This window comes from Rhamphochromis longiceps, linkage group LG16 (genome assembly GCF_057381845.1).
Source record: "Rhamphochromis longiceps isolate RC_006_pf linkage group LG16, R_longiceps_female_GT1.1, whole genome shotgun sequence".
Classification (NCBI taxonomy): domain Eukaryota; kingdom Metazoa; phylum Chordata; class Actinopteri; order Cichliformes; family Cichlidae; genus Rhamphochromis; species Rhamphochromis longiceps.
Window position 1 is genome coordinate 5716373 of NC_140572.1, and position 144179 is coordinate 5860551.

A 144179-nucleotide genomic window follows, 5' to 3' on the forward strand; every position below is an offset into this window, starting at 1 on the left:
TTTTTTTTTAATCTGGCTACAAGAATATGTGTCTGGATGATCTAATTGAAGTGCTCCTAGGGAAGGCCGACGACTGCTTCTCAGTCATAAAAACCCTGCAAGATGTGGGCCGCATGAAAAACCGGTTTGCTGACACCTTGTCTCAAATTTCAGACTCTGCTTCAAGACTGATGGAAAGTGGTTGGGCTCTTAAAATTACAGTCAAGAACAGCCATGGAGTTAATGCATATCAAGTCCCATTTGAGTCAAGAGAAGTGTATGATGTCTGCCCTGTTGAGTCCTACTACAACTGTACATATGGCTTACGAGGACTTCTTTGCAAGCATGTAGTGTTACTTGCAAAATTAGCAGAGGTTGACAATGACATCTATCCAAACATGGAAACAGACATTTCTACCTTGGCAAGAATTGCAGTGAAAGAAAGGCATTACTTTGTACACTGTGAGGACTTGAAAATGCCAAGTTTGTTTGGAAATCTGTGTTTTTTTGCATCGGCTGAAACACTTCAGTGCACTTGTTGTACGTTCTCTCACTATAACACATGTGCTTGCCTGAAGGTGGCTTGTAGCTAAGGATGCAACGATACCAATTTTTTCAAACCGATACAATACCGATACTTGGATCTGAGTACTTGCCGATACAGAGTTCAAAAACCGATACTTCTACCACACACACACAAATGCAATGAATTGGAAGACAGGTTTTATTTTATTCTCTGCCGATAATAAATATCTTAATAAAAATGACCACAAAAAATTTTCAAGTGAAAAATAAGCACTTCTGTTAAATTATTGCAATTGGTAAATGGCCTGCATTTGTATAGCGCTTTTCTAGTCCATAGGACCCCAAAGCGCTTTACACTACATTCAGTCATTCACCCATTCACACACACATTCACACACTGGCGATAGCAAGCTACATTGTAGCCACAGCTGCCCTGGGGCGCACTGACAGAGGCGAGGCTGCCGGACACAGGCGCCACCGGGCCCTCTGACCACCACCAGTATATTTTGTTAAATTATTGTAATTTAACAAAATATCAGTGAACTATTGGCACTGGTCTCGAGCTTTCGGAATAATAAATAAACACTTCTGTTTGGAATAAAATAAACACAAATTAGGTTTGAGAATAAAATAAACTTTTAAATAGTTGCAGAGTGTCCATATTGTAAACAAACAAACAAAATAACGAAAGTATTTGGCATTGACGAACGAACTCCCCATCTGCCCGTGGATCATCAGTCCACTGTGCCGTTAAACCAAGGACTGACATCACGCACACACTGCTTGTCTTTACCTCTTTAGAAAGTTTTGGCACCATTATCTCCCTGATGTGTGGGCGACTGGGAATTTCCAGAGCGTTCTCACTCCCGAGGTGTAACATGTCGACGTTTTGTCACGTCCCGCGGCGTTCCTGAGGAACGCGAAAGGAGACCTTCGGCGTTCTTATGGTACGCGGCGGGTTATGGCTGGAATCCAGTGCAATGACGCTCCCGCGGTAATAGACGTTCCAGCCCTGTATTCCAGCCCTAAACCTAACCTTATCCCTAGCCCTGACCATAACCTTATTCCTGACCATAACCAGGACTTTAATGATGTTAAATAGCGTGTTTCTAAGCGATTTGAAGAAAAAGAGCGAACATGTGTAGATTCAGTCCAGACGGTTCTCATATTTCCTCTTTTTTCCGAGGTCGTCATTTAGGAACGTGGTGGGTAGCCGAAAACGTAATATGGTGATGATTTGTCACCTAGCGTAAAACGTTACGCTTTGGGAGTGAGAACGGGTTGGAATTTCATATCGCAGCTCGAGTATGCTGAGAAGAATTCTATGTTTTCCACGACTGGCATTGGCTGGTCATCCAGAGCGATAAAATGAGTCAGAGCCTCTGTTATTTTAACTGCGCGTGGATTTTCTCTTGACATTTTTCATCGCTTTTCCAAAACCTGAGTTAAAGTTGACTGTTCCGGTCCACTGCTGACATTTTGTTTAGCCTAGCTACAGCAGCCTCCAGTTTCTCTTTTTTTTTTATCTGGAGCTGCCAGTCTGACTCGTCTAACCCTGTACCTGTTTAGCGCGGGATGTCCCCTAGTGGCCAATCTAAAAAACTTCTACAAAAATGACAAGCCACCCTCTGATTAATGAAATAAGTTAGTATCGGTTCATAACTTTTACGAGTATGAGTACACACACATTTTACAGTATCGGCCCCGATACCAGTATCGGTATCGGTGCATCCCTACTTGTAGCCATTTTAAACAAATGAAAAACGTCCTTTATCAACTTTGAATGACACTCCTGTAGTTGAAAGCACAGACAAAAAATGCACAGAAGATGCAGTAGGAAAACTAAATGCTGTTTTAGACACAGTTAAACAGTGGGCATTCATTCCAGAGGGCATTACTGCAATGATAGATGAACTGCATACAAATGTCTTAAAAACAAAACAAGAAGTAGGCAAAGGTATATGTCAGTACGAAATAAAGACGACAGATAATGCACGCAAAATTAGGCCATTGCATTCTTGCAAGAAACGTTTGGCCAGCATCGATATTCCAACAGTCTGTGAAAATGAATGTGAACAGTCGATAACCACTGACAGAGAGACATCCTCTGGAGAAAATGAAAACATTTTGGAATACAAAACAAAAAAGAGAAGAGTTAAAGTTAAGTATATGCACAAGTAGACTTTTGTGTAAACATTTCAAAGGGACTGCATCCATTACTTCTGTTTATTGAAACCTAAAGCTGAATAGCTGTCTTAACTTTCTGCCAAGGAACAGATGAAAAGAAATTGTTTGGTCTCTCTCAAGCAGTTGTTTTTTATGTGTGTTATTCATTACTTTGGCTTGGTTGCTGTTTTTGATACAAATTCATCTGTGCCCATTGTAATATTTTCATATGTTACTATTTTTATATTGCTATGTATTATAAATAAAGGATTACTTATTACTATTAAAGGTCTGCATTTGTAATTGTTGGTATTATTTATAAAATATGCGCTCTTAAGTTTTTTGCTCCATAAAACGGTACCTGTCACTTTTTGGACATAGAGTATCAGCTTTTGAGGACCCCTGGCTCATGCAAAATAGAAGTAAAAGGTTTCAACATCCAGCCTTTTTATGATTAAATACAAAGTGTAATAACAGAGTTATCAGGGTGTGATTTTGTTAATAGGTAATCATCCTTAATTGTAATTTAGAGTATGACTAAGTATAAGTTTAATAGTAATGATGAGTAAGAAAATATAGCCAGAGTAATGGAATGAGACTAATACCTGACCTCACACTGAGATTTGGTATGAAGTGGCATGTTTGTGCTAATGCTGACATTGGGGCTCAGAGTTCCTCTGTGTGTATATATTTGTGAACGTTAACTTGGCTAATGTCCAAGGGTCTAACTGCTTTCCTGTTGGATTGTATCACACAGCAAAAATGTAAACATTACTTATATAGGTTAAAGCTATAGTTTTCAGTACCATTATGACATGCACTCCACATGAGTTCCCATCCTGTTGATGTGGGTGGCTCACATGTGACAAAGTCCACTCTCTAGTGCAGCCTCTCGCTGAAGCAAATGAGCTGAGAGATCGCAGTTATTACAAATAAAAAGCATATAGAGAAATCAATAACCACGTTTGGTAATGATTTCAATTAAATTAAATATGTTAAATATGTTGATTAATTGCCTCCAGTTTTTCAACAACGCACTTTTTCTGACCTCCGACTCTCCAAATGAATTCATATAGACTATGGTCCTCTTGGGTATGTCACAAAACTGTTTTGTAAAAAGATGGATATGGTAGGCTTGTGCCTTGAGCTTTCCTAATGAGGGACACTGAAAAGTATCATGCACTAGAGAGAGTGCAAAATCTGTGCAACTTACAAACAAGGTCCAGTGGCTGCCGTTTTCCAGACAGGCTCCAATCAATTTCTCATACATCTGAAAGATGTTTTTCTGGAAATAAAAAGAATGTGGCAAGTATGTTTTTCTGTCAAGAATGACACTGCAAAATTGCGAAAGCTTGTCAGGTGAGACTTGTAATTAATTCCGCAGATACACAAACATATAGAAAGTGTCATTTTTTTGTTTACATTAATTAAGGTCTATAGTGTGCACGAAACAAATCAAGACCACAGACTCAAAACGCACCACTCAATTTTTGGTGTTCTTTATCAGATGGCCAAGACAGAAATGTTTTAATCTGTGTGCATTGCTTTTGAGTAAATCTTTACACAGAAAAGGTTTCAGAAAGGTATTTTTCAGATTCTTCTGACAAGGCTTCAATTTTGGAAAATGCTGTTTGTTTATAGTGGCAACTTATAAACCCTTTGTGATAAGAACATAGTTACCACAGTCCAAGTCATACCTTCAAAAAGTATGCACTTTGTGCTCTTGTGGACCCATCCAGCACACAACCATTAGCCTAGGACCTTTAGTTCAAATTCTCTTCACTTATGTTTGTAAAATGATCAGGGAAGCTACTGCAATTTGGCCTGACCCAACCCCCGGGCCACGAAACACCAAAAAAGTTGGGGAACGCTGGTCTAGAGAACACTGGTTAGCTAATGCTGTCGTCAAGTAGCCTATCACTAGCAAACAAACAGCAAGCCAAGTGAGGAACATATGTATAATGCTTACCGTTTATTAAAGAAAAGTATCCTAAAAGGACTTCAAATTCGGCGGACAGTTTCTCGCAAGTGAAGAAAATTTGTTTTGAGGCGGGTATTTCGAAGTCGCAGAAGTATGACGTCACAAGAAGGTGATTGGTCACTTGCAATGTTGAACCTGGAACAACATTAATTATGATGATGTGGGAACAACGCCAACACGAGGATATCAGATCGTCCCTCCTAGGAGACACATTAATAACTAAATATTTAATATTTCCAGATTGTAGTGGGGTAGAAGAAGAATTATGGAAGGAGCAATTAATTGGAAGAACTGTAAATTTTGAACAGTTAATTGAATAATCTGAAACCTCTTGAAAACGAGTTTATCAGTGTAATTACATTGTTGTAGCCTGTCTAATTGCTGCTGCTAGTGGTTCGTTAAGAAATTGCAAACAGTGAAGGGAAGAGAGGGGGCGTCCCTGCCATGGTGCCCCTCAGGAGACAGAAGCTGGAGGATGTCTGGTTATTTTTTCTGACACAAGCTGTTGGGGAATTATATAATATTTTTAGCCAGTTTATGAAAGAGGATCCAAAAACAAATTTGTGTAAAGTTGCAAATAAAAAATTCCAATTAACTCTGTCAAACGCTTCTTCTGCATCTAGAGACAATATTGTGGTTTCAATGTTTTTACTGTATGAGTAGTCTATTAAATTAGGTAATCTACTTGTATTTGTTGATGAGTGCCTACCTTTTATGAAACCAGTTTGGTCAGGATGAATTAGATTGGGGGGGGGGGGGTGTATCTTCTCTAATCTTTTTGAGAGAGCTTTGCAGATTAATTATTTTGCGGTCTACATTTATAAGGGATATTAGACGATAGCTTGAGGGAAATACAGGGTCTTCCTGGTTTTAGCAGGAGACTAATGTTGGCATTATCGCCAGCATTCATAATCTGCCATTTTCCTTGATGTCCTTAAACATTCTGTGGAATACTGGTGCCAAAAATGTCCAGATTTCTTTGTAGAATTCTGCAGGAAAGCCACCTGGACCTGGAGCCTTATTATTGGGCTACTTATCAGGGTTTCCTGTAGTTTACCTGGCGTCAGTGGCGAATCCAGTAACATTGCCTGACTGTCTAGTAATTTTGGAAGAGTTACGTTGTCAAGAAACTGATCAATTTCATTTTTAGACGGGTTTATTTGTGGTGAATATAAAGTTTCATAGTAATCCTTAAAAATGTTAATTCTTTCAGGGTCATATATTGTGTTCCCAGACAGCACATATAGTTGTTTTTTCTTCACTTATTTTTAACTGTTTAGCTAGAAATCGACTGGATTTGTTACTGTGTTCAAAATTCTGCAAGTGAAGTCTTTGTACAAGGAATTGAGGTTTTTTTTATTAATAAATTCATTTCATTCTAATTTTGTTTTGCATATTTTGACTTGGTCCATAAGGATTTTATGTTTTTTTCTAGTTCCTGAATATTTTTGTTTTCTTCTATCTTTTTATTTGATGAGAAAGAAATTATTTTACCTCTCATCACAGCTTTCCCTGCTTCCCAGAGAACAGATGCTGATGTTCCAGGAGTGTCATTATAGTCTAAACATAAAGTCCACTCTTTTTTACAGGAAAACGCTGGCAGCTGGGGTTACCAGGGACTTCCTGTAAAAAATATAGTAGATAAGATAAGATAAGATAACCTTTATTAGTCCCACACGTGGGAAATTTGTTTTGTCACAGCAGGAAGTGGACAGTGCAAAAGTTATGACGCAAAAATTAGAATACGATAAGAATAAATACAGTACACAACTGTACAGAATAGAATAAAATAATATACTATATACAGTAGAATAAAATAGAATAAAAATATACAATAAGATAAAAATAGAATACAAATACTATATACAACTGAGTAAAAATACAACGATGCCAGAAAAGATTATTGCACTTAGTATTATTGCATATGTATGGATGTGTGTGTTTGTTCAGTTAAAGTCTTTGTTGTGGAGTCTGACAGCAGTGGGGAGGAAAGACCTGCGAAATCTCTCCGTCCCACACCGTGGGTGCCGCAGTCTCCCACTGAAGGAGCTGCTCAGTGCTGTCACAGTCTGCTGCATGGGGTGGGAGATGTTGTCCAACAGGGATGACAGCTTAGCCGCCGTTCTCCTGTCACTCACCACCTCCACTGGGTCCAGAGGGCATCCTAGGACAGAGCTGGCCCTTCGGATCACCCTGTTCAGTCTCTTCCTGTCCCCAGCAGAGATGCTGCCGCCCCAGCAGACCACACCATAAAAGATAGCAGAAGCCACCACAGAGTCATAGAAGGTCTTCAGGAGTGGGCCCTCCACTCCAAACGACCTGAGTCTCCGCAGCAGGTACAGCCTGCTCTGCCCTTTCCTGTAGAGGGCGTCTGAGTTATGAGTCCAGTCCAGTCTATTGTTCAGATGAACACCAAGGTACCTGTAGCTGTCCACAGCCTCAATGTCCATACCTTGGATGTTCAGTGGTTGCAGTGGAGGATGCTTGTGCCTGCGGAAGTCTACCACCAGCTCCTTGGTTTTACTGGCATTGATCTGGAGGTAGTTCAGCTGGCACCAGTCCACAAAGTCTTGAGTCAGTCCTCTGTACTCCTTGTCGTCCCCATCAGTGATGAGGCCGACTATTGCAGAGTCATCAGAGAACTTCTGCAGGAAGCACTGGGTGGAGTTGTGGGAGAAGTCTGCAGTGTAGATGGTGAAGAGGAACGGAGCCAGAACCGTTCCCTGTGGGGCCCCCGTACTGCAGACGACCCTGTCCGACACACAGCCCTGAGTCCTCACATACTGTGGTCGGTCGGTGAGGTAGTCCAGGATCCAGGTAGTGAGGTGATGGTCCACTCCAGAGTTCTCCAGCTTGTCCTTCAGAACCGAGGGAAGAATGGTGTTGAAGGCACTGGAGAAATCAAAGAACATGATTCTCACAGTGCTTCCAGCGGTCTCCAGGTGAGCGAGGGAACGATGTAGGAGGTGAATGATGGCATCATCTGCTCCAATGCCAGGCCGGTAGGCAAACTGAAGTGGGTCTAGTGATGAGCTTGTTAGGCGCCGAAGCTGAGCCAGGATAGCTTTACATACAAAATATGTAAACTGGTTTACAGTGAATGAAACTCACAACTGTTAAATCTACAAAAAAGAAGTTAATTTCACGCAACAATTGTTGTATATTCATAGAATATTTCCTGTATTTTTTTTACATGTAATAATTGCTTATTGTGGATCCATAAATTGTAAAATTAACAGGGAAATATCAAACAAAAAACAAATTTGAACTGATAAAACAACTGTGAAACTGTGCATTTTAAGTGGAGCTGCTCTGTATATTATACATAAAATCTATTACTATGCTGTATTTTTATGTTTTAATGTAAAAGTTTAAATCATAAACCTGCAAACTTCTTACTGCTATGCCTACACCTAAACATGCAAAAATACATCTTCAGAAAAGACAAGTGAGGAAAATATCACTTTTGGGAAATTTATTTTGCAGCCATCATCAATAAAACAATTGACAACAATTGGATGCATTTTTTTCAACTTGCACAACAGTCACACAATTCAATCAAAATGCTATAAAACTGTGGAACATTCCCGCAAAGCAACAACCATCTTCATTAAACAAGCATGTGGCAGACCCTCTACCAGAAAAAGTTACATAGCAACCTGTTAAAACAAAAATGACATATTGTGCGAAAATTACTGTAATCACCATCCCGCGCAACGCGCACTCTGCTGTCACCACAACCATGGCCCTGGTCATAGAAAACACATGTGTAGTTACCGTACCAAAACATCAGGAAACCACCTGTGGGGAAACAAACCTATGAACACTGCAGTAACAGAACTATAGAAAAACAAACAAACAAACAAACAAAAAACTGTGGAACATTCCTTCAAAGCAAGGACATCTTCATGAAAAAAGCAGGTGGCGGACTCTTGACCAGAAAAAGTTTCAAAGTACACATTGTGGACAGTACAAAGTACAGATTGTAACAATGTAAAAGCTACCAGTCCATGAAGTGAGTCAATATTCAGGCTTAACGCCACTCGTGGTCGGAGAGATCCTGAATCACGGTGAGGACTCGAGGGTTCTTGTTGGAAAGATGCTTCAAGTTTTTGTTCTCTTTTTTGGTTCCTTTTTCTGGGTTTATGGAGAAGAAACAACTGTAGAATAAAATCATATAGGAGCATATTAAGCATTTTAATTGGTCAGTTAAAAAATAGTTACAACCATATAAGTACACATACACAGTCATGGCCAAACTGCAACAACAGTTGGTTTCCCCAAATTCAAGACAAAATATAACCAAAATGCTTTGGGAAGTGAACACTGCATGGTCAAAAGTATTGGCACCCTTCACAACATGTGTCTTTTGCAGTGATAAATCACACTTTAGCATTTTAAAAATCCAGCCCAAAGGTTATAGGTAGTCAGACGTCAGCTGAGTCTTGGTCTGGCCCCGAGTCTTAGCCAGGCTTGTACCCAGATTCAGATCCCAGACTCTCAACCACAATTGTTGTAACGCAAGAGTCTCAGGTCTGAGAAATAAGAAAGACATATTTGCTCACCTTTGAAGAACTTCCAGAGTGGAAGCCAACTCTGGAAGTAGGCGTCGCCACTATCGGAGGAGAACTCAAAACCAGAAGCAGATCCTTTTTTATGGATGTTAAAATTGTAGTAGCTCCCGAACATGATGCACAATGCAGAAATAAATGAGGATATGTTTGTGCTGATGAGGTTCCGATCAAGACTCAGCATGTATCTTCTTAAGGAATAGCAGGACTGTCCTGTGAACAAATTATTTAACAAGTTATATTAATAAGCACTGCAGTACATGACATTCTATAAACAGTGCAATAAAAAGAGAGAGAGAGAGCTATAAAACAGACTTACCAAAGACAATAATAGTGGGTGTCAGAGACACTTGCTCCAGTTGCACCTCATCTGCCAGACATGTATCTTCTACATGGAAAAGCATGAACTCCTCCTCCTCTTCAAAGTAGCTGAACAGAAGCAGGACCACCTCTTTCACATCATCTGAGCAGCCACTCTGCGGTCCCCGTATCCTCTTAAGCCTTGCATCAGTCTGAAGGAACGTCTTGCTTTTGCTGACACCAACTGTGGTCATGCAGTCCCGAAGACCTTTTCCCCTTCAAATCCAAGTAGTCTGTATAAGCAGTTAGCAGCTGTCCTTGCAGTTTAAGGTAAAAGAGACACATGTTTCTGAGATAAGGCTGACTATCACTGGCTGAACTAGCAGATGACCCGCGCGGGAGCTTGGGATTGTTTACCTAAACGGCCCTAAACCGTTTCCCATTCATTCTCTATAGTAGTGCTAAACAACTACGGATGTAATCTATTTTTGGCCACTACGGTCTTCCGGCGCTGTTGCGAGTTTGAGATGCTGCAATTTTTAAAAATCTCCACTTTTAAATTCCGGGAGACAAAACAAGTAACGCACCGCTTGCAACACATCTCAACGATCCTCGTTCATTGATCAAAGGTAAGAAACGTCGTTTGCAATAAGAGTAAACCAACAGAATACATTTACAGGTAATAGACGTGTTGCGATTGCATTTACGAAGCATCCATCGCTCGGTTAAAGACAGTGGGAGTTTATCCGGTGTTGTAAAGTGGCACGGTAAATCATGAATGAACCTGCTCCTTAAATAAATCGCGTGTTCCATTCACGTGTTTTACTGTTGAATAAACTTGGTAGGTTTCTGACTGCTGTGACACTGACATTACAATAATGTGGTATAATTAATGCTAAATGACTTAACCTGCATTTTTTTTAATTGGTATTGCATTCATGTTGTAATGGTCAGTAATGTTATCTATACGACAGTCTTGATATCTCACTAACATGAGCAATGCCCTCTAGTGTACGAATAAACACGATAGCTTAAATAGGTATGTCAATAATCTGCCTGCAGTTCTTATGTGCCATGACTACTAAGCAGTTGGCACAAATTTTGCATTAAACCATGAAAGGTTTTTATTTACAGACAGAACAGTTTGTAATGCCTGGAGAAAAAACACTTATATCGCAATTGTCACAATTCACAATTCAATCAAAATGTCTTTGTTTCTGTTTGGAATCAATTTTGTTTAATATAATTGTTTATTTTTTCACTGCACAAGAAAGTTGCGCCATATCCAGGGAAAATCTCTGTGGTGTTCCGCAAGGGGCCACTTGGATACCTTCTCCAGGACCCGTCAAAAGAAGCTCGACGGATTAAAAATGACCCCAAACGTCAGCACAAGTCTGCACCTGTGAGGGAGGACGTTGTACGTCAGAATGCTCTGACTGTCGTCTATCAGAGAGGAGGGGATGCGTCTGACATGAAGGAAGTGCAGGGACAGTACATCCTGCAGTTTGGAAAGTATAAAGGAAAATCTTTCTGGTGGCTTCTGGGGAATGATGTCGGATACACCATGTGCCTGATCAAAGATCTCCAGAAGCAAGAGGCTGCAGGGACCTCTGTGGAAGAAGGGCATAGCAAGGAGAGCTTGCATTCATTTGTACAGTATGCCCTCAGCTTTGCAGAGATAAAGACTCTTCTGAACTACGAGGCCAGCAGAGTGAGTGTTGCTGCAGAAGCCTCTGAGGATGATCAGCTGGTTGGCGTTGGCTCACGAGCCAAGAGCACCTGGAAGGAGATTTGGGACGGCAGAGGTGACAGCTATGCAGACTTTATCATGAGGAAGAGCTGCAGTCAAGGCACAGATGCATAAGCTGCAGCAGTACCTGCGGAAGAAGCAGCTTATGCATCTGCTTCCACAAATGCTCCAACTAAACCCCTGGGTAAGTTGTTTTAAGAATATTTTAATAATGTTGTTGATGTGACATAAGTTCAGTATATATTTATCTAATTGTTGCCTGCATCATAAGGATGGATGAGGATAAAGACCTGGAGGACGCAATGCTGAGCATCTCACCTGTAAAACTACAAATGCAGAGCTGTAAGTACTGCGTTATTACTAAATGTCAGAAGTCTGTTTCTGTCTCATATGCCTCTGTCCTCTGTCTCTGCATAACTAGTCACTGTGCCAGCAGCAGCAGGGTCCACACCCAGAGGATCTTCAGGAGCAAACACAGGTTTTCAAATGAAAGGTTTCAGAACTGGAGTACAATAGTTTTCCATGAATTGCTCTGCAAACTGAGCCTGAACTTGAACTTTTATATATTGTCTTGTTCTTGTTTTGTGTGTTCTGGCCATGTTCCTCTAATAGTATGGTTGTATGCTGGCATTATGCTAACTGTCCAAAGGACTATGAATTGATACCAACCACAAAGAGTATGTGTTCTTGTTCTCTATGAATGTGTTAAAAACAAATTAAGTAGCAGTAGTTACTAACACCTGAATGCATGTTGTTCACTGACTTATACCGCTCCTCCTGCTTTGATGTGAAGAGGTTAAAATGATTTGGTTTGGCATTTCTGTTGCATATAAATATATTACATTTGTTTTTCAATGAGAAACAGGACTATGGATGTGTGAGTTCCTACTAACAGCAACACTCACATACAGTGTAAATTATGAAGTTGCTGACAAGTTTTCTTGTTGTAGTTCCATCTGCGGCGCTGTCCATACCACCGTCCAGTACAACTGCTGAACTTTAGGCCTCATCAGCCGATGGTACAAAACAACTATAATGTTTTTCACATAATTAAATGTTCTTTTTATTGTGTCTAGAGTAAAAAAAAAGTTTTTTCTATTACTATACCTGTAGGTGCAGCCTCAGGTGTGAAGAGGAAGTCACCTGTGCCCCTCCCACAGGAGCTGGCATTTCTACTAAAGGAGACCACAGGTCAGTCAAACAGAAAGGCCTGAGTCAAATCCTGGTCCCTCTCTATTTTCATTTACAGTTGATGTTCAGTTAAACATCTGCTTAAAGCATAGATCATTAATGATAGCATATTATTCACGCTCACGTTACATTTTGTCATCTTGCTCATAATTTGCACAAATGAATTACAGAATGACTGCATTAATTTGTTTCAGGACCGAGTACAGATGCTGCTTCCACATCTGTGCGCAAAGTGCTGACTTTTGAAGACAGCAGCGAAGATGGTGAGCGTATACAGCATGTCTTTTTTTTTCGGTGTATTCCAACAGTAACAATATAAGAGTAACACTGTTTTGTCAAATATTTATGTTTCAATCCCAGCTCCTTCAGCTCAGCCAGCTGTTCCAGTTCCAGTAAAGTAAAAGTAAAGTGTAAAGTAAAGTGTAAAGTGTGCGTGTTAGTCCCCATAGGGAAATAGTTCCTCTGCATTTAACCCATTCACCCAGTGAAGCAGTGGGCAGCCACCAGTGCAGCGCCCGGGGAGCAGTGTGTAGGGACGGTACCTTGCTCAGGGGTACCTCAGGGTAGCCGTTCAGTGGAGTCGAACCCCCGACCTTCCGATCATGGGGACATCACTCTACCTACTGAGCTATCCCTGCCCAGTGGCTGGTTATGAGTATGACCTCAGGAGCTGGAATTGTTCTCCGCACCAGAAGCTGTGGATGAAGACTGAGCTTCAGGACGTTGGACTGTGGCCTGGGTCTCGACCAGTGCGTCACACAGGGAACGCGATTTCACTCTGGCGTCTCCCTCCACAGCCTGAGATCATAGATACAGTGGCTGACCTACCATTGCCAAATTTCTTCCAGCTCCACCCCTTCTTTATTTGGAAACCTGAGAGTGCTATCATGGTCAGGTTAAGAAACAATTATATCTTGCCATGTCTCCATGGTTGCTTTCATTCACAAGTGGTCTCTGCTGGTGTGGGCAGGCCACGAGTAATTGTTTGCACCAGTGGTGAGTATTACATCCTGTCCTCACGACTCTGCTGCAGGGCTTGTCAGAGGAACTGGTTTGCTGACAATCCACGATGGCTGGAGAAACTGCCCAAAAGGTTTACCAATATTCTCCCTGCTTTACTTACATACAAAAAGGCCATCTGCAAGACTGTTATGAATGAGCTCAGGAGGACTGGCAAATCTCCAGCAGACATGGCAAACCAAATAAATGAACTCATGCACCTCAAGTACGAGCAAGCTCACCTGGCGTACCTCCATGCCACAGATTCGGTCTGAGATTCTGAGGCAGGAGCACATGGACAGAGGACCATTGGGCAGTTCCTGAGGAAGGAAAATAAGCCACAGGAGTTCAGGTCTTATGAAGACCCACATGCCTGGTGTGGCGTCTCTGTGTCCAGCCATTACCTGACTGACTGCCTGCTCAATGAATTCCGATGTCAACATCCAGCCATATCTAAGGAGCTTGGAAAGAAAAGCGTCTGGACTTCTTTGAGTTGCTTGAAGATGTTTCACCTCTCATCCGAGAAGCTTCTTCAGTTCTAAGGTCAAATGGTGGAGAGTCCCAGATTTAAACCCAGTGGGAGTTTCCCTCCAAAGAGGGACAAAGGACCCCCTGATGATCCTCTACCTAATCACATGAGCCAAGGTGTGAAAGCGGGTGTGGGTCACAATCAGCCAGGGTTTCGGGTGAGCTCATTGTGAAACCTGGCCCCACCCTATCATGTGATTTCCTGAGGTCAGATGGCCCAGGAAGCCATTTACGTCCACTGTGAGTGACCATCTTTGAATAGAGGCGGTGGTTTACGGCACCAACTGTATGCCATCTATAATCGAGTTTTGAGATCCCTTCCCAGACGCCTTAACACCCACTCACATCCTGGGCCATCTGACCTCAGGAAATCACATGATAGGGTGGAAAATCTATTGTGGGATGCCTGGAAAACTACTTCTGCTGTTGTTGCTGCGGCCACATCTGGACCAGTGGCAAACAGCTGTGCCTCTCAAACCCACTAAAATAAGAACGTTATTGTAAAACTGGACCTGTTCCACTGCCTGAGGTGATTTTCGCGGGAGTGCACCTCTGAGCATCATCCTCTGTTCAGCACTTTCTGCCAGCTTCTCTCTGCTGCATTCTCAGTGGTTGATCAGGCGGACCGGAAGAGGCTCCAGGAAGCTTATAAGTTCTGTGGCATCCATCCTGCTAATCCCACAAAGCAACACATACGGGAGCACTGCAGGATCCAAATACCACAACCCACTGAGCTGCTGAACAGAGTGGAAAAGGTCCTGAACCATTGTCACCTGGCCACAGACCCCAACAACGTCCCACTCTTCAAGCCATCCATGCTGAAGGTGTGGCACATTCAAAGAGTGCACATTCTGCGTGGCTGCCTCAGTGACCCTGGATTCCTGTCCGAGGCACTTCACAGCAGGAGGGTTATCATTTCCACCAGGCCCAGTGGATTACCAGGACTCATGTATCCACTGAACTATTCCAGGCCCAGGGCATGACAGGGGTGGCACAATGGAACTACCAAAGACTGGTGGACCTTGAGCAGCCAGGTGTCAGTCTCCCTTCTGTTTTTGAGTCAGCTCTAGTGGTGGAGTTGAATGCAGCCTCCAGAAGAGTGACTGGTCAGGAGAAGTGCCCTGCACTTCACCTCTCTGACAGAGACACTGGAGAGCGATTTGGGCTTGAACACAGAGAGCCAGGCTGCCGTCCAGTCCCTCTGAACTGGGACAAACACAAAACCCTGAGAAAAGATGAACCGGCTGCCCTTTAGCCCCCATCCTCTGTTCCAAAACCTGTGGCTGCCCAACTTCAGGTTCCAGCAGCGGGACCCTCCTCCAGCCTGGCACCGCTAGGTGTGGCATCCCCTGCACCAGCACCACCTGTCACCCACCCTTTCTCTGGTGCACTTTTAAAGCAGGAGTTAGCATCAGAAGACACCCAGCAACCTACAACAGTCATGGGTAAGTTAACATAATGATATTGTCAAACTGTAATTACTAGTATTATTATTATTAATATATACGTTATTATTATTAGTTCATTGCATGATATATGAGTAACTATTACTATTGTTTCCCAGAAATCTCTGAAGCTCTACCTCTGCCGATGCGGGCCTCACCAAGGAGTGCTCGCACTGGACCTATAAAGACAGGTGGACAGGTTTTTGTGCTGGACCACACACGCTGGACACGACCCATGAAAGAGGCAATAGATGATCTGTTGGAAAAGTACCATGGGAAGAAGGACAACCTGAAGCTTGTGGATCAAGATTATGCAGACATGGTCCATCGCTCGGCTACAGATCCCAACAGCCTGCTGCATCCCACATCCAAGGTGCACATATCCCCTGTATGTGAAGCACTTGGCTAAACTTCTCAACTAGGGCTGGGCCATATTATACCGTACGGTAATACCGGTATAATGTTAGGCAACGATAGGAAAATGAAATATCGCGATAGAATATGAGTAAAACGCGTGCCTTTGTTTTCATACGCACATGGCCGATTGTTGAGTGAAACAGATAAACCAGAATTGGTTTGTAAAAATGGTGCAACTTCAGTGATGTGGTTTGGTGTTTGTCCGTCAGATACACGACAAAGCACATTTTTTTGCAGAACATGCAAGCGGCCGTCGTTATTGTCGTATTAGTCGGACTAAGATGCTCTTAAATCTGGGCGTAATCTGGGTCCTAAACTCCGTATTCTTCAGGTCAAACAACACTGCAGCATCACTGAGAGTTAAAAACTGTCTAAATTCTTTCATCTTTAATAAAACGATCAGCATTGCTGCTTTACCAGGTGTAACTATTAAGTTTAACTTCCAGGCATCCATGAAAACAAAATTTATTATATTTAACGGAGTTAGAAGTTAGCAGGAAGCTAGCGGAAGTTAGCTCGCTAGTTTCGCTAGTTACCTAAGCATGATATTGCATGTTCTGACTGAGAGATTTCTGAAAAAAATCAAACGTACAGCTCTGCTATCACTTCCAACATAAATGAAGACAGGAAACTAAACAGCAGTGACGTTTGTAGGGTTACTGAAGTTGGGCTAGCTGGTATATAATGATGTGCTACGTGATCACTAGCGACACAGCTATGTTAGCATAACATAAACAGTGAAGCTGGAGGACAAACACTAACACTTTTCCACTTATAAAAGTTAACGTGAAGGTTCCTCATGGTTAGAGACAAATGCAATCGCATGGCAGGATGCTGTAAACGGACCAAACTTCAGTTAGGAGAACAACTGAGATAATCCATCCACAATACGAGGTTAGTCATTAATATACTGCAACAACATGGGAATAGAGCAGCTGCCAGAGAATTCAACATTAATGAATCAATGGTACAGAAGTGGAGGAAGCAAGAAGAATGAGTTTAATAAAGTTTGATTTATCTGACTGCTTTGTTTTGCTTAATGTGCCTTATAATCCCGTGCACCTTATGGTCCGAAAAATACGTACTGCACACTGCTGTTTAATGTTGCAAAGCACCTCTTTTTAACTTCAGTGGATATTATACATAGTTATGCTCAGGATATGTCAGCCCATTTCTACTGGAAATGCCTTTTGGTTAAACTCTCAGCAAGGAATTTGCATTTGCACTGTTACATTTTTATAAAGCTTTAATGTACATAAAAACCAGCTTCTTGCTTAAGTGAAAATAAATAGAAGGTTGTCTTTTTGCGCTAGTAATTTTGTGGAGTTGTATTTTGTCTCGCATCAATTATATCGTCAGTTATATCGTTACCGCAAATTTTCAAATATATATCGTGATAAATATTTTTGGCCATATCGCCCTGCTCTATTCTCAACACCAATTCATCTTTGAACATAAGCCCAGAAAAACTGCTGGAGACTCATCAGCTGTGGCACTCCTTAACGGAAGGCAGTGAAACAACTAGTGTCCCTGTAGTCACCATAGGGCCTGCCGTCTTTTAACCCGCCTCCTCCTGTCCTGTCATGCCCTGACAGCCAAAGGAACAACATCTCCAGATTATCAACAGCAGCCACTTTTTCTGTTTGTATCGCGTGTGCCCTGGCCTGAAGAAGACCCTGTGGGGTCGAAACGTTGTCCCGGGCACACTACCATTTGGCCTATTTTGACTTTATTAAAAATTAATTAGTTTTTTTATTTTCATTTAAAAAAAGAACTTTTTTCCATTTTTCTTTTTTTTGCACTATCAATTAGATGCATTATCATTCATACCTACATTCATAAATAACAAACAAACAAATTTTATTAAACTATAATACCAAAGGCTGCATCATCCACACACAACTTTATTATTAGATAACAAAGGCTACATCACAGACAAGACAAAACAAAACAACACAACGCCACAACACAAAATGGTCTACCTGGATGAGGACCAGGATTGGATCCCTGTACGGTACTGGGGACGGCGCCTAGTGCCTGGTGGCCGTAACAGGCAGTGGAGTAGCGGGAGGGCCCAAGGGAAGGACCGTGCACCTCCGCGTCCCTTCGGGGACCGGAACACTTTCCCTCGCCCTGTCTACACCACTGACACAAGTCTCAATAGAGAAGATTGTGGAGGGCATCTTAGAAATGCAACAGCAGCAGCAGCCTGAGGGGAAAAAAGGCAGACAAAGCCTTGTCTTGCCTGTGGACAGCCCAAGTCTCAATATGAGACAGATGGGTCCACCGTCCATTATTTTTACCAGAGAGGGCCTGTGCGCTATTTCTATTGTTCCAACAAGGTGCATCAAACTTATGCTGCTGAGGGAATCACTAACCCTAAAATGCCCTTTGAGGAATTTGTCCAGAGAGACTTTTTCCAAAGGGAACTGGATGCTACCAGGAAGAGGTCAGAGGAAAGGATGGAGAAAAAGAGGAAAAGGCCAGAAACCCAACAAACAGGCCGTCTCTGCAGGTTCTGCCACATGGACCTGAAACAGGGCCCAAATAGCCCACATGTTCACACGGGCTTCCCTGGAGTGGCAGGGAAATATATCTACTGCCCTTCAAAAGTGCAATCTCTGCACAGGCACAAGGGCATGGCCAAGGAGATGACCTGGAGTTTCAGGAGTCTCCTTTCTACAAGGCAGAGAGACAAAGATGGGGGGAAGAAAAAAGGAAATGGGGGAGAAACTGTTGATATTTAGATTTTGTTCTAGTTTTGTAATGTTTATTTTGTTTATATAAATAAAAACTGATTGTAAATATAAAAATGTAAATAAATTGTTTTCTATAAAAATAGCAGCACAACTCTCTTCTTTATAACCTCTTAGAATTCACCTGCATGTTTACATATCTGTGTAAGCTTACCATCAGGTAATCAGTTTTAAGAAGCTGTGAGTGCTGCCCTGAAAGCTTACATATTATTTCTAAATCACTTCATGTAATGATAACAAGCCATCCTTTCTCTAGTGAGGCCTCACAGCTTTTATCTTTAAAATCTTTCTGGTTGATTTATATCATTAGAAACATGACTGCTGTCTTTTATCTGTGTGACTGTACAGCCTGTTTCAGACATGACAACCAGACAGTGTATGAAGTTATCGTTAATACATGCAGCACAGCTGGAGATTGTCCAGACACTTTCTCACTAATATTTTTGGTTTAGGTATAGTTCATTTCTGGCTTGAAGCTTATCTACAAAAGCAGTTCAATAAGGAGAGATCATGTGGAAAAACCGAACATGATTTATTGAGATACAGAAATAAATGTAACTGTTAGGCAGTTAGACTTCAATGACCCATCATAGCAGAAGAAATCTCAGCAGGGACAGGATTTTACACAAGCCACACCCCAAAGTCAACATGCTGGTAGTGATGAATATGGAGGCTGGGACAGGGTGACCACGGTGAGGAGGAGAAAGGAGAGGGGGCGGGCTGTAGTGATGGGATTTCCGGCTCTTTTTAGAGAACCGGCTCTTTCGGCTAGACTCACTAAAAAGAGGCGGTTTCGGCTCCCAACCGGCTTTTCAGGTTGTTTTGTTGCTTTAATTAATTTATTATTCACTATAATATGAAGCGTCATTAGCGTCATAATGATTACAGGACATCAGATTACTTGTTCTTATCACTTAATAATGCAGGATTCATCATATAGAAATAAAAAAAACTGAAGTTGTGTGCTCTTTCACTACTCGGGTTAAACATGATATATAAGTCATTTTGATAACTTAAAAATGTTATTGTTTGACTTGTTCAGTGGTTTATTTGTTCGTGAGTAAATCGGTTTGGCTGAGATTAAAGTTTACATTAAATTAAATGTAACTTTATTAATCCCTCGGGAGGGTTCCTCCGGGGTTTTCACACAGCTGAATAAACATCAAACAGAAAATGATTAAACAGAAGAGTTTACGTCAGCGCCCGGTTATATTTTAGATAGCAAGGAGCAGACGGCAGTTTCACTCCACTGAGGGAGCTCGTGACGTACTACCCGTACTACTCTTTAGACCGCGAAGGCCGGGTCCTCAGGTGGAAGCAGCCTCTGAATTTGGACACCCCTGCTGTTTCTGAGCCAGCCAATAATAACGGTGACATTTAATGTATTTTACCCAATAAATAAACCCTGTAAAATGTATTTATCACCCCCCCCCCCAACAGCCCTTTTGAATGTCTCCCTAATTCTGAGGTGTCAAGGTTAGCAAGTATGACCACAACACCTCACTTTTTTGCCACATGTATCGCAAACCACGTCTCAGCTGTTTGTGGAGGTAAAATACGTTTACACATGACTCCAGTTACGCTCAGCCAGGGGGCTGCAAGACATTTATAGAGCCGTATTTCGCACATGACTATGAAAGGCGGAAGAAGAAGTAGTTCCTTTGAAAGTAGACAATCCGAATATTATAGTTTCTTTCCACTGTGTTCCTGTTAATGATAAACTACAAATTTACCCTAAATTACTAAAATATCGATATTTTAATGTGAGAATCGATTCTAGAACATAAATGATTGGTACCGGAGGAATCGATATTTCAGGATCGATCCGCACATCACTACACCCTTAGCATCCTGGAGCACTTCTGTTGTGTTTTGTACATGTTTTGGAGTTTGTACGTGCTTCGGAGTTTGTAAGTGCTTCGGAGTTTGTACGTGCTTTGGGGTTTGTACGTGCTTCGGAGTGTGTACGTGCTTCTGAGTTTGTAAGTGCTTCGGAGTTTGTACGTGCTTCGGGGTTTGTACGTGCTTCGGGGTTTGTACGTGCTTCAGAGTTCGTACGTGTTTTGGAGTTTGTACGTGCTTCAGAGTTCGTACGTGTTTTGGAGTTTGTACGTGCTTCAGAGTTCGTACGTGTTTTGGAGTTTGTACGTGCTTCAGAGTTCGTACGTGTTTTGGAGTTTGTATGTGCTTCAGAGTTCGTACGTGTTTTGGAGTTTGTACGTGCTTTGTCTCTAGAGACCATCGTAAATATACTTTTATTTATTCATTCCACATAAAATGTAATAAATAAATCCTATTATACAAAAAACAACTATTCACATTTCAACTTTTAACTATTTAAATTTTCAGCTTTTTCCTTTTAAACAAATTTAAAGTGAAAGAACACAAAACAACACAATTAAATATAAATTAAAATATGAAAACAAAAAGAAGATGCACATTCTCTGTCATATGGGCCTGCATGAATAGACTTTCTGAATCCTTTATCATCCACAACTACTTTCAGTTGATCAGATGATTACTATCCGATTATTAAGTGATGACGTGACGAATCCTACTTCCGGGCCTAAAGTAGTCTGCATTTAATATGGCTTTTGTGTTGTTAACATGTTTAATGCTTTGTATTTTCTTCTATTTAATCTCAAAAAGCTCCTAAAAAAGTCAGTAATCACCGTTGACCTCCCTCGGCTTTTATTACCGTTATTTAAGCTCAGTTTTTAAAACCTTAGGATGTAACTACAGCCCAGCCCATGCAGCAGTATATGAATGACTAACCTCATATTGTGGATGGATTATCTCAGTTGTTCTCCTGGCTGAAGTTTGGTCCTTTTACAGCATCCTGCCATGCAATTACATGTGTTCCTGACCACCGAGAACACTCATGTTAACTTTTATCGAGTGGAAAAAAGTTAGCTTGTTTATATTATGCTAACATAGCTGTGTCGCTAGCGGTCACGTAGCACATCATTATATACCAGCTAGCCCAACTTCAGTAACCCTACAAACGTCACTGCTGTTTAGTTTTCTGTCTTCATTTATGTTGGAAGTGATAACAGAGCTGTACGTTTTAATTTGTTTCCAAAACCCAGCAGTCAGGACATGCTATATTGTATTTAGATTGCAGCTAGCGAGCTAACTTCTAACTCCGTTAAATGTCATAAATTCCGTTTTCATGGATGCCTGGATATTAAACTCAATTGTTACACCTGGTAGAGCAGAACGCTGATCATTTTATTAAAGATGAAAGACTTAAGACTGTGTTTTAACTCTCAGTAATGCCACAGTGATCGTTTGATATATGGACCTGCAGCAGAGTTTAGGCCCAGACACGGCTAGTGACGTCAGACTGAATGATCGGATACCTTTCTAATGTGATGTTGTTGTCCCTGGCTCTCTTTCTCTCTTTCTCCCTCCCGCTCTGTTCCTGTTCTACTGCCAGTGTAACTACCGCCCCTTCCCCCTCTGCTCAGCGTAAAGCACAAGGCAAGTGTGTGAGAGAGGGTGAGAGAAATAAAAACCCAAGGCTCGCGATAAGGAGCCAGCTCGCGTCGTTCACGTCAAAGATCTGGCTCTAAGAGCCGTTTTGTTCGTGACCGACACATCACTAGCGGGCTGCATGGCTGAGGATCTGAAATGCAGAATGGCAGAAGCAGAAGAGCAACAGATTTAAAGCATGCAGAGTGGAGGCTGGCATGCTCGGTGAAGGCAGGCAAGAGCATGACTGGAATAAAGTAGTGATGTCAGTACTGAGTTTGTGCTGGAAAATGAATAGATATAAACTAGCAGCCAACAGGAAGCAGACAAATGACTTATTACAGATCTTCCTTATTGAAATTATGCATAGGCCTAAGCTTAATTTTCTATGTCATCAGAATGTATCTGTATTATAGTTTCAACTTTAATCTTTGTATTAAAAGTTGGATGTCTGCATAACTGAAGAGTATGTCTGGTCTATATCTATCTGTATCTGTATGTATATATACAGTGTTGGAGCAATTGCTGCAGCCTACAGCCTTTAAACTAGTGATTAAAATGCTGACAGTAAACTCGTCAGTTCAGATGTTACCACATTACTCTATGGTACTTAGAGTTAAAACAACTGAGACAGGCTGATTAAAATAACAGCTGTCGGTTCTCTCATTCCTTATATCAAGACTGGAGATCACACTACTGATTTCAGTTCATTTAATATGTGAGTGCACAGATTCATTCTCAACTGGACATAAACGATGATCAAAGGTTGTATATATGATGAAGTCATCAAATCCCAGCCTCCAACACAGTGCGCTGAATCTTAGCTTTGAATGTCCAGTATATTCTAATCAGTGCAATGTAAGCATTCTCTGAACCTATAGTATCTACACCTGTGTGGCAAATGTGTGGTAAAGATACAGATAATGAAATTTACTTATTAATACAATGTACATCATGAGAAACGAAAGCTGAAATTGATTCAGTTTAGTACTTTTCTCTGTATGCTCTGTGATTATAAAGGCCTTAAATTCTGTGATATATGCTGTAAATGATTTTCAGAGGTTTTAAAGTACTTAAATCACTGCTGATAGTCTGATTGTTTATATTTTCACATGTTTTTGAGTCTATAGGGCTATTTGATGATGATTTGGACTCCTCTGGGAGATGAGTACACACCCACATCTGTGCCATACTGCAGCCATTGATGGTGTTACAGCTCTGAGTCAGCTTTGGGCCATCAGACGCACACACTGGAAAACCAGCACCTGGACTTCATGCAGGAGAGATGGCCTCAGTGATGTAGGTTCATAAGCGAGTTCAAACATTTCTGGCCTCTTATCACTTAGATTTTGAATGCATTTAAAGCAGGAACTGCACACCTAGCTGTCAAAAGTTTGGCAGCATGAGTACTGTAAAGTTTTGTAGGGTCCTTGTTAAAAATTCCACAAGCACCACACCACATTTGTCATATATAGTTCCATTTTGTACAGTACATTTTTGAAATAAATAAATAAATATATATATATATATATATATATAAAAAAAAAACACCCAGCACGCCCCTGCGGGCGGTTTATCCTTCAAGCTCGGGTCCTCTACCAGAGGCCTGGGAGCTTGAGGGTCCTGCGCAGTATCTTAGCTGTTCCCAGGACTGCGCTCTTCTGGACAGAGATCTCCGATGTTGTTCCCGGGATCTGCTGGAGCCACTCGCCTAGCTTGGGAGTCACCGCACCTAGTGCTCCGATTACCACGGGGACCACCGTTACCTTCACCCTCCACATCCTCTCGAGCTCTTCTCTGAGCCCTTGGTATTTCTCCAGCTTCTCGTGTTCCTTCTTCCTGATATTGCTGTCATTCGGAACCGCTACATCGATCACTACGGCCATCTTCTTCTGTTTGTCTACCACCACTATGTCCGGTTGGTTAGCCACCACCATTTTGTCCGTCTGTATCTGGAAGTCCCACAGGATCTTAGCTCGGTCATTCTCCACCACCCTTGGGGGCATCTCCCATTTTGACCTCGGGACTTCCAGGTTATACTCGGCACAGATGTTCCTGTACACTATGCCGGCCACTTGGTTATGGCGTTCCATGTATGCCTTGCCTGCTAGCATCTTGCACCCTGCTGTTATGTGCTGGATTGTCTCTGGGGCATCTTTACACAGCCTGCACCTGGGGTCTTGCCTGGTGTGATAGACCCCAGCCTCTATGGATCTTGTACTCAGAGCTTGTTCTTGTGCTGCCATGATTAGTGCCTCTGTGCTGTCTTTCAGTCCAGCTTTGTCCAGCCACTGGTAGGATTTCTGGATATCAGCCACCTCCTCTATCTGCCGGTGGTACATACCGTGCAGGGGCCTGTCCTTCCATGATGGTTCCTCGTCTCCCTCCTCTTTCTTGGGTTTCTGCTGCCTGAGGTATTCACTGAGCACTCGGTCAGTTGGGGCCATCTTCCCAATGTATTCTTGGATGTTCGTTGTCTCATCCTGGACTGTGGTGCTGACACTCACCAGTCCCCGGCCCCCTTCCTTCCGCTTAGCGTACAGCCTCAGGGTGCTGGATTTGGGGTGAAACCCTCCATGCATGGTAAGGAGCTTTCTTGTCTTTATGTCAGTGGCTTCTATCTCCTCCTTTGGCCAGCCTATTACCCCAGCAGGGTACCTGATCACGGGCAGGGCGTACGTGTTGATGGCCCGGATCTTGTTCTTACCATTCAGCTGACTCCTCAGGACTTGCCTGACCCTCTGCAGGTACTTGGTGGTTGCAGCTTTTCTAGCGGCCTCTTCATGGTTCCCATTCGCCTGCGGGATCCCCAAGTACTTGTAACTGTCCTCTATGTCTGCAATGTTGCCTTCTGGTAGTTCAATCCCCTCAGTTCTGACTACCTTCCCTCTCTTTGTTACCATCCGACTACACTTCTCCAGTCCGAACGACATTCCAATGTCATTGCTGTATAGCCTGGTAGTGTGGATCAGTGAATCGATGTCTCGTTCACTCTTGGCATACAGCTTGATGTCATCCATGTACAGGAGGTGGCTGACAACTGCTCCGTTCCGTAGTCGGTATCCGTAGCCAGTCTTGTTAATGATCTCACTGAGGGGGTTCAGGCCTATGCAGAACAGCAGTGGGGACAGAGCATCTCCTTGGTAGATCCCGCACTTGATGGTGACTTGTGCTATGGGCTTGGAGTTGGCCTCTAGTGTTGTACGCCACATCCCCATTGAGTTCCTGATGAAGGCTCTTAGGGTCCCATTGATCTTGTACAATTCTAGGCATTCCAGTATCCAGCTGTGGGGCATTGAGTCATAGGCCTTCTTGTAATCAATCCAGGCAGTGCACAGGTTGGTCAGTCTGGTCTTGCAGTCTCGGCTGATTGTTCTGTCTACCAGTAGCTGGTGTTTTGCGCCTCTGGTATTCTTGCCAATTCCTTTCTGTGTCCCGCTCATGTATTGACCCATGTGCCTGTTCATCTTAGCCGATATGATGCCTGACAGGAGCTTCCATGTAGTACTGAGGCAGGTTATTGGTCGGTAGTTGGAGGGGACCGGTCCCTTCTTGGGGTCCTTGGGGATCAGGACCGTCCGGCCTTCAGTTAGCGATTCCGGGTGTCTCTCGTTAACTAGCAGCTGGTTCATTTGTGCTGCCAGACGCTCGTGGAGTGCAGTCAGCTTCTTCAGCCAGTAGGCGTGAACCATGTCGGGCCCTGGTGCTGTCCAACTCTTCATACTGGAGACCCTTTCTTGGATATCTGCCACTGTGATGGTTACTGGACCCTGTTCAGGGAGGTCGCTGTGGTCTGCCCTCAGATCCTCTAGCCACTGAGCATTGCCGTTATGGGTTGCATCCTTCTCCCATATGCTCTTCCAGTATTGCTCCGTCTCCAGCCTTGGTGGTGCTGTTCTCTTATTGTTCCCTTGCCACTGAGAGTACACCTTTGCTGGTTCTGTGGAGAACAGCTGGTTTATTCTCCTGCCTTCTATCTCTCTGGTGTACCTCCTCAAGCGGCTGGCCAAGGCTGTGAGTCTTTGCTTGGCAGTTTCCAAGGCCTCAGGTATGGACAGCTTGCTGTATTTCTTAGGCACCTTATTTGTCGCACCTTTCTGCAACTCCGTTAGTTGGCTAACCTCCCTCCGTGCTACTTTGATCTTGCCCTCTAGCCTCCTTCTCCATGGAGGGTACTGCCCCTTGTCGCTGTTCAACTTGTAGCCAAGCATCTCACTGATCACTGTTGCCGTATATATATATATATATATATATATATATATATATATATATATATATATATATATATATATAGATATCTCCTAGTTATCCACTGTCAGTAATTTTTGAGTAAATGGATGTCACTGATAAATCAGTGGTGATTCACCTGCAAATGTTTTTAACAAACTTTGTTTTTTGCAGAATTAATCAGCAGCTGTGGAGAGATGGATTTGAATATCTTCTGGTTCCACTTTTTCTTACCTGGAAGCTGAGCATTGCTGATTTCTGACAAGGACACAAACCTCAGCGCTTATCATGGGTGTTACATCCTCCGTGCAGCAATTCCAGAGAAAACGAGAGAGCAACGACCACTCATTAAGACCAGCCAGAAATCTGTCCCTTTCTGGCAGCTGTGGAAACTTCCAATAAGAAAGTTTGTATTCTTAGAACAATGCTGGTCATGTGTGATGTGTCATATGAGGATATTACATTTTGCCTTAATTCTGCTCAATTAAGTGTTTTGATCGTTGATCAGTATGGCAGCTTTTTTGTTGTGCTGCAAGTTAAAACCCATTGTCCTCATGAGCACAGCATCTAACAACTCTCCTTAAAAAAGTTGATTGACTTTAACTGGACACAATGGTTACCAGTGGGAGATACATTCATCACTCATCCGTGACACTGGAGAAGTCACCTGGATGAGTGATAAAACAATTTTCCATGGAAAATCCAGAGGAACTAAACTTTGTTGTTGTTTCTTTGGGCTCAATTTTGCCTGGGGCTGAAATTGATCTGATTTCTGACAAGGACACAAAATGTTTTCTTCTTTCAGAAGAAAACATTTTGCCAATAATCAGATAAAAAGATTGTTGAACCAGGTGGTATTCTCTGGAGTTTAAGACCAAAACTGAACTCAGTGAATTGACATTAGACTGAAATTCATAAGATGAATAGAAATACTGCTGAAGCTGAATGATATATATATGTGCATGTGTGTGTGTGATCTTTGTTTTCTCCAATTCACCAGGTCTGTATAGTTCAGTATGACTGTGGTACATGATACAAAAGAATAAATACAGAAGAATAAAAACTTTATGTGAATAACTTTACTCTTCTTAAAAATAACTCATAAAACAAGTAAAAGTACAAATGTGTACAAGTTAGAGACTTCCTCAGTAAGTTTACACTCTTTTGGAGTGATTTTAATTGTGTGTTAAAGACGAAAGAGATTAGAGGTAAAGTAGAGGATGCAGAGTCCATCACTGAGGCCATCTCTCCTGCATGAAGTCCAGGTGCTGGTTTTCCAGTGTGTGCGTCTGATGGCCCAAAGCTACCTCGGAGCTGTAACACCATCTTTCTCCAGTTTTACTTCTCATCGTGGTAACACAAGTGGTGTTCCTGTTTAAATTTGAAACATCTTTAAAAAGTAATCACATACTTTTTCGGTGATGTGATTTTTTTTTTTCTACTTAGCGGGAATATATTGTCTGCTAAAGATTGTTGTGACTGTTAGTTAGGGTTAGGGTTTTTCTTTAAATAGCTTGGGGTCCCTCTAATCGGGAAGGACCCCCAGCTGTTGGGGGAGATCAAAAGATACTAGAAATGCACAGCATGGGTTATGGAACCAGTTTCCTGCAGTCATAACTGTATTTCAGTCAAAATGCTTTTCAAAAATGCATGTGGTTATTTTAATAAAATAAAATAAATGAGATTATTATATGAATAAAACAGTTAAAATAAGGCTGGCAGGACCATGTCCTTTTCTGCATCAGAAGGGAATTTAATTTATTCATTTAACTATTTATTTATTATTTATTTCTGTTATTCATTTAGCAGGGATAATGTCAAACACATTTATTGTATACAAAAAAACAAAACAAAAAAACCCACTGAAAATCAAACCAACCAGCTTCCAACCAGAATATAATAAACATTTAATTAATGCAGTAGAATTGCAACTGGAGGTGACACATTCATTATTGTGCTTAATAACTGCATACCTGAGAACCTTTCAGCCATGTTTTTAAACTATAATTAAAACTCTCCAAAAGTATTTGTGTAAAAAGTTCTAAATTTCCACTGACCGTGCTGAAACACAAATAATTAACTAAATTAATATAAAAAAACGTTGAATGAAATTTAACACAACAGCCCTCTGCAAATGAAGCTCTTGTTAAGCCTAACCATTGAACCAGCACTACAAGTTGATAAATGTTATTCATAAAAAAAGGATCTACAGACAATAAACCAACTTTAGCCATAGTGGATTTAGCTTAGATTTGATTGGATTTCTATAAGCTGGATACCTATCCTCAGTAGAATAACTCTAAAAATGTAAAAACAAAACAAAAACACAAAAAAACAAACAACAATGGTTGCTCAATTTGCAAAATATGTACACATATCTTCGTGTTTCTTATGACATTTTTTCACAGACCCAATGCAGAGAAGCTCCACATGAACGATCATTCCACAAAGTGTTAGCAGGAGTTCTGATATGAGCACAGTCCTCTTCACCCCACCGTGTGTCTCCAGCACCATTATCAGGTTGATTACTTTCCCAATATCTGGAAGGTCCGTAAACAACACATTTAGTATTGCTGAGAAAAGAAATGAATTAGATTAGAAAAATGTATACAAGCACAAAAGCCCGGAAGAAAAACACCTTTTAGATCAGGGAAGTGCCAAAAGTAGTGTCTATTTTTGTTACTTGTTTAGTTTCTACTGGTGTTGAGTAAAATGTTTAGGTGATAATATGCCATACAAAAATGCCACAACTCAATCTTTAAAATGATTTTTACTATTATTATTCAGTGATATCTTAAGTCCGTTAATGAGGTCATTTCTACATGTGCAGAAAATATGCTGCATGAGTGAAGACTTACTTTAGAGTCAGAGGAGTTCCGTCTATCCATTTCCACTTTCCTTCTTCTTCTTTGTCATTTAAACCAATCCAGGCTGGGTTCTGAGTGAGTGTAATGAGGTAGTTCTATTCAACAATAAGAAATTCTATTTAAATGACAATATAGTTCAGTATGTGGGTGGGGTTTTTCAGTTTTATCTGAGCACATAGAAAATGATCAAAGATTTCACTTGATACAACTTAAGCTTTTAATATATCATTTACAATGGTGTTATTACAACTTATACATCATTGCTAGGCTGCATTTTTATTTGCTTTCCCCTCCCAAGGGCAGGCTGTTGCCATCATGAAATGTTCACAAATTCTAACTCTGTTGCTCCACATTACATTAAACTTATTTTAGCAGGAAGTAATCTTCAAAGCAGCAGTTTTCTACGTAGTTATTTTGAAATCTAAATAATCACACAGATAGTAGTCCATATAATTGTTATAATCTGCTGATATATCCACATGGACATATCATGGGATTCCAGCAAACAAAGATTCTAAATATTTCAGATTACTCGGTGTACACCTCTATGTTATGCGTGTGAGTTTTCTTGTTTGCCTTCAGCTTAGTTCTGTTGGTATTTTGACCTCATTAGTTGGTGTCCCTTGTGTCTTCTTATTACTTTTAATTCTTGTCTGGTGATTGTCTTGATGTTGTTCAGCTGTGTCTCATTCCCTTTTGATTTCAACTTCCTTAGTTTGCCCTGAAGAATATATGATCCTGTCTCGCTTTCTCCCCTGTGTGCTGTCTGTTTGTTTTGGTTTGGTTTTAAATTTGCTTCATATTTTACATTTTTGTATCTTGGACCTTTACATTCAGCGTAAAAAATGTATTTATTTATTTAATTTTAATTTGGGTCTACTTTCTGCATAGACTGACACACATTTATAAATATGAAAGAAAAAACACCCACATGCACACAGACATTTTACCTGCTCTTCAGGGCTCTCTATCACCACTAGATCTGCTCCTTTGTTTCTGCAGTCCTTTCTACCTTCATCCCAGGAACCAGACCTTTCAGAGAGGAGATAACAGCTGCAGCTGAACATGCTCCATCTTGAAGGACACGTTTTCTCTGAAAGAAAGATTGAGCACAAAATACAGCACCAATTTACTCATACTAATAATGAAAGTAACCAAAATTTGTGTCACACAACAACACAACAAAATGTTGGTCACCGTTATAAACTGCTTGTGCTACACTAGTTTTAGATACCTGGAACATCACTTCTCTGGTAGGGAAGGAGTCTGAGCATTTGCAGGAGGTTTACAAATACTTCCTGCAAATACACAGCACGGGTTATAATCAGTCTCTGGCAGAGACAGTCAGAACCTATAGCTTGAGATTTTCCCAAGCTTTAAAGTAGACTTTGACCTTAAGGCTGGGGAATGGATCCTTGCTACTGGTGAAGCTTATGAACCAAGCAGCAGCTCAGAGTCCTCAACTGTCTTGGAGTCCCTTGATGGGGTGCTCGAAGGACCATTTTCAGAAACTCCTTTGCAGGCAGCACCAACCTGCGACAGGAATGTGGTCATTTTCTTTTGTTGCGACAACCCCCAAACCAAAAGGTTTGCACATGAGGCCTGGGAAATTGTCACGCAAAGACTTGGGTGTGTGAGGGCCTCATGGGGAAAAAAAATCTCTTTTTGGAAGTCTAAGAGAGAGGAAACCATCTACCACAACCACGTGTGGAGGTGAGGGGAAGAGGAGAAGAGAAAGAGACTCAATAACTAAATATTAACAGCACATACAAAGACTTACTCTGTTTAGACATCATCTGAAGCCTTTCAAGTTCCTTGGTTTTCTCAGTGAGGTTTGCCTGGAGCAGGTCTCTCTCCTCAGTCACGAAGGAAAGGTTGTTACTGATGGCAGAGAACGCTGCTGCTGAATCACGTAAGGAGTTGCAGTCTGAAAAAGATTGAGATGGATGCTTCTGAAACACAAAACATTGCTTCCTTCCATCATTCATTCATACTTACTGTGTCTGTAATTATGTGAATTAAAGTCAAAATATTTAAACTTTTTTAAAGTTGTTTCAGGATAGGCTGATAGAGTTTTGAGTCTCTTCAAATGAAGAACCAGACTCACAGTTGACACCAAGGATGATGAGTCCAATCAGCAGGAAAAAACTCAGCAGGCCCAGAGAAAGAATAATAACTAAATTGAAACCCCTCTTAGAGCTCCTTGGACCTGAAAAAAAGAAAAGATCAGTGAAGCAGTGAACTGTACAAAAGATTAAAGACCATCACAAATGATAAAATACATCCGTTTTGTTTTCTGCCACTTCTTTCTTACCTGTGTAATTTGTTGAATGTGTTGGGTAGGAAAGTTTGGCACAATCCACATTAGCGTAAATCTCCTCCATCGTTCCGAAGGCTGCAGACTGTTTCTGTCAGCTCTGCCGCACTGGTCATGTAAATTGTGAAAGTAATACTGGTTTCAATCACTTGTTTTTCATCATTAGAGGAAGTGAAATGTTTCAGATGTTATTAATATCGTTACAAAACCATTGAAACTAGCTGTGATCTTCAAAAGAAAAACAAAAGGAATTTAAACTTTCTTTCTGTTCATAGTTCTCTGAAAAACTTCCTTAATCAAAGAAATCACATAAAAGATCTGAACCTCAGTCAAAGACCTTTCACTTATCGAAAGTATCCATGCTAATAGAATTTGTCAGGATATTTTAGAGGTTACTGACTCAAAATGATTTATAGACATTCATTTTGTATACTGAAATTGTTCAACTGTTGTTTTTGCAACAGTAACTCGAACCTCTCTTTCTCTATAGATATAATGACAAGGCACGAACACATATACACAATAAAAAATAAAAAAAAAACGACACCTCAACATTAAAAGTGCTCCTAGGAAAAAGTCAGCACCACTAGATGGAGCCACTGGAACTTGTAATGCTGTAAACTGTGTGTCCATTGCAAAGAATAGGAAAGGTTTGTTTAATCAGCAGTGCCCTATGTCACCCTGTATCTTGCTTGTGTCACATTAGGTTTTTTGTGCTTTCTTGTTGTTTTAAATATCTCTGCTTAATTGTGTTCTTGTTGTCTGTTCAGATCAGATCAGACTTTTTTTGTACCCTGTTTTATTTGTATTTGTGTTTTTCTACTTTCTTTTGTGTGTGTGGTGTTTGTGAGGCTGTGTGTGTGCAGACAGGTGTATTTCGTGGCCCTTGTGGACCCTTGACATGATTAGGTGTCCAGCAGGAGTCTTGGAGCAGCAGCACAGAGGAGCTGATGGAGTCCTGAGCCCAGAGCTGGTTTCTATTGTCCCCAGTAATTGGATTTGGTCTGGGAGGAGAGATGGCAACCAGTGAGAGGCTGTGATCATTAGGTGTGAATGAGACATGTGGTTCGAGGGCTGAACACACAACCCCACGCAAATATGCGTACACACAGACACACATTGGTATTGTATGTGTGTGATACACGTGCCCGCTAATCCAGATTAGTCAGAAATCGTCAGCCCTCATGTGTTTTAAGATCATTTTGTAAAAGATCTCCACAGCAGTGAAATATAAAAAACAAATAGCAGAACAGCATTTCTATATTACATTGCTGCCATCTTCCATCATAATATTACTGTCAGTACACAGAGAAGAGGGATGTTTCATGGTCACCAGGTAGGACAGGCCTCACTCTAGAAAATCAGTGTTTGTGGCAGCAAACTCAGATAAATCCCTCCTGTGCTGCAAAGAAGGTATTCACATAAAACATCCTGGTTAGTTTTCAGGCTTAGCTTCACCAGGACAACCAGTCGATATACAGAGATATACACTCACCTGTTGCTCACCCACTGTGACAGCTCTGTTTATGGGTGTCTTTGTCCTCTTATGGGGAAAATGTAATTAGTAAACTAAATTAGAATAAATGTATCTGAGAGGTTCCTCTGTAGTTAATCTCTGCTTCAGCCTAACAACTCAAAGCACTAGTATTGTGCATAACTACATACCCTGATACCCTGTTGCATTATGGTTAATGTGGTCGTTTGGCTTTGACAAGTGAATGGTAAATAGACTGGTACTTCTATAGCACTTTTCTGCTCTAAACAGAGCACTTATTAACCCAATTACACACACTTTCACAAACATTCACACAAACACACACACACACACACACACACACACACACACACACACACACACACACACACACACACACACACACACACACACATGGATGCACATCAAGGACACCTGTTGTTCACTATCTTGCCCAAGGATACTTCAGCACACAGGCAGAGTAACCACTAACCTTCCAACAGATAACCCACTCTACCTCCTGAGCAACTAAGAGAACAAATTATTGTTACCTTAAAAAAGAAAAAAAGTTTTTGTTTTTTTTAAAAAACACTTGTAAGCTTCCCATTTGCTTAGTTTAATATAAAAAAAATTATTCAGTTGGTTTCTGAAAAAATAGTGGTTGGCTCAAAATATAGGCAAGTAAAAATTAAACACAAGCAGACATTCTTCAGTTTGACAACAAGCATCAGTGTCAAAGTGTCCAGCTTCTCATGCAAAAAAATACACATTTAATGAAGAGCTGATTTTAAAATATTTTACAGGTGTACGGGACTGCGTTAATGAGGGAGATGTCTTTTTGTGTTCCCACAGTGAGATGGAGCAGATGATGCTGGGAGAGAGACAGAGTGGCTGCGTCTGAGGCGGGTCCCAAAAAACCCCCGCAGATTATTGTCAAAATAAAAAGACACTAAGCATAACCCGTGTGTGTGAGGGTCCTGTGTCACAGCCATTTTTATTAGGATGCTGTTGAAGCTGTTTCCAGTGCAAAGACAGTGAGTGAGTTTTATTCGAAAACACAGGACACTTTGCACATTTGCTGCTTTGATGTCATTCTACTTTGCTACTTGAATTATTCTTGAGATCATGCGAATTTCAGGAATTCCTATATTCATATTCAGAATTCCTGAAATTCGCATGATAAGGTGGGGCCAGGTTTCACAATGAGCTCACCCGAAACCCTGGCTGATTGGGACCCACACGTCTTCAAGCAACTTAAAGAAGTCCAGACGCTTTTCTTTGCAAGCTCCGTTGACTACGATGACCTGGATGACTGAGAACCTTCACAGACATATTCTTGAGATTGAGCTTCCTTTTTTTTCACCACTGAAACATACACTTGTTGCTCTTTCTTACAGACCAGCACGTGTGCAGCATATTGCTCAACTCGCCTGAAGTCTTTCAGGTGATCTGACCAACAAACCTCTCACTAAAATGAGACCAGTGCAGTGTGCTGCTTATGGATTATTTGCATAGAAAATTTGTCCTATGTTTGTTGAGAGTGCACGTTCAGCTTCCTCTCAACGAGGGAAAAACATTACCTCAAAACACATACGCACACAGTGTTTCCATGGGGACCAATCAGCCACTCTTCTTTTCAATAGCGCGCGAGTGAGTCGAGGTAGACGTCTATTGTGTTGTGTGTGTTTGGGGGGTCGGGGTGGTGGTTCGAGAGGGGTTAGGGGGAGCAGTATTAAACAACACACTAGACAGATGAAAGCGCTGCACATCCTTAAATCTAATCATAATTTAGTCATCAGTACAAGATGGTATGCTCGAAAGAAAGAAAATAGGCAAGACTGACAGGACGGCGAGAGACAAGAGTCCATAAGTCAAGGGAAGGGAGACGGGAGATTGCTCTCAGATGGAAAATGATGGACAGAGACGGTCTTATTCCTAAAGATGATGCTTAATTGTTGCTTCAGTCCACATATTCAGCAACAAACACTTAGCCTAAAAGGATTTCTGATGCTCAGATACACTGCAGCAAACACAGATGACTTAGGTGTGAATAACGATGCCTAATCATCCATTTAGGAAATGCAAAATTATTACTATTATCTTATTACTATAATTATATTACTATTATTGGTATTACAAATGGAATTACAGCTGCTCAGTTGAAATATAGCAAAAGCAGAAGTGTCATATTCACATCTGAATTATTAGTGTTGACATTTAAGGCAGAAAACGATCTGTCCATGAAGAGGCTTCTAAACCAGAATGTCAAAAACTTTAATTAAAACTTGAGATGAAGGTTTTTTGTTTGTTTGTTTGTTTGTTTTGTTTTTGCAATAATTTCTAGAATAGACCATTCCTAGTCCTGATCCCCTTCCTCACAACTTATACAGGAAGCATTTTGGAGCAAAAATGAAGAGAAGCAGTCTGACTGGGTTTTTTTCTCAAATGGGAAATTTGAAAGCTTGCCTTATGTCCATAATAGTGTTTAACACAACTGCAGCTGTATTAAATATTAACATCCTATTTTCATTATTTTACATTTTGCACAAGCTCAGTAGAGTGTCTAAGATAAAGTACTTGCATTAGGAGAACTTTACTAAACCTGCTGACCACTCAAAGAACTTTAGAGTGCAAGTCTCATTTCAGCAATAGTTGTTTATTCCATGCACATCAATCACTTTATCGACCTCACATCCACGGTCAGTATAGAATCACCATTTAACCCTGTATGTCTTTGGACTGTGTGAGGAAACCTGAGTACCCTGAGTAAACCTGCCCTCCCCCATCTAGAACCAAATAACTTCCTTTTATGAGTTTTTAATAGAAGTGTGTCTACTGACTATTTTGAAGGTGAAAAAAGATTTTAGAAAGATTGTGACTGTTTCTGCAAAATAATTATTTAAGTTCCAGAGTTACCTATAAACATTCATGATGAAATTCAAAACAATTTTGAACACTAGAACCTGTAGTTTATTCATCTGATGGGGCCATAATTTCAAGAATATGTTCCAGAAGCAAATCAGAAATTCTGCAAAAAGTTTTGGTGTAAACTTGTTGAGATGTTGATGTTACACAAGCAGAAACATGACTGATAAAAGTAAATATTTGGTTGATAGAATCCTTTGATTACTGATGTAAATTTAAATAAATGTGTTATAGGTTTTAACTATTGGTGCTGCCCAAGTGTGACTGGGTTTTGCAATGTATTAGAAACAGCTTTCCATCTAACAGCTGAATATATGTTTGAAACATGCTTAAAAAAAACCAACACAATTTCTTTTTAGCATGTATGTTTTCCCCTTCCCTTCGGATGTTATCATCCAGTGGATGTTATTAGAGGTAATAAAGTCCATTGAGTGGACTGATAACATCTGAAGAGGGTGGTTCCTTCCACATTCTAAACAAACAGAAGTAGGAAAATGGCATAATAAAAACACGATATCAGTTTTCTATGCAGCTAAACTTATTATGCACCAGCATTAGGATACACTGTATGCAATATTCATTGGTGATAAAAAAAATTTTTCAACAGATATCAAAGTAACACTGTGAAGAAAGTAACCAATGAAAATGCAGAAACACACTCAGCTGAGTCAATTGCCCCAGAGCATGCTGGGTTCTTTCCTTATGACAACCAGTATTAAACCAGTCATACGGATACTAAACATGGTTTATTAACTCCACATATTTCATACTGTTCGCCTTTATTTCAAAATAAGAGCCCAAACTTATTCAAGGTAATTTAATTTAGGTTAACAAACAAATCATCAACCAGCACTGAAAAGGCAAAATTAACAAATTTTTTACCTGCATAACCCAAAGGTCCCTGAATCCTTGTACAGTTATGATTCTGTCTGTCGCTCTATAAGCATTTATTTGAACCTCTTACCTATCTTTGTGTTTTACACACCATTAGTCAAAGTATTCATATAGCCAGAGTGTCAGTTATTCCCCCAAACAATATACATGAAACTACATGTCAATGGTTTTGGAAAGGGACAATATTAATTCAATGTGTCTGTAATAAAGCATCTTGTGTTGGCCCCATACATCAATTCAGCCCCTGTGAAACATGGGTTGGAGGAGAATTACTGTGCTTCTCTCTGTTGGACTGACACTTTGGGTGCTGGGTCAGCTTCAAGCACCCCATTAGCTGGAAACCATTCTCCACCTCTTCTTTGTCCTGTTGGTCCTCTCCCCATCTTGGTCAGATTTGTGTGTGTAGACGCATGTCATGAACTTTTCTTTGTAAGACTAAGTAAATGCATTACCTTCTGCTACTAAGTGTGGTATTGATCACACCTATTATGGATTTTTATCCCATTTCATGATAATGAAAATAATGGAAGTGCCCTGTGTGCAACAGAATTGGTTTAATGCAGAACACGTCACTGAAAGATGGAGAATGGCTGCTGGGGAAATCTCAAAAACCTACAAATAGCAACGAAATGAGGAAAAGAGTTTTTTTTTTTTAAAGAAATGTTATGAAACTTTTATGTTAGAAAATGCAAAGTAATTCTAGTGTTTTAATCCGGTCGTTAAGCGATGACGTGACGAATCCTACTTCCGGGCCTAAAGTAGTAGTAATAATAATAATAATAATAATACATTTTATTTAAAAATAGCGCCTTTCAAAGCACCCAAGGACACTGTACAACAGGTAGTCTGCGTTTAATATGGCTTTTGTGTTGTTAACATGTTTAATGTTATGTATTTTCTTCTATTTAATCTCAAAAAGCTCCTAAAACAGTCAGTGATCACTGTTAACCTCCCTCGGCTTTTATTACCGCTAATCATTTATTTAAGCTCAGTTTTTAAAACCTTAGCATGTAACTACAGCCCAGCCCATGCAGCAGTATATGAATGACTAACCTCATATTGTGGATGGATTATCTCAGTTCTCCTGGCTGAAGTTTGGTCCTTTTACAGCATCCTGCCATGCGATTACATTTGTTCCTGACCACCGACAACACTCACGTTAACTTTTATCGAGTGGAAAAAAAGTTAGCTTGTTTATATTATGCTAACATAGCTGTGTCACTAGCGGTCACGTAGCACATCATTATATACCAGCTAGCCAAACTTCAGTAACCCTACAAACGTCACTGCTGTTTAGTTTTCTGTCTTCATTTATGTTGGAAGTGATAACAGAGCTGTATGTTTTAATTTGTTTCCAAAACCCCGCAGTCAGGACATGCTATATTGTATTTAGATAGAAGCTAGCAAGCTAACTTCCTGCTAACTTCTAACGCCGTTAAATGTCATAAATTCCATTTTCATGGATGCCTGGATGTTAAACTCAACTGTTACACCTGGTAGAGCAGAACGCTGATCATTTTATTAAAGATCAAAGAGTTTAGACAGTTTTTCAACTCTCAGTAATGCCATAGTGATCGTTTGATATATGGACCTGCAGCGGAGTTTAGGCCCAGGCACGGCTAGTGACGTCAGACTTAACGACCGGATGATGACGATGATCGTGATTATTATGGTTTTAATCTTCAGCATTGTCTTCTTCTTCTGGACGCTCCTTTTAGGGGTCACCATACAGGATCATCTGCCTCCGTCTGACCTTCTTCCAATCATCCTCCTCTGTCACACCAGCACTTTGCATGTCCTTCTTCGCTACATCTTCTCTGAGGTCTTCCTCTTTTCCACCATCCCTCCTCTACACATGGCCAAACCATCTCAGCCTTTCCTCTCAAACTTTGTCTCCAAACTGCTTAATCAGAGCTGTCCCTCTGATGAACTCCTTTCTGATCTTGTGCATCTTGGTCACTCCCAATGAAAAGCTTAACATCTTCAGCTCTGTTACCTCCAGCTCCACTTCCTGTCTTCTTGTCACCATCATCATACATCACAGCAGGTCTCACTACCATCTTGTAAACCTTCAATTTGATGTTATCTTTCATATGCTATCTTTCACCCCTGCCACTCATCTCCACCCACTCCATCCTGCCTCCGTTCTCTTTTTTACCTCTCTTGTGCACTGTCCAAATTTTGGAAGGTTGACCTCAGATACTTAAACTCATCTGTGTTCACTGTCACTGCTCCTTGCAGTGTTACACCTGTGTCCCTCTCATTCAAACACGTTTTGTTTTGCTTCTACTGACTTTCATTCCTCTTCTCTCCAGAGCATACCTCCACCTCTCTGGGCGCTCTTCTTCTCCTTTCCTCTTCCTTTGCCCTCAGCCAACAGTAGCGTAGATTCCACTTGCAACCCGTTAGCCAATGGCACTAACGTAGGCCCACATTTTTTTCCCCCCTGTTTATTATCTGCATGTTCTGTTTAGCAAAGATTGTATACCTTTTGCTTTTCCTGACACAACCCTACTCATTTATCCGGGCTTGGGACGAACAGGAGTACACTGCCTTGTGGCTTCTTCTTCTTTCTTTTTTTTTAGCACATCTTTGTAATATATTTCTGTGCTTTTTCTTCTTTCTTTGTTCTGTCGATGGTGTTATCTGGTTAAATAAATGTCAAAATAATGGGAAAAAGGAAAAATATGTCTGTGAAGGTTCTCATTCATCCAGGTCATAGTCTAAGGAGCTTGGACAGAAAAGTGTCTGGACTTCTTTAAGGTGCTTGAAGACTTTTCACCTCTCGTCCGAGAAGTTTCTTCAGTTCTAAGCTCCACTCTAAGGTGGAGTGTCCCCCCAAGAGGGACATGGACCCCCTATTGATCCTCTACCCAATCACGCAAGCCAAGGTGTGAAAAAGTAAAAAGGAAAGCATTTGGAAATATTGTTCATATTGTTCGGTTTGAAATTGCTGCTCAGAGCCTTTTGCAATTCATAGCACTTATCATTGTTGTTGTTGCTGAAGTTGTTTTTGGTGTATGTGTATATTTTTTCAGGGAAATGTTTTTAAAATATGTATTTGCTTTTTTATTCTACTTACTATGAAGAAGTTTCTGTTTATTGGTTTGCTTGTTTTTCAGGGGTTAAATAAATGTTGATCAAAAGAGACACTTACCTGGTTTTGCATATAACTTATAACTTAATAGTAAGAGGTTGGATTTAAATTTGTTGCTGATTTCACTATGTAATAAATTCTTCAAATTCTTTCAATAATTTTTTTTTCATATTATATTTTCACTAATGTTTACATTGTGTATCTGTATGTGTGTATTTGTGGCGCATGCTGCGTACAATAGTCAAATATTACACGGAACCTTTATCCCGCTAACCCGAGTTGCACCCAGAGGAGTGTTTCGTTGACGGACTGTCAGATGACATAATGGTAAACACAGTAAGGTGAGTCAAGAATTATGTGATATAGCTTGTGCAGGGCACCAGTTCCTCCATCTGAAAACACCAGTAAAGCACTAGCGCCATGCGATGGTGCACATTTGAAAAAGTGAGCCGTTTTATCTCGTTTTTAAATGACATTGATCAAGGATGGAGAGAGGCTAGCGTTAGCTGGGAGCTAACTAGCCCCGGCTCACATCACTTTAGCTGGGGATGAGCACGGGCCTTTTTCAGTCAGCTTTAGGAGTGTTCCATCGACTTTCTGCATACATTTATTTCGAAAGAATTTAGACGATGAACTAGACGCGTTAGGGGAGCTGACATGGGCAGCAAATTCATGTAAGTGTCGGAATGTCTAACTGTGGCTTCACCTTTGTCAGTGTTTCCAGCTGAGTGATGCTGACTGTGTGTTTGTGAACTGAAGTGCACAGGGCTGAGGCTGATAGTTTTTCATCTGTACCTGCTATCCCAGTTAAATGTCAGCATAATTATTGTCGAAAGCTGCTTAAAACGAGGAGCTAATATCCTTATAGATGTGATGCATTCAAGCATCTATGAAATGCTTTGCGTTTTTTTTTAAATTAAAAAGTTAAATATGCTGGTGTGTTCAAGTCCGTTGGTCTAAAATATGGATATGGGAGTTCTATATAAAATAATTTAGAACTCGTATATGAAATCTTGAGAGGAAGGATTGACACTCAGCAATAAAGCAGTCATTCACACAGTACTCATGTTTTTGTGTAATTGGATCCCTAGGTTGGTTCTACAGTTGTGAATGTTTAAATCTGCAGCCTCAATCGAAATAAAAGCTCAGTATAACATTAAAGATGTGACAAAAGTGAGCCCAGGGGAACCTGATGTGCACCTCATCTCTGGCAGATATGAAAATGTAACCGCTTGCCAGTTTAAAAAAGTACGATTTTCATTTTTGTTTCTGTGCAAACGGCTTTGCACACTCATGGCTGTTTCTCCGTCAGGTTCATGATGTTTTCATCTGGAAACGATCCAGCTGTCTTAAAGGAGGTGCCACAGAGAGTGCTTTTTCCACACTCTGCAGTGTAACATATCCCAAACCGCCTCAGCTGGGTTGAGGTCAGGTGATTGTTGATGTGAGGCCATGTGCTGCAGCACTCCATCAGTTTGTATCTCGGTGAGACAACTCTTACAGAGCCTGGAGGTGTGTTTTTTAGATTTTTATCCTCCCGTAAAGCAGATGGTGTTCCCCCAACTGAACTCGAACCTGAAGGGATGTTGGGTCACTGAAGAATTATGTTACTCTGCTGATTAGAATTCATCATACATCTCCAACAGTGTCACTACCAAAGTCCGTCCACCATTAAAGAAAGGTTGGTTTTTACTTTTTGCTTTCTTGGCATTGTACTAAGCTGATTGTAGGGCTATGTCAGCATGTGTGAGTCAACAGGAGTTCAGTGGGAAGCTCGATGAGTAATCAACCTTGATGACGATGCAGTATTAGCTCACAGCTATATCTGCAAGCAGATGATGTCATGGTAAATATGTTCATAAGAGATGATACATAGTGTTGCCAATTAAATGGATTACAAGGTGGTCAGTGCTCGCTAGATGTACACAGCAGTGAATTCTTGGTGCAATCCAACTTCGATCATTAAATTCTATCTATCCATTTTTTGTTGTTGTTGTTTTTTTTTTTTATAGCTTTTTTTCTTTCAAAAACACAACCTAAACAGATTGTCATAGCATTTGCTATGGGTAGTTCTTTATTTACTGTGCTTGGGTTTGCTTGAATCAACTGGGTGTTGTGTTTGTGGCGTTTCAAACGTTGCAGAGAGCCCTCTGATGGACAAAATAGGCAAAGCCAACACTTATAGGATGGAGGAAGGATGTTTCTCCCATTTCTTTTTAAATTGTTACTTATTTGCAGTTATAAATGCCAACACTGATAAATCAGCAAATAGCTAATATTGCCCCACCAATAAATCAGTGAGACTCATATTTCGAGCTTCTCTGATTAGATTTTTGACCACCTTTTTCTTCCAGTGAAATTGTTCACTGAAAGTTGGTTAACTGTGTTCACTTTGCCACCCATAGTCTTAAAATTATGATGATTTCAAATGTGTTGGAGAATTGGTTTAGAGCGACTACACGTTTTATTACAAATATGAATGTTTGATCCCAGTGTGTTTATCACTGCATCGCAAGGAATATTAATGGTGATTTTGACATTACCTCACCTAAAGGCAAAATGTCATCAACTTATTAATGTAGTTTTTTAAAGCATTTTCTCTTTCTTGTGAGAAAACTTTTAAGTCAGATTAGATAGTTAATAATAATTTTTAAAAGTAATCAAGAAAATCCAGGGCTCAGCCATTTCTGTGCAATGTAGTGTTTACCAGCAGCAAATGTTCTAGGACTTTGTGATAGTCGACTGTATAGTCTCGCTTACATGTGCTACATATAATAAATCTTACGTAAAAATGCAAAGCTAAGAAAATCCCTGACATTTTCCCTCCCATGATAATGTTCTGGGTTTTTTTTATTTTCAACAAATTATCACCGGCAAATTGCTCCATGAAAATGAGTTTCAATGATGCAATGGCCATTAAATAATTCATAAGTGGACAAAAGTAAAAGAGGCTGAGCTGTGGAGGAGGGGAAAATCAATGAGAGTGAGAGAGCACAAACGAGAAAGAAAGAAGTGTGTATATATGGAGAGAGAGGGAGCGAGAGACAGAGGAGTGGAGACAATCAGAAGAGACAAGCAGTCAAGCAGATGGATGGGAACCCCACCCAGGTCTGTTTCCTCTCTGTCCGCTCAGTCCAGAGATAATCTGCTGAGGAGGAAGTCAAGTATTATTCCAGTACGAGGAATGATGATTGTTTCTGTTTGCTGAGACGGAATCTGAAGTTGGGTTTTTTTTTTTTGGCCTAAGTGTGATGAAGATCCTGTAGGTGGGTAGGTGGTTTGATGTTTAAACTGTAACTAGATGCTTTATTACCCTCTTTCATAATTTTAGTCTTGACAGAGACTCTATTTAAATTTCACAAAAGCACCTGGAATGAGCAGCAAGTTTTCTTACTGTCAGCTGTCTTTCCAGTCTTCGTGCTTATTTTGCATACTTCCTCTTTTACAAGTTCCTCTTTCTTTCTTCCCTTCTGTTACAGTCAAGCCACAAACACCATCCAGCTGATGCCCCAGCCGTCACCCGATTGGCCGGAAGAGTGTAAATCAGCTGATGTATGATTTTGACTCTAGTCCCTCAGCAATTGAGACAAAGGAGAAGGACTTTGCTGCTTTTTGCGCCCAAATGTGAGTGTATCTGGCTGCGTAAGGTAGTTTGCCACCCAGATTGGATTGGAAAGTCCCAGCTCCTGCCAGTCCTGGCATGAAACCGCAGTAGCTCCCCGGAGAATATACTGACTCACCTAGCAGAGCTAGTGGAGCATCATTAAAAAATAGAAGACTGTAGCCTGGATGAGGGTACTGTCTTCATGCAGAGGGCAGATCGCAGCTTAAGGCAGCAGTTTTTGAAGTTTGTGAACTGCGTGGGATTTGTTTTGTTACTAGCTTGTCAGCATACCTAAAACACCTGCGTTTGTCCAACTGACAGCTGATTTTTGTTTATTGGCCATGCAGATTCTGCTAACAGGGATTTTAAACCCTTTTTGGATAGCTGTCTAGTTGTAAGATTTCCAGCTCAGGGAAAGCCTGTCCTGGTACAGACATGGAGGGTCTTGAGCAGCTGGACATGGTGGGTGATATCAGCCCAGCTTTGGAGGCCACAGAGGATTTCATCCACTGCATGGATAGGATACAAGGCCAAGGTACAAGCCAGGCTCAAACAGGGAACCTTCAGCCTGCCAGACAGTCGAAGCAGCTGCAGGAGGTATCTAATGCAGCGCTGGGCAAGCTGAGCTCCAGTGGCGTGTGGAACCTGCTAGCTGGAGAGCAGCCGGAGGTGGGGCCTCTAGGCCTAGCTTGGGCCGATAACGTCAGTGTTTTGGGGCTAGGAGTGGGTTTGAGGCACGGCAAGAGAAGCCGAGCGCGTTCCACCAATGACTTGGCTGCCCATACCAACGAGTGTACCAACAACACCACCAACTCCTCATCTAACTCTGCGTTTAAGAAGGGACACAGCCGGTCCAGGTCAGATGTCCACTACCGTCCGTCTGCCTGCACCGACAATGGTCTGCCCACAGTGGACTGCAACACCCTGAAGAACATGATCCTCAACCACCAGCAGGAGGGTGAGTTCATGTTCACACTGTGGATAATATAATATATATGCTAATGTGAACAGCTTAGTCCAGCTCCATGGCAGAGCTGAAAAGGTGAGTCACTGCTCATAAGTTAATTGACAGAATGGATTTTGAACAGCAATTTAAAAAAATATTTGCTACATATTACATAAAATAATAATAATGGATTGGATTTTATATAGCGCTTTACAATGCCACTATTCATTCACTCTCACATTCACACACTGGTGGAGGCAGCTACAGTTGTAGCCACAGCTGCCCTGGGGCAGACTGACAGAAGCGAGGCTGCCATAACGCGCCATCGACCTCTCTGGCCATCACCAGTAGGGTAAAGTGTGTTGCCCAAGAACACAACGACCAGGACAGAGAGCCCGGGGAAAGAATCCAGGAAAAGGTCACCAACATGTAGCCACACATCTGAAAGCATATTGATTTGCTCTCCTGATATTTAGATTGTAGTATTGATATTTTAACCTTTGCCTTATGTAAAAATATGTAGCAAATATTTTTGTTAATATTTGCAAAAATATTTGCAAAGTTTACTTGTTAATATTATAACAAGTAAACTTTTTAAATGTGTCTTTCACGTGCAAATGAAGTTTATTCATAATCTGGTACATGTTGATATGCATGATCTGATATCATGATTGTTCAGGGGTTGGTGCTTTCTTTAACTATGTGGTGGATTAGTGGAAAAGTTCCAGGTGAACCCAAACTTTAAACTGTAGTTCTACAGTTCAGTGTGACGTACTTGTACATGAAGTGTTGGAGCCAACAGGTATATGCTTTCCTATTAAATCACCAGTAGTTTTTACATCACCAACCAATGTAAGATTTATGCCACAGCTGACCTAAAATAACTAAAATATAATATAAAATATAATTAGTGTTATCCATCCATGAATTTTTAAACGTACTGTTTAAAAAAAAAATTAGAAAAAAGTAGTAAAATACATTTTTATTTTTGGATTAAGATGCCAAATTACAGTTATTTACTAGCATTCCTAAACAGAAATTCCACTGTGATGGTTCAATAATTTTTAGTTTTAAACAACTTTTTTGACAGATTTCTAAATACATGTTTTCTTGTTTTTATGAAACCTAATAAATTTGATACGCAAAGTTATTTATTTCGCTTCATGTGTTACCAAGGTCACAGATTTTCAAAAGCATTTTTCCTATGGTGGATATAACTTAACCATGTCTTTAGAATCAAGAATACGTTTTGACACAGACTTGAGACTTGAGACTGTATTCATCAAGAGTAAACATGGACACAGGTTGGAAGAGCATTACGAGTTGTGCAGAATAACAAGGACATTCTTTCTGGAAAGACTATAGTTCAGATTTCTAAATGTACATTTTACTGATTTTCAGCAGCATAAATAAATAGATCCGCCTTTACTGTGTTGAGGAGATCATCTGAAAAGTCATACCATCACTTACATCCAGAAATTAACTTCATGCTATTGAGTCAAGCTGACGTAAGTGAGGAGATGTGTAGCTGCAAGTGAAAACGTTACAAACACTCTTGCCTAATACAGTGTTGACCCTTTGCATGCCTCGCCCTGCTGAGGAGTAGCTTCTAAACCACCTCGTGTCAGAGAGGTTAGCAGAAATGATAAAGTTGTGAGTTGAAACTGTCGCAGGTACCTGAAAACCCAGCTTTCGTTATTTATCTGTGCTCGTGCCACTCGCCATGAAACTCGAGCTGTCAGATTCTCTGACCCAGACGTCTGCCCATAATTGTTACGAGGTAATCAATATTATTCACTTCAGTCAGTGGTTACACCGTTTTTCTCATCTGTGTGTGTTTTCTAATTTGAGTTAACTGACCCTTTAATCAGATTGAATTTGCCTAATTGGGCGTTTGTGGCATGGAGAGTTGCTTTGACTCATTGAAGATGATGTCATGGCCTCTGGTGACCAACTCATTGAACCTGCCAGAAATATGCACACCTCCTCCTCCTCTGCTCCTATCGACCGTCCATTCACTGAAAAGCTTTCTCAGCCTTTGAGAGGCTTTGGGAGGACAGAAGTCCTGCACTATTTGTGCTGCGGATCGGGGCGTGTGCTGTACTTAGGCTGAAGCATCCTCAGAGAAAGCAATAATGACAGAAGATGATGATAACTTGAAATGACACAGCTGTGCTATGACAGTCCTTACTCAGGCAGAGAGCCCAACACACACACACACACACACACACACACACACACACACACACACACACACACAGCATTTGTTTGTGTGTTTTGGCTATCTAAAGGACTAAGGAGATCCTAAGGGATCCTGAGGGATAATAGCCTGTAATCCTGTCAGCAAATGGACTCAAATGAGGCAAGAGAAGAGGCAACCCAATTACCCAGGCCCTGATACTGGCAGGATTATTTAGTATTAGCATATGTGTGAAAAGACATCAGGCTATTTAGTTTGGCTCGATGTGTATTGAAAAGAGAGGAGGAGGAAAAGGACGGTAATAAGCACAAGGCACAGTGATTTAGCTCGCCTTGCTATGTGTCTTCATTCACATTAAAAAAGAAAAGTAGCCTGTTGGCTTTTCCATTAGTGACAGCTGGGGATGTTTAGGTGCTAAATGGATATGATTATCGCCTTTTTATGTACACAATATACATGCATATGTAACCACATAGGCTTTGCTTCTATTTAAGTTCTATTGTGTTTAACTAGAAAAGCTGCATTGATTAAAAAAAACAAAAACAAACAAACATTGGCAACAGGTGTATTTTTTATGCTGTATGCTTTTTAAAATAATAAACACATTCATACTAAGTCACCAATATTTAACAGAAATGCAGCAGTAATAGTAAAAAAAAACAACCACGCAAAAGAGCTTTAGAAATGGGTAAGACCTTGAGTTACCCCGGCCTGTACACCTAACATGTCAGGGGTACTTAAGGTTGCTTACGGTGCAGCACGCCTAGGCCGCTGGGAGTGTTTCTTCTTCACTCACCTCTTTTCACTAACTCTGTGTTAATACGTTGCTCTGCATTTAATCATTAGTTATTATTCATCCCTGGCTCTCTTGCACAGCATGTCTTTGTCCTGACTTTCTCCCCTCTTCCTATTAAAAGGGAGTTTTTCTTTCCCACTGTTGCCAATTGCTTGCTCATATGGGGTCTTCTAATTGTTGGGGTTTTCTCTCTAACAGGGTCTTAAACTTAGAATATAAGATACATATGTGAGGTGACTGTTGTTGTGATTTGGTGCTAAATAAATAAAACTGAACTTTCCCTGTTTATGGCAGCTTACTATGAGTGCACTTCTATATACACACACAAACAGTGGAGCTGACAGGACTCAAGCACTGAAACAACAGAGACTGTATTGTCTTAGGAGCCCCTTTTGGTTGTGTTAGTTTCTTTGGAAACGGATTCCTCCATGCTATGTTGACTCTCCCCCCCCTAGCAGCCTGTGCAGTGCTTCTGACGTGTGGCATTGTAAAAACAGATCAACATAGAACTGAGTTAAATAGACTGGCTGATTGTTGCTGATACCTGATCCAGCTTTTAGAGTCAACCCTGGACTGTTGTCCGTTATCTATTATTATGGATTGGTGCATCTCTAGTGGTAACTCATTGGCACAAACAAATGATTCACACTCAAATGTCTGCACAAAGTCATGGCAGACTTGTGACATGCTAGGTTTACCCTGCAGAGTTTGCAGCAGACCTCATTTTTGTTTTTGTTTTTTTAATCCTTTTTACTTTAAGGACTATTAGAGTACTGAGAAATTATGACAATCCCTACAGATTACAAGATTGGCCATTTGAGCCACAGCCTTTGGATTCCTACTTGTGTTTACTTTTAGTTGGGCCTTCTGCTGACTGTGTACATTCATGCTTTCTGTGTTTCAGTTCCTGTTATAAATGTCAATTAGTTTTGACACACGAGTGAAATTCTGCCCTTTCTCAATCTAGGGAGTTTGAACTTGAACGTCCAAGAAAAGCGTTAAATCCAGGTTAAAGGAAGAGGCTAACGATAGCTGAAGTGCTCTCCAGGCTTGTACTGGCTCAATGAGGATAAGCTCTATGATCTAGAAAATAGGTCAAGGGTATACCTTTGTACATTTGTAGGATAGGTCTTCACTTATAGCCGGAAACTTGGAAACAGCACGTAGTTTTAAGCAGGAGTTTGTACCTCGATGAACATAAAGGCAGTAGTGTTACTTAACAACAGAGTGAAATGTTAATTATGCTTGAAGGCTTGAATGTGTACGCTAGACTATTATTGTGTGTGATGTCAAAACCCACCAGGTAGAGATGAAGGCTAATTGAACAGAGCAGCTTTCCTCACCACAATGCCTAATTCTCATCTCGAGCCTCCCAAGCGTGAAGACTGCCAATCAGCCAGACCTGATTTCATTTGCATATTCATTTGTTCCCTTAGCAAAACAGGTTTGTTAACATGCAAAGTCAGAGACCTAGAGTGACACTGTCAGCTGCTGTTTTGATAAGATTGATGAGGCACTGGACTTGCCACCCTTAAGTTAACAGGGGCTCTAAGAGAATTAGCTTTTTTCAACCAAAATGCAGTATGCACCAATTAGACTGCTTGTGGCGGGGGTTAGCAATTAAATCAATTTGTCAGATTGATTTAGAAAACTTGTCTTTCACACTTTACCGAGTTAAAGTGTGTCAGGTCAAAAAGCATGAGTACATCAATGTTTAAATGGAGTTTTCAGCATGTTCCACTTGGAAAATAGTCAGTTTTAACGTGTGTAAGTAACCATTGTTGCAGGAGTGTAATTAATTTTGATGTGAAGCAGGTCCTGACCACATCTTAATGGCTAAGGACAAGAAGTACTTTCTATGCAAATGTAACCAAGGTAAATGGACTGGTTTTCATATAGCACTTTTGTATTCCACTTGAGCACTCAAAATACTTTATACAACATGACTTATTCACACAAGCACTTTTTCTACATTTATACTGCAATGAACGCATTGGGAGCAACTCGGAGTTCAGTATCTTGCCCAATCACACTTTGACACGCAGACTGGAGCACCCAGGGATTAAACCACGAACCTTCTAATTAGTGGATAACCTGCTTCAGTTCCTGAGGCACAGCCAGTATGGATTTTGTAATAATATATCAAATAATCACAGGTGCAGTATAAAATCATTGTTTTTTCAGTCCTCAATCTTTTCTGCCTCATTGAAAGTTCACCTCTTTGTCACCAGTTTCGGTATAGCAAGTGGTTCTTTCTGTTCCTCTTTTAGTGGAGGACAAGTGGGTGTAGGTTTAAAAAAACTAAATATATATGATTTTTTTTTCACCTTGATGTTGGCTTCTTTTAATGATGTGAAAGGATTGGGGTTTGTTTTTATAGTGTAGATGCCAGTTTGCAGCACTTTGCTTAAAGTCTAGTTTAGTTTTAACACTGGGTTATAAACAGGGCAAAGTCTGGACAAGAACGTTATTGTCACTACTGCGCTCCATATATCTGCTGTGAGACCCTACAATTGTGGTCAAGTGCATTTTCCAAGCAGATGTTGTGGTCACTGAAATCTGCCTTAATCTGAACCCTCCTTAATCAATGAGAAAGTTAACGATAGTCACAGGGCAAGACTGAAAGAGAAAAAAGAGAAAAGGAAAACAAGTGTGAAACCAACTTTCTGAGGAACAGACAGTGGATTATCTGAGAGAAAATGTGGGCTCCAGCCTTCAGATTAGGAAAGTGGGGCAGACTGCCCACTGGCCTCTTTAACAATACTGTTTCTTCCTGCCCTCGTTACAAGAAACGTTTCCAGAGGAGCACCCGTGGATAGCTATCTCTGACCAAAATACAAAAGCTCAGGTCTGAGCAGTCAGGCTATGATAAGCGACCTCCTTCAGGAAACTGACCGGCCCTGATTATATGTCCAGTGGTCAATTAGACTTGTAACAAATGTGGCAGGAAAAAGCTGCATAAGCAAGTCAAGGTAGGAGGTAGGTCATTGGCTTGGAATTAGGCTTGGAGTTTTCACGTCTCTTTAAGTGCTTTGAAGACTCCCGGGTCTTTTATCAGTATGAGTTCACACTATAGATGCTGTCCATAAAAGGAAAACACCACAAAGAATTGTCTTGATGCATTCTCAATCATCCAGGAAAGTAAATCTCCAAAAAGTTGATTCTGTTCATCTGGACGTAGCGTTTCACCATCCCCACTGACACAGCGGCAAGGGAGGCAGAAGAACGGCACATCAAGAAGGCCCTGAGTAAATGTGGTTATCCCAGCTGGACTTTTGACAAAGTTGGAAAGGCACCTAAAGAAAGCTCCAGCCGATCCAGGAGAGAACCGCTGCCCAAGCGAAAACCTGTAGTGATCCCATATGTGTCAGGAGTATCAGCAGCTGAGACACATTTTTTCTAAACACCGGGTCTCTGTGGCTTTTAAACCCCAAAACACGCTGCGCCAAAAACTGGTCCACCCCAAGGATCGGGTCCCCCGACACAAACAGAGTAATGTTGTGTACGCTGTTAAGTGGCAGGAGGATTGCCAGGATTTATACATCGGGGAAACCAAACAACCTCTGGCAAAGCGGATGGCACAACTAGGGATGGGTATTGATAAGATTTTAACGATTCGATTCCTTATCGATTCTCTTATCGATTCTTTTTTTTTTTTTTTTAAAAGGAGAACACTAAAGTCGATTAGCTTAGAACTGTGTTTTATATCTTCTCTTTGAACAAGATAGAAATTTAGGAGTAACATGGCCTTACAAACCCAACAGTGAGATCTTAAGAGAGCCACAGCCTACGGCTCTTCAATGGGGTGTCACAGGGTCCCCAGGAAAAAAAATGTATATGTAAAATAATAAAATAAATATTCTCCTGTAGCAATAACAAAGTTTAACATAAATTATTCTGTAGCAATTACACAAGAATATCCAGTAATGTCCTGCCTACAATTAAACACATTCACTTACCAAAGTGAAATCGGGGGCATCTGCTGTGGCAAATGGGTGCAAGCCTTTGACCACAAACTTAGACACTGCTCGGTGACATTCGTCTATCCTGGCCTGAAAGGAGACGCTACCGGTAGACTGCAGCGAGAACTGCCAGCATCTGAGCCAGCCAGACTCTGTCTCTCTCATCATGGTTATCCATATGCAACGCACAGTAATAGCAGGTTTTGTAATAAGGTAAATCGCGCTAACATAATATGCAATGCTAATTGATTAGTTACCTGCAGTATTAACGGGAGAGGACGTGGAAACGCTACCGCTGCTGCTGGGTTGAGCTTCGCTAGTCCGGAGCGGATCAAAAACACGACATTCGTTGAAAGCAATCGCGTGTTTTTTGAGCAAATGCTTTTGCATATTCGTAGTGTTTCCTCCCTTTGATGAAATCTCTACTTTGCAAGTATTGCACGTTGCCCTGTTGTCATCCTTTCTCATAAAGTGTAACCAAACTTTTGAGCGTTTGTGCCGCTCAGGCGCCGTGTTTCCTACTGGGTAAAAGACGCTACTCAACGTGATGACGTCATTCGGGGCGACTGGAATCGATAAGGGAATCGTTTTTAAAAGTGGCAAACGATTCCAAGGAATTGAAACAGTGGGAACCGGTTCTCAACAAGAACCGGTTTTCGATACCCATCCCTAGGCACAACACAGAAGAGCTACCTCGTCAGGCCAGGACTCTGCAGTCTATTTACACCTACAGGCCAGTGGACACTCTTTCAATGTGGAGGATGTAACATCCTGGACAGGGAGGAACGCTGGTTTGAGCGCGAAGTCAAGGAGGCCATTTACGTGAAAAGGGAAAGACCATCTCTGAATCGAGGAGGGGGCCTAAGGGGGTACATCTGTCACCATCTTACAATGCTGTGATTGCAGCCATTCCCCAACTCTCTGTGAATGGTACTCATGACCATTGATCAGTGGTCTTTGATCAGGGGGTTTTGGTCAGTGGTTGTTGATCAATGGTCATGAGAATTTGCATAATTAAGATTAAGGAACCGACCTCCCCTTCCATTGTTCCTTTAGTGGGCTGGTTTCAGTCATTGCAAATGTACTGTTTATAAGATTGAAACCTGCAGTCAGCTTAGACTGAAGAAGTCACTTGGATGAGTGATGAAATGTTTCTCCCACAAAACGCTACATCCAGATGAACAGAATCAACTTTTTAGAGAACCACAAAGAATCCACTTTCAGTATCTCTCCCAACCTTTAGTCTTTAAAGTGTGCATGTAGCTGACTTCATAGCAGTTACAGTGGACTCAATTGCCTCCTCTGGCGTCGATCCATATGTTCCCGCCACTCACTTTCTCAACAGCACGCCTCAACACACTATTTCTGTGATCACCTTGTCATGCTGTGTTAGAGATAGCATTGTTGAGCTCTGTTTTATTAATTAGTCCTAAACATGATCAAATGTCAGTGGTAAAAGATTATCAAATGGTATTGAAACACACATTACAGAATTTTTTTTGCAAAACTTTATTGTAGTTTAAGTAGCTTATTGCATGAGATGTTTCCCATGTAAATAATTTTCACTTGACTGGTTTTAACCAGTGTCGAATTGGGTAGTTAAAAAGTAACTAAGGAACATAAAGTGAACATAAAAGAAAATATTAGAAACTAAATTACTAATCTTGAAGTAGGGCATGAAAAATGTTAAGTTTTTATGTGCATGAAAGGCTAAACTTGAACCATGCAAACAATACTGCTGCCAACGCCCACAAAAGGAACTCTTGACAGCCAGATGTTAAGTATAGAGGTTGATGTTTACTTCTTAAAGTCACATGCCTCAGATGGTGAGGGGATTGTTAAAAACATACATTTTTGATCCCCATTTAAAACTTGGATGGTTATGGTTGTAAATTGCCAACGGAAAGGCCCTTGTTAAAACAACTGCTTGTTCTGAACATATATATTATTCATTTGTTTAATTTCTACCTTTTCCCCCTGCTCTTCTTCTGTGCCTGTCCAGCTGATAAAAGCAGCAGTAGCAGTGTGGTGAAGCAGTGTGAGATGGAGCAGCGTGAGGGGCCGCGAGGCCGCTGGACACCCTGCCATGTTGAGCTGACGCCTTGCGAGCTCCGCCTGTATGCTCTGGACAGCAGTGCCAACCGCCAGCTGGGCACTGCCTACTCACTGTCACACTGCCAGAGCGTCATCTCTCCAGCACCCTGCAGCCAGCCCGGCCAGATCACCCAGCCCGCAGACCAACGCACGATCCAGGCTGTCTTCTTCAACAGCACACGTCTTCAGCTGAGGACGGCCAGCCAATGGGAAGCCATGGAGTGGAGACGGCTGATTTGGGAGAAGGTGCAGGCAGCCAGACCCATGAGGCAGGAGAATCGTCAGCATAAAAGTGGAGTAGAAAATCATCATGTCGTGAAGTTTCCTGCACCCATGTCACCTTCGTCTTCGCCTTCTCCTTCTGGGCTCGACACCAGGCCTGATGGCGAAAGCGACACCCCGACTTCAGCAGAGGCATCGCTCTGTCTTCCACCTAATTCTGTTGTCCTGAGCAGACCCACCACCCTGCCTTTGTTCACGCAGTCGTGCCAGGACGTTCTCAGAGTCGGTCTACTGTACCAGCTGACGGATCAGAACAACTGGCGGGCTTTCACTTTTGTCCTCACCAGATCTGTTCTCCAGGCCTTCCCTACAGAAGGCCGTGGGTCTGTGTCCCAACCTGTTCTCCAGTACTCGCTGGCGTCCTGCATTGCTGTTCATCATGATCATGAGTTAGAGAAAGGAGAGCCATGGACGGGGAAAGGGGAATTTTTTCAGGCTGTTTTCCCAACAGAGGTACTCAAACTTCGTGCTGATGGTCACCTCAAGGCCCAGGAGTGGGTGGAGACCTTGCGGGAGGCAGTTAGAACACAGAGGCCTGCACAAGAAGGGACAGAACCAGGAGTAGGACCTCCTGGTCTCCAAGGGGTGCTATTGAGATCAAATCCATCCAGGGACAGGAGGCACAGGGACGCACAGAGAGCAAAGCGACAGTCGGTCACCACCAGTTTCCTCAGTATTCTCACCTGTCTGGCTGTGGAGAAGGGGCTCACTGCTCAGAGCTTCAGGTGTGCAGGTGAGTGGTTTTTACAAACACAGACAAGTTGAAGAAAATTACCATCCTGAAGGCTGAGTTTTCTGTGTCTTAAAAGTGGCTCTTTATTTTACCTGGTTAAATCACTGTGGCATCTTAGGCTAAACACATAACCTGATCTGGAGCAGGTTATGTGCAGAGTTATAGTGTTAAGTCATCTGCAAGTGCCACATTTTGACCATTTTTGTATTTACGGCATGTGTTTTAAGTATAAATTATTTTCTGGGGAACATATGAGCTAGCTCTTAAGCTGGATCATTAAATTTTTATTTCCTGTATCGTAATTAGAGGTGAAATCACCAAATTAATATACACTTTCCTGTGATGATGCAAAGCACAGGAAAGTGTATATTAATTTGGTGATTAATATACACTGTTAGTTAATCACAACTGTTAGTTGTGATTTTGTGATTTTCTTTATTTTTCATTTCTTGTTTAATTAGGCTTTTTGCACATTTTCCTCTTCAGTCCCAAAAACAATCTCTACAATTACAAGTAACTTTGCCTAATTGGCTCCCAAGACATTATTGTAGGTATACAGAAATATCTTCCCTTCACCCTTTCACCCCCATTGGCCTGCTTTCAGCCTTGTTCTTATTCACGGCCTGCTTGTTTAGTCTTCTCATCAACAAAGTGTGACTGATTATTGCAGTTCTCAGGAAACTCGACTGGACCCGGCTTTAATGTAAACAGAAGAGGCAAGAAAGGTACACGGTCAGCTGGGGCTCTTGAAGTTGAAAATGCATATGATGCCCACTGACCCAATATATGCTCATTAGAGAATAAAATGATATAATACAGGGACGTAAATAATTTTAAATGGCGCACTTATTACTGAATAAAATATGAACAGTGGGTCAGGTAGAAAAGGGCTTGTTGTTACGTTATTTGCAGGACAGTCATATAAAAAAGATCCATTAGGATGGCTCGAAAAACTTTTTGGTCTTGTTTTTGTTTTGTATAAATAGTTTAACACTGTTGCAGATGTATGTTAGCACTGTCTTCTAGGTATCTGTATGGATGCCTATAAATGCAGCTTATTATGCCAGCTGGTATTAGCTGATGGTTTCAAAACTACAAAATGCGATTTTTTTATTTTTTATTTTTTTTAAAGTGGCTTAAAACTCCATGTTCATCATGTAGGCTGTGAGCTGCAGATGTCCGGCTCAGATTTGCTTGTAGCTATCTGCTGTGACCTTCATATAGCTACATGTTCATCGTTCATTCTTATTTTTTCCCAAGCTGGTGTTCATAGTAGTTTATTTTCTTTAGCTGCACTGTAGATGATGTCTTCTGTGATGATTCTAACTCTTCTGTCAGGATCACCGGATGTTTTTCAGTATTTAGCAGGAATGATTTTTCATTTCCAGGTCTATCGCAGCCTTCTTCTCCTTTATTGTTATTTTGTTATCACTCTTCATACCAATTCATATAAATTGCATTTACTCACCCTAGGTGTAAAACATGGGCTCTCGCTCTCTCTCTTTCTTTCTGTCTCTTAGCAGGGCTTTGAATAATCACCGCTCACCTCCCTTTTTATTTGTAACAACTGGCTTATTAATGCAGAGCTGTTTGAAAAGCCAGCTGAAACAGGAACAAGGACAGAGGCCGTCTGGGGGCAACTGATGATAATTGGTAGGCTTAAAGCACCGGAGGAGAGGAAAAATGGATGAATGAATGAATGAATGAGAGGGAATAAAAGCAGCCTGGGGATGCTACAGTGGTCAGCCCTGATTGTAGTTGTTTGTTTGAAGGGTTTTTGGGTAGGACGGGACAGCTGGATACGTCCATTTTTCTATACAGAGCACACCTCTGCTCTCTCGATCCATTCACTTCCCTCCTGTCCTCCCTTTCTTTACTTTTCCGCTCACCAGTTCTTTCACACTCGTAGCCTTTCCCTCTTTTTGTCTCCCTTTTCTCCTGCTGTCACCGCCTCATTTATTTGACTGTATCCCTTCTTGGTCTCCTACAGTGTTAGAAGCCCTGAAGTCTTTTACAACCATTGAATTCAAGGCCTTGTTATAGAGGTCTTATGTCTTCTCACAGGTTTTTAGCTTTCATTTTCAAGATTTTCTTTTGTGGAAATTGGTCTTAAAATTTCCCTCCCTTCCCTTAAAGTGGGAATCCTGATTTCTATGGATGTAAATGTTTTCAGTCTTCACTTCTTCTTCGTCTTCTTCCCTATACAGTCAACTATCGAAGTAGGTTTTGGGATGTTATACAGGTTTCAGTTTGACATTTTCTCTGTTAATACCATACCACCTTTATTTATAAGGCACTTTAAAATAAACCAGGGTTCACGCTAGAGCAGGGCAATATGACCAAAAGTATTTATCACGATATACATTTGAAAATTTGCGATAACGATATAATTGACACGAGACAAAACACTTTACAACTCCACAACTTTATTAGTGCAAAAAAAAAAAAAAAATCAATGTATTTTTACTTAAACAAGCAGCTGTTTTTTGCATTAAAGTTCTATAAAAATTTAACAGTGCAAATGCAAATTCCTTGCTGACAGTTTAACTAAAAGGCATTTCCAGTGGAAATTGGCCGACATATCCTCAGCATAACCATGTAGAATATCCACAAAACTTAAAAAGAGGTTATACACACACACAATACGGTAATATTATGTTGAAGCGCCGTACGTATCACTCCACGAGGCTCCGCCTACGATAGCTGTAATGCTCCGACAATCCATCAAGAGGTGTGGCTTCGTAGCTTAGCAAAGTCGTACTGAAACATTTGACAGATTTTCGAGTGCCGTGCACATAAAATCGTTTCGAGGTCAGTAAACACAACCATAATTCATACATAAGGCACACGGGATTATAAGGGGCACTGTTGATTTTCAGAAAAATCAAAGGATTGATTTTAAGTGTGCCGTATTTTCCAAACAACACGGTAATAACGACGCTAGCATGCTCTACCAAAAATGTGCTTTGTTGTGTATCTGAGGGACGAAAGCTAAACCAGTTCCACACCACTGAAGTTGCAGCAAACCAGTTCTGGTTCATCCGTTTCATTCAACGATCCACTTTCGCCCTTCTTATTCTCCGTCGCCACCATGCTTTTTCCGCCATGTGCGTATGTAAACAAAGGCACTGCGCGTGCGCGTTTTACCCATATTCTATCGCAATATTTCATTTTCTTATCGTTGCCCAACATTATACTTACTGTGAATGGTGTGATATGGCCCAGCCCTAGTTCACACAGTGCTGTACATATACAAATACCATAAACAGAAAATAAAATCAAACATGTTAAAAATAGAGAATTAGGAAAAAGTAGAGTCATTAAGAGATTTAAAAACAAATAAAATAACTTCAAAATTATCCTAAAATGTACAGGTAGCCGGTGGAGTGAAATAAAATGGGGATAATGTGCTCAGACTTTTTTGTGCCAGTTAAAAGACGCTCTGCAGCATTTTGCACAACCTGCAGATGCCTAATGGACACATCACTAACACCCCAATAAAGTGCGTTACAGTAATCCAGCCTAGATGTAACAAAGGCATGGATTACCGTGTCAAAAAGCAGTCTTGATAAAATAGGTTTTATTTTGGCTAACTGCCTCAAATGAAAAAGACTACATCTTACAACAGCCCTGACCTGGCTTTCAAGTTTAAGATCCGCATGAATTTTAACTCCCAGATTAGTAATGTTCAGTTGAACGTACTGCGCCAAAGAACCAAGATCCATAGTAGTGTCTCAGAAGTGTCACCGAAAATCCTCACTTCTATTTTTTGCTCATCAAAGCCACCCAGACCTTTATTTCACCAAGACATCTGAACAGGGAGTCTGCTGTTAAACCATTTATCTTTTTAAGAGGAAAATAAATCTGGGACTCATTGGCATAACAATGTAAAGAAATCCCATGTTTCCTGAAGATAGATCCAAGGGGGGCGTAAAACTGAACCCTATGGATGCCACATTGAAGAGAAGCAGCAGAGGATAGAAAGTTACAAATCAACAAACGTTGGCGTGAGCTGGATAGATTTCCAACACTCTCCATCACCATCAAACTCCAAATAGTGGTATAGCTTTGAGAAGAAAGCTGCTCACTGCTACAGCAGACATCCAGCGAAGTTGTTCCCCTGGCACATGATCAGACGTCACCAAAGATCTTATACTCTGGGCCTCTTTTGTTTACATTTTAAGTTTGACTTGTTTTATTAGATATGACGCTGTCAAGGGAAAACAAGGAAAGCGATAAGACAATAACAAGGAACACAGTTCATCAGCTGGTGGTTTCAAGTGTGGGTCCTCATTATCAAGCTTCTTCCTGGCAGCGTCACTCTTTCACTCAAAACAGTATTTGTCCATTCATTCGTCCATCCATCTTCTGTCAAACATCCTGTTAGCAAGTTCTTCCTTTTCACTGTGGCTAAGCACTTGCTCATAGTATCTTCAGATGATACTTGTATATATGAATCAAAAGCAGACAACAATTGGATGCATGCATTTGCACTTTAGGTGCAAATAGAAAATTTATTTATTAATGAATCCAGCCATCCTCTGTGCAAATGTGCATCAAACCTCCATCTTTTCAAAAGACATTGACCTTTACATTTTTAGCTGAAAGTAGGTTTGGAGAATCGTTTAGCGTGCGACCACAAGACGGTAATAAGTACCTCATGTTCGGTATGCTACCTCAGCTTTCACCGTTTTCCCTTTGAACTTGTTTCAAGTCTTCTCTTTGCATATGCAGGCTGCTTCCTTACAAACATATCGAGTGAATCGTTATTTAAAATGTAAAATATATTCAGCTAATTACATATGGGAACTGCTGCATTTTAGATTCCTTTTGAAGGAAATGGTTAGTGTTCGTTTGAAGGCTGTGACTCTCCATCACCCCATAACCCCTCGCCGCACACGCATGAGTGTGCAGACGCGCACACACACATTGTGCAGAGTGTGCTCTCAGGTTAGATGACCCCTGTTTTTGCGCTGGAGCACATTCTCAGGCCCCCACAGACCATGTGAATCTGTGGGACAGGGGGGCTTTGGGTGAAGTGGGAATCAGTAGATATGAGAGAAGTGAGGAAGTAGGAGGTGGGTTCACATCAAAAGACAAACAGTTTCTCTCTCTTGCGCGCTCTCTCTCTCTCATACACGCACACACACACGCGCCATCTTACTCATAGTACTCTCCATTTGTCCGCATTTTCATTGGAGTGTTTGGTTGGTGTGAATGGGACACATCAAAGCTCAGGCTTCTCTCGTCTTTTGAGTTTTAATTCACACATGTACATAACACACACACACACACACACACACACACACACACACACACACACACACACACACGGGTGTCCTGTCAGAGGTGTGGTTGTTTGAACCACTGGCGGGCAGATGAAAGCATGAGCCCCCTTTTTTCCCTGATGTCATCGCTCTCTCTCTCGCTCTCTCTGTAGCTCTGTGTCTCTTCCTCTCTCTCTCTCTCACTGCTAGCAGGTCAAAGTGACCCTCTCTCACTACAGAGAGCCGCAGTACAATCGGTAGACCTTTGAGCTATGTTTGAATTCCCATTCATCTTTCCCTCTGTCTCTCATTCTCTGCATCCCAAAAAGACGCATAAAAGATCAGAGACGCGAATAAAACGAGGTTGTTGCTCTGCTGATAATGAAGGAAGTAGTTAGCAGCTGAAACTATTAATAGTTACTCTGGACATTTTTTTAAAAGTAGCCTTTGAGAGGATTACAGTATTTCTGCTATTGTGGAAAAGAAATAGGCTAAACAGCTGAGAAATGTAACGTCTAGCATAATATGCTTAATAATATTAGTAGTAGTAGCAGCAATGTTTTTCTCAGTCACTATTTTCCCTTTGCTAGCTTACCTGACAAGATGCTAGTGTAAGCTAACATCATATTACTTTGGGATGCATTTATTTCTTTTCTCAGTGTCAGGAACCACGAACATCTGTAATACAGTCATGTGAAGTTTTCATAGATTCTGTGCAGTCCTGTGAAAAACTATGTTCTTTCTGAAGAACCACGCTTAGCAGCAATAACTTTAAGTAATAGTTTTTTGTATGATCTTATCAGTCTCTCACATTATTGTGGAGGGACTTTTGAATTGCTTTTAGATTTGGTAATGCGCATGGGATCATTGGCCTCTTTGATGACCCAGTTTGGGCCAGGCTGTAGCTGTCAGGCAGATTACCTCACATCTGTCCAATGAGGTTTTTGTGATGCTATGCTTTGTTTGGTTTTTACCAGATATTGTGCTGTGCATTATGGTCAAACTTTGGTCTCATCTTTCCAAAGGGCATTGTTCCAGAAGTGGTTTGTTCAGATGTAACTTTGCAAGCCTAAGCGGTGCTGGCATGCTCTTTTTTTTTTTTTTTTTTAGAGAGAAGAGGCTTCCTCCTGGCAACTCTTCCAAACAAGCCATACTTGTTTGGTCTTTTGGTCTTATTATGCTGTCATGAACTTTAACATACATCTTAGACTCTACAGGCCTCAGTTAGTGTCTGTTGGGGTTTTTTTCCAGTTTCTCTGAGCATTGCACGGTCTGAACATGGGGTGAATTTGCTTTTACTCCTGGGGAAAATTGTGGGTTAACACACACTTGTATGCCTGAATGCCAAATCAGCAAACTAATAAAACCTCTGCTTTTATTAGAGGTGTGCACAATTTCTACTTCCATAGGAATTAAGTTGGTAAGTAAATGTAAATCATCAGCAACAGCCTTTTTCACATGATTTCACTTTCTTTTTCACATGATTATGATTTTTTTCTTGTACCTTCAAATAATAAAATATAGAATATTTGCCAATGTCATTTTTTTTGTTTATTTTTAATAGACCTATAAGATAAATTCAGTATAAATGGGTGGTTGTGATGTTAAATGCATCTGAAATAACGGTATTTGTTGAACTTATAAAAGTTAGTGGATGCAACTCTGTTTCTGTGAGTATAGGTTGTGCGGGTTGGGTCGGAGGGGGCCACTAATTGGCTACACCCCTGCTATGAGCCCAGACTGTTGTTTCGCAATTGCCTATTTTGTTCAACAGCACCTATAAATGGATTAAATTTGTAATAATACAAGAGAGGAAAGATGCAAATCCCCATGCTAGAGAGGCTAATTAAAACCTCAAATCAATATGAATTTTATTTTTTACTAAGTAATCAGTTATTCCACCAGAGATTTTGTTTTTTAATACTTCAGTTAAAATAAGCATAATTAGTGTCTTTTCATCTGCCACCTGCTAGTTACACCACCTGGTTCTCAAACTGTGAGCCGGACCCGGCTGGTGGGCATAGAGCCACTGCCAGAGGAAAAATATAGAGTGAAACTAAGCTGGATGAACGCTGTTAATGTAGAGAAAGTAAACAAACAAGTTTGCAGATGGAGTCATGCGGACCTTTATTTCACTAAATGCTTTTTTCCATTAAGGATGGATAAAATGGTTTGGGTGTGGTGGGGTTGAACTTTTTCTTGTGTCCTGCAGGCAACAAAAGTTGCAGGTTTTTAACACATACACTCGCTGCAGGTATTTTAACAAATTTCTATTTCTAAGTGAAATAGAAACACACTTACCTACACCGGTTGGATGGTTGTAAAGTCTTTCAAACTGTTATCGCTCTGGTCTACATGAAACTCTTCCACATAACCATCCTAGGTGGACAGTTTGTTTGGGATCACCCTTCTTTCTTCTTCATAATAACCAAAAAGTACAAATGTACTTTGTAGTTTGGGTGGAAATTAGCTGAGATTTTGCAGCTTTGTAATGTACAAACACTTCAAACACACACAAACAGTAGCTATAAAAAGAAGCTGCAGTTGTGCCGCTGGGTGGTATTCGTTCGGCCTGGATTTAGATGCTTCACAGTGATGAAAATATGCATCCTTGTTAAAGATATTGACCACAATCATGCTCCAATCCGCCCACTGAAACTGCTGACAAAAGTGCCTCATGGGAGAATGAGTTGACTGTCAAGGATGAAATAGTGCTGCTATTTCTATGTATTGAAATTTTAATTTATATAATTACTTTTATAAAGTCCTTACATATTTATGTATAGTCACTAGTGTGTTATTACAGTTTATTTACATGATATATACTTCTAAACCCACAGTGTCTATACTTTACATTCACTAAGTGTCCACTTTGTATTGGCTTGGATAAGAATCGCAGGTATATCTATATATAAATACTTGCTTAGACTTGATTTACTTTTTATGACAGTAAATATTCTTAAAAACACAACTTCCTAAAAGTCCAACCTTAGTTTGAGTGAGTAATGTGACGTAAAGCATACATATTTCTCATTGCTCCCAGAACACAGAAGTGCCACCTGTCCTTACTTTGATCTCTCTGCTCTTTGGTAAGAATTCCTGCAGTGTGTATGTTTTGCAGTTGTCTTGCTGCAGTTTCGAGGTTTGGAAGAGGCACAGATCAGCATCAGATTTATACGGATGGTGTTATTTGATATTTGTCATCTTCTGTAGTCCACATTGCCTTTGCTGTTGACTTTGCTTTTTGTTTTATTGAGCAAAGGACACTACAGAGTGCCCCCGCTGCTGTAGAGGTCCTTTCGCCACCGTGTGACCAGTCAGCGTGGGTGTGTTCTCTTCTTTTACTCATGATATAGAATTTGAGGTTAGGTTAAAGGTTGTTACTCGGTTTGCAAATGTTTTCAGGCTACATACATATCTGTCTTTGTTCCTCTGGTCCCAACAGCAGCACACCAAATTTGAGACCACAGTTGGCCAGAAAGCTGATCTGGTGGTCAGCCGTTTCCTCGAAGTGACATAGTGTTTCTCTGATTGTTAACCATCCCCTCAGCCTGCTGGCTGCCAACCAGCGGATTGTGGTTTTTTGGAAAGAGCATTGACCAAAACAGCAGCATGAGCTCATTGCTGTAATAAGCCTAACTAGAAGTGAGTTACACATATGTATTCAATTGTTGGCCCTTCAGTAAGATAAGACTTTATCGTTGTCTTTTGTCGAGGATTGTATCCTTGCACAGTGGTTTTGATTAAAGAAAAACAAATGCACATTGTTTAAACTTTATAAATTCTTAAAAATGGATGCTGATTTAGAATTAGAGATATGAATTAGAGACACAGCGGACAGGAAGTAAGACAGGCAAATCACGTCTGACGGTGCTTTGACTCATGTTGAGGTCATACATGTGACAGATGGAAAATCACTTTGTAAGGTTTACTCACATTTTTAATTAAAGGCAAAAGGATTGACATCCAGGGACTGCACTGGCCACTCGCTTATAGGCTCACTTATAGGAAGCTTTTCTTCCGTAGTTCAGATCTTTGTGAGCTTTGGTACATCGTCCCACAGGATACAGCGTTGTACAGAGTTGTTCACGATTCTCTTTTATCCGTTACTAATCTCTTTGATTCACAGTGACAAAGTTTAGCATTTCATCACATTCAAAGCATAAAAAAATTAAGAATTTGAAAATGTTAGAACTTTCCACCTACCGTCAGGCCGCATTATTCTTCTTATCTGTCATATATACACTTACATATTACATATGGCAAGAATTTTTAAATATTGAGGTCGGCATATGTGTAATTAATCCCACTGAGCAATAACCCAGGTCTCAGACTTGCTCTAAACACTGGGTTTCAGACGGTTTTGTTTTTTTATGTTTGGCTCTGTGTGATGTCAGAGAGAGTGGATATCCTCTTCTCTGACTTGCTCTTTAAATAATAGCCAATCAGAATAAAGCTGGCTTAAAGGTAGGGAGAAGAAAACTTAAGCAATAAATGAACTGAATAGTAAAATATATTTAAAAAAAAAGATTATTTTGATCTCAGAATCAAAGCTTCTAGTGGAGTACTAGCTGGGCCTGGTTTTCCATTCTTTTTGTGAGTGAAGCTCCCAAATTAATATGTTTTTTATTTTGGTTAGGTAAAGAAGGAGCTCAGCTCTGAATGCTGATTGAACCATTGTCTGCCTTTTTTCAGATTATTGTCTGTGATAGTTGTCTTTATTGTCTGCCATCATCTGCGCTTGTTTGATCTTACTCTTCTCTTTCACGCAGTCCCTTCTTTCCTCTCATCTCTCAATAGCTTTTTACTTATTATGTCTTTGTTTTCCTGTTTTCCTCTCATTCAGCCTGCGCTTCTTGTGTTAAAGCAGAGCTGACAAACATGCTGACACATGTCCCTCTTCCACTGTTTTTCCTTTTCTTTTTTCCGTAGCTTCCTAAGCCTGTGTTTTCCTAGATAACAATCTTCAGGATCTTTTCTTCTGTGCCTCTCCTCATTTGCTGTTTTCCTCCAGGCTCTGTGTCCGCTAAGATGGTGCGATAAGAGACACCTGTTGAACTGCTTCAGCGCTCAACTGTTTGGGTGCGCGTGATCAGAGAGCAGGGCCGGGTGTTTGGGTGAAGAATGAACTTTAAAGAGCCTGGAAGACAAAGCAGAGTGTGGAAGCTATCAGGCTGAATAGAGCAGAGAATCTGTTGGTCTTTTAGGTCTGCAGAGCTCCTTGTAAATGGAGTCTGCTGTGTTGTGGCTACTGGGAGAACCAGGATTCTGTTATCTAGGGATTACCTCAAATCAGTGAGGTGAATATTTTGGATAGAAGATGCACTAAATGGGAACTATCAGGATCATCTTTCTGAAGAATGCATGTGTGGTTTCAGGAGTTTCTGTGTTGCAGTGGAGATCAGCACAGGCTCCCTCAGCCAAAAACAAGAGGGATATTGTTGCTGTAGTGCATACTACATTAGGCTCTGTGGATACGCTTAAAGATATTTCACTACAACGTAAATATAGTTTAAAATACCAAATGTATTAAACGTTTCAAGATGAAATTCTTCTATTAAAAGCAGTAAAAGGCACAGGAACCAAACTAGTGTGTATGAAGTTTTTACAAAGCTGAGCAAACATACAGAGAAGAAGTTTTCATCATCATTCCACACACATTTGTGAACACCATCAGTGGCTTTATACTTGTTTTGAAAAGTCACTGGAAAGCATGATAAAAAGCACCCATTATACCCACTGTGGCATAAATATGGAGGCAGTCTCTCTGGAAGCTGCTCGCAGTGTTTATTCAAAATGTGACAAACGGTTGTGTAATGAGTGAAAGAGTGAAAGTCTGGCTCAAGAGCTTGTTTATTTGCGTACCTCCAAACACAGGCACTGCATGAACTTTGCATGAACAACTATTTCAGTTTTGCTAGCCCCACCCTACAATGTCTGTCCACACACACAGCTACACACACACACCCACTTTGTTATGCCCTAGTCACACTAAAGAAAACGGTGGTTGTGGACCACAGCACGACCCAAGTTATAATGACGGTGTGCAATCAGCTTCTGATCTGGATGCCTTTTGAACGATTGGTTTGAAGCCGAGGGCCAGGTCTGCGATCACTCGCAGGCAGCTGTTGTCTTCAGAGTGGCTTTGGTTTGTCAAGATAACACAACCTCAAAACATCACAACATCAAAATGTCAGAATAAAAAACATAAAAAAGGAACGACAAGTTCATGAACTGTGTCTAAGGTCCACTTCACTGTGACATCATATTATTTATTATTTTGCAAGAAAAACATTTGACCATTATGTAACCATAATTCAGGGATGGATAAGAGATTGTGACCATATTTCACATTTGGTTAAACTGAGTGACACTGATCTTTGGTCCTCACCCATTAATTGCTTTCAAGGTATTCACTACATATACTATGAGTGAACAGGCATGGATATAAGCCTGCCTGGTTGTCAGAGGTATAAAACCTGCAAGGTGATAATTTAAGTTTGATTATCTGTGTTTCCTGATCCAATGGATTACCTTATCGGGGTCAGAGCATCTTGTCAAATAGAGGCTATCTTGTTTATTATCTACAGGTTTACTTGGCTGGATTAGCATGGCATTTAGTGTGGGGCAATAAACCGATACATATTAACACCAACCAATTTGCATTACAGCCTTTGTGCTCTCTCTCAGGGCTCGTCTTTGTCTGCTTCAGTGCACTTTTAACACCAAGTGTGTGCAATACTAATTAGCCCATGATAACAAATACAGCTACAGATATGGATCTCTTTAGTGAAGCTGCAATTTGATGATATGTGAGTCAGAGACAATAAAAAAACACTTTTGGATTAAAATGTTTTGGGACTGAAAAGCAAATTGTGTGACTTTGAGTTGTCCTGATAGCATTCAGACACACTAAAGTACCAAATTTGAAGGCACACATATACTCATCAATGACTTCCTCCTCAGGTTGTCAGCGTCCCATTGGTCTGTCCAGAGGAAAGGCGAAGGTTTGTTACTATAGTGGCTGGTACTACTGCCAAAGCTGCCATCAGGACAACTCTTTCCTCATCCCAGCACGCCTGCTGCACAACTGGGACACCAGCAAGCACAAGGTATGAAAGCATACACACAGAAATATGAAAGAAAAAACAAATTTTTAATGCAGAATCATTAGAGGAGGGGCTTTGGGGCTTAAAAAGCCTTGTCATGTTTTAGCTTATAGTATACTGTAAGACTACTGTTAAAGATCTGCAGGTTTCCAGTAAGTACTGGAGAAAAATTGATCCTATCACATCTGTACGCTAAATATTAAGCTACTGCCAGAAAGCGTGGTCTTAGATTTGTGTTCAATATGGGATTATTTTTCAACTAGCCAACCATACTTCTTTTACTGACTCCAGCCCCCCACATTATTAGCAATTAATAGAAAAAGCAGAAAATGGCTACTGTAGCTCTGGGCGGGGGGTAAATAAAATTAGCCACCCAGGTTTTATCTTGTTCTATCTTGTCAAGCATTAAAGTCTGAGCTCAGGATTATCCCTCATATGTCAGTGGTCTTTGATGCAGTCATTTTAATGTAAACTTTTCCAGGTGTCCAAACAGGCCAAGGAGTTCCTGGAGTTTGTGTATGAAGAGCCACTGCTGGACATCCAGCAGCTTAACCCCTGTCTGTATGAACACTGTGAGCCTCTGAGCACAGTCCTGCGTCTCCGTCAGCAGCTCCAGTCACTGCGGGCCTACCTGTTCAGCTGCCGAGCAACCGTTGCTGAGGACCTCAGACGAAGGTATGAACACTGTGGGACTGAGATGCATTTCTGTAGCCCAGCAGTTATTTACTTTATGTGAGCAGTAATGAGGAGGTACGCAAATATTTTACAAATTGAAATGTCTCGTGCTGATTGACCTGAAGAATTTTGCAAGAAAATTAAATTCATGTAATGTCTCTTAAATGCAAGTACAAGCCGATACCCCGACCCAGCCTTAACTCTTCACCCCTTGAAAGCCGACTAAGAGAAAGCCTTGAAGCCTTTTTCTGAACTGAGTGGTTTCTGTCATTTTTAAGGCCAGCTTATAGAAAAAAATGACTGGCTGTGAATCAGAAGTTAGTGAGGGTGGTCTCTCCCCGGAAAAGCCTGGAAACTACTCTAATGTAATATATCCTGAGTTGTCAAAACTCATCATTATGAGAACTGGGGAGGTGGTCAAATGTCATGTTTATGGAGGAAAGAGCTAAGTTGTTTGAACTAACCGAGAAGCTTATCAAGTTATATGGCTAAATGTAAAGGAAGGAGGAAAACATGAGACAAAACACGATCCTTTAAGGAAGCTCTGCTCAGATGAATATGCAGAGATTATTTAAAAATAAATGTTCCACATCAGAAACCTTAATAATGCTTTATGACTGACTGTTATTTTCTCCTTGCGTGACGTGCACATGCTCATATGTGTGTGTCTGAGTCCATATGTATATATTATCATAACTTTTATCTGCATGCATTCCTTTGTGTGTGTGTATAGACTGTTTATACATTAAAGACATGTGTCTGTGTGTGTATATGTCGATGTGTGTGATGGTCAGGGGGGACGACTGTTTATGTGAGTGGGATCACACACTGAAAGCCTTGTCTGTGCAGTGATGGATGCTCCTTGCCCCGGTCTGGTTCACTAACAGAGCATTCCTAATGGAGAAGCAGCACATAGATTTGTCATACTTTAATGTTGGCAACAAATAAGATGAAAGTCTATAAAAATATTTACATGTGGAGATGAAATGCATGATTCATCAGTTGGTTAGTGGGCAGAAAAACACTGAAATATGCATTCGGATCATTGATTAAGTGAGCTATAAATAGTTTTGCATTTAAAATCAAGAGGAAATTGTAATATGACTTATATTTTAATAGGGCAATTTAAATAGTGATCAACCCAAGTCTGTGTTTTCTTATAGTTTCCTAGCTGATTATTTAGAGCAGAAACTAGATTTGATGGATGCTACAGTCACCATAATGCAATGTAAGCCTAACATTCATATAAATCTGTTTCTAACATTTTAAAATAGGAAATCGGGATCACAAACTCAACTTCCAGAAAAAAAAAAAAAAAAAAAAAGCATTTCAGTCATGCCGTAGTAGTCAAGCCGAGCAGCATCGTGGCGCTCTGTGTTTACTTCTGTCCCATTAGCTTGTGCCGGCCAGTGCCCCGTCACTTCCAAACACTGCAGGATTGATGAGGGCCATGGCGCTAAAACCTTTCCGTAGTCATTAGTTTATTTCAGGGGATCTGAAGAGATATGCTATGGAAACACAATCACACAAGGAACCACACGGGGCCCTCAAAGCTGTGTTTGTGGCCCTGTGCAGTGGTTCTCGGACACTATGAGAGGTTTGCACAGGAATCTTTGGCCCATGTCTGTTAAGGTTCTCAGTCATCCAGGTCATTGTAGTCAAAGGAGCTTGGAAAGAAAAGCCATCTATGTCCACTGTGAGCGACCATCTTTGAACAGAGGCGATGGTTTACGACCCCAACTCTCTGCCATCTATAATCCAGTTTTGAGTTCCCTCCCCAGACGCCTTAACGCCCACTCACATCCTGGGCCATCTGACCTCAGGAATTCGCATGATAAGGTGGGGCCAGGTTTCACAATGAACACACCCGAAACTCTGGCTGATTGGGACCCACACCCAGTTTCACACCTTGGCTCAGGCAATTAGAGGATCACCAGGGGGTCCTTTTGTCCCTCTGTGGGGGGATACTCCCACTAGGTTTAAATCTGGGACTCTCCACCATTTGACCTTAGAACTGAAGAAGCTTCTCGGATGAGAGGTGAAACGTCTTCAAGCAACTTAAAGAAGTCCAGAATCTTTGGCCCACTTAATTTCCTCTTTATAGCGTTGCCTTGAGTATATTGAGTTGCCGGTTCATTTGTTTATGCACAATCCTCTTAAGAGCCCAACACAGCATTTAAGTCAGGTAAAGATCTAACTAAGGACTTTGACTGGACCACTGGGACTCTTCAATTTGTATTTTTTTTTAATTTTTTTATTTCTGAGATTCTGTTGAAGATTTGCGTCTGTGCTTTGGATTATTGTCTTGTTGTAGGACCCAGTTTGGCCAAGCTTTAACTGTCAGACAGATGGCCTCACATTTGACTCTAGACCAGCGGTCCCCAACCTTTTTTGTGCCACCGACCGGTTTATGCCCGACAATAATTTTACGGACCGGCCTTTAATTAAGGTGTCGCGGATAAATACAACAAAATACAACTAGTACCGGTACCGAAAAAAGAAGATTTATTAATAACACACGTGAAAAGACCCAGGAAAACAGAGTTAACGATAAAAACGATAACAAAATAACGCTGAAAACCGATAAAAACCCTGAAAACCATACATTTCACACCTGAGCCTCAACTACTTACCAAACGACTCACGGACCGGTACCGGTCTGAGGCCCGGGGGTTGGGGACCGCTGCTCTAGACTACGTTGGTATACAGAGGTATTCATGGTGGAATCCATGACTGCAAGGTGCCCAGGTCCTGTGGCTTCAAAACAAGCCCAAATCATCACCCCTTCACCACAGTACTTGACAGTTGGTATGAGTTGTTTGTGCTCATATGCTGTGTTTGATTTTCACTAAATGTGGTGCTGTGCATTATGAGAAAACATCTCCACTTTGCTTTCATCTCTTCAGATGCAAGTTTGCGATCCAAAGCAAAGCTTTCCGAGAGCAGCTCTCTTCTGGCAACCCTTCCAAACAGTCTTTTTTTTAAATTGTTGGTCATGTCTGCCCCTCCCTTCTTGCTCTGCCAGAAGTTTCTTCCTATTAAAAGGGTTTTTTTTCCTTACCACTGTCACCATGTACTTGCTCATGGGGGGGATCTGATTGTTGGGTTTTGCTGTATTGTTATAGGGTCTGTGGTTTACTAACATAAAGTGACTTCCGACTGCTGTTATGATTTGGCACAGTATATTAATAAAACTGAAGAGAATTAATTTTATTAATTCTGAGATGTAGCTTGCTTTTGTATTTTCTCTGAGCGTTGCCTGATCTTACCCTGGGGTGAATTTGTTAGGACGTCCACTCCTGAGAAGATTGTGGGATTGAACACACTTGAATGCTCCAGACCGGCAAACTGCCAAAACTACTTTTATAGAGATCATCACACTTTCTGATGATCAGTTAATGAAATGCATTTGATTAGCACCACTTGGCTGCTACGTATTCTTTTGATAATAATACATTTTATTTATAGGCGCCTTTCAGACCCTCAAGGTCACCTTACAGTAACACGTAAACAATACCATAAAAAACATAAGAAAAATGTATATATAGCAAACATGGTAGATAAAATTTAGACATAAACAGTCATAAAAGTATAAAGTATGCAAGCAGTAAGGGTGTGCTTACTTTTTCCACAGGACTGCATGTGGACATGACAGTGTGTTCTTTTTCCAATGTCTGTACACGATTAGGAAAACTAATGGTATTGTTTGCTCTTAAAATATGTTAATCATTGAAATAAACTCAAAATGGCAGAACACGTATAGATTTGATGTTCCAGTCACTATTTCATGATTCCTTGTGCTGCCACTTATCAGTGAAGAGTGATGTAAAGTTAAACAAGTTGTGGTGAAGAAGAAGAAACTCACAGGGGTAAAATGCAGACCACAGGTGAAAGCTTATGCTTATCTTTGGTTACACAGATAATTTTCCTTCATTGTATCAAGTAACATAGAATCTCTGTATCCTAATGCCTGGCATTATCGTATCAACATATCGATAGTACGCTTGTCTGAGAAGTGCTTTAATTCCCGTCTGTACATACAACATTGTGATGTCCTTCCTGACTTCAGTGGGGATGTCATGGAGTTACGTGCAGGTTGCTGTTCTTGCGTTAGTAACTCAGGAGGCTGTGTGATGGACAAAAATGTAAAGCTTCACGTAAGTTGTATCAGCACTTCCCTGACACTTTGTCAACATAAAAAGACATCCAGAGGTTTAAAAGATAAGCTTGTTTTTGCCTCGAGATGCTGCTTTGTTTGCTCCATGTTGTAATTTGTTGGTTTGTCCACTACTTACACATAGGAACATACTCGTTTGCACAACTTCTTCCTACATCTGTACACAGACCTACTCAGGTCAGACCCACCTTCAGTACACAATAATAATCACTGAGGGATAACAGAATTTAATAAAAGGTGTGTCAGTCGGAGTGGAAATAGCCCAGAGGATATCGAAATAAAATATAGAATTAGATCCTATCAGGTCTTGCACAAATACTGTCAGTTGTTGGCATGTGTGTACATATGTGTACATGAATTGGTGTGTGCTCTTGCTAATCTAAAACATATTAGTTCTCAAGTCTTTTTATCAAGATCAGCACACACTTTGAGGGTGTGTTCATCCGCACATGGACGACACAATCAGTGTGTGTGTGTGTGTGTGTGTGTGTGTGTGTGTGTGTGTGTGTGTGTGTGTGTGAGAGAGAGAGAGTTTCTATGAATGCTGATGTGGTAACCATTGGTAATGTTCCAAACAGAGCAGTTTATCAGTGGTGCCTATCACCATGAGGCGTCTACTTCACCCATGCACTCAACCTTATGTTTTAATGACACTCAGCACAGCTTTAGACATGATTTAAGGTGGTGCCATCCTTCTTAGAGGTCTGAGAGGAGGCCTCATAGCACACTCGTGTGTTTTTCCTGATTCGTGAGGACATTTGTTGGCATAATCCCTCTGTAGCCCCCCACAGTAACCTTGAACATTGCAGCTAAATGTCTTATGTTCTCACTAAACACAACCTAATTCTAATCTTAAAGATTTCACATTTCCTCATCCAGCAACTTTAAACTAAAACAAACCAAAATAAATTGTTGGACCAAACACACACACACACACACACACACACACACACACACACACACACACACACCACACCTCTGCCGTCTGTTTCGTCAAACACTACTGAAGGAAATGAGAAAGCTTTTGCCTCTAGATTAATATTATTACTTTGTTTAGCAATCACTGCACTGAATGGCTGGTGGTTAAACATTAAATGTGCTCATAATGGGCCCACAGAGCTTGATCATTCTGTTCTTATTTATACACTTAGATGACTGAGTGTATTGCAGTAAAACTCCCTCGCATGGTTTTATTAGAAGCCAGTTTAAGATTTAACTTGAATTCAGTTTGTGTGCAGTAATGCTAGTAATTGTTGCCATGACATAAACAATAGTTGGTTAATGTCATGGCAGTGGCTTTTTTATGATGCTGCAGGATTCTAAGTGTCTCCAGTGCAAAGCATACTGTGTGTTTTATTCATGCATCTTATAATTCATCAAAATGCTACATGACTAATATTAAATACTTTGAAGGGTCAGCAGTATAATCGCCGGTACCCCGTCTCAGTTTTGTATATTGTAGCATGTAAGTATCATAAATCTCTCATGCACGGTGTAAACAACATCAGGCTCTACCTTGCTGTGGGATGATCTTTGTGAGATTCATCACAAAGCAAACATTTTTTAAATCCAGATTTTCTCTTTTTTCCGTGGTCAAAAGAGAAGAGTTGGAGTATCAGCATCACTGACTGTTTAAACCTGATAAACTGTTTGTATAGAAAGTGAGGGACAAATGGTTTTTTGTTGTTGTTCTTTCAACAGGATTTTCCCCCGGGAATACCTCCTACAGCACATCCACCTGTACTCCCTGGCTGACCTGCAGCAGGTACATGCACACATCCAGAGCTACATGCACACAGAATAGGATGCATAAACTGTGACTCTGTGTGACAGCATTGCTCTTTGACTTGGATCAGTCCTGTTTCTGTGTCAAGTATCTCTAATAATAATCAAAAAAAGCTACCACTCATGTGCCATCTGTGGAAATGCACGCAGCTCTCCTGCTTGCCGATAGATTCTGCTGCTGCAGATATATGATAAACTCAGAATGTGTTCTTGAAGCTGGAAGCTACAAAATCATTTCAGCACCCATTAATATTTTGTTAAAACTCTGGATTGTGTTCAATAGTGGTATATTTGACTAAACCACAATGTTTGTAATAGACTTAAAATTGAGTAGAAGAAAGCATACAGTCCATCAACAGGCCACCTAAAATGTCAGCGCTGAACTGAGCTGCTTGCCACGTTTTTAAATTATGTATTTTCGTGTTTGAATACAAATTGAAGGTTTAATGTAGAATAAGGCATAAAGCATAGATTATAGGCTTGAATAAACTTAAATAAACAAGTAAAGCAGCATTTGGTTTGTCAGTGTCTGTTAGAGAAACAGATTATGATGCTAAAAATGACATTTTCAGTCTGTGTCAATCGTAATATGGTGACCAGTGTTTGAAAAAACTATTTTTTTTATGCTTCATTCATTGTTTCATTAGTCATTGGAAGGTATGTTCCTTTATTATCAAGAGCACACAAACATTTGCAAATTTTAATGTCATAGCAGATAGAAGCTGTGAAAAGGAGCTCATTTAGCGATCAAGTCTGCACATGTTCACCGCTCATACGACTCGGCTCAGAGATGGGTTTCATTCATTACCAAAGTCATACACTGAATTCCCAACGCAGGAGCTATTTACTAGAGCAGCAAATATGTATTAATCCACTACTAAAAATAGACCTCAGCAAGAGTCGATGAACTGCAGCTGAGAGCAGCAAACAGGGACGTGACTAACACATTGGTGTTTTCCTCTTTTCGTCTGATTTGCCAAAAGGTTGTGTTGCGTTTAAGTAAACACAACCTTTCCTTTGTTTCTTTGGCGAGTGTCCGTGTCATAACAGTGATAAGAAAGGGTGATATCCTCCAGCAGCCTCATTTGGAGACTTTAAGTATCCAGATTGAGAAAACAATGGTCTGGCATCTTATCCTCATGACTCTGCATTATTACTCTGCAGTAACAAAGAGACTTTGGCATTTTAGTGAATCACCAGATTTTCTCATTAAATTACAAACGCTTATATCTGTGAATGAGTTTAAAAGTCGTCATGTCTTTTTGAAATTATCAATGAGGAGATTTTAAAGAGATTTGCATAGATTCTTATTTTTTTCTTTATTGCGGCCTTTTTTAGCACAGAGTTGCCGGACTGAGTTGGGGGGGTCAGAGGAAAGCGACCACAAATGACTGAAAAGTTCTTTTGTTTGTCATTATGTTCATTATGTTGTACCCTGCCCCATTTTTTTTCTTTCATCCTGCTCTACTCAGAGCTTGGCCACAGACTCTCACGGTGAAAGAGATTGGAGCCCCCCCTCCGCCTCCACCTCCATCTCCACCACCTCCTCCTCCACTCCCACACTCTGTGTCTCTCTGCTTCACTAATTGGTCACATTCAGAATCAACAGGCAGAAAAACAAAGCGTGACATCCTTCCATTCTTCTAAACATCGCCTTGGCCTCACACACGCTCAGCACACATGTGTTGAGTGTGTGTGTCTGTGTGTCTGTGTGTCTTTTTCCTGCTTAAACTCTGATTTTCTGTCATAAACTCTAAACTGGGGATTTTGAATTAATTTCAACAATGTGTGTCTTTGGGAGAGAGTGCACTGCTCCCTCTCCCCCTCTCTCACCCTTCCTCCCACAGATTCTTGAGCACTCTGCCTCTTAATTGGTTTTCCATATTAACAAGCTTGTTTCTTTTGATTCGCCTCCTGAATAAAATGAAACTCTTAATCAACGTGGCTTTTTTTGTTCCACCCCAGAGGTCAGTGAAGGCTCAACTCCCCTGGCTAAAGCCCGGGACACACCAGTCTTTTTTTTTTTTTAAACCTCCCAACAAATAGCCTCCACCCATATCCCCTATTAGAGGCCCATTGGTTTTGTAGAAGCCATATGTGTTTGTCTAAGGATGCTCTGCACCATCCCTCTGCTTGCTTTAAGGATGGTTTCTAGGAAAGAAAAATGCTTGTGTGTACGCAGACAGCAGGCTTCCCACAGTGACACCCTGGCATTCCCTGTATGCCAGGCATGCCTCTCCACTCACACTTGTCCAGGCACACAGAGGCCTCTTGAGGAAGTGCTATATGTTCTCCGGAAGATTTCTCCTCATGCCTTTAATTGTAAGGGGAGCTTTAACCTCAAATATTCAAGCAATCCACATAATAAGAGCTATTTTTGTTAAGAGATTGCACAATGCTAATACTGGTCGCTATACAGTTTCTTAGACTATATGTGACGATTTATGATGTCTGTGGAGGTTTTTGAGTGGCAATGCCATGGGGCAGGTTGATAAAATGTATGTAATTAAAACACAGCTGCTATCTAGCTGTTCCTTGTGAGATTAAAATGTCAATCAAAGCCTATTTCATAGAGACCTGCAGTTGTATTAATCCCTTGTCATGGTAAATCTGGCTTTTGTTGTCCCAAACACTCCTAATAAAAAAGGTTAGCGGTAATTTAGAAACTGTGATCCATTACAATTTCTACAAATGTAGATTTTTAAAGGCTTCTGTTGTCTCTGTTGCGATTTCCCTTTAACAATCATCACTTATGGTGTGCATACGTTTGAAGATGCAGTATGTAAAACTGTTGGTTTTTAAGCCATGATTGATTGCCATGATGTTTGTTACTTCATTAGACGTCTGTGTGTTGTGTAGCAGAAATATAACCTGTAGCTAATGCTGGCCTGCACATCAACATTGGGGAAGTCTTTGTATTTATTTTTTTCGTATAGTCCATGGTTACTGTCAGTCATGTCAAGTAAGGGGGTGTCTGTCTCGGTGCGAGTGGCACTCTAGAGCCACACTAGAGTAAAATTAGGACAGCAACCTCCTTGCAACTAGAATTGGTAGCTGCCACATGATCACAACTATCAATGCAATCACGGGGGGGACAGACCGACAGCAAGTAGCTGAGGGTGCTGCCTGCTCAACCAACTGGTTGCCCAGATTGCAAGGCAGTTCACAGTTAGGAGGCAACCTGTCACAAACAATAATGGTCTTGCTTGGCTGACTGCAGTCACGCTTAGTTTTAGATTTGTGAGTAATTGTCATCTAGCTTATAAACGCAGACAGATTGAGTGCAACATGTTGGCAATCTGTGTGAGTCTGCACTCATGAGGTCTCTTTGGAGCAATGAGGTCCAATCTCACTTGGTTGTCCACTGTTTGTATTGTGGTCATATTCCTATTTAAAAGCAAAGTTGTGAAGCACCTGTGCCATTTTGCAGTTAAATGGCTGTCCCGCACCAACTACCTGACTATTGCTGGAGGAATTTCTGAATTTCTGTTTCAGTTCTATGAATTTGTAGCTGGATTCTTAATCTAAGTAATTCATATGAATCACAAACAGATTGAGACATTCAGTCACAAACTGGTTGCAGACTCATTCTGTCTTATTGTCGCCTTGATGCACCAAAGTTGCTTTCAAGACAGCAGATGATTGTGAGGGATCACAGATCTTGTTTTTGTCTTCGAAGCTGTCAAAGGCAGCAAGATCAGTCTAGTGCCTCTCATGACGTCAAGGGCTCGAGGCTTTGTCCCCGCAGCAAGCCAAGGTGTGTTTCCTACGAGCAAATCAAGTAGCTTGGTTAATTTTTAATCCTTTAAGAGGCTAAATCATCTTTTTTCTACTATCGCTGTGTGCCTTAGTAGAAAATAAATAGAATGATGTCACTAAAGAGTAAAGTATTCTATTGTGCCATTAAGGTTGGATTTTTAAACTAAAAAGAAATAAAAGCATCAGAGAAACACGTTTCTTACATCTGCTCAGCCAGAAGATTACTTGGAAGTCTGGGGATTTTAGGGGAATCTCCTGAGAAGACAGACTCTACCATCCATACACTGACATCCAACATACGTCAGGTTTTCTGTGTGTGTGACACAGAGAGAGGAGAGAGGGTGCTATCCAAACAGATCTCACTCTGGTCTTTCCAGCCATGTAATCCCAGCTGGCTTTCTAGTGTCTCAATGGAGCTGCGGTTGTGTGTGTGTGTGTGTGTGTGTGTGTGTGTGTGTGTGTGTGTGTGTGTGTGTGTGTGTGTGTGTGTGTGTGTGTGTGTGTGTGTGTGTGTGTGTGTGTGTGTGTGTGTGTGTGTGTGAGGGCGAGTGAGAGAGGAGGGCAGGCGAACGGCTGTTTAACAGCAGTTTTAGGGGATTAGGAGGTTTTGGAGCACAAAGACTCTGCATGGAGCAGAGAAAGAGGTTCAACTGGAGGGGGAGGAGTTTAAGAGGAGGGATGGAGGGAGAGGAGGTGAAAAGTGTGTGTGTTTTCTGGGAGGGTTTTTTGGAGGGAATGAGGGTTAAATAGGTGAATACTTCTACAGCATTGCTCTGTATGCTGAAATGAATTCTGATAGTGCTTCATGTTGTTTTTTTTGTTAACTATAATCATGAGGACCTTTGCACATTCACTGGTGTAGACGTTCATGGTGACTGGCTTGCTGGGGGATGGACTAGCAGCTTGTGAGCTGCCATTCAGTCTCATTGTTCTAGTTGGCAGTTCAAGCTATTAATGTCACTTACCTTAAGTATGAATTATGCTCAAATTCCAATTTTTAGACAGCACTTTTAACTGAATGGTTCCAGGTTTATTTATTGAAACTAAACTCAGGAACTAGTTTCTTTTGTAAGGAGGTGAAAAGGGAAACTAGAGAATTTTGATTTGAAGATAACTGAATGTACTGTACTTTATGTTCTTTTTAATAATCCCAATAATTTCCCAGTTTGTTTTGCTCTGCAGTATATTTTTTGTATATTGAGACAGAAGTTGGTCGGTCCCTAAGCGACCATTAAAGACAGCTCTACTGGTTCACCCACACACTCTGGACGGTCGTCAATATTTGGCTTCATTGTTGTTCTGCCCAAGTTGGAAGTTCTAGTCTAAATAATTACCCCACAGTGACCTTGCTGGTCTCAGGGCTTCCGGTATAACTAATAGAAGTGTCGCTGTATATTTCTGGAAGGCTTTGACAGCAGGGACCTAAATGTGATTAAAGTCACTGAGAAACCAGTTTGCTGTAATTCATTTGAAACAGTAATCGTTTTAAATGAAGAAACTATGGGCAAGAAATAGAAATGGATTTCCTCGTTTTCTTTACGTTGCCTTTATATTCTTCTTCTTGCATATTTATTTCTCACTCTACATCCATCCATCTTTCTGTGCCTTCCTCTTTTCCCATCATCCCCCAAGAGAACCAGCCAGTCACCAGAGCTGTGCTGCCAGTCGTTTGATTCTGCCCAGTGCAATTATAGTGGGCCTTAATTACTGAGCTTGTCAGCCTCCATCAGGAGAGCCATTTGTCATGTGGACTGGGCTGGACCGGACTGAGCAGGCCTACTTAGGTTTGGTGTGGGGGGAGAGGGACACACAAATCTGTGTGCCACTCTCGGTACCTGTCCGCTCGTCTGTCCGTCTGGAAACATTTTTATTTTCTGACTGTTGTTACGTTCTCCCTAACATTAACTTAGGCTGCATTTTGGTTCCACCGTTTTGGTACTCTTAACATTTGTTAAAAATCATGTCGATATCGTCATAATGTAAAGTGTATTTAAATTAGTTATTAATTTTCCTAATGTTTACTTTTTTTTTTTTTACTTGGATGTAATATTCTTTGACTCCTCTCGTGCTGCTTAGCTTAAATTCTTTCTTTCCCTTTTCCACATCTAAAGTTCTCCCCGTTGAGTCTACTGGTCACAAAAAATTATATCACCAGTCTCGTACTTGTTTTTCTAAGATGGCTTCAAAAAGCCGAGCACCTGCATATAACCCACATTTTGTTCTCTTTCCCATGGACTGTATTTAAACGATGGACAAAACCACAGTGAACTCACCCACAGGTTTTGTAAGCTACAATTTTCAAGCCTCACAATTAGCATTTCTGTGTTTTTTAAAACCAGATGTGAACATATTTGGATGGTAGAGCTGGGTGGTTATCAGCTGGTGGAAACAAAATGGAGACTTCTTGCACTACTTCAGCTACTTCTGGTGTGGCAGAGATGAACAAGGGTCTAAATAGGCTGAAGCTCCACAAATAATAGTGTATTATTTGATCAACATGATTTTTGGTGGGTTTTTTGTTTTGTCTTGTTTTTTTTTTAAGTACCATGTTGATCAAGTAAAACTGTTTTTCATACCAGAAGTGTTGCTGGAGCTTCAAACCCTTTAGAGCTTTGTAATCATATATTGTTCTTTAATACAGTCAAACATTCAACAAGAGAAAAAGGCATGCATAAAGATGTTTATTTCTGCTCTAAAGTTTTGAAGTTTTCTTCAACTGGTCATAACTTGAAGTGGCCAGTAAAGTTTTTGGTGGCATTTTTCAGGCCTGGAGGTTACCTCTCGACCTTTTTTTAAGATGGTAAAATTACTAGAATGAATCCTGTTGTTAGTTAAATATTGGTCCAAGGCATCAGGCTCGATTTCATCCAAAGACTAATCATTTTGTATTTTCTTTATGTTTGTAAAGGTACCCTATAGGTTTTTAAATCCATTCAACTTAATGAAAGTGTAGCAGTCTTTGCTTTGGTCCTGTGACTCAGTGCAGAGGGAATCACTGTACCTCAGTGTGCTGGGTTTCCTCTGTGTAAGTGTGGTTTCTTCCTCCTCTCTACGTCTCTCATCCTCTCGTCCTCATCGTCTAACAAACAGCATGAAGGAGGTTATAATTGGCAGGTCCAGAGCTCTGCCAGGTGGAACCACTTGTATCTGAATACAGGCTCTCGCCCTCTCTCAAGATCTCTCTTGTATATTGAATCTGCTACTCTTTCTCTTACTTTCTACTCTGTTTTTTTCGATTAAATTTCTCCCTCTGTCTTACATATCCTGGGTTATTAAGCTTATAGCACTGTCTGCACTGTTAACAAGGTACAGCAAAGCTTGAAGCCATGTTGAGTTGTTATATCTGTTAAGAGTCTGTACACCCTTTCTGTGCAGTCTCTCATCGTCTATTCACGACTCCACAACTCGAGCCCCCCACTGCTAAGCCCCCCATCCCTCAGTTCTTTAAGGAACTTGCCAAGCGTTGCCATCAAAAGTTGTTCACCTCATACACTGTTTGCCTTACTTCCTTTAGTTTCCTGTCTTGTTTTGCTGCCTTTTCACCAAGCATTCAACTTTGTTTTGGTCCTTTTTGAATGTGGCGTCGCATTAGTTTCCTCATTTGTCATTTCCCTCCATTCCCCCATATTACTTTCAGACATGTCTTTGCCCCAGATCAACTGCACTTTCTAAAACTCAGCTGAATTTGCTAAACAATCTTGGGGGAAGCCAACACATCCTTGCCCCAAGATGATCTTGAAACATTTGAAGGGACCATTTTAAGAAAGTACTGCTAGGTACATACGCACATGGCGGCGACGCAGAATGAGAAGAGCAAAAGCGGATCGTTGAATGAAACAGATGAACCAGAACTGGTTTGTAAAAATGCTGCAACTTCAGTGGTGTGGAACTGGTTTAGCTTTTGTCCCTCAGATACACAACAAAGCACTATTTTTGGTAGCGCATGCTAGCGGGCCGTCGTTATTACCGTGTTGTTTGGAAAATACGGCACACTTAAAATCAATCCTTTGATTTTTCTGAAAGTCGACAGAGCCCCTTATAATCCCGTGTGCCTTATGTATGAATTCTGGTTGTGTTTACTGACCTTGAAACGATTTTATGTGCACGGCGCTCGAAAATCTGTCAAATGTTTCAGTACGACTTTGCTAAGCTACGAACCCGCACCGCTTGATGGAGCATTAGGGCTATTGTAGGCAGGAGCCTCGCGGAGTGATACGTACTGTGCTTCAACATAATATTACCGTATTGTGTGTGTATAACCTCTTTTTAAGTTTTGTGGATATTATACATGGTTATGCTGAGGATATGTCGGCCAGTTTCCACTGGAAATGCCTTTTAGTTAAACTGTCAGCAAGTAATTTGCATTTGCACTGTTAAATTTTTATATAACTTTAATGCACATAAAAAACAGCTGCTTGTTTAAGTGAAAATACATTGATGTTTTGGTTTTTTGCACTAATAAAGTTGAGGAGTTGTAAAGTGTTTTGTCTTACGATTATATCGTCAGTTATATCGTTATCGCAAATTTTCAAATGTATATCGTGATAAATATTTTTGGTCATATCGCCCTGCTCTACTATTGTCTCTACTGCATGTGATTAGGAGACTGAAACAGTGTCTGGTCAACATAGCTGATCCTTTGCCTCTGGTTTAATAACTAAAGAGTTCACTAGTATAAAACTGGTGTATTATACTGAAATCTGTGATTATTCATCTGCACGCATGATATTATGATGGGGGCCTGAGCCCCCTAAAGGTTAGATCATAGAAATGCCCCTGCCTTTCAGCAACCAAATCTGCATGAGCTACAGTGCTAGCTCCTGGCACATTAGCAGAGAAGTACAGCTGTTTGTCATCTGCATAGCAAGGATATGAAATGTCTTTGTCAGTCAGACATGTAAAGACACATATATTGGCAACCTTCAAACATTCCAGTAAAGAGGATGATGCTTCTCTGTTGGTAGACTGACCTAATAAAACTGCTATAATAATAATAATAATAATAATAATAATAAAGCCTTCAATGTCATGTTTTATTTCATAGGTGTCAAACTCTGGCCCGCGGGCCAAATTTGGCCCGCAGCCTAATTACATTTGGCTCGCGAAGCCATACCAAATTATTATTAGAGCTGGCCTACTGGTATTATACAGCTAATATATATATTGTTTAGTATTAAGCTTTGCTTGTTCCATATTCAGTTTTTCAGCAAAACGTGTTTGAGTCCATAAGAAAAGATTCATTCTTATATCTGGAGGAATAAATATTTTTCAATAAATATTAATGTTAGTCCACGACTTTGTTCCAGTTTTGAATTTTGGCCCACTGTGTATTTGAGTTTGACACCCCTGTTTTATTTGATTACATTGTCCCTCTGTTCAGCACTTTGGCTGACACTTGATGTCTCTTAAATGTGCTATACAAATAAAGCTGACTTGACTTGATTGTCAAAATATTATAGTTTAAGCTGCTTATTATAAAATTGCTTTCTGAATTAGTTATATTAAGTTAAATGTTATCAAACACACTCATTAGGAATTTTGTTTAAACATTAAATGTATATGTTGAGCTATGATGCATGCTTTAGTACTTTTAATTTAGTTTTTACCTCGGTGCGTGTGACTAATACTTTATTGGCCACCCTAAAGATTTTCAACTTGTAAGAAAAAACTTAAAAAGGAAAAGATAAAAACAGACAAAGGAGGAGTTAGTGGGCTTAAAAAAGATAATGAAAGAAATCAGAAGAAGAAACATAGCAACTGTCACACTTATTGTTTCATTTCATGTATTTCTTATGTCTCCTGCTGCTCATCTTTTTTATCCCTCACACCCGTCCATGCTTTCTTATCATTCTCTAGGTGATTGATGGAAAACTCGCTCCTTTCCTGTCCAAGGTGATCAAGTTTGCCAGCTCACATGTTTTCAGCTGCAGCTTGTGTCGAGAGAAAGGCTTCATCTGTGAACTCTGCCAAAACGGGCAGGTCATCTATCCCTTCCAGGAGAACGCCACCCGGAGGTACACATCCTTCGATAACCTTTCTACAAGTTAAACATGACTGGTTTTACATTTGGAAGATCAGCGCACATAACTGATAGTTTCCAGATAAATGTATTTAAAGTTGACTCAGTGGAGTCAGGAGACTTTATTGACTCAGTAATTGTTTTGAATCCAGAAATTGATTAAAAACAGTTTGCATGGGAGAAAGCCGGGTGAGCTGACACTTTGCTATCTGGAAATGAGGTGCTAACGTGTACGTGAGTTTTTGAGCACCAAGACTGAGTCTGCTGTTTGTTACTAACACTGGTTGGCATGAGAGGTGTGTGTGTGTGTGTGTGTGTGTGTGTGTGTGTGTGTGTGTGTGTCTGTGTGTGTGTGTCTGTGTCTGTCTTGGGTGCAGGGATTGTCACGACAGTGTCCAGAACCTCGTCCCCATCACTGAAATTCAGAGTGACAGATATCACAGAGATAAGAGCTGATCAGGACCAATAGTTGAAAGACTGTGAGCTCTGGACGTACACACACCCTACTTGTTGAGCTGTGTTTTATGACTTGAGAAGTGTTAACTGATAACAGTCATATCTGCTGTCCTTACTGGAACAGAGCTGTAAAGATTTACTGAGCTGTTGACTTAGTTACACATACTCAGAAGATGCAGGAAATGAGCAATAACTGGGCGTTAATTGCCTATCCTACTTCATGGACAGTTCCAATCTATTGCTATCAGATTACAATGTAAATGGCCTGTATTTGTATAGCGCTTTTCTAGTCCCTAAGGACCCCAAAGCGCTTTACACAACCTGTCATCCACCCATTCACACACACATTCACACACAATGTAGTCTTTGTGGTTTTAACAGTGAATCATATTATGGAATATTGCAATATGCATTTCACTTAACAGTTTGGAAACTACATTTTATCAGTTTATAGTTATCGATTTATTTGGAGCTTAAAGTCATTGGGAAATCATCTAAAATGCCAAAGGAAACAGGAAAGAGCTTGTTGGCCTGGACACTTTGGTTAACCAGACACTCGTATTTCTTGACTCACCAGATCAGTGTAATCAGCAGGTAACTTAAGACCCATTATCAAATCTATATGCGCTTCTCAGTATCACTTATTAATCACTAGTAGTAAAAGTGTTAGACTTCTTTGGAAGTTTGGTTGTTTCCTTTCTAACCAAAATTTAGGTGGGAGCCCTGATGCCACTTTCACTGGTATAACAAACACTTGCGGCTGATTTGCTTAATTTTAAAAAGATTATTTTTAATTACAAAAATTCTGTTATAGTTTTGGACACTTAGTAAACTTGGTTAAAGTTTCAAATTCAGACTACCTTAAACACTCAATTTAAAAAAAATTTCAACTCCTAGCTCTGCATGATGTCATTGAGCACAAAAGCCACACCCACCTGCAGTTCAAACCTTCTGTTTTCAAGGGTTAGCAAATCAGAAGAAAGCTGGTTTCAAGGTAGGAGGAGCAGCTCAGGTGGCTTATTTAAGAAAGGGAATGAAATTGGATTGCACCAGTAATCTGAGTACAATAAATATATTTAGAAGTCAGATTCATGCAATGCTTTAGTAGATATAAATGATACATTCTCAAATATGTTTACTTAGCCTTACCCTGAACTGCCAAAGCATAAGGTCATGCCACATATATGCACCATAAAGACCTAATCTCATAATCTCACCACACAGTCACCATCCACTCCTTCCTCACATAATTCGCCACTCAGTCCTGCAGGGCCAAATGACGCCTGATGCATGGCAGTTGGTATGGAGTCTGAATCTGACTCTCTGATAGTGTCCTTGTACAGCTGGTGAAACTTGACCGATGTGTGTGTTTGTAGGTGTGACAGCTGCGGCGCCGTTTTCCACGCCGAGTGTCGACAGAAAGCACAGCCGTGTCCTCGCTGCGTTCGCCGGGAACTCCACCACAAGAGGCCATCGTCCTTCTGGTCACCTGATGACGACAGCCCAGGCTGTTTCCACGTGCCCTACCAAGACACCTGAGACAAATACCCGCAGGAGCCATAACAAACAGGGCACCGCCGCCCAGCCATCACCCTGGACAACAAGGGCCTGTTTCTCTGATTTGTGTGTGTCTGCAGGATGGACCTTGTGGGAGCAGTGACCAGGGAGTGGACTTGGAGCACTTTGTTGCAGCGTCAGGTTTGTGTTTTTGTGTGTGGACTTGCCAACGCACACGCCTGAGCCGAGCACCCTTTGGTTTGCTGTAAAGAGCAAGAAGAAAACCAACTGAAGAACTGCTGAGTCAGGCTCTACAGATCAAACTACTTGCATTTTGTAGTCCAGCACAAACCGATTATCCTCTGATTATCCTCTATCCCATCTCCTCCTCACTCCTCATTCCTACCTTTTACATTTTTCCAACTGCAGGAGTTAGACCTGCATAATCGAAGCTGATCAACTGGAGGAATTCAAGCTTAAAAACAATGTTGTGGATTGTAGCCACCTGCTCTCAAAGTCCAGCTTAAGTTTAACAATAAAATGAGTAGTCAGTAGGCAGAAAACTAGTATACAATCTCGGCAATGGATGTGTAAAAAAACATTAAATTTGCTGCTCTCTTTTGGGTGAAATAAGCAAATTTTGAAATCCCCCTCCTCCGAGACCATGCAATGTTTTTGTCTTTGTTTACAGACTAAAATAGAGAATAACTGAAAACAGATCTGTGTGTAATGGAAATGCATCAACTCATGTTAAAGTGATAGAGCTCTCAAAACTTCAAACCCTTTTTTCACCATTTTTCCTTTCAGAGAGAAAGAGACATGTATTTATGTCAGCAGTCAAATATTAAAGGGTAAGGTATCAGTTTATTAATTTTATAATGGTAGTCAAAAGTGAAACACATTTTATAAGCTGTATTTTTTTTCCATGTTCTTATTGACCACTGATAAGAAAAAAAAAAACATTTTAACAGAAGCTATTTGGTCTAAAACTCCACAGTCCTCAGTCTGCAATCAAGACTGAACCTGAGATCACTTTCAGAACATGCTAGAGTGAATGAAGTATACAAACGGTGTCCTTTGTAATAGGATTTAGAAAAGTGTGTTTTAATGACGAGTGCAGGACAGGAAGGCGTGATTCAAATAAGCTGTTTTTACATGAAAATAGTGCCAGGAGGAAAACTTCTCAAAACAGTCCTGCAGCACAATCAGCTGCTTTACCCACATAAGAGCAGATTTCCTATAATATTACTAAAATCACATCTTCTCTGAAAGCACAGGTGCGCTGACGCAGAGTGGCTCATAAAAATCATAAGACCAGATTTCACAATAGTGCCACAAATTGTTGTCGAGATGCTCAAAGTCCCTGAACAGAGTTACTGTAAGTGACAGATTATTTTTTCAGCGGGACTCAAATGTTCTCAGCTTGTCTCGTAATGACAGTATTAATTTACTAAATCAGCTAATATTTGTATTATTTATAATATTTTTACTGTAGTGTGTGATAACTCTGACAGCATTTGGAGCACGTGGATAAACCCAGCAGAGTGGATTCTGCTGCAGGGCTGTTTTAATGAGCAGTGATTTAGTTTGTTTTTTTTAAACTGTGGCAACGTGTCTGCAGTGACATTTACAGTCTGACTAAATCCAAACTGACCACAGCTGCTGCTGTTCTGAAGAAACAAAAAAAATAATGTGTATGAAAGTATAAAAATCCTTCCCCTCTCTTCTACTTATAAGTTATTTAACGTGTGGATTTTCACTCACTCACTTGATCGCTGTTTCTTTAGTGCAGACTCTGTCAGTGTGTTTGGGCACGTTTTCTTCCCTCCATCTCTCTGACTGTAAAATAACAAAAGGGGCAATAATATAAACTGTAACTTAATTGTTTATTGTTGCCTTTTCCCCCTCCTGTGTCATTCTACTTCCTGTTGTGCTTTATTCATGCAGAATCTATCAAGCATGATAGCAGCTTTAGCGTTTTAGTATCTCTATGCAACCTAGATGGCCTTTATAATCCACAGCTCTGATGTGTAAAGGTCTGGGAACATGTTCTTTACAGCGCTGAACGAGCTGTGTTTACATCAAGTTTTAAGAATATAATAATGAAAGGAAATTAATCTAATTAATTTTCTGTCTTCTTTGCTGGTTTAAGAGTAAATAATTAAATCCTGCTATTTTTTTCTGGTTTGGTGTAGAGTGAAATGTTAGATACAGTAAGCTTTTATTTTTTTCTACATAAAATATGAAACTGCTCCAATCAGTAAAAGATAGTAAAGTCTGCCTGTAGTGATCGATGAAAGCTGCACTCTCTTTGTTTTTAGGCACTGCTATAAAATCAGATTTCAAATATATTGCAAACCAGAAAATATTGGATTTCTCAACGTCTTAAGACTCAAGGACTGCAGCTTTAAAGTTCAATATGCCAAAATGTGTAATATGTTTTGTTTTTTGTCTTTTGTTTTTCTTCCTAACAAGCTGAAATCTCAGTGCAGACTTTTTCCCATCTGTCCTTTCTTAACCTCCTCTTCATCAGCTTGTTTGAGCCATAAAATTACATCAATGTTGAAATGTGACAAACTTCAGCTCTGGTTTGATTCAGGAATATGTGTTTTTGTGAGATCAGTGACAGTTCTACGTGTTTGTGAAGCACTCAGGATGCTGCGCGTTGAAACTAAATAGGTGTTTGAGCTGAAATTAAATCATTTTTATTTATTTTACTTATTTATTTTTGTTTGTTTTAATGGTCATAACTGAAGTCATGTCGGGTGATATTAAAAACAGTGTTTAAGTTGTCAATTGATCGTGCCTGCTGCATAAAAACCTTTTGTTTTTGTTTTGTTTAATGAAGTTTTTTATTATTATTATTACACTTTTTGACTGTGAACTCATGCTGTTTTTGTACTTTGGAGCCCAGCAGAGGTCAAAGATTATTTAACTGTTTATCACACAGATCAGAGTTTTGCAGGGAGAATAAATCACATGTAATCAAGTCCAAATCCAGCCCACCACACAAAGTTAGCTCATCTGTTTCCAGTTGCATAACGAGCATAATCAAACCTCATCCTCATCCTGGCCCCAACAAAGAGCTTCAACTCAGAGGATCAAAATATGTCGATTTAGGGATTATATTCCTGTTACAGATTGCCAGATTGTAGTTTGTTTGTTTGTTTGTTTGTTTGTTTTCAGACTATGGCTATTTTTACAAGTCTACACATCACCCACAAAATCTGATTTCATGCCACTAAAACATTTCACACTGCAAAAGGCAAAAGATTGAAAGCCTTTTTTTCTTTTAAATTCCATAAACTATCAACTGAATAAGCACACAAAGCACCAGTGATGCATAAATTATAGAAGTGAAAGGCGTTACAGGTTTTCTGTGTGTGGAAACAGGCAGCTTAGACAAAGTTATACACACAAAGTACAGACTCGATATTATGATTTTTGCACAATATGCAAAAAAAAATGTGGGGCGTTATCACCAAAATATTAATTTCACAAGCAAAAGTGCAACAGTAGAAAAAGGACTCAAAGAAGAAAATGACTGAAGAAATGAGGCTACATCTAACTAACCAGTGTTTGTGTGTCTGTGTCAGCCACAATTTCATACAAGTATAATCGACTGAGCTGTGTGTGGGTAAAGTGGGTTGAAAAATTAGAACCTGTGTGAAGCAAGAGACATGCATTTACTTTTGGCCGACTTACTAAGTGAATTGGCTACAATTGTTTCAAAGACAATAAATATATTAGTAAAAGTTGAATTCAAACAATTACCTGTAAAAACTGGATACTAATTACCGTAGTACTTTATATTACCGTTGGTAACAATGTAGTAATAGTGGGGCAGTAAGAAACAAAAGCTAATAATGGCACAATTACAAGTTATTACCACTTAATTACAAAGTAATTATCTTGTATCAACGCTGACATTTATGATGTTACCGGTACTGTAATGCTATCATTAGCCTATATCTGTGAATCTGAGTGAAATATGGGTGGAATATGCATTTGTGTAGTTACTTGTTTAGACCTAATTATCAAACATTTCTATACTATGCACGCTATGAACTAAGATTGCAAACATAGTAAACATTATGCATGCTAAACATCAGTTATTGTCATCTTAAATAGCTCAGAGCACAAGTATAGCCTCGGGGTGATGCACGCTTCTCTATTTGTACAAGTGAAGTCATCTGAATAAATATATAAAACACAGCAAGAGGTGTGCAAACATCCTGAAGACATAAGCCAATATGCAAATTGACGCAAATGCAGACGAGGTCTTAAAAGACATGTTTGCATAAACAGTAACATTAGAATCTGTCCAGAAGTCATGCCTGTCCTCATCTGCCCCAAACAAAATGATAAAAGTGACATTAAAATCAATTAAGACCCAGATGTTTTTCTGTTTGTTGTTTCTGACATAATGCAGAATTAATTCTAGTATTGTAATATGATAATAGTATTCTAAAATATAAAACATCAACCAACATTACCTTATTTTGAGGTTACTACCAGTTTCTGCAAGTCAGTGTATAAAAATTTGAATACAGATATTCCTGTTTTGTTGCTAGCAGGTTATTATTTTTTTATCAACATATTACTATGATTAGCTTTTGGTTTTGCTCCATAGGCATATGGCCTGTTATTACCCATCTGCATAAATGTCAGTGTAATATTACTCAGCTCTTTATAGTTGTTGATACAAGATAATTATGTGTTATAATTATAATATAATTAATAAATAATTTTTATCTCCTCATTTCCAACTTGTTACCTCACTTTTACCATATTTTTACTGATCTATAATAGAAAGTACAACCATAACTATTTTTTAAAAGGTAAAAGGGACATTTAGTTCTGTTGCTCCAGTCTAATGATGCATTTTTAAAGAGCAGAAACCTAATTTATGGAAAGAAAACCCATATAGGACAAATACCTGCTGGGCCCAACAATTTGCCGCTATGTAGCTAAAGTTACTTGATTGTGTACTTTGAGAAATGTATTAAATTACTTGCTAATTTTATGCTGTTGTTTCACTGCAACCTGGAAGTGCAGGTCTATGTTTATTTGATTTTTAAATAATACTGCAATATTGCAACATCTGCAAATCTCTTATGTCTTTTGTCCCAGCTGCTTTTTTATTTCTTTACATGACTGCAGTGTTATCCTAGTAACCTCCAGCTCAAGCCTAAGTTGAAATTTTAAGGAAGTTTTGTTTTGTTTTTTTGGTACTTGACTTGAAATGTTGCTTATGTTTCAGGCACATGGGGATCATTGCAGTATGGTCTTAGAGAATAATATATTGTACAGTATTTAAGCACAGTAGCTGGACTGAAAATCTTTTGCACTTTTAAGTTTTTTTATTGTCCTTGTTTATCCTTGTTTTCACATCCAAATTCTGATGCAAATACAGGGAGTTGAACTTTTTTTTCTGTCTTATTTAATCAGCCCTTCCTGCTGTTGGATTTTGTTCAGATTTGTCTGCTAGCCACTGATGCCAATAAAGACAAACTTCTCAACAGTGAAAGTGTTTTGAGTGCATGTTGAGAAATTGTTTGGGTTTCACTGCATTAAGGATTGCTAATATTTTGTGTACAGTACAGTGTAAAAATGTAAGAATGTACTACATCTCAGGCCCTCCAAGGTTTGGAGGCCTATCTCCCCCTACCACCACTTCCCCTGCCAGTGGCGGACCCCCTCAGACATCGGTGCGTTGGTGGTTCTTTGTGTCCGGGGATGGGCGTCCAGGTACACACCGGCTCACTCATTGGCGGCCGCTTATCGGGGCCTGGAGCCTGGGGCTCGCTCGGGCCACTTCGGAGGTGGGGTGCCCCCGGCCTCTCGGCCTGGGGCTCGGTCACTCAGGCGCAGCTGGCTGCCGGCGGAGCTCACGGGCGCGTCACTGCAACTCCCCCTGGCTTCTGCTCCGCGGCTGCTGAGTGAGCCCTCATCTGGGACTCTCCTCAGCTCTTTCCGGGACAGTGGCGCAGCTGCCCCTCTGTTGGTCTTCCTTGGTCTCTTGTGTTCTGGGGGCCTCTGGATGTCTGGAGTTTTGATCTCCTCCACACCTGCTTCACGCCCTGGAGGACGGGGCTGTGGCCCCCCCACACCCTCTAGCAGATTATTACATGAAGGAACCTTTTAAAAAAACAAAAAACAAGCGCGTCCATGCTCACAGGTGTACACACGGGTGATCACACCCACAAACTACACCCTTTTTGGCTCCTACCTCAAAGCACACTGTGTTCTGTTGATCTTATGTGCTGCACAATAATGTTTAACATTTAGTATTTACTGTCATATTCCCATATATCATTGTGATGTTGTTTATTCTATTACTCTTGTTCTCTTCTGCTTGCTTTCTTTTTTCTTTCTCAGCAGGTGATCCAGGTGATTGATATATGCATTTTTTTTTCTCTGCCCGTTCTGTTGGTTTTTGTCTTTTGCCCTTCTCCCCCGTCCCTCTTCTCAGCTGTTTCTCTTTCCCTCTTTCTTTCTCCCCTTCTTTCCCCCAGAAAAAAAAAAGAATGTACTAAGATGCATCCAAGAATAAGAGGTGTATTTTCTAATTGTAAACCTGGATAATTATGAGTCTGAGTTGAGGGTGGAAGAAGTACTCTAAGCTTAAATTGAACTTATTGGTATTACCATGTAGTAGAAATACTCTTGCTACAGATGTGTAGTTTAATTTTGCATTAAAATATAGTCATGATACAAAAAGTAAAAATTGTGGGGAACTTTGGGGTTCTTCAGAGAACTAGAGTTACAGAGAGTGATTCAAAAAAGAGGAAATAATCAGTGATCAGCAGTTCTCTGGGTGAAAAATGCCTTGTGGATACCTGAGGTCAGAGGGGTAACAGCCCTGCTGCTGATAGGAAGACAAAAATAACTCCGGAAATCAGAACACTGGAAAAAACTGTTGTCTGACAAGTCTTGATTTCTGTTGAAGCATTCAGACGGTAAATTCAGAATTTAGCATAAACAGCATGATCGCGTGGATCAATCCTGCTTTGTATCAACAGTTCAGACTGATGCTGCTGACACTGTTGGTGTAGGGGATATTTTCTTGAGGCACTTTGGCCACCTCATTATCAACTGAGAACAATTTAAATGTCACAGCCTGCATGATGTTGCTCATGTCCATCTCTTTATGACCACATTGTACCCTCATATGATAACATGCCACATCAGAAAGCTCAGATCATATAAACTGGATTCTTGAACACGACAATGAGTTCACTGCACTCAAATGGCCTCCACACTCTCCAGATTTCAATCCAATAAGAGAACCTTCTGGAACAGGTGATTCGCATCATGAATGTGCAGCTGACAAATCTGCAGCAGCTGTGTGATGCTGTCATGTCAACATATCTGCCCTGTCAGATGCATGCGTACTGCAACTGATTCAAGTGAAAGATATGTGTATATGCAGCATTAGACTTGATTTTTTACTTGGTAATTTATTAATCAGTCATCTCATTGCAAGAAGGCAAAGTTTTGATTTACTGACATCAATCTGATTTTTTTTTTCTTTAGAAAGGAGAAAGACAAGTCTGAGAAGATGTTAATATTGGAAACTGACAAAAAGTGGAACTTGAAACAATTCGAGGGCAAACACTTTTTGTTAAAACAAAGAGAGGTATCCTACTAGTCATCTGAATAAATATACAGTGTGCAAACATGCTGAACACATTTGCTAATATGTAAATTACATGAAATGCAAATATGCCTTAAGTATTTATGCAGCAAGATTGAAATCATGTGTTCATAAGTCATGCCTGTCATCACCTGCCTCCAGTAGACATTAATATGGCTTTAATATCAATGTGTGGCTTCAAGGGTCATACTTGAAGATAACTGCTAACAGTATTTTTTACAAAGATATGGTTGTTCTCAGAATGTGTTAAGATACATCCATGGATAATGAAGCTGTGCATTAGTATATCTTCAGTGAAAATGAACTTTGGAGTAAATACATGACATGACTATGTCACAGTTTGAGAATGACAGTGACTTCACTGTGGTCGAACAGGAGATTTACATCATAGATCTGCAGCAACTGTGTGATATCATCATGTCAACATGGACAGAAATTCTCAGAGGAACCTTCCCAGCATTTTGAATTTATGCAACAAAGAATTAAGACTGCTTTGAAAGTAAAACTGGTCCTACCCAGTACTAGTAGGGTCTAACTGATGAAGTGACCTGTGAATGTCTATAGCATAACTTCTATATCATAACCATCTCACGACCCTTCAAATTAACCTTGTGACTATCCTATGTCTTTTGCACCAACGTAGTCCTTGACTACGTTCTGTCTTCTCAGAAATACCCCACAACAAAATGTTACACAGGAGATGTTAGGATAACTTCTACCGGAATGAAAATCATGAAATAATTGCACATTTTTCCCTGTGAAATTGCAAATTTCATGCAGTAGACCCTGTCGACGAATGATTCCAAATTTGGGCCAGGAATTTTTTCTGGTGCCATGATACTGAAAGCTTTTGCGAACCTGCAATAATCTGTTTTTGTGTGGGGTGTGTGAGGGGTAACATGATGGGATAGAGATTGGAAACCAGTACTTTGTGGAAAAGAGATCTTGTGGGGCAGAACATTTAAACTGGAAATTCAATTCAATTTATTTCAATTTTATTTATATAGCGCCAAATCACAACAAAAGTCGCCCCAAGGCGCTTCATAGATACAGAGGAAAAACCCAACAATCATATGACCCCCTATGAGCAAGCACTTCAGCGACAGTGGGAAGGAAAAACTCCCTTTTAACAGGAAGAAACCTCCGGCAGAACCAGGCTCAGGGAGGGGCGGGGCCATCTGCTGCGACCGATTGGGGTGAGAGAAGGAAGACAGGATAAAGACATGCTGTGGAAGAGAGACAGGGGTTAATAACAGATATGATTCAATGCAGAGAGGTCTGTTAATACATAGTGAGTGAGAAAGGTGACTGGAAAGGAAAAACTCAATGCATCATGGGAATCCCCCGGCAGCCTACGTCTATTGCAGCATAACTAAGGGAGGATTCACTGAGCTGACTTATTGTACTCCATATAAGGTAGAAAACAATGCAACCTAAAACTGGGATTATTTAATTTGTTGAACTTTAACTTAAACCAGATGTTAGATGCCTGTATTCTCACACTGCGCACTGCATTGGCAGCTGAGTTTAGTACCACATTTGAGTATTTCATCCAAAGTCTCAGGAGATAAAACTCCTTTTACAGAGCAATAGTTTAATGAGAGCACAAGATTCACAGATTGTGACACGTGGATCATCTCCATGTGCCGAAAAGCGCCGTGTGACGTGAACAATTTCCAAATTAATTCACAGTTTGCTGAGGTGAAAAACGATAACGTGTCAGTTTGCAGCCGATGATCAGATTATGAGCTCAGCCTCAAGCTGAGCTGAGAGAAAACAAGATCCATGTGAATAAAGGTGCATGTAAACCTGCTAGAGTGAACATGGATATTGTGTGAGAGAGCTGGGAGCTCAGAGGCTGACTCATTTGCCTCTGATGTATGTCGAGCAGTGGGCAAATTGAAGCTGAGTGTCGACCGTGCTTAATTGTCATCGCCAATTAGTGCATTGTAGGACGCCCACAATGGATCAACTGTAGCGAGTAGAACGAAGTCCTTTGTGCTTCTCCAGTGGCCTGCGAGCCAGTCAAGACTCATTTAGTGGACTGAACAACGACGGAGCAGAAATGCCAACGAAAATGAAAACAAAAGACAGTTTAAGGAGGAAAAGAGGACGAGGAAAGAAAAAGAGAGGAGGAGGAGGGGGAATGTGGACAACGGTCACAGAGGAGGAAGGACCGGGCCTCTGCTCTCCCAACATGAGTGGAGAGTGCATGGCTTTGACACGCACACATACACAGTACCCCCCCTCGACATTTATTGAGCCGCTACACAAAAGCTGGCAGGGCCCCAGTGTTCCCAGTGACCTGGTTGTTCAGACGCTCGTTTGGCCACATCGACGCTTTCAGCAGGCCTCTGATTGTCAGTGTGCTTTTACCAAGGTTAAAGGGTAGATCCACTGTTTTCTACTTAAATCCTTAATGAGATGTTTTTTTGTTGTTTTTTTTTTTATTGAACGCCTTCAACAAACCAGTGACAAGCCAGGCAGAAGAGGTTTCATGAGCTGCCAAACTGTTGGGGAATTGGTTTTGAAAGACAATTCCAGCTGATTGCAACTTATTCTATAAGGTCTGTTATGTGGATTATTCGCTAGCTTTGCAATTTCCAACTAATTCTAAAGATTTGGGGAAACAACGAGTTGGATAAAATAGCTTAAAAATTGTGTCTATGAGGTATGAAGTGCAAGCTCCTTGCAGATTTTACAGAACAATAGACTGTCTTTCTTTAAAGATAATAAACCAAATATAAACCAAATTAACGGTCGACATATTAAAGATTATGTCAAAAATGCATCTGCGTCTTGTGTAACAGAGACATAACAGCAGTTTGCTTGCTGGCTCGCCATGAATCTGGTGATTGTGTTATTTTGTTCTTGTTGCTGTTCATACAAAAACATTGGACTGATTGTTGGTTATATTCATGGACAGGCAGACAGACAATTAATCATTAAATGCACAATGGCTACAGTCCTTGGCAAGTGACATTTGTAGACAAGAATTAGCAAAAAAAACAAAACAGATTAGCTATCATAGGTTTTTAGCTTAAAGGCCTTTACAAAAAAAATGTCACGAAATTCCATATTTCCTGATGGAAACTTGTCATATATCTATATCTACACACACACACACACACACACACACACACACACACACACACACACACACACACATATATATATATATATATATATATATATATATATATATATATATATATATATATATATATCAAAAGCATTGCATTTATGCAACAAAAAACGATAGTTTTCAGAAAAATCACATTGAGAAAAAAAGTTGACATCAAGCGATGATCAGCTGATCCAGTTGTTGTTAAACAAAAGAAGACGAAGAAAGTGAGAACATGTGTAAAGGCTTTAACACCTTTTATACTTCCTTGAACACACCTCGCATCCACTAACCCACCCACTGTCATTACACATTTCCTGGGACCTGAGGCTCGGTCCCTGCACCAAGTATAGATCATACAGTTGGGAAAATCATCATTTGATCCCCTGCTGAAGTTTGTACACTTAGAAAGAAATGAACCCCCTGTTTTTATGCTTGTTTCATTTTAATGGAGAACATCAACCAAACATCCATAAAGAACTCATTACATAAAAAATATAAATTGATTTACATGTTTGCTTGATTCCCAAGCAAAACATGACTTAGTAGTTGATGGTGCCATTAATGAGAGTGTTACCGGTGGTGTTCTTGGTGACTGTGGTACCACCACCTTTCTCATGATCATCCTCACCCCATGGGCCAAGATCTTGCATTGATGGTCATTTTACATTTCTTCCATTTCCGATAATCCCACTGACAGTTGTCACTTTCTCATCAAGCTTCTTGCTGATGGTCTCGTAGCTCATGCCAGCCTTGTACAGGTCTACGATCTTGTCCCCGACATCCTTTGACAGCTCTCTGATCTTGCCAATGGTGGTGGAGAGATTCTTCAGTGGAAGAAGTTGGCTCTGTGGACAGGTGTGTTTTATACACAAAAGAATTTTGATCTGGAGTATGTGCAATTGATCAACTGACTGACTGATTGTAATCTGTGTGCCACATGTGCACATAGCCAATCAAATACTTATTATTAGAGGATTGTTAGAGAATTTCTTTATAAGGGAGCAAACTTTAAGCAGATGATCAAAGAATTGTTTCCCTCACTTTAGCTGTTCATCATACAGATATGTTTTTGGAAAACACTGGTTACTTTGAAAACTGTGGTTAAGGAATACAAAGCCAAGCTAAGCAACATATGAAGTACTGCTTTGGATGCATGGCATCGAACAGCAACCTTAGAGATCCTCATTGCAGTCACTTAAATAGACATTAATTTTGTCTTGTGGACAGAAATTCTTCAGCAGGCTGTGGGAAGCACTGAGAGTCCTCGCGGGTGAAACAAGTACAGATGTGTGTGTGTTGTGGTTACCTGAACATCTAGTGATGCAGGTCACGTCTCCGTGTGTTCTCCCTTAAATCTTAGGCAAACACAACTGGCACAAGTAATCACATGCATATGTTTGTGTGTCTGTGTGTGTGCTTTGGTATACGTGACAGATTGATGCCTTGCCAGCTTTACATATGAACTCCTCATTGTTTGCTTTAATCTATCAGTGTGAGCCGAGGAGGGGTAAATCAGAAAGACTCGTCTCAGCTGATATGCTGAACACACACACACACACACACACACACACACACACACACACACACACACACACACACACACACACACACACACACACACACAAAAACACACAAACGCACCTTTGGAAACCTTTGTCCCCCAGCCAGAGCTGTGACCTTTGTACAGTGTGGCTACAGAGAGAGAGCAGCGTTAGGAGATCTGCTATCGAGCACAACTGATTTTTTTTACCACTTCATTTAGATATCAGTGCGTTCATTGCGAGCATTTCTCAGACCTTAGCTGGCAACCTACACTCCCTTACACACCCACGTGCATGCTGCTCTGATAACCAAGGAAACCTGTCCATAACTCCAGGTTTCAAAAAAACTGTCCAGTACTCCACGATCCCAGTTTAGAATTACTATCTTGCTTAAGCAGGCGCACAGAGTTTTCCCCTTTTAAAGTAGAACTTACATTGTTGCTATCAGCTTCAGTAAAACTGCTCTGCTTTGTTTTAACTTTCAAATATGAGGAACTGATTTTACTTCGCGGCAGAATGAACAAAAATTCTTTCAATAGGTTCACTAAAAAATTATTATTATTTTTTATGTTACTATTGTGACCTTGAGGCGATGATGTGGATACACTGCATCATGTGTGAAACTGATGGCAATTTAAAAAAGGATATTTAATTTAATAAAGCAAATATAGATTAAATTGTTATTTATATTAAAAGACTGAAAAAGATCCAAACATACTGTAACAACTCTGTAACAATATAACAGCTTAAAAAAAAACTTTAATAGTGTTTATTTTTTCTTCCTTCCAAACAGTGTCCTTTATACCATTTACATCATTCTTCATGTGTCTGCTCTGATCAGTGCATCGTGGATGCAAGGTTCATGCAAATCTCCGTCAACATGATTTCTGAGATCTAATCAAGGCCCAGTGCTGCCATGTGAGGAGACCTGAACATCAGTCGGCGTTGGAGTTTAAACAGGTCAGTGATTCAATTTGGTCTATTTGACAAGAAAAGGCTTCTAATTTCATTAACTCCAAATAAAGCAGACTTTGTTTAACTCACACGGCAGAGGACACCTCCACTCTCCTAACCTTCTTTAGCTTTGTATGGAGGCAATTAAAGCATCCATCCCTAGATACACCTTGAAAACTGTCTCATACACTGATTTTTGTTCTTTGATTAATGGAAAGAAATGAAGAAATACTGAAACACACTGCTACACTAAACACTGTTGCCGGGTATTGTAAGCTGTGCAGACTGAAAAGTCCTTTTAGGGTAAATTTCACCTTAGTATGGCGGCAGGGAGGAAGGTAAATATGGGTCCATTGTAACATGGTAAAATAAATGAATAATAATAATGATCAGTAAATTCTTGTTGTTCTTGTTTCGGTGCATCATTTACAGTTAATGGCATGTTCAGCATAAGTAGACCAAGCAAGGAGTGAACAACAGGCCGTAAACAAAAGACCTGTTATTACACCTGAACAACAAAAAATAATTATATGTAACAAAGGACAAGACAAAAAATGAAAATAAAAAAATGACATGCTCAACTCCAAACAATAACAGTTAAATGTGTAAACAGTTTAATGGATGCTAAACCATCAAAAAGCCAAACTATTAATGAGAATTTCATCATTTATTGACTATAACCTGGTGTCTGTTTTGTTTTTCTTATTGCCATATGATATTAAATACATTATATGTGTAACTGTGAGTTCTGATAAATGGAAACAGAATGACTAAACAGAAGTGACTGACAGCAACAATAAATATAAAGTTTACTTATATTTATTAAAAACATATCAAGAATTACAGTTTTGTCAGGAAAAAACAAGCAATGAATGACAACAAAGTCAACAAAACGGAGGAGCATTCAATAATAATAATAATAGTAATAATAATAATAATAATAATAATAATAATAATAATAAAGCATGAACCTCGTGGATTATAATGCACGTGTCTGCTTCACTGAAAATGAATGGAGAAGTCCGTTTAGTGCGTGTGTGTGTGTGTGTGGTCCTGTGGTGGAGGTGTGAGTGGGTGGAGAGACCTTATCCATCATCTGATACCTTCAAGCTCTCCCGGTAAACTCCAGCCCCTAATGCAGGAAGTCATAAATATGACTCACTGATGCGTTCATGTGCTGCTCGATACTGGGGACAATCCCAAACATGCGCTCTAACCGCACAGGCGCTTTGTTGAGCTGCGCTACAAAAGGAAACACAAATAAAGGAGTTCACATTTTACTAATAAATAAATACGTAAATAAAGCCAACGTGTGCGTTTTCTTTATATAAAGAACGTTTTCATTTGTAAAAGAAAAACTGAGTGCTTTTAGGGTTTTACTAGAGACCAAACAAAGCACTGAAATACAGGTTTTTGCCTCATTATAAAAACCTGGCCAAGAAGAACGTTTTTTAACTGCATAATAATAGACAGGCGACAAAAATACCCTTAAAAATAGTCCATTCAATATCGAGAATCAGTGTGTAGCAGCTACTTCACAAAAATTGTAACCTTGTAACCTAATTTTATTTTTCTTCTTTCATTTTGTATTTGTTTTTATTAAATGGAGTACTTTATACACATAAAAATGTCTAAAAATTGAAAACACATTTCTGTAATAAAAATCGGACACCGTACTGACTTTGCTTGGCAGAAATACCCGATTTTGTTTCATTTCAAGTAAGAAGAAACTCGAAAGGTGTGTTCAAGGAGAAATTGTGACATTTCCGACAGCCTTGAATGCAGCAGACCCTCGGCGCGGTGAGGAGGTGCTGCAGTTTCAAACGGACTTTATTCCGTCCTCGGGCTCAGTGCGCGAGGCTGACACGCGCTGCTGCACTAATAAGTTTTTACCCTGAAGAACATTTGCGGATTATTCTCGTGTTTTATTTCGTTTTCCCTCCTAGAGAAGTGCAACAGGTGCGGCAGAGGGGACACTTTTAAAAGTTTGAAAATAATGCTGCTGACGGAATAAACCAGCCCGAGAGGACACGACAAGTGGATTTTACGCACCGAGCTTCGTGCGCTGGAGACAGCCACACGTTTGTCGTACACCGGAGAACCGCTCTTTGCTCTGTGTTTGTTCACGTTGTCACGGACATTTTCTACTTCATGATGCCACTTTTTCTGGCGTCTGTGAATTATCGGAAGGAAACGGTGTAAAAACAAAAACAACAACGACAACAACAACAAAATGTTAAATTTAGTGGAACGTGACAGCCGGAGATGAACTTTCTCCGTAATGATTGCAGGAGCTCTGGTGAATGATTGACAGCTGCTCGCAGGATCAACTGGATTTACCGTCAGACTTCAGCTTATGCTTTAACCATTAAGAGGCTGTTTATGTCCAGATTTATTCACCAGAAGAAGAAAGTTCTCAGTCAGGTTTCTGAGATGACCATGCAGTAAAAGGACTCTTGTATTAGATTTCTTCGTTAAATGACTCCAAATGAATCGTTGTGAATTTTAATATTTATTTATGGCATCTACAGTGAGACACATGCCGTGGCCCCTCATAATGCTGCTGCTGCTGCTCCTCCACTCCCCTGGCTTCACATTAGGTGCTTCTAAGGATCTGGTGTGTGAGCCCATAACTGTGCCCATGTGTCGGGGCATTGGTTACAACCTGACCCACATGCCCAATCAGTTTAACCACGACACCCAGGAAGAGGTGGGCCTGGAGGTCCACCAGTTCTGGCCCCTGGTCCGGATCCGCTGCTCCCCGGACTTACTCTTCTTCCTGTGCAGCATGTACACACCAATCTGCCTGCCAGACTACCGCAAGCCGCTCCCACCCTGCCGCTCGGTGTGTGAACGAGCCAAACGGGGCTGCTCGCCTCTCATGAGTCAGTATGGCTTTGAGTGGCCCGAGAGGATGAGCTGTGAGCAGCTGCCACAGCTAGGGGACGAGACCCTGTGCATGGACCAGAACAGCAGCGAGACCACCACCCTGGCTCCCCCGTTCCCCAAGCCCACCCCTAAGGGCAGGACTAGACCGCCGAGCCCCCCGCAGTGCGACAGGGAGTGCCGCTGCAGAGAGCCGCTGATCCCCATCATGAGGGAGTCTCACAGCCTGTATGGCCGGGTCCAGACTGGCCCACAGCTCAACTGCGCCCAGCCCTGCCACCTGCCTTTCTTCTCGCCAGATGAGCACGCCTTTACTAGCTTCTGGGTGGGACTGTGGTCGGTGCTGTGCTTCATCTCCACCTTGACAACCGTTGCCACCTTTCTCATTGACATGGAACGCTTCAAGTACCCAGAGAGGCCCATCATCTTCCTGGCTGCCTGCTACCTCTTTGTCTCCTTGGGTTACATCATCCGGCTGGTGGCAGGTCACGAGCGAGTGGCGTGTGGCGCCAGCGGCGACCACCTGCACATCCTCTATGACACCAACGGCCCCGCTCTCTGCACCCTCGTCTTCTTGCTGGTGTACTTCTTCGGCATGGCCAGCTCCATCTGGTGGGTGGTGCTGTCCTTCACCTGGTTTCTGGCCGCAGGGATGAAGTGGGGCAGCGAGGCCATCGCGGGATACTCACAGTATTTCCACCTCGCCGCTTGGCTCATCCCCAGCGTCAAGACCATCGTGGTGCTGGCTCTCAGCTCTGTGGACGGGGACCCTGTGGCTGGAATCTGCTATGTGGGGAACCAGAGTCTGGAGAATCTGAGGGGATTTGTGCTCGCACCTCTTGTGGTTTACCTCTTCACCGGATCGCTTTTCTTACTCGCCGGCTTTGTTTCTCTGTTCCGCATCAGGAGCATCATCAAGCAAGGTGGCACCAAGACGGACAAACTGGAGCGGCTGATGATTCGCATCGGGCTCTTTACGGTGCTGTACACTGTCCCCGCCACTATTGTGGTGGCCTGCCTGGTGTATGAGCAGCACTACCGGCCTGGCTGGGAGCGAGCTTTGGCCTGCCTCTGCCCGTCCGAACGCCAGCGCTTGGGACTAGGCCCGGACTACGCCGTCTTCATGCTCAAATATTTCATGTGCTTAGTGGTGGGCATCACCTCAGGAGTCTGGATTTGGTCGGGAAAAACTTTAGAGTCCTGGAGGAGGTTTGTGGCTCGATGCTGTCCCTGTTGGCCACAGAAAGCCACCGCTCCACCCTCCATGTACAGTGAGGCCAGTACTGCTTTAACTGGACATACTGGAACTGGGCTGACATCAGGGATCTACCATAAAGCTGTTCCGCCTCATATATGAGCTTTTAAGAGGACTCGTGTACAGCCACATCTCCCAGTATCCAAACACAGACTGGGATTGTGGACATATATCAGAACTGTGAGCTAGAACTGCTTTCCTTGGACGTAGAGCTCAAACCTTTGACTGAACTTGACTGTCACTGAGGAACTAACCTTTGAGTTAAATGGATCCATAATGGAGTCCCACATGCTTCTCCTCATCCTGAGCACTGACAGAGAGAGAGAAAAAAACACATATTTATTTATGTATATATTGTACAAATATTTGGTGTTTAAAAAAAAAAAGATAACATGCCATATATTTAGTTTCTAACCAGCTGATGCCACTGCCACAATCGTAAGTGTAAGACGCCAGAAAAACAAATCAGATTTGAGCTGTATACACTCGTGTATAAATGTGCTGTAGTATGTCAGTGTCTGAGTGAATTGTTTTGTATGGTTACAAACTGAAGGTGGGAAAAGGTCCTTATTATGTTGCTTTTTCCCAAAACCAGAGATGAAATTCTTTGAAAGTCTTTTTCTCATTTTAACTGTCTCGTTAAATCACTAAAGTTTCTGTGGGGGGGAATCTAGTTTTGTTCATGTATTGTGAACCAATGCACAATGTTTATGTTAAAGATACAGGATGAAACTTCAGCCCCATCTGCTGGTTCAAAGGGGACCTGCTCACCCCCCACATCACCCCCAACAGATGAACATTAGACCACAGACCCATCTGAATTTTGTTCGTAGCTGTTGAAAAACATTAATAGCATAAATGACCAATTAATGATTATTCTGTGGTGCCCTGACCTCAGCTCAGTGACCTCTAGAGGTCCTTGGACCTCACTTTGAGAACCACAAAGTGATTTTTATAGCAGTATTTTGCCAGAACAAACAGATGTTAGGGTTAGACTCTGTACAGTAAAGGTCACCTTAGACTCTGGAAAACTGAACTAGCCACGTTTAACAAATAACCAAGACATAGTTTAATCCATAGTTTAAATCTGTAGAAGTAAAAAGTAACAATTTAAATTTTCCCAGGTTGTTATTTATCTTGTTCTGTTTGGGATTTGGACTGCTGGATGAAGAAAACAAGCACTTTGAAAAATCTTCTTTTTGAACAATGTCACAATTTAAAAGCTCTTTTGCTTAATAGTTAATTAACTGAGGAACTTAGAATGTACCTGTATTTTGAGTTTTTCTCATGTAAGTAAGAACCAAACCCTCCTATGTTGAATGGATCTGTGGTCTAATGTAAGTTATCTGTTTGACAACTTGATAAAAACTGACTTTCAGAAGTCACACTCACTGCACGGTGTACAGTTTACCCAGAAAAGTGTGCGTGTCTGGAGGGTGGGGATGGGAAAGAGAGACAGAGAGTGCTAAAGACAACAAAATGAATGACGGTGGACGAGTACAACATGAAATCCGTCTCAGTGCAGAGTGCTGCAGCGCTAATGCAGAACTGACTGGACCTGTGACGTTCTGTAATATTTCCATTCATTGTTGATGGTCATTTGTGTTGTTTAGATTACCGTGTGTCCCACATGCTAGATAGCTCTAATTTATTAGTCTGATGTGTGTGAAGGAAATGATTGTATGAGTGATGATGAATGCCAAAAAAAAGAAATGCTCCTAAAACTGATGTGTAGATTAAAGAGTACATGTTGGGGTTTTTTCATTGACAGACCTCCTCAAAGGACGTTGATAAAATACTGTAGATTTTGATTCATGTTGTGGAATTAAAAGTGTTGGATCTTGAACGTTGTGCACTGCTTTTTGACTGTGTATGAAGCCCTAAAACATTAACTGACTGCTGAAGAGTGCGCACGAGAGCGCAAAGTTCAACTAGGAAGAAATTAGTTGTTCAGTAACCTGATTTGGAAGTTCTTGCATTCACTAATAATGGCAGTATAGTGGCTGTGTAACCATTTGCTGCCCTGTTTATGACAAATTTGTGGAAATACACAACTATTCTACGAAGTCTCACCTACTTCTTGCAAGAGGGTTTCCTTGAATAGATTGCTGATCTCTTGGAATGTGTTGTCACATTGTAGCACCACCCTACATCGTTAAACGTCACAACAAGACACCTATTCATTCTTCATTCATTCCTTCAGCCAGACATATGTAAATATCAGATGTATGTGAGTAATTGTTACTGATAGCAAGCTGAAAATGCAGCACTTGACCTGAGGGACATTAGAATTTAACAGAAAAATAATGAAGTCCAATGTCAGAATCAGAATCAGAAACTTTATTGTCATTGTCATGAGAACAACGAAATTAAGAATGGTCCCCGATCATTGCATCATCCCTAGCAATATCAAAATATAAATAAAACAATAAAATTCAATAAATAAAATAGATAGAATACTTAAAATACTAATAAGATATAACAGTAAAACATTCACATACATTCCCACACACATGCTTCAGACCGTGCATAGATTAACACAAGAGTGGCGTGATGGACATTTTTTTGTAGTGGCCAATGTGTTGGAAGTAAACCATGTGTGGTTTGATGTGGCTTAGATACAGTGTTACAACAGTATTCAACGTATAATCACGTATAATTTTGGGGGGTGAAAATAACTTTAGAGACAATACAGTTGACGGGAATGTCTGTCTTTAAATAATCCAGGAAGCTATCAGCTGACTAAAAGCAAGATACTGTACTATTGCTATTGTATAAATAAATCTACTATTGTATGAATTCTATCTGTTCACTTTCAATATGCACACAGTCCTGTTACACACACTGAAAGCATTTAGGCATGTAGACATGGTCAAGACCACCTACAGTTTAAAGCAACAGTAACTTCCATAACTGCTCATTACAGCCAAGGTGTGCAGAAGAGCAGCTTTCAACCTTGTAGGAGATGGGCTACACTGGCAGAAGACCACACCAGGTATCACTGCTGTCAGCTAAGAACAGGAAACTGAGGTTATGATTTATATGGATTACCAAAATTGGACAATTGCAAAATTAGGATAGTAGGGTCAGAACATAAACATGAAAGCATGGATCAGTGCTGCCTTGTATAAGAGGTTCAGGCTGCTGGTGGTGTAATAGTGTGAGAAATGTATTTTCTTGGCACACTTTGGGTCCTTTACTGTCAACTGAGCATTGTTTAAATGCTGCAGCCTATCTGAGTATTGCTGATGAGCAAATCCATCTTATCCCACACCACATCACAAAAATCAAATCTCAGAACTGGTTTGTTGAACATCACATCACGGTAATCAAATGGCCTCCACAGTCACTGGATGTCAGTCCAACAGAGCACCTTTGGGATGCGGTGGTACAGGAGATTCACATCATGGATGTTCAGCTGACATCTACAGCAACCCTGTGATGCTGTCATGTCAACATGGACCAAAATTTCTGAAGAATGTTTCCAGCACCTTGTTGAATCTTTGCTATGTGGAATTCAGACAGTTCTAAAGACAAAAGGGTCCAACCTGGTAGTAGTACTTTAGTGTCAAGTGAGTGTATATTGTTATGCCACTGAAAGCAACAAAGGATAGATTCAAAAGATGCATTTAACAAACTTTTGCCTATACTTGCAGTACAGTTAACAGAAATTTGCAGAAAACAAGTGCTTTCATATGATCTTTAGATATTTATGCAATCAGAATGATTTATCTAACTCAACTAAGAAAAACTTGTTTCAATTTCACCACTGACAAAAAGAGCCTCATATATATGTTTACAATTTGAACTGCTTCCTTAAAAAAAAAAAAGTAGATAAACTGCTTAAACTGGTTTACAATTCAACCATGTAGCCACACCTGTTTCTCAGTGTACTCCTAGTGCGAAGTATCAGCTCTACTTTGGACTGCTTGCGTTCTGTGTAACGGTTAGAATTAAATCAAAATGTATTTATATAGCACATATTAAAAACAACAAAGTTGACCATAGTGCTTCACAGTCAGTGAAAGCATGAGACAATTAAAACAAAACAATAAGAAAACAGGGCAGGAAACCATAGGTGACAGCAGAACAAGCCAGATAACAGCCAACTAGTTAGAATCAAAAACCAAAGTACAAAGATATGTTTTAAGACATGATTTAAAAGACTGGATAGACTCAGCAGTACGAATATGAACAGGGAGGTTATTCCAGAGTCTGGGTGCTACCGTTGCAAAGGCTCGGTCACACCTAGGTTGTGCTAGGAGCATCTGATTGGATGATCATAAGTGCTCTATTGGGATTGTACAAATGGAGGAGTTCGGAAAGATAGCTGGGCGCCAAATTATTTATAATTTTAAAAGTGAACAAAAGAATTTTAAAATCTACATATTTAACAGGGAGCCAATGTAAGTTGGCTAAAATTGGAGTGATGTGTTCATAGCTTCTAGTACCTGTTAAGAGACGTGCAGCTGCATGTCTGTAAAAACCAAGGAATTACAATAGGAGCGATTCTCTGATTCCCTCACAACTGTGGGCTGTTTTTGATTTAGATATCATAATGCCAGCTAAGGTTAATGAATGGCGCATGTTGTGTTTTTCTAATATTCGGCTATAACACAGTGTTTAAACTGAACTCTGGGAAGTCAGGCTCAATATTCTCAACAATGTTTAGAACTTAGCTGATCATAAAGACACAATATAAAAGACAATAAACCACATTTGTTACATGATTAGTGTTTATTTAAAATACTCCATCTGCAAATGTTTTTTTTTTCCAATTAAAAACAAGACAAACTTCACAGCTAGAAGCCTACATAGTAAGCAAAAGAGAAGGGGAGCATCCATCAGTTTGTTTTCCCCCTCAGTATCTGTGTAGTGTGTTCCAAACCTTAGGCTGGATGGGTGCTTGGACAAGAACAACACTGGTGATCTGATGGGGGGCGGGGGGTGGGGCGGTGGGAATGAGGATCTAAGGAACTTAATACTGAGGCTGACCTGCATATACCCAACTTCCATATGGAGCCATTAATTTTCAAATACTGATCCAGAGTCAGTAAACAGCCTTGTTTGATCACCCGTGGTATACACAACTTAACACCAAATTGCAAATGGCACTCCTGATTTTCCTGTCACAAAACAGCTGACTGAGAAGACGTCAGCCAGCTCCCACACAGTGATAACAGCTCAGTGTCTTGTAATATGGGACATGGTGGATGTTCAATCCTGATGGACAGAAAAATGTACTCGAAACATATCGACAGTAAACATGTCTGAGTTACAGTCGCCACAGTAACTTCTGGTATTAAATCTAATTTACAACAAAGATCATTTTGCATTTTTTTTGTGGCTAAAGGAAAAAAAAGATACATTTGGTGAAAGTTTATATTTATATACTGTTAAGGAATCCCAGGAAATGACCAACCAACATTAACTTGCTATAGCACTCAAGCATGATTTCAATCTTCATTAACAACAACAAAAAAACCCAAAAAAAACAATTCGCCACATCTGAACAATTAACATTTGCTGGTTTTGGTCTTTCGTGGAATACGGTGACAGTAACAACAAATATAACTCACCACTCTCTTCATCCTTTAAGGCTGCATGAAGTAATTCAAACACTTTTGTAGAAAAGAAAAAAATAGAAACTAAAGTGTATTTCAGACAGATGATGAACTCAATCATTCATGTTCAATGTGTTCTCTCAGAAGTGATAGACATAACAAATAAATAAAGGACTTGTAAAAACAACAGTCAAATGATAATGCTTCAGATAAGGTAAACACCTTTAATTTAACAATCACGCACGTCTACAGCTGTAATGTAAATTACCGTGTGGACAGGTCATACAGTGGCATTTTGTCCTTGCCTGATAACTCTGTGGGTAATGCTTTCTGGGGCTGGCTGTGGGTTAGCTGAACTTTGGAGGTCAGAGGGCAGCAGTCTATGAGAGCACAGCATTGCAGCGTCGTATACCTATCAGGTTGTCTGCGCTGAGAGATCGCCTCATTGTGGCTCGACTGAGGTCCTTGTACTTGTCTTCACATAGTCTTGAAATGGCCTGGAGGAGCATTATCAAAGCACAATTACTCAAAAGTCACACACAGATGGACTAGATCATTTTGATTTAACCAGGTGGTTTGAATTAAAGGTATCTAATGATTAGTAAATGATAAAACAGCCTTTGTTGCACTTTAAAAATCCAGGTCATGAGCAAAAAAGCTACATAAGAAATTTCTCAGACTGTTTTCAGAGGGTGGTTCTTCCTACTGTACTAATCACTAACACTTTTATTAGTTCAATTAAATCCTGCTTGTAAATGCCATAGAAACAGTTGCCAAAATAAACAGCCTTTAACTTGAGAATACAGAGTATCTACCAGCAACTCCTAATCCGAGGCAGCGTTAGATGAGTATTACAGACGGATGTTCTGTAGTCTCTGGAAGGAAGCTTACCTCTAGTTTCTGGGCACGCTGGTTGTTGAGGGGTTCCAGAGGGAAACTGAGGTTGTTGTCATCGGCCAGCTGTCGCAGGTCAAAGTAGTACTTGGCGTAGACGCTGGCCGGCACATTGATGTTAAATTGCAGAAGTTCCAGGAAGTGGCGCTCCATCTCATTCCTAGAGATCAGGAAGACACCTTAGGGTTATTCCCAACAGTCAAAACCTGGGACGTAATTTGGACTGTAAGGTATGAGTGTGTGTAAAAAATAGAGCCCATTTTTTCCCTAGGAAAGAACAGCCTAGTCACCCAGTCTCAAAGTTAAAAAAAATAATTGCATTTTACATAATTTGTGACACAGTAGGAGACATTTGAAAAGATTTATCAGAATCACACTTGTTTTTGCAACCTGCTTTTTGAAACTTCAAGCGGCTGGTTATGGATAGAGGTGGGCGTACCGATTCAAATATTAATAGTACTGTTGCTATTGCTGGTGGTTTTGGTATTGAATAGATACTCTGTGTCGCTTAAGTTCAGTATGTATCAACTGAATTGAGTTTTTTTATTTATTTATTTTTTTTATTGTAATATAATAAAGAAAAACAAAATCACAACTTATTAACCATGACAAATGTCTATTTTTTGTGTGGACTATCATGTTTATGTTATTTGTAGACTATAGCACATCTAAACAGCAGAAGCTGACAGAGGTGCTTTAAAGACAGACACATTTAAAATTCATGAAAAACTTCAGTGTGTTGTTGTTTTGATTTTTTTAATTATTGTGAAAACTGAAAATCTGTTATTTAGTGATCATTACAATTATGTTGAGAATTCACAAAAATGATGATGATTCATCCCAGAACTCATGACACGGTCTCTTCATTACATAAGCTGCCTTTATTGTATTATTGCAGCATGGTAGCACGGTGGTTAGCACTGTTGCCGCACAGCATGAAGTGAGTTCAATTCCACCATCATGCCGGGGTCTTTCTGTGTGGAGTTTGCATGTTCTCCCCGGGTACTCCGGCTTCCTCCCACCATCCAAAGACATGCAGCTTATGGGGATGGGTTAATTGATTAATCCACATTGCCCATAGGTGTGAATGTGAGTGCGAATGGTTGTCTGTGTCTATATGTGTTAGCCCTGCGGCAGACTGGCAGCCTGTCCAGGGTGTACCCTGCCTCTCGCCCTATGACAGCTGGGATAGGCTCCAGCGCCCCCCGCGACCCTGAAAAGGATAAGTGGAAGCGGATGGATGGATGGTACTGGCCCTGTATTTAGATGGTATCGGATCAATATTAAAATTTGCAGTATCACACAGCACTAGTTGTTGCGACAGCCTTGATTAGTAGCAGGTGGATGAGTAATATTTTGAAGTAAATAGTCAACTACAGTTGTGCATTAAGGGAATATTTAGCTTAGACAATTTCTCCTGCAAGCACAACATATGAAAGTTCCTAGTATACAATATCTTTTTAGTGAAAAGCCACTGTAAACTAATCCCCCAAAACAACCACTGCAAAAGTTCCTTTTTGTACTTGTTCACAGAAAAGGGGACCAGGGTCCAACTGACAGGTAAGAAACAACTTCTCAACAAGACATTTTGATGAGTTCTGCTCGTTTAGCAAGCAGCAGTGAAGACGACACGATTTGAAGAAACAAAAGCAGACAGGACAAACCTCTCTCTACACAAACTTTTATATTCAGTCGCTTTCAGCTTTAAAACTCATCTCTCAGAAGATGGAATCTGATATATCTTTATAAAGGGCTCACACTCACACGTGGGTAATCAGACATCCAGGCACTTAGCTGGAGTATCGCAGCTCATCCTTTTCAAGACTACAACCTCCATCATCCTTCCTCATCATCACAGTCACGAGTAAAATCTAAGGGAGGTGGTCGCCAAGGAGACAGCATCCAGGATGCTTTGTTGGTCAGCAAAGGTGGTGAGAGCGAGTGTGTGAGTGTGTGTGTGATGTCTGGTCTCCCGGGGCAACTAATGGAGCGGGCGAGAGCCAGGACCATTATGTAGAAGCAGTGAGAGCACTTGAGACCCTCCTCTCCACTTCTCTCCGTCTCTGTTTCTCTCTCTCCCTCTACTCCTCTTCCCATCCCTCCATCCAGACCGGGCCGGGATCACAAAGACACTTCAGAGGAAGCAATGAAAACAGGGCACAGACAGGGTAGGTCAGACGTATGAGAGGGATGGGGGCTCGCAGAGAGAGCGCACACGCATCTTTCCAAATCACAAAAAAACAAGGAGGCACTTTCGACCTCTTTCACAAACACACGCATATGAGCGCGCACACACACGAAAAGCAATTGTAGGAAATAAAGCCTGGGTCTTCCAAGTGCAGCCTCTCGACTCTTATAGCCTGACAGACAGCACAGATTGCTGTGGCTTCTCTCCATCCCCGTATTTCATCTGTCTGCTTTAAGTGCATCCTTGTTGATGTATTCCTTTTATTTATTTATTTATTTATTGGTGATGATGGTAGTGGGGCGGATTGAGCATTATTAACAAACAATTTTCCTAGCTGGACAGCAAAAAACAAATAAATAAATTATTAAATCAACACATTTCTTCATTTTCTCATTGCATGTGCGTTTCCTGGAGCTTTCCCCACCTGAACATGCCAACAACCCACATTTTGGCACCCCAGAGTTCACCAAGAACAAACCCAAACAAGTACCCAATAAAGATTTTGGGTACTTGTATGTTCTCTCAACCTCTCAAACAGACCTGAGGCTATCTGGAACAATGTTGATTCAGTGACAGCGGCATCTCTTTCCAAACCCAAAGGGGGAAATCAGCTTTGTACACAGGCTGAGTGCCACGGCCTTAGGAGGTGCTAAATGGGGACGGTGCTCTTCTTCCTAGCTGAATTTATCAAACACTTTCTTTCAAATTTAAGTGAAATGTCACAATTATGTTTCAGAAGCGATGTTCTGAAATTGTGCATCATATTCAAGCTTCTACCCACATCTTCTCTGGCTTTTCATTCCACTTACAAGTGCTTGAAACAGCTATTACCACATTTCATTTCTAGCATGTCTGCTAGCAAACTAGTTTTGACTGAATGCACTCTGATCGTGGTGCTTCACACGGGCCTGCAAGATACCAGTACAGCAGAATGAAAAGACTGTTTGGTTCCACAGTCGGTATGCTGTTTGATCAGTCAGCACCAGCAAAACAAGGATTTCCTTGATAAATTCACTCCTTCATTTGAATTGTTGTTATTCTAAACCCTTGAGTAAGATTTGCCTTGATATGTGTACTTAAAGCACTAAATCTGCTTTACATTCTTGGTAATATTTGACATTACTATTTTAACATGTATTTTCTGAACAAGTTGATTGATCTTCTCTACAGAAATTAGACTTCACCAAGGATGTGACTATATTAACAGGAAACAGGTTACTAAATCCAGTGGTTCTTTTACAGTCACCATGTTCTCATTTTTCAGATCACTTGTACAACTTACATGTCCTCCACAGTGATGTCTTTTAGGATCTGGCAGTAGTCGACATTCCACACAGCTTGGTCATCCCAGACTTTAGAAGCCAGTAAGATGGCTCCCAGGACAATACGCTTCCAGTTGGCGGGGCAGATATCAAGCTCAGCGTAGGTCAGCAGGCGCTCCAGGTACACCTTGAGGACGAAGAATGTTAAAAGCTTCAGAGGTTTTAATAATTCCTTTGCTAGTTCACTACAATTAGTCAGGAACAATAGTCTGGTTGTGTGTGTATCTGTACTGAGCAAAATCCCTATATGCACCTTCCAGACTACTTTTACAGTATGTAACCACACTGTATTTCTGTTCTAATAACAATGATTATGAGACAAGCCAACAGCCACAACAGCACCACTGCAAAACTACAAAGATGTGTTGTTGTTTTTTTGCCATTTTGAAAACAGAATACTGAGTTTTCATTTTTGCAACAGCTGAAAATAATAAATAAGCAAAACACTACTTTCCAAAATACCCAGCCTGTAGGATGATATAAACTGAAAGTAAATATAGGGATTGAGCTAGAAAAATTCGAGAATCCTACTCTGACAGCTCTGACTTAAGAGTGTCTTTTGTCTTCATACTGACGATCAACTGTCATTTCTGCTATTTGGGAAAACAGCATAAATGCAGGCGTTCACTGCCATCTGGTGGCCATTTAATACAACATCAAAGTACTCAACAACAAAAACCTCCACAGCTGTGTTCATGTCACTCAGGTTATCTTCAGTACAGACAAACACGATGCTGAGCACAACTTGAATTAATATCCACTTGGTGATCTTTGTGTGTTTGATTAAATTCTGATACTGTAGAAGTACACCATGGCATGAGCTCCATCCAAAAAAACAAAACAAAACAAAAAACAAACCCAGACAGAAATCAAAAACAATATAAAAAAAGGAAAAAGAATTAAAACATTATAAACACACTGGGTGAAATCAAATATGCAGTGTGCAATGCAATTACTGTTGTAAATGTGATAAATAAATCAAGACACCACTTACAAGAGTGACAATGGCACATTCTGCAGTCAGCTGTGCAGCACTGAACAGTGTCCTGACGAAGCGGTAGATCAGTTTGTGTTCTGGGTCTACATATGCGTAGTCATCAGGCACCGGCTCTCTCTGCATGAGGTGAAAAATACACACTTGTCTGACAGAAGCAACAAAGGTCTAACAACAATCAGGTCACATTTGTTTGTTTGGGGTTATTTTTTTTGTAGCTCAGTAATTCATCTGAAAGTCTGGAGCCAAAAGCTGTGTGGAAACGCACCACAAAAAGCTGGATGTGTCAGGCATGATGCAATGATTACATTCTTAAGTATAGAAAATTGATTGGTGAAAAAGAAGCTGTACCATTTAGCTGCTGAAATCCATTATTAATGGAAACTGTAGAATAAGTTTAACAGTGAAATTTCTTTATTTTCCACTACGATAACTTCAGCTCTGCCAAAAGCACGCTGTAAGGCAGTGAAAAGAAACCACTTCTGCATCTTTATCGCAAATCTACAACTGAATGGAAGTCATTAATGCAGACCGCAAGAGAGGATGTTTTTCTTCCTCATTATGGGTTCTTTTTAAAACAGTGATTCACATCCCTTTTGTGAAGCATCACAACTCTTAATAACTTGTGAAGTTTCTAGAAAAACGTGGCCCAAAGAAGACCGGTGGGCAGAGTGCCTACACATGTAAATGTGATGGGTCTTCATACTGACTCACATCAACATGAACGATGTGAGTCTACCACCATTATTGAGCTGGAGAGCTGGTTAATTTCATTAACATGCTCACCGACAAGGGGTGCAACTTCTCATCAAAGATGTCCAGTGACCTGTCCGAGTCCCTACAGCACAAGCAATACATCAGTCAATATACTTCACAGGCACACTAGTTTTAATAAAATAATCTGCCAAAAGTTACACGATAGTAATCAAATCCAACATTTACACATACCTGTTTTTGATGTGGTAGTATATTGCTAAAGTGACACTGAAAGAGAAAGAAAACCCCCCGATTAGTTTAATAGCTACAACCTCAGTGTGACACTAGCATCGTGTGTGCATGTGTATTAGAGCTTATAGTGTGACAAAATATCTGACACATTCAGCGAGAAGGCTTCATTTAATCACACTCAGATAATCCTGATATAATGATCCACATTCACTGGACTAATGTCACTACAGATTATTGTCCTAAACGAGGGGAAACAACATGAGCTTTAGTCACGCATCTGTTTTCTAACACTCCAGGATTACTATGCTCTGATGTAACAGGACTTTGTTTTGAGGGAGGGACCTTTGGACAACACAGCCCTGTGTGTTTGTGTTTCTGAGAGACATTCTCACCATTTGATTGTGCTTTTGAGGTTTGGCTGGCTGACGGTGCTGTCGTCTATGAAGATGGTTGAACAGGAGCTGTATTTCTTTGAGAGTGGACCAGGGGACACCTTCACACATTAAAAAAAAACAAAAAAATACAACACACAATTAACTGGTGTTCAGGGGACAGACGGTCACGCATGCTTCCTACATTTCCAATTTTTTGAAAGTTCTGTGTTATAATTGTTTTGTTTTAACAATATTTGTGGATCATCTTTGTTTAAATGTTTTCCTCGCTGAAAGTGATTCATTCACTGGCAATAAACGCAAATGAAGCCCTCTACAATATGAAATGTACAAGCTAATAGCCCATAAATTAAGTTCATAAGTTCCATTTAATTAGTTATATTAAAGTCACCATTAGGATATTAAAAACCAAGCTTAGTGTGATTGATTTTTTTTTTAAATATTAAAAGCAAAAATTTAATGTAAATTTTCAAAACACTTACATGACTGACATGGTTTATGTGGTTGCTTTTCCTCTTGTCTCGTACTGCAAAAGAATTAAAATGTTCAACAAAGACTAAAAGCAGCATCAATCACAGAAGACTAATTGTAATACCACAGCACTTAACAGCCTTTTCACACTCAAGAATCATGTAAAATAAATTATAGTTAGAAGAGTTTATTTACATTTGTTTAGATATTTTTCTGTAAATATAATACCATATATACTTATTCAACTATGTCTTGGACACATAACTCATAATGCATAGGTTAGCAAACCATTAAAAGTGATTTATTTTGTATTTTCCTTATAAAATTCTAAAAATCTTCTGAGACCCTTTCAAGTAATCGCCAACTTGGTTTTTTAAATGATACATCTTAGTCTTAAACTCTACAGTAAGAAAGTGATGAATTTTTAAAAGACACTTATGTATCTGCAGAGCAGCAGCTATAACAATAGGATCTATAACTAAGGTCTCAGCCAGGATAGAGTGTTGTAATTTCACCCAACAGTTACCGGTGCTGTTCTCTGAGGGTGTAGCCGATCATCTCACAACTAGGGGAGCTGGCAGGTTAAAGACCACTGAATTTCAAACATTTGCTCAAGTGAAAAGATGTGTGCATGTTTTCTGTTAACTGGGATTTAGATGAAGACAGTTTGTGTGAATCACTGCTGTGTGAGTGTCATGTTATGATTGCTCACCGTCTGTCTGGGACTTGCTAAGGAAGATGGTGCTTGCTCGGGCGTGGTCCGATGGATTAGACTCCAAGGCCAGCTCTGATACAACAAAAGGAAGAAAAGCATTTAAATGTTCATTATTAGTGGCTGGTGTGAAGCATTTAGCTCCTGTTTCTGCATTAATAAAGAAAGAAAAGAAAAACCATAAAGTTGTGAGCTAACAAAACCATCAAACACTTATAAGATCACACAGTGTATTTATGTAAATCATCATCATAAATAGTGGAGAATAATGTAATAAAGACAGTCTTTTAATTGTTTAAAGACAAACAAGACATGAAGCTCAGAACAGATTAGAGAGACTGGGAACCTGTTTGTGCTTATGTGTTGGAGGTTTAAAGCCTCCAACACATCTGACTTAGAAGAACTAAATGTAATCGTGTTGCCTGACAGGTGGATTGTGTGCAAAATTTCAATTAAAGCATTACAATTACAATGACCTTTACTCCTTAAATCCAATTTGCCCGAGTACTATTAGCAAATGCAACGGCATTACTGTCCAATTACTTTTTCAATTTACTGTGCAAATACAGAGACTATCAAGGACACAAGCACTATGTTAAAACTTTTCACTACATTTAAAACAAAACCTCTGGTTTTCAAAACAACTTAGACATTAAACAGAGCACAAGTGTCATTAGTTTGATTTGCTGGCACTGGTTCATAGACGTCCACAACTTAGAAATCCATTTTCTCCAAATTCATGCAGACGGCACATTACATAAAATACAAGGGATTAGGTGATAGAAGCATTTGTTAAGGGAGTACCATAAGGAATGCACGACAGATTGCTGGCCTGTTTCCCCCCTCCCACTTTCACCCTGCCAACAGCTGGTTTCACAAACTGCACTCACAACTGTCCATAACCTCATAAATGGAATAAACTGTGCAAGCTGGGGAATCAATAAAGAGTGGCGACATAAGGACTGAGCTTGGCTCTACATCACACAGAAATATCTGAGATACTTTCCTGATCGGGGTCTGTACCACAGCATGAAATTACAGTGTGGGCATCAAAACTAAGAGGGGTACAACACTTAATATGTACTTTTTATTCTGTAACATTGTGTTCAACCACTACCTGCTTAAAGACACATTAAGATGAAGTTATTTCCTAAGGAATATGTAAATTTCATGCGTGAACATAAAAATGTCATGCAAAAAAAGAAAATACTAAACACAGTTGCCATTTGGGTTTGTTTTTGTGTGTGTGTGTGTCTCAGTTTCTTTATTTTTACCTTTTCAAGTTTCCCCACACAGTAGATTGCAGAAATTGATTCTAAGTAACCAAGATATCAAAAAGCTTGTTTTCACATTTGATGTCTAACTTTTGTATGTAATGCCAATTTGATCAATATAATGCAGTGGATAAATGGTGCCAAGAATGTCCTAATTAAAAAGGCCAGTTTTACCACTGGCATGGTAATAAATACAAAGAAGGTGTAACTAGGCAATAACCAAAGTGGGTGTGGTGTGTGCATGTTGTGAAACACTATTATTACTTAGTTCTTGGATGATCTTTCGCTTTCGATTCATCCCGTGGGTCAATATTAACAGAAGTTTGTGCATACATGATGTAGCCTGTATACAGTCATCAAAGTTTGCGTGTGTGCTTGGGAGTCACACAAAGATCATTCTGCTCTGTGCCAGTGGGTGGATTAGGATGAGCCTCCCTGTAAACAAACACATATGGGTGTAGTGTTTCACAGGCCCAGATACTGAAAAGTGAAACGGGGGTTAAAGCTATAAAGGAATCGTTAAGTGCTGGATGTCTGGCAGGCTCTTACCATCAGGGACCTCTCTGTCGCTTATGTGCTGCAGGTAGGGCACAGTGTCGTCGCTCACTTCGGTGCTGGTCTGGAACTCCTCCAGCCGCTCTGCCGGCAGTCTCGATGGCAGTTTGGGGCTCGACTCCGGAGACACGCAGCATGACACCGTATTCCCCATTCCAAACTGAGCGGAAGCTTCACACGATAGCAGCCAAATCCAAGTAGTGCAAATATATATAGCTAGCTGAGGTTAGCCTCCCTCGGCCTCATAAACATTACCAGGCTGCACTCAGTACAAGCACATTATCTTTGCGTCCTAAAACGCCGCTCTCCACCAATTCCCAGGAACTGCATTCCTGTCCATTTGTGGCTAAGTAGAGCAGCAGCCGGAGACCAAACAGCCAAAAGCTTTGCCTTTTAGTGGAAAGTCAGACTGGGCGTATGTAACAGTCGATATATTCTCGTCCTAACAAAAGCCGCTCTTAGTTTAAAGCAGCTGGTCCATTCATTCATTCAACATGCCAGAGTTTCGATGCTAAGTAGCCAACTAGCATTATAGCATGTTAGCTAACTAGTTAGCTCGGTTCGTTAACTTTTCTCTGCTCCTCATCAATTCAACTTTGTGGTACCAAGTAAATAAAACAGTCTCTTCAAAATGACCGTGTTACGTCTTCAAAATGTCACATTCCAGCAGACATATTTTACGAGACTTTCCGAGCAATCCCAGAGATGCCCTCTTGCAACTGAGCCCAGTGTGTCGACAAATCCAGTTCGAGGCTTTTGCGGCCTTCTTTGGAAAACAAAGAAAAAAAGGATAAAATTCTAAAAGACTAGCCAAGAAATTATCAATGGAGTTGCACTGACAAAGTCTTCTTCCGGTCCATCGTTAGACAACCAACTCTATTCACAATTCCGGACACCCCCATTTGAGTCTCCTCCCTGTCAGATTTGTGCCGTAGGTAGACGCCACTGCCACCATCTGTTGCCGGAGCTCCCAAACGGACAAGCCTTGGCACTGAACGTGGTAAGCCCGCCCACCTCGGAATTCCATGCATTACTATTGGCTAATAAATCAATGGGCGAGCATTTAAACCCTGCTAATTGGTTGTGAAGGCTGTCTATCAAAGAAGATTTAAACTCATGAAATGTAATTACAACGCTCCTATTTTTGTATCGTCACTGATCCACACCCTTTTTTGACAGTGAAAACCGAAGCCCATCCTCTATTGCACTACCTGTCACTCAGTGCATCTTTTGTTATTCAAACAACGCAATAAATTTGGATAGGCAAGCAGGGACTGTAAGTCAGGTGGTATATTTTTTTAACATGCTACATTTGTTAAATCTTAATTCATTAAACAAATAAGAATGGCTGTTTAATTAAATGTGAAGCCTAAGAGTGAGAGGAAGATTTACTACTACTACTACTACTACTACTGTGTACAGCGACCTTGAGTGTTTTGAAAGGCGCTTTCAAATAAAATGTATTATTATTATTATTATTATTTAGGGATAAAAAAAACCCACAAAGCCCTGACAAATATTTAAAGATGAATCCGTGAGCTGATGATAGATTTCCTTACAGGCCACTGAAAACCAGTGTCAGACAGTTTTTATTAAAATGTGGCAGCTCAGACAGAACTTAAATTCACATTCTCTGGTTTCAGAAACAGGATTCCTGACTCCTCTTCCTTCTCACTCTTGGCTGTATGTGATGAAGCAGGGAAATCACAGATTGTATTAAAATTTTGCTCAATGATTAAATAAGCAAATGACATAAATCATACACTAGTGTCAATCTGCCAGCAGTATGTGTGTGTATGTTGAATATTTTAATGTGTAAACATGAAATTCTAAGTACAAACAAAGAAAGCCATGTCAGTCATCCAACCCTATTTTTGCAAGTTCATGCTGGAGACTAAAAAACATACTTCAGCAGACTTCAACTACTTTTTAAGTAAATACCCAATATACTTGAATTTACTTATAAATGGGAAATGGACTGGTACCTATAAGCATCTTTCTCCTCAGTTTTAAGTGCTCAAAACCCTTTCATTCTCATTCACCCAATTACACACAGTTATACAGTATTTCTTTTCCCAAATCTATACTTAAGCACTTATATCCAGAGATGGGCAGTAACGCGTTACTTGTAACTTTAAAGTAAAGTAAGGGATTACTATTGCAAAAACGGTAATTAGATTACCATTACTTTCCCGTAGGAACACTGCGTTACTGCGTTACTAAAACCGTGATTTTTTGCGAGAATGTCTCACGACAGTGACGTAAGCGAGTGCACCGTTAGTGACAACAGCTGTGTGCGGATCAACAATGGATCATATATCGATTGTGGGAGAGAGTATGAGCGTGCAGCGTTTAAAGCGTGGAAGTACTGACCTTACTTTGAGTTTGATTCCATAAAAAGTGACAAAAACATTAGCGTCCGTTGTGCGTGGGAAGAAAACTTCTTTTTACAGCGAAAAAAACCCCCTAAACTTCCAAGCAAGTACCGAGTGCGCAACGACGTAATGGGAAACTCACAGAGAAAGTCCCGGATTCTTCAACTGACCGCTGTGGCACACCTGCACCAGGGTAAACCTCCGCCTACCGCGGTGCTGCTTAATAGGTGAAAATAGAGCAACAGGACCGCTGAGTCTTTGACTTTATTTATGTTCTGCTGTGTTTTACTTGCATCTATTTGAAAGACTGAGTGTAAACACAAAAAATATTTTATTTTATGTGCTGGAATGTGCAGAAAATAGGTTTAAATGTTAAACTAATTTCTTCCAGTCAGAGAATGTTGCATAGCCTATAATTACATTTTTGCTTGATGCATAAAGTTAAAAGATTAAAACTGATAAAACAAGTTAAAAAAAGAGATTTTTCCATTTGATTACATTTTGTATGATGGATTATGTAGAAAAAGTAGAATTGGGCTGACAGATCTATCACTTTATCACCTTCAGGTTGTAAATCGTGTTTTTAAAAAGTAACTAAGTAACTAAGTAATTAATTACTTTTGAAAATAAGTAATCAGTAAAGTAACGGGATTACTTTTTTGGGAAAGTAATCAGTAATTAGTTACTGATTACTTTTTTCAAGTAACTTGACCAACACTGCCTAACATTCACACACATACTCACACTCCCTAAAGATATGTCATAGGCAACTCGGGGTGGACACATGGACAGGAAGAGCCAGTACGGTGACCCAGAGAGGTCAAACACACTACACACTGTCTTCCTCCCCTCACCCCAACCTGAACCCAGCAGATGACTGCCCCTCCCTGAGCCTGGTTCTGCTAGAGGTTTCTTCCTGTTAAAAGGGTGTTACCTTACAAAATAAAGCGCCTTGAGGCGATTATATAAATAAAATCATAATGAACATCAAGAAAGCACATGCAAATAGAAAATACTGCAAAAGCACATGAAAAACAATGGAAGTGTTTCGCAGTGACAAAAACGTGATGGAACAGCTTCAGAAGTGACAGATACCAAAACATGCAGAGACATGCTGAGACATGCTGAAAAGAAGTGTGGGATCATTGGTGTTGTGAGGGAGAAAAATATGCAGGCAATGTGCGTTCTGATCACATGACTATAGATAATTAGCTACTATTAGTTGTTTACAGCAGCTGTTTCATCAAATGATTTTCTCCCCTAACCACTTCCATTGTTTAAGTTACAGTGTGTTTGATACGGTAAGCCAGGAGATCAAACCACTGACATCCCAAAGACAACCTGCTCCACCACCTGAGCCACAGTTACCCCAAACCCATCAGCTTAAATTTATAGCAAACAACCTTCTTTTTTTTTTTTTTTTGCTTAGTGTTTAAACTGGCTTACACATACCTAGTGTTCATGGTCACGAATTATGGGTTTAAATGCATGTTAGAATAGATTTGAGACTTCTACCCACCCCACCCCTACATTTTCTGTTGCTTTGAATACTTGATCCCAGGCATTTCAACTCATTCGTCTTTACTGCTTTTGCTTCTTACATTGCCATTTTCATCTCTTATTCACACACGTATTCCGGCTTGTTTGTACTGACGTTTGTTCCTCTTCTCTCCAGTGCATACCTCCACCTTCATCTCTCCAGGCTCTCTTTGAACTGCTCCTCACCCTCACTATAGATCACAGTATCGTCTGCAAACATCATATTCCTCCCTGACCTCATCTGTCAACCCGTCAAACACCACTGCAAACAAGGCTCAGAGCTGATCACTGATGTAACACCACTGCCACACTGAAAAGCTCACACCTCACCCCTTTCTCGATGTCCTCGTACATGTTGAAACTTGGATAATCATGATTATTAAACTGACATGCTACCATTTTATTAGAAATAGAACACTAAACACAACGCAGTCAAGCAGATTGAAAATACACACAATACAATTAATACAATTAACAATAGGATATATAATCTTCAGTATCAGTTTATTGTGACATAGCAAGTGTTTACAAAAGAGTGACATAATGCCAGAGTAACAGCACTTTGAAATAATGGGCTGGTATAGTTTTATAATTTGACAATGTTTAAACAAACAGTATTGAATTCTTCATCTGGCAACCCCGTCTATACAAGGTACCGTATGATACATGGCATTTTCAATTGATAACTTGCAAAAGTGGCAATATACAAACTCATCACATTAAAAGTTAGAAAAAATGTCATTATTACTGTTCTAGAAATCCTGTTTATATATACACACCTTTACACACATGGATATCGTTCTGTTACATGCACAAACGAGGCCCGTTGTCACAAATTATTCTGGCACACAAACAGAAATCAAAACAATTATCGTTTAAAAGATATTGTGTAATCACATCACAAAGTTGAGCTCACCATATCAAATCAACAGAAAAGAAAGTTATTACTAGATTATTTTTTTTTTAATATAAGCACCACTGAAAGTTTGAATTACAAAGGGGTTGACTTTCTTGCATTTCCTCTCTGTCGCATCATAATGGCACTGGTATCTAAAAGTTGTCACTGCTACCAATCCCTGAACACACTGTTAGAGCCCTGGCACTCACCATGCATTTATTACTAAATACAGATTTTTAGCCCATTTATGGTTTTCTCGATCATCAGACTTTATCATCATCATCCCCTGGAGTGCAGTACAAGAACATTATTTATGACTTTACGAATTCTACAGATTGCTTTAAATCAAAGTCCGCACTCTGTTGTGCAAATGTGTAGATGAAGAGCGGGAAGCATTTGAAAGCTCTGAACAAAGCTTTCAAATGCTTCCCAAATGCTAATAAGTGGACCAAACGACTTGTTGATGAGTATAAAGATCACAACCGTGGGCTGAAGGACATTTTTTAAATTTCCCTTTCTAGCTTTTGAAGTTTTCATGTCAGCATCTTTCCTACTAAAAATGCCTCAAACTTTTCATTAGACAGGATTGCAGTAATGTTCTGGTTGAAATGAATGAAAGATTGAATTGACATAAGAAAAAATAAAAACTGTGCTTTAATTTCTTAACTTAGACCTGCTGGAGGTTCTGCTCATTTAGAATGATTTTCATAACAAATTTATGTCACAACAATATAATATAACATTTGTTTGAACAGAAACAGTTGATATACATATCGTATCACTGCTAAAACTCCCCACTATGTTCTGTTAAAACAAATATTGCTTTCTTATGAAATACATTTTATTTTGAAAGTCACCCTAAACAATGGGAAAGATATTCTCAAATTCCATGAGCATAGACAAAAGATATGTTTAGGAAACCTAATAAAGTTTTCCAATGACAAAATTGTGAAGCTGATATATCTTGTGGACCCCAAATGCTTCTCAACAGACTTGTTTTTGTCTACAAACACTACTGATCCTAAAGAACACTCCAAAATATAACATCTCCATTGAAGGCCTTTTCTCATACACTAGCTGCCATGACGGTGGTAGGCCCGGTGGATAACATGAATACACACATACATTTCTTTCAATTATACACTGATATATGTTACAAATATGCAAAGTTGATTTTCATACAAGCCATAAGAACATTTTTTTCCATATCAAACAAACAGAAATACATGAGTTCTACACATGCTGTAGAGTCTATGTACAGTAATATAAAAAAATAAACACACAAATACATACACATATCTGTTCAAAAACCACACACAGTCCCACAAAGTGATCTCCTCTCAATGGAGTGTACATCTTCACGGGTTATTAGAGTTAAACTCATGTTACTGTAGCCGTTATCTTCTGTAGAGTTCACCAAGGATCCAATCTGCTACATATCCAGAAATGACCCGCAATCTTGTGGTGTCACAATTCAGATTTTACCATCATTTAACAGACACTGCAAAATGGAAATAAGATTAAAGAACAAAACAAAACAAAAGTTTGTCGCTTGTGTTACTTGGGTTTGCTTCCTTCTTCTTTTAATCCTCTAAAATTTTGTTGTGAGAGCATTTTACGCACCAAATTAAGAGCGTGCATTGGCAAATGCAACACTTTAATAATTTAAACCATGAATATACCTAATGTCTAAAATTGAAAATTTTCCTTAAGCTAATGAGTAAAATGTTCCCAGAATTACTAGGAATCTTTACTAAAACTATAAAAACTTAGTCTAGATTGTAACAAAAATAATCTGCCTTTAAAACAGTGCTAATGATCTTTCGGGAGTAGCGACAATCGTCATGAGAAAAAAAAGCATTGAATAGAAAATTGTAATATTACCATTTCATTATATAACACATACGACTGCGGCAATCAACTTTCTGCTTGCACCTACGTAGCTCCACTTTCTTCCTTTTTGGCAGTTGGTAGCATCATTACAAATATTTAGAAGACAAAAAAGGATTGTTTGTGCCTAATTAGCTGTAGAGTCCCCTTTACAACGTGGTTCACATAAACGAGTGGATCAAGTAGAAATTCATGTTTCATTCAAAGCCTTTAACTGCAACTGACTGGGTTTGCCTGGTACAGCAACATATTGGCTATTTTCCAGAAAGTAAAAAAAAAAAAAAAGTACAGCTGGAAAAATATCAATTGACAAGATAATTTTATATGTATATAAATAAAATAAAAAAACAAATCAACCAATGCCCCCCCCCCACCCTTCTTTTTAAAACAAGCTTTGTGTTCTTGTCAAAGTTTTGGCGAGTAAACATTTTCAAAGCTGACTGCCTTCAATGTGATCTTGCGCCACTGCAACAAAACCTTTTTTGGCAAGTTTCTATTGACTCACATATTAGGACACAGTGAAAATAGTTCTTGCCTTACAGTTTGATATTAAACCAAAACCACTGGGCAAATTAAACAGCAAGCGACAGCTACAACAGTGACACTCCAAGGCCAACTTAAAGATGGCATTATTGCTTACATAGTAAATGCAGGACTCTACGGGAGTCCAGTGAGGCCAGAAAATAAACTGTTTTTCAACAACTGAACCTTGATTCAAGTAAAAAAAACAAAAAAACAAACTTGAACTTGGAAGAGAGATAGTAAAAGTTAGTACCTCAGTAAACCATTATGAATGATTTGCATCTTCAAGTTGGTCTGGAAGTTGAACCATTTACTCAAAGAAAAAACAAACAGAAAACAAAACAAGCAGATATCAGGATTTCTTCTTCTTCTGTGAAGCAACATTAGACTAAATGATCTGGGCATCAGCCAAAACTATGACAATAAAACTCAGGCTCGTACACAAAGCAGCATGTTAACCACTGTCATATGCTTGTCATTGCGATCTGTATTGTAATTGCCTATGAAGTATCAGTTAGCACTTTTGCAGTTTTTCTCATCAGACCTTGATAACAGTACACAACTTTTGTTTTTTAAATTTATTGTAATAACAGTCTTCTGGATTGAGCCATTTTGTGGGGGTGGGGATAAAGACCAGGCAAGGGCAAACCGGAAGGCCAGGTGGACAGAAACAGTCAAAGCATTTGAAAGGTATTGAAATGCTACTTGGCCCAGTGTGGTGTTCAGGAGTGCAACTACTCTGATTTATGGCAGTAAAGGTCTTTAAGGGCTTTAAGTTCTTCAATTAGTGTCTTGTTTTGGTTCTCCAGAACGGCCACTCGGTTCTCCAGACATTTAACATATTCCTTCTTCTTCCTGCGACATTCACGGGCCGCCTCTCTGTAGAAGGATAAGACACAATTTGGGTTTTTGTTTCCTTCTGCATGTTGGATTTGATGGGTACTCATTAGCCTCCTTTCTAATACCTGCAATGTGAACACTTCTCAAATGTACCAAACTCTGGGCTGAAACATACTCACTACTATGAATCACTATTAACTTGCTATGAATACCCTGCGATTCCTGGTGCTTGCAGCCGTAGAAATGTATTTGAAGAAACTGCAAAGACATTACAAAACAAACAAACACAAAAACACACAGTCCTCCTTTTTTATACCTGTTCTTCATGAGGCGGACCTCGCGTTTTCTGGTGACCTCCTCAGTGGCACCCTGGGTCGGAAGAGCAGGGGACGAGGCCATGACTACCCCGGGAGCAATGGTGCTGGCAGGGGCTGCTCGGATCTGATAGGCCTGAACGTCACCTGAGGCAGCTAACAGGAAAATTTGACAGAAAGCAGATGTTTAATTTGGCCTCTTAATGAACCTAGTTCATTGTTTAACTATCTTGTTTACTAACGATGAACATCCAAATGTTTTTGTCTTTGCTGCCAAAGACAAAAGAATGCTTTGAAGAATGGCTGTGCTCATGGATAATAGACTGCCACTCTTACCTTGGACCACCACCTGGTTGCTGGGAACCAGTATCTGCTGGCCGTCACTGGTCTGTGCATACTGCAGTATGGTGGCACCAGGCTGGGCTGCTGCTGCATTGGTCATAGTCAGAGTCTGAAGGCCCTGTACTCCATCTGTGCCATTATTGGCCAACTGAATGGCTCCACCCTGTGTGATTGCAACTATTTGAGGGACAAATGAAAGGGGAGAAAAATAAAAGGACAGAAAACACATTATAAATTTGTTTCATTCTTATCGTTCTTCGCTCCCCAGTCTTCCCATAAAGAAAACATTGTGATGAATGTGCTGTGAAGTTGTTATTGTTTCTTTTAGAGTCTTGCGCTTAATCAAACATGAAGCATCAAACTGTATTTCTGTGATGAACTTGCACAAACTGTTAAACATTTCTTGGACTGCCCCACAAACAAAACAATTAGCTAAACAGGTCAGACTCATTGTCTTCCTCGATGTGATGAATATGTGGAATATTAACTGCCCTTTACTTTCTTAACCCAGTTTAAGTCATTTAAAAATGCTTTAAACTGCACTGAAAACATAACATATTTTAATCCTAGTGTGATCTCCCTCAATATGTTTACATTTATATTAAGTAATCAAGGTTTTTGTATTACTGGGGAGATCATTTAAGACTTCACATGAAGTAGTGAGGTTGATGGTTAAATTGCTTTAATTATTATAAATATTTTATATTTTAATTCCTAATTATATTCTTTTAATTACTAAAATAACTTAACATAATTTAATTACTGAACCAAATGTCACTTACTGTATTGGCCGCTGCTGGTCTGGTAGATGGGTGTCGGGACAGTAACAGTGGTGATTGCAGGTGTGGCGGCAGCAGCAGATGAGTCTTCTTCGGCCTTTTCTTCCTCGATACGAGGGACAGCAGGTGCATCAGACGAAAGGTCGTTCAGAATTTTCCTGTTAGGACACGCAGAAGTGGATTTACTGTCAATCCTAGTTATCCATATAAAATAATGTATCAGCCTTAGCATGAGCGTTAAGTCAGGGCAAGCGAGACAGCCAGTGCCCTGTGAAATCTAAAAATAGACATCAGCTACCAAAGTGAAAGCAAACTCTCTCTTTAAACATCAAACAGTGTTCTGTTCCATAAAGCATCTTTCACTGCTTATTTGTATCCTTCCTGTAAATATTAATGCAGTAATATTACATTATTACAATTGCTCCCATGAAAACATAATTTGGTATACTACTACTACTTGTTACATTACATTTGGATTTAACTTATTTGTCTCATAATAAACCTTTAACAATATAAATCTGAGGCCACACACCAACACAAATCCTAATGTGGACACACATATGACCTTTTATTTAGAATTTAGGTATAAAAACAAAGCAATCAGCACAAAGCAAAGGTGAAAATCAGCACAAAGAGACTTTAAGGCATCACAGTGAGTCTACTTTAGAAACAAATAGAAAATGAGGCTGCAGCCTGACTGCTCATCACTGCCTTTGTTAGCTCTTCAAGTTCAGGATCTGGCTGCTGGACTGGGGTCTGCATTCATTCAGTTTTAACATCATTTTGGGTTCTAGGCTAGGTTAACGTTAGCACACTGACTCTGTAGATGCTTGCAAGGAGCTTGGTTTAGCACCGTAATGGAGTTGTTTCTGTCCGGGATGCAGTTTGCACTTTGCACTCGTTTTTGGGGGAATACAAATAAAAGAAATGCCCATATCCATGCTGTAGGCACACCAATATCCCCCCCCCCCACACACACACACACAAACTAAAATTAGCAGATTGTATTGCAACCAATATGCACAATTTTATCAATTTTATCAAGCAAGAAGAAATGTAACTTTTGGGAACTACTTCTCGATTCCTGAAATTTACAGAGCCAAATGAAAATGGTTTAGTGGCCATCTGACAGTTTTCCCCCAAAGCTTTAGACTCGTCTGTGGCATAACACCACTGTCTTGAATGTCTTAATTACCTGTATGAGGGGCGCCGTGACAGAATCTCTCTGCGCTTCTGAGAGTCGGTCACACTGTCTACAGACTCCTGCGAATCCTCGCTTTCTGCTATGGTGGAGATCTGGAGCATCAATCAAAAGAACAAGACATTAATCAACACTTCATGGCTAATGATCTTGTGCTAAGGCTGAATAAAAAGACAGTACTGCTCAAGCTTCACCTGTACGGCTTGGACCTGTGGGGACTGGATTACAGATGGCTGCGCAGCCTGGATCACACCGTGGACCTGAACCGTCTGTCCGTTGGGCAGCTGTACCAGTGTTACTGTGGGACCTGTTGCTGAAGCATGTCCTGCTGCCATGGACACCTAAATTCAGAGGTGATATGACTGAGCTATCACATGCATTTTAACACACTTCAAGATGGGCACTGAACGCACTGAAAGTAGGGGAAATTGTGTCAACATCATCTTCATCACGTGATTGATACCTGCGCCAAAGTAGCAATCTGTGCCGGGGTGATCTGCTGGTTCTCCGTCTCAGTCACAGCAGTCTCTGCCCCCTGCTGAACCTCTGCTGCTGACTCCATCTTCATTGGCTAACCTGATGTTGTAACCTGGGTACAGATTTGAATGAACGTGTTAAAACGAAGCTTTTGGGGAGCTGCAGCAAACGACTCGCCAGGTGTCAGAAGCTGACTGAAGCTTAGAATATGTTTGAATTTAAACTTCCACTTAAATAAAAACACCAAACTAGATGACTCAGAATGAGTCACCAAGGAGTCAATAACAGTAAACATAACAACAGTTGTCAACCACTGGCCATCTGAGTAAAGAGGTTTAACATACTATCATTCTCTTAAAAAAATATGGCTTTTATGATGCTAATCATCAATAATAAAATCTCCTGGAGCTTCTTCTATACCTGTGCAATGTTCTGGTATTTAAAGCCCGCACTGCTTTACAATAAGCTGAAGGCATTTGTCGTCTTCATGTCTGAATGTAAACCCTGGTCACTTTTCTGTAAAGGCAGAACTGCAATTACTTACTAGGTCAGACCTTAAAATAATTCTGCATGAATTTAAACACAGCATACCTCTGAGAGAATGGCGTCACAAAGCTACTACTCTTCTGCTTCTCTACGAGTTTGTCAGCTCAGCAAAAGACGACTGCTTTGGGTAACAGCAGCAAGAACAGAAAAGGCCAACAGGGTTTTCAGCTCTCATGCTTTCAGTGTAGCGTCTGCTTTCAGTCGGTTTCACAGTCTCACATTTCCCGAGCTAATCTAAAAAAAAAAAAGACTTTTCTCCCTAAAATTTAAGCACAATACATTTTAAGTGGTTCCCCTGCAGGTTTCTGTCATTCAACTTATTCACATTACTACAAATGTAAATATTGTAAAATATAACTTTACAGTAAAATGTTAAAAAGGTTTTTGAGTTAGTTCAGCTGTTTATAACATACCAACAAACCCAGAGCAGTAACTTCACTGTTCATATATGAGAAATTCAGCCCCAAACAAAGACAGGATTGATCAGGATCTAACAGCAAAAAAATCCGACTGTGTCTTCACGTCCAGGAAGGTGAGTTTGGAGCTGAGCAGTTAGTTGAAGATGAATCAAAACTGACATTCAGAACCTCTGATCAGGGTTTTTATTATTTTAATTCCATTAATACTTTTATGTACTATCCCCTTTCAAACATACTACTGTGTTGTCACGTAACTTTGCCCACTCAGTCGGCTGAGTGTTTGACTGGAGGAAAAGTCAAACACTCAGCCGACTGCACAACTCAATCAGTTTGTGCCAAATAACAATGCTGTGTCTGTTATTTGCTCACATTTTTGGCTTTAGTAAAAACAACATCAGAATAAAACTGAAAACTGCAGGAAAAATAGTTTCAGTGACTAAAAGTAACACCGCATATCTGCTACAACACTTGGCACACATTCATATAACAAACATGACCTGGATGCATTGGGAAATAACTGAATATTCATTCCCCTGGAAAGGTTGTTTTTACCATGTCATTACTCTGAAAACACCCACAGACAACACTGCTTCACAACAAGGCCTTACTCTCCCGACGCAGGCACGACACTTTATCTCTGCTCTGTTCAGAGTGAGCAGAGGTTTCAGTGTGACAGAGAGCAGAGCACCCTGTCAGATGAAAACTTGTGATCACTTCACTTACTGTTATTATGTAAATGCAGCTGAAATCACAGCACAGCCAGGATTGTTGACATACGTCAAACGGTAAAGTATTCACAATAGCCTTACGAATCTCAATGAATAAAACCGTGAGGAGCAATAAGATAAAAGAGGCTGAAAATCATCTCTACACTCCTGTATTCTCTTTTATTCCACGTTATCTCATCTGCTCTTCTGTTTGGGAACAGTTTTTCGGTTTCAGTTTGAATGCATCCACAGACTGACATGCCCTATCCAATTATGACACGCGTATCGTCGCTTCACACCGTATTTTGCCTCTCTGTGAAATTGAAAAATAACTAGCAAAGAAAGACACAAACTCTTTTTAAGGACATATTGCCGCTTGATTTTCTTCATGGTAGCTTCCATCATATTCAACAAAATCTGCAAAGAGTGTGACTTTTTGCTGACGTGTGACTTTCCCTGATGAGTATGACATCAGACAGGCCAACGTCCTCCTTCCAACTGTAATTTAAAAAAGCCATTCCTTCATATACACAGAGTAAAAATCAGCCTTTAGAAAATGTGGGACACTGTCTCAAGATGTGGGTCGAGGGATAAGGAATAAAAACAGAGAAACATCTGGTCACCCTAGTGACATATTCTGTGACAGAGGCTTAAAAAAATAACCAAATCACAGGTTAGGTTGTTCTTAGAGATTATCAACAATTTCATTTTGTTTGTGTAATTCAGACCACATTATCAGAGCTTGATCAACATCTTAATTTTGCTGCTGAAGCCATTTTCAGGGAGTTAACAATATTAACCAATTGCGTGGGGAAGACAAAAAAATGCAGTTAAACATAAACATAACTGCACATTTTATATATCAAATATAAGTGAAAGCAGTGCACTTTCAACAGTCTTTCTACAAGACAGAGAATTACTGCTGTAGTAACTGAAAGAAGTGCACAACTTTTTGGGCTTAAATTATTTCTGTAAAATTACAGAAAAAGTTCTGGGGGCTCACAAACAAGACTGTCCTGTAATAAAATAAAAAAAAGAAGGAATTTCCTGTTTTTTCACATTACTGTTATTTAAATGAGTAATTATTAAGTACTAAGACAGTTATTTCAGCTGTTTATAACATATGTGAAGCATCAGAATAATTCTGTTTTTAAAGTGAGACAACTGTGCGCATGTATAAAGGAGTCACGCCAAGAGCAGTAACTTCACTGTTCATATATGAGAAATTCAGCCCCAAATAAAGACAGGGTTGATCAGGATCTAACAGCAAAAAAATTCGACCTTGTCCTCACGTCCAGGAAGGTGAGTTTGGAGCCGAGCAGTTAGTTGAAGATGAATCAAAACTGACATCTTTATGTTCAGGGTTTATGTTATTTTAATTCCATTAATACTTTTACATTTAAAATTAAATCATTGCTTTTCTTCACATTTTCCAAAGCTGTTAAGGGGGCTGGGTTGGAGTTTTTGCCGTGCTAATTCGAGCACCTGGGCCTTATGTTTGACATCCCTGCACTAGACACTATATTGTGCATCTGAATTGTGTTTTCACCATTGTCTGCATGGGCAGGTTTTGATAAAGTTACAAATGTTTATGAAAGAAAAAAATGTCCCAAACAATGGGATAGAAATTATTTTGTGAAGATGCAAATCTACTCATTAACACATACAAAGGTGATCCAGGGTAATTCCAAGGGGACACATGGGCGTGTCCCACGTCATCTTCAATAACAAACACACACAAAATGCTTTTATTTTGGAAAGGAAAATTATTGAACTTCTTTTTTCTTTAATAAAATAAAAATGGTTAATGATCATGAAGGGCATCTTGGGCTTCCCTAACAAATCCTGATCAATTATCAGGAGGTCACACTTCAAACTCAACTTAGCTGCTCCTAACCCAAAGCCCCCACATTAACTATGATTCTAATAAAGGAGCTTTGGAGAGGTGATCCCCGCCTGACTTCAGGCGATGCAGCGAGTGTTGATCTGGGACGTGTTGTTCTTTGAGCTCCGTGATCTCACACAGTGCGTAGCTTCTCCCCGCTGCATGATTGGCTTTACACATTTCTCCCTCTGCTTTTCAAAAATCACTCGGATGCTCCGTGTGTGACAGCAGCGCCACATGGCCGGGTAACGCCCCCTCAACGCACACCGATCACATCCCAGGAGATGTGCCGCAATTTTTTAAAAAAAGTAATGAGACCGCAGACACACGATGTGCGTTAAATCCACAGGCCCGTGGGTTATGTTTTTAACGGGCGACCAAACGCTGAGGCCTACGATGTCACATTTCTGTGTGCACATCGACGCAAACTCGGAGCAAAATCACTAACCACGAAAGAGCGTCGATACAAATGGGTATGCAATCATACATGTAAATGTACATATTCATGTACATATAAAAGAATAACAATCAAGTCTTTCAAGTGACGGAGAAAAACGCAAATATCGTAGCTAGTGTTTTCAGTGCGCCTTTAACGGGAGGGAAACAGCGCAAATCTTTGCGCAGAAAGCTCAGTCAGCTACAGCATCATTTACATGTGAGCGTATTAACAAAGCTAAAGTCCGACCGCCGTTTGTTGTGTCTTAACACTCTGCCCATCCTGGTTCACTAGCAAAGCCACACATCTGCTCCGTTTCTCCCAAACAGCCGCAGACTCCCCTCCCTCCATCCTGCTACAAACACACCGCGGCGCCATGATCTCTTTGTTTGCTTCGGGCCGAACCCGACCAGACCGACACTTTCTACGGCAGTGTCCCGTCCCTGTGAGCCCCGGACACCGCTTCGTCCTTACCGATACAGTCTCCCTTCGTCACTCCCAGGCCTCCGGAGCTCCACTTTTATTCTGGCCGACACGTAAGAGCCCGCGTCAGGCTACACCTCCGCCGCGTCACCGGGAACAACAACACGGAGATTGGAGAAGGACGAGAAAGCAGATGGCGACGCTGACCGGAAATAAACGAAGTGCAGACGGAAAATGCCGGAAAATGCCGAGAATGAACGGATAGCAACGACACCCTCGTGCCCCATGAAACGTCTGGCAAAATAACTAAAAAAACAATACGCGGTTTATTTGCAATTCAATAATTACACAACAAAAGCAATAAAAATCTGTCAGCTAAAGCTGGTGGTCATAAAAGCGTGTTGTAAACGTGAGGGTCGCTGCGTTCATCTAAAGCCGTATTAGACATATGACAAAGCAGGAAACAGAAATTCTGTAAAATATTAGTGACAGACAAGCTACTTTCTATTTTTTTTCTATGTTTTTTTTTAAATATATATATTTTCAACGGTATTAATACAAACACAGTCCAGTTAACTAATTAATTTGGAAGCCCCGTGGTTTTATCTGAAACTTATACATCATTGGGCGCTCCTCAGCCTTGATTGCCTCTCCCAGTGGCCCCCAGTTAGTTGTATTGATTTGTTAGTTTAGTGGAGCTGCGGGGTTTTTAAAACAATATTTATTAATTTTTATCAAGTACTGCGATTATAGATCACAACTTGTATTATTAGAAATGTATTATAACAAGGTTAAATATCTAACTTCACGGGGGATTTTTTTTAAAAGGATTTTAACTTGCTTTTCAAACTAATGAAACCTCTGCTCGACTGTAACAGGTCTGTGCTTTTACTACCACATGGTAATATAATTATGTGTTACTGAATATTTCCTGGGGCACATTAAGTCTTGTTTCTTCAAGTTATCTAGTTACTGCCTCCAGTTACAACTTTGTAACATCTCATTGTGATAGTCTGTTTGTCTTAAAGAGCCTGTCTGATGTACTGAACTACGCCTGTACACTCGTTCATTCGTTGGGGATCTACAAATTAGGAAAAACATTTAAAATGAAAATATGCAGTTTTAACTTAAGCCCTTAAAATTCTATCTATATATCTATCTTCCATTTTCTTCTACTTTTAGCATGAGGATTACACTTAGATCCATTAGTTGTTCTGGTGTTTCTTGCAGTAAGTTTCAGGCAGGTCCCAGAGGAAAACTCTTCATGAATAGATTTATTCAAAAGATGAATGCTGCTTCTTGCACACAGCTGGAATTAAAGTCAGTGTCAGTACAATTCTTGCAAAAACTTTACAGCAGAAACAGTATTAAGCTTATCCTTACTGACACCAAAGCACAGTCTGACTCACAGTGATGGTGAAGATGCCCTGCATTTTATCACCTTTCACTTTCTTTGTAACCACACTACAAGAGATACAGTGTACATCATTTTCACATTAATCAGAAATAAGTACATTGTAATGGTTTACTGAGAGCCTCTGATGAAATGAAGAAAAAGTTAAAGCTTTTAGCACACGTAATGATTTTCAAATTATGACAACCCAACTTTTTGCTGTGAAAAAGACCAACTTGCTGTAGCCATTCAGAATCTAACCACAAGAGGGCAGCATAAGACCAGCTGAGCATGTGCACGAATAGATTTCGCAGACATTCAATCTGCTAGAAAACGTAAGCCATCTCAAGTGAGAAGTTTTCAAGAGATCAGCCAAAGGCAAACAAGAGAGAGAGAGAGAGAGAGAACTTTGCAAACTTAATGTGAAGTACTTGCAGATTTTCTCTCAGGCGTTTATATGCTAATGAGGAGACTGAACTCCAGCCTGGGACTCAAGAGGACACAGATCCAGTTTTACTACCTAATCACTGGGTTAGAATTTTACATACATACATACATAATTAAATCCTGATAAAAAATATTCTGTATCACACATCCAAGAATGAGCAAAAATATATCAGCTAGATTTTTAAATCTTGCAACAAAAAACATTCTATATGTAGAAATGAACAAATATGGCTATATCAGACATTACATAATCAGATGTAACAGATTGTTGTGATGTTCAATGTAGAAGAAATAAAGTGGATATGATCAGTGTCCAAGCTGTCATCATTAAAAGGCTCATGACAGTCAGAAATAATCAAATTTTAAACGTACTTTGTGCAATATGCACAAAGTACGTTTAAAATTTGATTTGATTGTCAAAGAATTTGACAATATGTCAAATTCTTTGGTGATGTTGCGACATGAAAAATACTCTCATAAAGAGAGGTGTAGATTTGTGAACTGACACCAGGTGGCAGTGTGATGGACAGATGTACTGAGTTTTAATTATTATTTAATAATCCATCCATCTTCTTCTGTTTATTCAATTCAGAAGCTTATCCCAGCTGTAAGGTACACTTAGACAGGTCGCCAGTCTATCGCAGGGCCAACACAATCTGTCACGCTCACATTTAGAATCACCAATTAACCTAATATGGATGTCTTTGGCCAGGGTGTCCAGACCTGTGGAGAACTTGCACACTGCACACTGAAAGAAAGTGTACTTTATTGATCCCCATGGGGAAATTCCTCTCTGCCCTTAACCCATTCACTCAGTGAAGCAGTGGGCAGCCATTGGGCACCCAGGGAGCAGTGTGAAGGGACGGTACCTTGCTCAGGGGTACCTCAGGGTAGCTGTTCAGGGGAATCGAACCCCCAACCTTCCGATCATGGGGCCACCACGTTACCTACTGAGCTATCCCTGCCAGAAGGAGCTGAATTTGAACGCAGGATCTTCTTGACAGCGCTGATTGCTAGATTTTAGTTATCGATATATAGATATATATATAGTGTCTAATTTGAATCTGTACAGATGCATTCAGTGAGTTGTTGTCGTCGATTTTTGTTGAGACCTCATTTTGGGAGAAAACAGGGTGGAACCTAGAACTTTGTTTTACCAGCAATGTTCTAGGTTCAAACCTCCTCGTCAGCCTTTGTTATGGACTTTGCATTTTCTACCAGTGCCTGCTCCATTTTCTTCCCAGCACAGGAGACTGTTAGGGAAATGAATGAATTCAAGTTGGCTCGTGGTGTGGATGTGAGCAGCTGCCTCCCCGTATTAGCCTTGCAATGAATTGGTGATTTGTTCAAGGTGTAACCCCCCACTTTCCTAATAATAGCAGTGATAAGCTCCAGCTCTCTTTCCACCCCGATGTGGATATGAGGCTCAGAAATCTGATGGATGGATGTTTAGAGTAGACGATGAATGGTGCAAAGATTCAGAGGAAGCGAGGGATTAAAAATGCCACACAAATTATGACAATGCCAATCTTTGAGAAAAATGCAAAGAAAGAAGAAGTGGTAGAAGAAAAAGAATAATTTACACACTTCACTGCTCAAACCCTCTCCAACCACACCAATATAGATGGATATGAATAATAAGCTCTGTTCTCATGAGCTTTGTTCTCATGCACAGCTCTGCTGGGCAATGCCTGGAGAACTTCAGGGCTGCTGTGCATTTGTGAAAATGGTTATGCAGTCCAAGGCACTTCATTCTTTTTCCTCTTCCCCGGAACCAAAAATTGGTATTTCGACCTTACCACATGGTGGCGCTGTAAAGCTGCGAAAATTCTGAGACCATGTGCTCCTCGGTCTCTGGCTCGTCCTACCCAGGACTGGAGAGACGAGAGCTGCTGGTGTGTCGCCGCGCAGATATGCAGAGTTTATCAAGGCAATTCTTTTTATAATCCTCCTGATGCTCGTTGCCGGTGTTTTATCTGTTTAATAGCATTTTACTGCTACATGCCGTAAAAAACACCCTTTTTATTGTGGCACCAAACACATTGTTTGGGGATTTGACCCTGCCTGGGTAATGAACAGCAGTGAATTTGCAGCCAGTTATATATATTAAAATAAAGAGGTGGAAAAAAGAACAAGAGGTGAGGAGGTGCTGAGGTGGGGGTGGGGGTTAACCCAAAGAGGAGAGGAGGAATATTTTACAGCCTGTTCTCCATGTCTCATTAGAGGTTTCAGCTCTGCTGATTTTTAACCATTTTTGCTGGATCGTCGTGGCAAAAAAATCAACACTGACTTTGTCAAATAGACCTTGTAAAACAGAAAAAAATTAGGTACAAAACAGCCTTTTAATTAAAAGATAAATGTTGTTTTCGAGACTTGAAACATATATTTGTAAAATCCTGGCATTGAATGTTGGGACACTGCAGCTCTACAAAGGAGGAAAACCTGGAATCTAACAGGGATCAGATTTAAACGAGTGGAAACGTACAAGCAGTCCAACACCCTCCATCACCATCACAGCTTCTAATACAGAACTGCGTTTTGAAACATGCATCTAGAGTTGCATGTAGGTGATGTTATTATCCTAGATATTTAACATGCATAGAGAATGTCTCCTAAGTAGCAGTGAAGCAGTGTCTTACTCATATCTACATGTAGCCTGTGTTGATAGGAGTTATGTGGGTAGTTCAGCTTCACCACTAGGGGGCTGTCTAACCAAATTGTGATATATACTGTGTCGTAGAAGCAGCGGCAGGTTATGTTTACGTACATGGATGTGAGCCACGTTAAAATAAAGAAGCTTGCTAACTACTATGGATGTTTTATTGAAAACACGACATGGTACCAGGATTGGGGTAGTAAAGCAGGTCATCATGGACAGTGTTAAGCCACCAGATGCCGTCAACTGGAACGGAAATGTGGACTGTGAGTGGCGAACTTTTAAACAGCGGTTTATGCTATACCTGCAAGCTGTCGGCCTAGATAGTAAGCCTGATACACGGAAGATTGCACTGCTTCTTACCGTAGCAGGTCCACAAGCGGTGGAAGTATATAACACGTTTGTGTTCGCAACTGCAGAAGACAAAGAAAAGTTTGACGAAGTAGTGAGAAAGTTTGATGAACACTGTTCGCCCAAAAAGAATGAAACATTTGAGAGGTACGTCTTTCGGTCACGTATACAACAACCTTCAGAGAGTTTTGATACGTTTCTGACTGACCTCAAGTTAAAGGCAAGAACATGCAATTTTGGACAGCTGCAAGAATCTATGATAAGAGATCAGATCGTATTTGGAATAAAAGATATAAAGATAAGAGAGAGGCTTCTGAGAGAGGCGGATCTGACTTTAGCAAGTGCTGTGAAAGTATGTCATGCCAGCGAGCTCGCCATACAACATGCAAAAACCTTCAGCAGGTCGCCGAGGGAAACAGACACGGAAAGCACAGCTGTAGCTGCAGTTAATACACGGCAGGCAGGGCGCACGTACAAAAAAGAACAGAAAGAATCAAAAGACACTTTCTTGTGCAAAAGATGTGGCACAAAACATGGAAGGAAACAATGCCCAGCTTATGGTAAAATATGCAAAAAATGCAATGGACAAAACCATTTTGCCAAGCAATGTTTTTCAAAGAATAAACAAAAAGAAAGAGTACACACAGTAGAAGAAACTGCTCTCAGTGACACGTTTTTTGTGGGAATGGTAATGCAGCAAGATACACCCATGGACCAACCTGCAGTCAGTACAGTGAAGCAGGACAAATGGACAGAGATGTTACCAGTGAACGGAGCCCTGGTAACTTTCAAACTGGACACAGGAGCCAAGGCTAATCTGGTGAATGAGCTGGATGTGAAAGCGATGAAAACGAAACCACACATATTCCAAAATAACAGTTTACTCCAAGCATATAATGGAGAACCAATCAAAACCAAAGGTAAATGCAGGCTCCGGGTACAAGTAAAAGGAAAATATCACAGTCTGATGTTTATCATTGTGCCAGAGGGACATGAATCTCTGTTGGGAGATAAAGCATGTGAGAGACTCGGCCTAGTCAGACGGGTATACAGTATAAACAGCTCCTAGCCCAAAAGTGTGAAAGAAATCGTGGATCTGTACCCAGACATATTCAAGGGGTTTGGAGTCTTACCCTTCACCTACAAGATAAAGCTGAAAGAAGGAGCTCAGCCTGTGGTTCATGCACCTCGACGTGTTCCAGCTGCTCTTAAAGACAAGCTTAAAGAGGAACTAGAGTGGATGGAGGCACTGGAAGTCATAAGAAAAGTTGAAGAACCTACTGAATGGGTTAACTCCATGGTGTGCATTAAAAAACCAACCGGCGCTCTTAGAGTCTGCATGGATCCGAAAGACTTAAATGCTAACATACAAAGAGAGCATTACCAGATACCTACAAGAGAAGAAATAACAAGTGAAATGGCTGGTGCAAAATTTTTTAGCAAACTAGATGCGTCCCAAGGATTTTGGCAACTCAAGCTTCATGAGGACAGTACAAAATACTGCACGTTCAACACGCCATTTGGGCGTTACTGCTTCTTGAGAATGCCTTTTGGAATTTCTTCAGCTCCTGAGATATTCCACAGGACCATGGAGCATATGATCGAGGGAATCGAGGGAGTCAGAGTTTATATGGACGACATCATTTTGTGGGGATCCACACTACAGCAGCACAATGAGAGACTAGTAAAGGTTTTGGAAAGGGTGAAACGTTATGGACTTAAACTGAACAGAGTAAAATGTCAGTTTGGCGTGGGTGACATTACCTTTCTCGGTGACAAGCTGACAGCCGAAGGCATCGAGCCGGACAAGGAAAAGCTACGAGCTATACTGGAAATGCCACGTCCTGAAGATAAAAAAGGTGTGTTGAGAATCCTGGGAATGGTTAACTTTATTGGAAAATTCATCCCAAGCCTGGCGGCCAAAACAGTGCACCTGAGACAGCTTCTACACAATAGCTGCGAGTTCAGATGGAATGAAGAACTGGAAAACGAGTGGCAACAACTGAAAAAGACACTTACAACAGAGCCAGTTTTGGCGTATTTTGATCCAAAAAGAAAAACAAAAGTGTCAACAGATGCATCGAAGGCCGGGATCGGCGCAGTGTTGTTGCAGGCTTATGGAGACCACTGGAGGCCAGTGGCATATGCCTCAAGAGCAATGACAGAGACAGAATCTCGCTACGCCCAAATAGAAAAAGAGACATTGGGGCTTGTTTTTGGATTTGAAAAGTTCCACACCTATGTCTATGGTTTGCCAACATTTGTGGCAGAGACTGACCACAAGCCATTGATAGCCATAATCAAGAAAAACTTAAGTGAAATGTCTCCACGCATTCAAAGATTGATGATGAAACTACAGCGCTATGATTTCAACTTGATCTACACACCAGGTAAACACATTGTGTTAGCAGATGCACTCTCTAGGGCCACAACCCCAAACAAAGAGCAAAGCTCCACAGAGATGGATGTAAATATACATGTAAACCTGGTAGCAGAGTCACTTCCTGTGTCAGACAGAAAATCACATCAGATCAAGGCTGAAACACAAAAGGACTCTAGTCTGCAAAGAGTTATAACACTGTTGAATGGGAAATGGCCAAGAGGTGAATGCAAAACATACTACAACATAAGAGCAGAACTAAGTGTTGTGAATGGACTTCTGCTAAGACAAAACAGAGTAGTAATTCCACACTCACTGAGAGGAGACATCCTGAAAAGACTGCATGAGGGACATCTAGGCATAGAGAAATGCAAACGGAGAGCCAGAACAGCAGTCTATTGGCCAGGTATAAATGCAGACATTGAGCAAATGGTTTCCACTTGTGATACGTGTATCAAACACCAGGCAAAACAACCAAAAGAGCCTCTGACCATAACAGACATACCGGAGGAACCATGGCAGAAAGTCGGAACAGACATTTTCCACCTAGGAGGAAAAAACTACCTGCTGGTTATTGATTACTTGTCAAACTATCCAGAGATGGCATTATTGTCCAACATGTCAGCTACTTGTGTCATAACGCACATGAAATCAATATTTGCTAGACATGGGATACCACAGATTGTTCATAGTGACAATGGACCTTGCTATAGTTGTAGAGAATTCCAACTATTTGCTCAGGAATATGACTTTAAACATGTGACCTCAAGCCCCCTGCATCCACAGTCCAATGGGAAAGCAGAGAAAGGTGTGCACATTGTGAAACAGTTACTAAAGAAAGCACAAGATGGTAAGGCAGATCCTTATTTGGCACTACTGAGCTACAGAGCATCACCACTGGAGCATGGCAAGTCACCAGCAGAAATATTAATGGGAAGAAAACTACGGACCACTCTTCCTTACACAACAACCAGGAAACATAAACAAGTGAGAGACAAAATGAAACAGTTGCAGAAGAGACAAAAGGTCAACTTTGACAAGTCCTCAAAAAGTCTAAAACCACTCGCACCCAATGAAGCAGTCAGAGTGGAAGATGCAAACATCTGGGAAAAGAGAGCAACTGTACTGGAGGAGGTAAACCCAAGATCGTACAATGTGAAAACTGAAGATGGACTGATATTAAGGAGAAATCGGAGGAGTTTACTGTACACTCAAAAGACAATGGGACCATCGGAAGAACAGTGTGATGACAACAACACACCACCTGAACCAACAACACCCGTGAAGGACAGTGTGGAGCAAAGAGACCAGTCACCCATTGTCAGAAGATCAGCACGCTCTATCAAGCCACCTGATAGACTAAACCTTTAAGCATATATATATATATGTATATGTTGGTGTATACATATATAGCTAGATATATATGCATATATCAAAAAGGAACTTTCTGCATTATTGTGTGTTCCGTAGTTTACACTGTCACAAGTGTTTGTGATGTTATTCAAGCTATGCAATGTTAGGTATGTTTCCATAGTGTTGTTCAGCAGATAACATCTAAAGAAAAGGGGATGTGTTGATAGGAGTTATGTGGGTAGTTCAGCTTCACCACTAGGTGGCTGTCTAACCAAATTGTGATATATACTGTGTCGTAGAAGCAGCGGCAGGTTATGTTTACGTACATGGATGTGAGCCACGTTAAAATAAAGAAGCTTGCTAACTACTACGGATGTTTTATTGAAAACACGACAGCCGTTATCCACTGGTTTCCATTTACCACTCGTTGACCACACCTATAGGGCTTTTCTGTGTGATATCTTGTCCCTATTGGTGCTCACTTCTTTACCTTCCTCGAGATTTCACTCTTGACTTCACACTTCTTCCTCCTTTACTCCAGAAGGTCAAGAGTCACCACTACAAGACTAAACATTTTCTTACATAACCAATGCTGAGAAAACGTAGTCCCACAATTAAAGGTTTGCATTTGTGTTGGAAAAACAGTTTCACTAAAATCTCTCTAGTCAGTAGCCAGAAGCTAAGAGGTGGCTCAGCAGAATTACCCCTCACCAATGAAGATGAGTCAGGGATGCAAAGCCAAGCCAAACACAGCAGAAAAAATATCAAACAGATGAAACAAGATTGTAGTAAAATGAGGACTGACAATGTGCACAGCAGAACACACACACACAAAATTACAAACTATATTTATGTTCCACTAACAGCTGTCAAGCTGCAAATACATCACAACAATGCTTTCAGGTAGCAGCAGGGAGCTAATACAAGAGCAATCATGTGAGCCTTCCATTACCGATCTAATACTGGTAAAACGTCCATGTCTGACATTTTCCTTCAGCACTCTGTGCTTTTAAGCAGGCACATTTAATCTTGTTTCATGTGAAATCAAACCCCATCTGGTTCACAGCAGCTGGAGTTTCAGCGACACTTCGTGCCTTCACTTTCACCTCTCGGGCAAGATCTTTTCTTTTCTTTGCATTCTTGGTTCGGAGGCATTTTATTTTTGGCCACGGCGTTTTAGATCCCTGCGAGTCAAAATGTAATGATCATGAGGAGCAGGTGATGTATTAATACGGAGAAGTCATATGTTTGTTTCTTCTTTTTTGTCTAAGTAGAGAGGAATAGATATTTTAAAGAAGGAGAATGGAGCGAGACATAAAACTGATTTTACATGCAACCACAGAGGGAGAGAGACAGACAGAGAAAGAATCAATAGAGGCATTTGGTCTATTATCATAAACACACAGTGTGCGTGTGCATTTGTGTCTCTGCGAGTGTGTGTGTGTGTGTGTATGGGAAGAATGTTTTTATCTCCAGATGGTTGACTGAGATTTGGCTGGTTGGTACACAGAGTCAGAGAGAAAAAAGCGGGCAGAAGGCGTCTTTTCTACTTGAGCTCGACTAAATGCATTTGTGTGTGTGTGTGTGTGTGTATTTTGGTGTGTACCGTGTCTGCCAACCGCCTGTCTGTGTGTGTGTGTATATGCGTCTGTTTTGTGTGTACATGAGTGTGTATGCATGCGTGTGGTTGACCTTGAAGAAGGAGGATCAGTTGGAGGAGAGAGGGATGAGGAGCCCCCCACCCCCCGCCGCGCCTCCCCCTGGGTAAAGAACGACTGGCTTCTCATCCTCCTCCTGTCCTCTCTTTTTCTTCTTCTTTCTTCTCGGAGTCGTTTCTTTTACACCTCCTTCACTTTCTCCTCCTTTTTTGCTTTCTCTTCTTTCTCCTTCTTGCCTCCCTTTTCCTCTCTTACATTTACCTCCCCCCTTTTTTTCCTTTTTACCCACTCACCTTGTTTTTTATGTTCTCCCTTTTTCATTTCCACACCATGTGTCCTCGTGTTTCCTCTTGTCTTTTATGCTGTC

At 40.5% G+C, this 144179-nt stretch overlaps 5 protein-coding genes, 1 long non-coding RNA gene and 2 pseudogenes across 12 annotated transcripts; 4 read left to right on the top strand and 4 right to left on the bottom strand.

Annotated features, from left to right (window-relative positions):
* Positions 1–8468: 8468 nt before the first annotated feature.
* Positions 8469–9248, bottom strand: LOC146650454 (uncharacterized). The gene is made up of 2 exons (XR_014907844.1): positions 9217–9248; positions 8469–8811 (listed from the first exon to the last, which is right to left on the bottom strand). It is a non-coding gene; the product is annotated as an uncharacterized LOC146650454 (long non-coding RNA).
* Positions 9249–10022: 774 nt separating this feature from the next.
* On the top strand, positions 10023–14225 carry LOC146650455 (uncharacterized; annotated as a pseudogene). The gene is made up of 9 exons (XR_014907843.1): positions 10023–10160; positions 10793–11460; positions 11544–11614; positions 11694–11750; positions 12223–12291; positions 12386–12463; positions 12658–12726; positions 12824–12871; positions 13106–14225. The product of XR_014907843.1 is annotated as an uncharacterized LOC146650455 (transcript).
* A 580-nt stretch (positions 14226–14805) lies between these two features.
* On the top strand, positions 14806–27524 carry LOC146650456 (uncharacterized; annotated as a pseudogene). Its single transcript, XR_014907842.1, has 5 exons — positions 14806–15394; positions 15532–15846; positions 17281–17425; positions 17982–23381; positions 26484–27524. The product of XR_014907842.1 is annotated as an uncharacterized LOC146650456 (transcript).
* Positions 27525–27573: 49 nt separating this feature from the next.
* LOC146650457 (C-type lectin domain family 10 member A-like) lies at positions 27574–31560 on the bottom strand. The gene is made up of 6 exons (XM_085383715.1): positions 31491–31560; positions 31284–31385; positions 30957–31103; positions 30127–30269; positions 29168–29271; positions 27574–28849 (listed from the first exon to the last, which is right to left on the bottom strand). The coding sequence occupies exons 1-6, from the start codon at positions 31558–31560 to the stop codon at positions 28699–28701; spliced, it is 717 nt and encodes a 238-aa protein (XP_085239841.1). The 3' UTR covers positions 27574–28698.
* Positions 31561–40175: 8615 nt separating this feature from the next.
* plekhm3 (pleckstrin homology domain containing M3) lies at positions 40176–90765 on the top strand. Of its 3 annotated transcripts, XM_085384411.1 has the most exons (10): positions 40179–40224; positions 41196–41564; positions 43022–43153; positions 43363–44445; positions 53394–54500; positions 66734–66879; positions 67358–67551; positions 73430–73493; positions 83129–83286; positions 85124–90765. In XM_085384411.1, the coding sequence occupies exons 4-10, from the start codon at positions 43923–43925 to the stop codon at positions 85284–85286; spliced, it is 2355 nt and encodes a 784-aa protein (XP_085240537.1). In that variant the 5' UTR covers positions 40179–40224; positions 41196–41564; positions 43022–43153; positions 43363–43922; the 3' UTR covers positions 85287–90765. The 3 variants fall into 3 exon arrangements, with proteins under 3 accessions (XP_085240536.1, XP_085240537.1, XP_085240535.1); XM_085384409.1 differs by lacking the exon at positions 43022–43153; XM_085384410.1 differs by lacking the exons at positions 41196–41564; positions 43022–43153 and having other exon boundaries at positions 40176–40224.
* Positions 90766–100347: 9582 nt separating this feature from the next.
* Positions 100348–104910, top strand: fzd5 (frizzled class receptor 5). The gene has a single exon (XM_085383724.1). It carries the CDS (start codon positions 101045–101047, stop codon positions 102767–102769), a length of 1725 nt encoding a protein of 574 aa, XP_085239850.1. The 5' UTR covers positions 100348–101044; the 3' UTR covers positions 102770–104910.
* Positions 104911–107511: 2601 nt separating this feature from the next.
* Positions 107512–118960, bottom strand: ccnyl1 (cyclin Y-like 1). 2 transcript variants are annotated; one of them, XM_085383725.1, is made up of 10 exons: positions 117976–118956; positions 116153–116227; positions 115452–115495; positions 114970–115070; positions 114578–114613; positions 114416–114467; positions 113630–113749; positions 112596–112762; positions 109123–109285; positions 107512–108728 (listed from the first exon to the last, which is right to left on the bottom strand). In XM_085383725.1, exons 1-10 carry the CDS (start codon positions 118133–118135, stop codon positions 108612–108614), a joined length of 1035 nt encoding a protein of 344 aa, XP_085239851.1. In that variant the 5' UTR covers positions 118136–118956; the 3' UTR covers positions 107512–108611. The 2 variants fall into 2 exon arrangements, with proteins under 2 accessions (XP_085239851.1, XP_085239852.1); XM_085383726.1 differs by lacking the exons at positions 107512–108728; positions 109123–109285 and adding an exon at positions 109312–111257 and having other exon boundaries at positions 117976–118960.
* Positions 118961–122298: 3338 nt separating this feature from the next.
* Positions 122299–133775, bottom strand: creb1b (cAMP responsive element binding protein 1b). Of its 2 annotated transcripts, XM_085384656.1 has the most exons (8): positions 133626–133775; positions 129145–129270; positions 128876–129022; positions 128676–128776; positions 127484–127638; positions 126696–126878; positions 126362–126515; positions 122301–126084 (listed from the first exon to the last, which is right to left on the bottom strand). In XM_085384656.1, the coding sequence occupies exons 2-8, from the start codon at positions 129247–129249 to the stop codon at positions 125940–125942; spliced, it is 990 nt and encodes a 329-aa protein (XP_085240782.1). In that variant the 5' UTR covers positions 129250–129270; positions 133626–133775; the 3' UTR covers positions 122301–125939. The 2 variants fall into 2 exon arrangements, with proteins under 2 accessions (XP_085240783.1, XP_085240782.1); XM_085384657.1 differs by lacking the exon at positions 133626–133775 and having other exon boundaries at positions 122299–126084.
* Positions 133776–144179: the final 10404 nt, after the last annotated feature.

What these genes read in the sequence shown, in the direction of transcription:
- LOC146650457 (XM_085383715.1), bottom strand. Translation starts at nt 31,560, where the DNA reads ATGGAGGAGATTTACGCTAATGTGGATTGTGCCAAACTTTCCTACCCA. An exon ending in CATCATCCTTGGTGTCAACT is followed by an intron (nt 31,104 to 31,283) that starts GTGAGTCTGGTT and finishes AATCTTTTTCAG; the next exon opens with ACTGCAACTCCTTACGTGAT. An exon ending in TCAGATGATGTCTAAACAGA is followed by an intron (nt 30,270 to 30,956) that starts GTAAGTCTTTGT and finishes TCTTTCTTTCAG; the next exon opens with AGAAAACGTGTCCTTCAAGA.
- ccnyl1 (XM_085383725.1), bottom strand. Translation starts at nt 118,135, where the DNA reads ATGGGGAATACGGTGTCATGCTGCGTGTCTCCGGAGTCGAGCCCCAAA. An exon ending in CGACAGAGAGGTCCCTGATG is followed by an intron (nt 116,228 to 117,975) that starts GTAAGAGCCTGC and finishes TTGTTGTATCAG; the next exon opens with AGCTGGCCTTGGAGTCTAAT. An exon ending in TAGCAAGTCCCAGACAGACG is followed by an intron (nt 115,496 to 116,152) that starts GTGAGCAATCAT and finishes ATTCTTTTGCAG; the next exon opens with TACGAGACAAGAGGAAAAGC.
- fzd5 (XM_085383724.1), top strand. Translation starts at nt 101,045, where the DNA reads ATGGCATCTACAGTGAGACACATGCCGTGGCCCCTCATAATGCTGCTG.
- creb1b (XM_085384657.1), bottom strand. Translation starts at nt 129,249, where the DNA reads ATGAAGATGGAGTCAGCAGCAGAGGTTCAGCAGGGGGCAGAGACTGCT. An exon ending in AGATTGCTACTTTGGCGCAG is followed by an intron (nt 129,023 to 129,144) that starts GTATCAATCACG and finishes CTCTGAATTTAG; the next exon opens with GTGTCCATGGCAGCAGGACA. An exon ending in CACAGGTCCAAGCCGTACAG is followed by an intron (nt 128,777 to 128,875) that starts GTGAAGCTTGAG and finishes TTGATGCTCCAG; the next exon opens with ATCTCCACCATAGCAGAAAG.
- plekhm3 (XM_085384410.1), top strand. Translation starts at nt 43,923, where the DNA reads ATGGAGGGTCTTGAGCAGCTGGACATGGTGGGTGATATCAGCCCAGCT. An exon ending in CCTCAACCACCAGCAGGAGG is followed by an intron (nt 44,446 to 53,393) that starts GTGAGTTCATGT and finishes GTGCCTGTCCAG; the next exon opens with CTGATAAAAGCAGCAGTAGC. An exon ending in TCAGAGCTTCAGGTGTGCAG is followed by an intron (nt 54,501 to 66,733) that starts GTGAGTGGTTTT and finishes CTTCCTCCTCAG; the next exon opens with GTTGTCAGCGTCCCATTGGT.